The sequence below is a fragment of the Lactuca serriola genome, chromosome 4 (genome assembly GCF_051521515.1).
Source record: "Lactuca serriola cultivar US96UC23 chromosome 4, Lser_US96UC23_V15, whole genome shotgun sequence".
Lineage (NCBI taxonomy): Eukaryota > Viridiplantae > Streptophyta > Magnoliopsida > Asterales > Asteraceae > Lactuca > Lactuca serriola.
Genome location: NC_136411.1, coordinates 337208906 through 337353084, shown reverse-complemented (window position 1 = coordinate 337353084; position 144179 = coordinate 337208906). Strand labels below are relative to the sequence as shown.

The following is a 144179-nucleotide window of genomic DNA, read 5'->3' as shown; positions in this document are numbered from 1 at the left end:
AAGCCATAAAGTTTATGCCCAAGAATGGTTGATGAAGCCCCTATGTCTCAAAGCCTAACCCTAGAGTGTTTTAGGCTTGGATCTCCATGGATTCACGTAAAGTTTGCCACTTTACGTGAGGGAAAGACTGTAGAGGAGTGGATCTATGGTTTGGAGCCCCTACATGGCTTGGAAAGCCTCTGTATGGAATGAGAACGTAAGAGACTCGGCGAGTTCCATGGGTGAACTCAGCGAGTTGGATGAATATAGGCAGAAACTCGACGAGTAGGAAGAACAACTCGGCGAGTCCGTTGAAGATTGCCTTGGACTCGGCGAGTCTATCCTTGGACTCGGCAAGTCTGGTCATGGAGCCCCAACCTCTTCTGGTTAAGTCGCGAATCGATGAGTCGAGGGACGACTCGGTGTGTTGAATAGGAAAGGACTCAAAGATCCTTGAACTCGGCGAGTCTTGGGGCGACTCGGCGAGTTGAGTCGCGATATGGGGGTTCTCAGAGCATAGAGACTCGACGAGTCAGCGGGTTGACTTGGCGAGTAGAGTCAGTCAGGAAGTTTGACTTTGACTGAGGACTTCGACTTTGACCAAGAGTTGACCAGTTGACTTCCAGGGGTATTTTTGGTAATTGTTGGTATTTGTTTGAGCTCAGTCTTTTGGTGTTGATCAGTGGTGGAGTTCGTGTCGGAGGTTGGAGCAGTGTGATCCTATCTTTTTAGTCAGCAGTTGCAAGGTGAGTTATCCTCACTATATCAATAAGGTCTAAGGCACCAAGGCCGGCCCTTTATCGGATGGAAATCCAGGTAGTTATTTGTTATGTTATTGCTTTGTTGTGTTTGCATCCTGGTAGTTATGATGGTGTGTGTTAGAGACCTGGTTAGGGTCGGTGTCCTTGTTTATAGGATGATGTTGTGCTAGTGACCGGTTAGGTCGGAATCCTGGTAGGGATATGCTATTTATGTGATCCGCTAAGATCGGTTTGATTAGTTGCAAATTGATATATGATTATATGTTTATGTGCACATGGTTGTTGGACTGGGGTTGGGTTGAGGCGGGTCCTGCTTTGTGCTGTAGGCCAATATACCCAGGGCAGACCGGTTATCCTGAAGGCCCAGTGTGACATCCCCAATTTTCACGGCCAAAAAAGACCGATTTTGTTTATGCTTTATAAAAATCAGAGTACTTCATTTCATAAAAAATGTTGCGGAATTTGTTCCCAGAAAAACACGATAAATACGTTATCAAAACATTTTCGAAGAAACGTATTATATTCATTTTAAAATGTTTGGGATGTCATCGTCAATATAGAAACATAAGCATAAACGAAACTTACATTTATTTACACTAGTGATCTACATTTCTTTAATCTCTCAGTGTAATGGGACTTCGTATCAACACCTGTGATATAAATAAATTGAGTGGGTCAGGTTGGGAAACCTGGTGAGTACATAGGGTTTTCAACCCACAATAATATAATTATTATGTTTAAACAAACAATCAACCCAATTTCCCATCCCCATTATCTTCTTTACTCTTAAGGATTTAACCTAAGAGTCATCTATCATGCCTTCATTTATTCCGAAGTCCCTTACTTCCAGGGTTATAGGACTAGCACTAAATCCATAGCTGCCAATGTTCGTTCGTAAAGCACTAATTCCATAGCTGCTATAGTCTATTCATCAGGTACTAAATCCATAGCTACCAGTGTTTATCTAATAGGTACTAAGTCCATAGCTACCAATTCCTAACAGGTACTAAATCCATAGCTACCGGTGTTTGTCCAATAGGCACTAAGTCCATAGCTATCGATGTTTATAAGGCACTAAGTCCATAGCTGCCAATGTTTACTCACATCATCTTTTATCTCTCATCATTCATCTACCGATCTCATACCCAACATATTCGTATATATAAAATACGTATACAGTTTAAATCCTTTAAAACATGTATAAAACGTTCATCCAGCATAGACAGCAAGTATTCAAATAATATGCACACATAGCACGTAGTTTATATAAAATACTTCATATTTATGTGTAAGATGAAAAGGACTATGCACTCACCTGAAAGGCGGTGACTCAGTACTCGGACAGCGCTCTGATACTCTCAAAACAATTTCCTTCGATAAAACCTAGTACCAATACCACTAGGGTTTAGTCTAACGATAACCACGACAAATTAATAGTCTGACTATTATTATTATTATATAAGCATTAAATAACACTCAATATAACTCATAATAATAGCCCAAATAATTATTTTAAGGACTTAATAACATTACTATAATTATTTGAAAGCTATATTAAAAGTTGCGTAAGCGTAGCTCACTTACAGCGAATTTTATCGAAAACGGAACTTTATTTGGAGCAGCGTTTTGAAACCGAAAGACTTTTTTTCTCGGGACTCCGGGAGCCTCGGGGCTTCCCTCGGGAGCTAAGGGGTTTATCTAAGGCTTAAGGGTGGTTTGGGGCACTTAGAGAGAGAAAGTAGTGAGAGAAGTATGAGAAATGGTGTGGAAAATGAAGGCTGCCTTACCCCTTTTTATACCTAGCGAGGCCTCGGATTACGTTGGGCGTAGTCCTTGGCTACGCTGGGCGTTCTTCGGATAAGGGCGCCAGCGAGCTTCGTACAAGCCACGTGTTAGATGAAGACCGGAGCTACGCGGCTGCTTGTGGACCGAGGGGTGTAGCTGTACGCTGGGCGTACCGAGCTTTGGACGCTGGGCGTAGCAAGGGGCGACGCGTCACTCATCCGAGGCGGGTACCGAGTCAGCGATGGAGGGTCCAGATTGCGGCACGTCATCGATCGAGCAACAAGTTTCGCAATTTTGAGTCTAAACTTTAAAAATTCGTATCTTTCGCATACGATCTCCGTTTTTGACGTTCTTTATATCCACGCGAAGGTGGGAATGTAATCTACAACTTTTTTTTAGACTCTATTGGCAAATTTTGAATCGATTTTAAATTTTATATTATTAACAGGCCGGGACATGATTGGTCCGTTAAATCCTCATAACTTCTTCATCCGACGTCCGTTTTCACCCATCTTTTTCTCGTTACACTACTCTTATCAAGATCTTCGATTCTCTTTTAGGTCGTGTCGGCTAAAAATCACTCGATCTATTATTCGAATTTCGGGCTGTACACTGCTAATCCGAAACTTCGAAAAATCATAACTTCCTCATACGAAGTCAGATTTGGGCGTTTTTTTTATCGACGCTCTTAGTTTAACATATTCTACGACTTTAGTTTAGATTACTAAGGCTAAAAATTCCTCTATCGTAAATTCACTAATTATGCTTTTCGGTGTCGTGCCGGTTCCGTCGCGGAACTTCGACGGGCCATAACTTCTTCGTTATAACTCGGATTTCGGCGTTCTTTATATGTACGAAAACCTCGTGACATATTCTAAAACTTGGTTAACACTATTTATTATAAATAACCTTTTGTTGAAAATTCATTTTCGAGCCCTATTGCCTCTAAATTGACGAGCCCGGATCTACGGGCGTTACAATTATCTCCCCCTTAGGATGATTACGTCCCAGAAATCATCAACGAAACAGGGATCGTATAATGACTCCATACATCATCTCTTTATCCTAGGTATTAATTTATAACTTCTATATTCCTTCAAGTCTATCTCTTAGACTTATTGACTGTAAGCAGTACTTGATTGTGCACCTGCTCTCTACCTCAGGTTAGACTCCAAATTATGAACTATCATCATGTGGTGCACATTTAGACTCAGGTCTCTTAGTGTCAAATTTTAAAACAGACTATGCCTTCCTTCATGTTCTAATGTGATATAATCACACTACCAACTTTTTTAACAACGAGCGCGATACTTCTATTGATCGCTTTGATTTCAGTTATTTGGTTTAAGTCGGACGCTACATCAAACTTGGTTCTTTGAACCACATAACATACTCATCGTAGTCGGACTCAATGTGATATGACCACTAGGGTCGGGATAACAACAATCTTTCTAGTCATTACCGAAACAATGGTAACGACATACTTGAATAAAACGAAATCAATTACTAGCTTCTTGGTAACCTTGTGACTATCCCTGATCCAAGTGTGAGTCTTGTGCTTTCAGTAGTATAGGCCTCTACTACCATTCACACCTACTCATACTCGTCCCAAGTATCGTCTCGCAGTTTTCCAAGTCACCATACAAGAAAATCACATAACAATTTAACACACCAGATAACAAAACGAACATTTTATTATTTATTGAAACTATTACATAGGTGTTCAAGTTCACCCTGGACTATGCCTCTAATGGGCTACATCTTACGATACTATGGCTACTGCATAACTTGATCTTCGGATATAAAGTCCTCATCCTTGATTCCTCGCATGGTTTTCTGCTTCGTCGAGGATCATGTGAAATGCCCTTGGCCTTGGTGGGGTTTCTGGTCTTGCTGCTTTATTGTTCCTTCAGCAGTCTCTGGACATGTACCCCTTGCCTCCACATCCGTAGCATACTTTATCATTATGTGTGCAATCCTTGGAATAGTGGCCAGTCCTCCCACACTTGTAACAAGTCACTTCTTCGTTGCACTTCCCACAATGCTTCTTCTTGCATTTATCACACCATCTCGCTTCACCTCCTTCTCCTCCTCCAAGCTTTGAGAATTTGCTTTCCTTGTTGGACCTTGAAGATCCTTCAAACTTCCGCTTCTCTCCTGCCTTGTCTTTTTCTAGACCCTTTTCTCTTATCTGGGCCTCTACGTTCTTAGCTGCCCTAACAGCTGTTTTCAAGGTAGTTGCCATTTTGACCATTGGGCCAAAGTCAGTGGGCAGTCCGTTAGCAAACCTATCAATCTTGGAGAGTTCAGTAGGCATCAAGTAGGGAAATAGCTTCATCCTCTCGGTGAATGTGGTGGCATACTCATCAACACTCATCTTCCCTTTCTTCAGGTTCTGAAACTCGTTGTTTAGGTCTATCAGATCTATCTCCGAGCAGTACTGCATTTTCAATTGTTCCAAGAACTCTTCCCATGACATCATTAAGGCTTCTCCTCGTGGCATCGTATCTGCCAATAGCTTCCACCAGCTCAAGACTCCAGTTTTCAGTTGTCTTACGGCGAAGACGGTCTTCTGTTCCTCGCTACAGTCGCAGCTCTCAAACACCATTTCCATCTCGGAGATCCAATCCATAATTTCAACAGGCTATGGGCTTCCTAAGAGACTTGGTGGTTTCGCACCCAAGAAATTCTTGTACATTCGCCCATCCTTGTCATTTCTCCTCTCCGGGCCATCTTGAGTCCCCACTTGACTCACTTGGCGGTTGTAGCTCCCTTCCTCCGATTGCTCGGGAATCAGCTCGGGTTGCTCAGTGGGCACAGTAGGTTCGTCCCTATTTGACATCCTCCTCATTTCTTCCCTTTGTTCAGCTAGCATAGCCCGAATCATGGCTTGAACTCCAGCCATGGTGACTGGCTCAGGTGCAACTTCTTCTACAACAGGTATTTGTTGAACCACTGGGGGTTGGTTCCTATTCTCATTTGCATTCACGTTTCCGCTACGGGTCCTTGCCATCTTGATCTATACACCGAATAAGGTGAATCTAGACCTTTACTTAGGATTGACGTTTAAATCATCCTTATGACTCTGAAACGTTTACATGTTAGTTCTAATATCGTATTCGTACATTTAGAATCCTAAACACATAAGGTTTCCAGATCCGGTCGGCAACAGACCATAGATCCGATCAAACTATAGCATAGAAAATCATTTAGCACATAAAAGCAATTTAGGCATCATTCCTAAAATAAGCTAGTGCTCACACCTCACAATCATCGCTTAGCATTCTAAGTTTAAGTCTAGAAATAAATCCATATTCCTAGTTCGCTTAAACTAATGCTCTGATACCAAATGTGACATCCCCAATTTTCATGGCCAGAAAAGACCGATTTTGTTTATGCTTTATAAAAATCAAAGTACTTCATTTCATAAAAAATGTTGCGGAATTTGTTCCCAGAAAAACACGATAAATACGTTATCAAAACATTTTCGAAGAAACGTATTCTATTCATTTTAAAATGTTTGGGATGTCATCGTCAATATAGAAACATAAGCATAAACGGAACTTACATTTGTTTACACTAGTGATCTATATTTCTTTAATCTCTCAGTGTAATGGGACTTCGTATCAACACCTGTGATATAAATAAACTGAGTGGGTCAGGTTGGGAAACCGGGTGAGTACATAGGGTTTTCAACCCACAATAATATAATTATTATGTTTAAATAAACCATCAACCCAATTACCCATCCCCGTTATCTTCTTTACTCTTAAGGATTTAACCTAAGAGTCATCTATCCTGCCTTCGTTTATTCTGAAGTCCCTTACTTCCAGGGTTATAGGACTGGCACTAAATCCATAGCTGCCAATGTTCGTTCGTAAAGCACTAATTCCATAGCTGCTATAGTCTATTCATCGGGTACTAAATCCATAGCTACTGTCACACCCCAAAACCACGAACGGCGGAAACGTTCAGGGGTGGAGGACGTCATGTACAGTATCACAACAGTGTAATATAATAAACAAGCAACAACATCATCCATTGCATTATAAGTAAAGTTTTAATACATGTGTGTTCTTTCATTGTAATAAGACACCAAAAATATACAATCAAAATAAAAGACGAGACTTGTCTGCTCCGTCTTCTCAAAACCTGGCCATCGTACCTGTCTACTGTTGACCTGAGAATACAAGTTATTTTGAAAGAGAGTATCAGCTTTAAAGCTGGTGAATTCATAAGTAATTAAGTGTCATTGTCTTGCTTATGAAAATCTGTTATGAAGGCCATGTAAACCTTTAAATGAAAATGTTGATGTAAGTATGAAAACCCTAGAAAATCCCTTATTTTCTATCAGTTTGAGATGTAGTCTTCTACCAAGACCCGAATGTTTTGTAAGTAAATGATAGTTTTTCCTTTAATTGTTTAGTACTAAAGTACTTAGTCTAACTCATCGTTTATGTGAAAGTATCACAAAATAAAGTAAACAGGAAAATGTACTACTGTAAGTGTTGTCACTGGGTACTAGGACTAACACAACATCGCATTAAGCGAAAAGTATAACCTAAGGAACATCCGAAGATTGTCCAGAAAAAGTAATAATGTAAGTGTCATCTCTAGGTACTAGGAGTAACACAACATCGCATTAAGCGAAAAGTATAACCTAAGGAACATCCGAAGATTGTCCAGAAAAAGTAATAATGTAAGTGTCATCGCTGGGTACTAGGAGTAACACAACATCGCAATAAGCGAAAAGTATAACCTAATGAACATCCGAAGATTGTCCAGAAAAAGTAATAATGTAAGTGTCATCGTTGGGTACTAGGAGTAACACCACATTGCAATAAGCGAAAAGTATAACCTTACGAACAATCGAATATTGTCCACTTGTCCTCTGTAGCAACAGCAGGTGGGTGGAGGGGTTAGCCCAGGTTATCGATCTACCTAGTATAAGTAGTAACCTTAGACCTCCGTAGATGGTCATCGACCACTGGTGCTAATCAGTGGGGTTCGGAATGGTAAGTCCCGCCGAGATATCCCATTGAATCGGGATAGGAAAGATAATTTACACAGAAAGTACTAATAAATCATTCTCGTAGTTCTAAGTACAAGTATCCAGGTAAGTGAATACAGGATAGTGCACCTATGTAAAAGTGTTCCTGTATGGTATTCATGTAAGTGTGTTCATGTAACAGGTAAGTATATGTAAACATATTCATGTATCATGTAATCCTAAGTAAGTGTCCTCATGTATCATGTAATGTACTAGTATAGACTCATGAATGAACTGACTCTTGTGTGATTCCTTGTAATAGGAATAATGTTTGATATCTTCAAATTTCCCTATGATAATTTACCGAATGGTAATTAGTTGTTCAAGTAGGTTTATACACTCTTACTACTCAAGGTGTGAGAAACTAAATGAAAGATGTAAACTATAACATCAATACATATATAAGAGTATAAGTGTGTATATGCATAGTTTAGTTCAAGAATGTAAAATGGTTTTGTAAGAAATCTTATGGGTTTTGAACAATAATTAACAATGACTTGATGTCATTTTAATTAAACATTTCAAAAGTAAAACATTTGATAACAAATTATTTTTAAGATTTAAGACCATTTCATGCATCACATTTTGTAGTATGTGAAATCTGTTAAATGACAAACACAGTTATAAAATACATATCAATGATTTAATAACATGTTTGTTTCTACTTGTATTCCCCCCTATTTAAGCATTTAAAATCATTTAAAACATTGATTAGCGGTATGAACTCACCTGAAGTTGGTGATTGGGATGAACTGAACGGTATAGGATTGTTAGATGTCAAGCGAGGACTTGTACACACACTACGATCCTAATGAACATATAATCACACATATATGCACTCAATTAGTCTCAAATTACTAATTGATAATGTTAAGACATCCTAGACATAATAAACACTTTATATAAGTGTTTTAAGCCCTAAGGATTGCATCTAAGCTATTGTGGGACAAGGCACTTGTGTTTAGGGTTCCAAAGGACCCCATATATGAGTTTACTCCCCATATACCATCACACTTGGAGTTTACGGTTGTAAACTCTTGAGTTTACAGCCGTAAACTCCCAACCATGGGTGTATTGTGTGTTTTGAAGTTCCAAATGATTCCTAGAATTATTCCAACTTGGTGGTTAAATTCTTGGAAGGGTTTAAGGTCTAGAAACACTCCCTAGAGGAGTTTACAGCCCCAAGGCCATTTCCTTTGGAGTTTACGGCCGTAAACTCCCTTGGAATGGTGTTTTTTTTGTTTTCAAGTCTCTTGCATATGAAGGATAGGTTCTAGACTTTTACCTAAAGCATATGAAGGCATTAGGCACACTTTGGTGCCCCTTTAATGAGTTTACGGCCCATGAACCATGTCATGGTCGTAAACTCACTTTGCAAGGTGATTCTTATGTGTTTAAGGCCCTTGATTTATTGGGAACAAGTCTAGATAAAAGTCCAAGGCTTTAGGTGCCTTAAAAGCACCATTTGGAGCTTGAATTTGGAGTTTACGGCCTAAGAAACTCTTGGGCCGTGAACTCCCAAACTTGGGTGGTTCTTGCTTGATTTCATGTCCCTAACACACTCCTATACAAGTCCAAGGCAGTTGTATATCACGGGGCACAGTCTAGGCTTCGTTTCGGGAGTTTACCGCCCAAGAACACCTTGGGGAGTAAACTCCTAAATCTAGTGATTTAGCCTTCTAAATCATGTTATAACTACATATGAAGCTTTCTAACACTACTAGAAAGAGTTACTCACGTTTTGGTATAAAAACCCGAAGATCCGTGAGAGAGAAAATGGCTTTTCTCTAGTTGGAAATGCGAATAATGAATGAATTTGGTTCAGAATTCTATTTATAGTCCTGAGATATTTTTGGCAAAAAATATTTTTATTCCCGAAATGATCTCTAATATAATAGAGTGTTGGAATAACAGTGTTGCACAAAACCCTAGTGCACCCACTCTCCTGATATTTCCTGAAGTGTAAACCCTGAATTACTCAAACTTACACTAAAAAGTCTGAAAATTAATTGTGACTGCTATAACTTCTATTGAAGTGATATAGTTTGTACAGAATGGAAATTTCGGGTTGTTACAGCTACCAGTGTTTATCTAATAGGTACTAAGTCCATAGCTAGCAATTCCTAACAGGTACTAAATCCATTGCTACCGATGTTTGTCCAATAGGCACTAAGTCCATAATTGCCGATGTTTATAAGGCACTAAGTCCATAGCTGTCAATGTTTACTCACATCATCTTTTATCTCTCTTCATTCATCTACCCATCTCATACCCAACATATTCGTATATATAAAATACGTATACAGTTTAAATCCTTTAAAACATGTATAAAACGTTCATCCAGCATAGACAGCAAGTATTCAGATAATATGCACACATAGCATGTAGTTTATATAAAATACTTCATATCTATGTGTAAGATGAAAGGGACTATGCACTCACCTGAAAGGCGGTGACTCAGTACTCGGACAGCGCTCCGATACTCTCAAAACAATTTCCTTCGATAAAACCTAGTACCAATACGACTAGGGTTTACTCTAACGATAACCGCGACAAATTAATAGTCTAACTATTATTATTATTATATAAGCGTTAAATAACACTCAATATAACTCATAATAATAGCCCAAATAATTATTTTAAGGACTTAATAACATTACTATAATTATTTGAAAGTTATATTAAAAGTTGCGTAAGCTTAGCTCACTTACAACGAATTTTATCGAAAACGGAACTTTATTTGGAGCAGCGTTTCGAAACCGAAAGACTTTTTTTCTCGGGACTCCGGGAGCCTCGGGGCTTCCCTCGGGAGCTAAGGGGTTTATCTAAGACTTAAGGTTGGTTTGGGGCACTTAGAGAGAGAAAGTAGTGAGAGAAGTATGAGAAATGGTGTTGAAAATGAAGGCTGCCTCGCCCCCTTTTATACCTAGTGAGGCCTCGGATTACACTGGGCGTAGTCCTTGGCTACGCTGGGCGTTCTTCGGATAAGGGCGCCAACGAGCTTCGTACAAGCCACGTGTTGGATGAAGACCGGAGCTACGCGGCTGCTTGTGGACCGAGGGGTGTAGCTGTACGTTGGGCGTACCGAGCTTCGGACGCTGGGCGTAGCAAGGGGCGACACGTCACTCATCCGAGGCGGGTACTGAGTCAGCGATGGAGGGTCCAGATTGCGCCACGTCATCGATCGAGCAACAGGTTTCGCAATTTTGAGTCTAAACTTTAAAAATTCGTATCTTTCGCATACGATCTCCGTTGTTGACGTTATTTATATCCACGCGAAGGTGGGACCGTACTCTACAACTTTCGTTTAGACTCTGTCGGCAAATTTTGACTTGATTTTAAATTTTATATTATTAACAGGCCGGGACATGATTGGTCCGTTAAATCCTCATAACTTCTTCATCCGATGTCCGTTTTCACCCATCTTTTTCTCGTTACGCTAATCTTATCAAGATCTTCGATTCTCGTTTAGGTCATGTCGGCTAAAAATCACTCGATCTAATATTCGAATTTCGGGTTGTACACTGCTAATCTGAAACTTCGAAAAATCATAACTTCCTCATACAAAGTCAGATTTGGGCGTTCTTTTTATCGACGCTCTTAGTTTAACATATTCTACGACTTTCGTTTAGATCGCTAAGGCTAAAAATTCCTCTATCATAAATCCACTATTTACGCTTCCCGGTGTCGTGTCGGTTCCGTCGCGGAACTTCGACGGGCCATAACTTCTTCGTTATAACTCGGATTTCGGCGTTCTTTATATGTACGAAAACCTTGTGACATATTCTAAAACTTTGTTCAGACTATTTATTATAAATAATCTTTTGTCAAAAAGTCATTTTCGAGCCCTATTGCCTCTAAATTGACGAGCCCGGATCTATGGGCGTTACACCCAGCGAGCGGACCGGATAGACTGTAGGCCCCAAGAGGGCGGGCCAGACATACGAGGCTCGGAGAGTGGACCAGGCCGACTGAAGGCCCGGTGCGGGCGGACCAGTCATACTGTAGACTCAGAGAGTGGACCAGGTGGATTGAAGGCCCTGTGCAGGCGGACCAATCACACTGTAGACTCGATGTATATGGCTAGACTCGGAGGGTGGACCAGGTGGACTGTAGGCCCGGTGCGGCGGACCAGTCACACAGTAGACCCGAAGTGCATGGTTGTTCTGTTTTGTTTATGATATGATATGTTGTGAGTATGGTATATGTGGTTAGTATTTTGGGGGTATCTCACTAAGCTTTCGGGCTTACAGTTGTGGTTTAAATGTTTCAGGTACTTAAGGAAACTGTGGCAAGGCAAAGGCGTGATCGTACCGCTCCTCATGTTTATGTTTTATGATATGGTTCTGGGAATACTCTGATAATAATTGTATTAAAAACCTTTTTGTAATAACTTAATGAAGTTGGGTTGTTTATGAAAAATTTAAATTGGTTGGAATTTTTAGAGCGTTACACACACTCCCTTTTATTTTGCCACATTGCTATGCAGGCGCCACATATGTTTGTACCACAAAAGTATGGCTTGTTGCCACATCCAAAAAGTGGTGTCACATTTGGGTTTATTTGTTTTATTGTTTTTAATGGATAAAATCTTTATTTTTTAAAAGAGTAATGTCTCATTAATTAAAAATAAAAATATCATAAATTGCATAACTTAAAAAAATAAATAAATAAATAAATAAATACTTACAAATTTAGAAAAGCAAATTAGAAACATAAAACCTACAACTTAAAGAAAAAAAAACCCACACACACACACACCAAATGATTAAAAACTTGAAAAAAAAACTAGATATTAGCCACGATTAACATAATGTTTTTTCACTTCCTACTTCACTGCCAAAATAACTTGAAGATCGTCCCCGGTCATATTCGACGTGTCCACCGCTAGTACTCTTATGTCGTTGTCCCTTTGTTTCTGAAACTCTCTTTCAGAAGCAATTTGCAAAATCTTGTTCATTCTATCTTTTATACCCTTCATATCGACTCCCATTTCTTTCAACTCATCTGAATCCGACGCTTTGTCTATGACTTCGCTTTTTTGTTTTGTCTATTCCCATTGGTCGGGAAGGTGGTGAAACTGGAACGGGTTCATCTTCGTTCAAATCGAATTGAACACGAGCATCTGATGTAGTTTGGTCGGAATCAGATGTTCTGTTGCGTTTTGAACCATTGTCGATATGCTCGTCTGATTTTTATTGTTTTGTCATTTGTTATCTTTCACAAAATTACAAACTTCAAGAAATTTGAAAGCCTTCACGTTTTCTTGTTGATACACTTTTAGTGCTTTCCGCAAAATTAGGTCATCGTTTTCTCTACTTTTCCATTGACGTTTCATGTTGGTATACAAATCATTAAACAACATGATTACCTCGTTCATTTTCCCCCATTTCGAGTACACTTGATGTTTTGAACGATACTCTTCACGGTTCATTCTTTTATGGAACCTATGTAAAACCCGAATACAAAAACGATCATGCTTTTGGTCTTTTCCAATCGTCGCGTCTTCTGAAATATTGATCCATGATTGCGCTAACACTAACACTTCTAGGGGTTCCCAACCTTTAGCCTGCGCCTTCTCTTTCTTTTAGTTGCTGCTCGAGTGGGCTGAGTTTCTTCAGCGAATTCCGGTTCGGAATCAGAAACGATCGTACATGGTTGATCTTGTGTTTCTTGAACAAACTCAGGTTGAGACAAAAAAAATTCAAATGGATTAAAATATGAGTCGGGTTGTGGTAGTTGTTGTGTTTGTGGTAGTTGTTTGTCGGTCGTTGTGGAAAATACGGAAGCATACTGTTATAGTAGTAATACGAAGACGAAAAAAATCGGTTAATCAAATGAAGGTATTGGGGTTGTGGTGTTTCTAGCGGGTGTTTTTCGTTGTTAGGCCTTTTGGAAGAAGACATTTTGAAAAAAAATGAAGAAAAGATGGTAAAATGATAGAATTTGAGTGAGAATTTTGTAAAAAAAAAAAAAAAAAAAAAAAAAAAAAAAAAAAAAAGGTAATTATATACAGGGTAAATTTTAAAAAAATAATAATAATTAATTAATTTCTAAAGAAAATGACCGTCAAAAGGTACACCATCCAATCAAAACACGCGGCTATCTCTTGCAACACTACGACTTAAACCGCAGTAGACCACACCCAAGGGGGGCGGTGTTTGTGGTACAGGTGGCAAAACCGCCGTATGAAACCGCGACCACTTGCTTGAGCCTTAAAAACTAAAGAGCACATAGCAATTTCATTTGTACACATGGCGGCTTGATGTCTGCGTAATTAAACTCACCATTGACAAAATTTGACTAAATAATCATATTATATTGCATAATTCATCCCTCGAAATTGTGAAGTTCGAAGCATCTTCTTACACATGCAGGTTATAAAAGGTATCAACGTTTGTTTCCCAATTCTTAACATGATATAAGATTACAGAAGAGTCGTGGACACAGAAGCAAACGTCAACGATAACTTATTATTGTGAACGATGAAAATGAAAGAGCTAGCTTCAAGAAATTGCCGAAATGTAGTGTTAAATAAATCAGAATATGAACGATGAAAATTTATTTATTTAAAACAGAAAGTATTAACTGTAGAAATAATAAAACATTATTCAAGTTTTGGTACGTACAATACCGAAGTTTGAAAGTTTAATTAAAGAAGCAGATCGTGCTAAAGTTGGGCTTTCACTGGGTACATATATTCCTGATGATTACAAATCTAATTTTGCATTTGTTGGGCTTCTATTAGAATCCCATAATTTGAACTAGGATAAGGTCCATGGTTTAGAGGGGTTATTATTATTATTATTATTATTATTATTATTATTATTATTATTATTATTGGATTTTCTAATATGTGCTTAAAGGCGCGTATAAGAAGTATTAATTATGAAAAATATTATTATAATTAAATTCAAAATACATTTATTATGGTAATTATTAATGCATTCCATATTTAATTATGGTAATATTCGTTATAATTAATGTATTTTATATTTAATTATGGTAATATTTATCATTAATTAATGCTTCTTATATATGCCCTTAGGGCACATATTAGAAAATCCTTTTATCATAAGCAAATAATGAGTTTATTAGTTGATATTATAATGTGTAAGTCGTAACTCATAACTCGTAACAAAGGTTGAGAATAGTCGTATACTATAATTCCTCTATAATTCCTTAACAATATAATGTGGAAGACATTTTGGTGGTTTAAATTTAAAAATTCATTCTTAATATAAAAATGATTAGAAATACATTTTAATTATTTCATGTAATTCATTTTGTTATTTTATATTATTGTCCTAACTCATAAGTCATGACTTATAACAAAGGGTTAAAATAAAGTAAAGAGCAAGGAGAGATTCTCTTGGCTTAAACACTTAAACTTTAAACATTTTTAATATAAAAACTAGCGGAAAAACCCAGTGATGAAACAAGGAATCGAGTAGTAATGAATCAGAGTAAAAATGATCAAAAATAAGTATGCGAGATTTGAACACCGATGTAAATATGATTTCTGGTTCAACTCTATTACGCTCTCAAGTTTTACAGAGTACAAGATAAAAGTTTTGTAAAGTCTCGTCACTAACTCTAGTAAACACTCTTATTTATAGGAGAGGAAAGCGTACAAAAAATATACTATGGATTAAGCATTAAGCTTCGAATACGATGCCCTAGTAAAATACATTACATATGAAACGAAGACTAGTACATACGAAGACATGAAATACTTCGACTAATTACAATAAAATACACCCTTACAATCTCCCCCTTTGTAATCATAGTCGAAGACTTCAATTAGTAAGAATCTGAATTTGGTACAGCATGACTCTTCGTATCTTTGTATACCAGTTTATAATCTTCTTCAGCTCCTTCTTGTCTCCCTCATTATTCTTCTTGCAATGGTTCATACGAACAACTAAGTTCGTATATTGCGAAGTTGAATATCTTTCTACTTCAGCATCTTGAAACAAAAAATTCTTTGATCTTCCTGACTTATCCTTCCCATAAAAGACCAAACCAAAAGGTTTCAAGCAGATTTCCCCATCAGCATATCTTTTAAGTTCTGCTTGAGTCTTCGAAGGATTCATGGGAGCACTTATTTCAAGACCCTTTGTTGTAGCCAACTCCACATCTGTCATTGCCAGACATTCGTAATAATTTTCAATGAAGATTTTGATGTGAGTAACTCTCAGCTTAAACTCATCCGGTTTAGTGTTTTGCAGTTAAGAAAATGACCTTTCCTTCAGAATTAATGCAACTTGTATAAGATCATACAAGTTCTTCAATGGAAAGTCTGCAACTGTAAATTCACACACTTTTCCATCTGCCCTTACCACCACATACTTGAGATTCTAGACTGTGTCTTCGAAGACAACATCCTTCTTTATACTTATCACTTTCTTGATCTTTGTCAAAGACCACACCTCCTCAGCAGGCTTCGCAAGAACAACATGAAATCTGATCTTCATATGTGTTCCTTCGTCCTTCTCTTTGAATTTGCTTTCAGCTTTGAATTGTGGCATAATAAACATCATCTCGTTTATAGGTAAATCCAACTGGCCTGCATCTGTATTTGTAACAATGTAACTATGCTTGGGCATTTTCTCAAATGCGTACATGTGATTGAATGCAACTTTGGCTTCAATTGTTTCATAATTGTAATGCTTCGTAGGATCACCCTTGTTCAAGCCAGGAGGGTCACTAGCTCTTTGAGTCATGATACTCTGGATCATTCTCATTTTTTCAACCTCAGCCTCAACCTCTGATTTCTTTTCCTCCTTTGATTTTTCAATCAAAATTTCTTTACCTTTTGATTTTTAAGCAGACCCAGCAATATCAACATTCGGCTTTGAAGCACTTCCTCCAATCATAATTCCTTTCGGTTTCATGATTGGCACAGTTGTTACAACTGTTAAGGTGATTGGACCAGCTGTTTCCATTATTGGTTTTGATGTTGGTACTTTCGAAGAGAATACCTTCCCCGCTACTTTCGAATCCTCTCCTCTAGTCTTCGAACCTGCAAATATTTTTTCTCCCCCTTGCACCCATGTGCTAGCAAGTGGGCATAAGTAGTTGGAAGAATGCTGGAGATGCGTGATAAAGGAGCCAGTTGTTGGACAAGTAATTCTTCAAACTTAGAATTTTTTTGGATCAGATCTTCCGAAGATAGCACAGATGAAGTAGGCTTGGAAGATAGACTTTTAAGCTCTTTCAAAATTCCGAACACCTCCAGGAAATTTTTGTTATCATTGGTTGAAAGTTGAGTTATCTGAGGGCTCGAACTTTCGTATAGCTTTGCAAACTTCGTAACCGCATCACAAATAATATCCACCTTCATGTTGATGGACGCAAATTTGGTTCGAACGACAAAAATTTCCTTCTCCATATCTTCTCGTAACTCCTGAATTTTGAAGTTTACATCTTCTCGCACCTTCTTTACATCTTGAATGAATAGCACATGCCTTTCTTTTGCCACCATCTTCAGTTCTTTCAAGTCAAATGCAAAATCATACTTCTGAGAATTCACTCTTAACTCATTATTTTGATCACAATGATCAATTTTTTCCAATAACTGAGACTCTGAATCCTTAAGCATGCCAGAAACTTTAGACGTCATCCTCCCTTCAAGCAATGACAACATGCCATCAACTTCTAAACTAGATACAACATGACCTCCCCCAAGATCAGCTTGAGATTGAATAATCGAATTGAGCTTCGTATTCAAAATTTTAAACTGTTTCATCGGCATGAGCATATGATCCGGGAAGTCAGTTTCCTCTTCTTCAAACTCCAGATTCTCAAAGGTTCCCCCAAAACCTTCGGATTCATTTTCAGTCTCCAAGAAAGAATCTTTCAGTGGAGAGGTAGTGGTAGGTGGATCAGTTGATTGTGAAGAAAAGATAGTTATGAATGGGTGTGAAATAATGTGTGTAAATGTTGGAGAATCTGTTGTGGATGTTGTAGGAATGATAGGGGTAATTTGTGAAGGTAGAGAAATGAAAGAATCGGAAACCACATTCAAAGAGTTGCCTTTAGCTGCAGTATTCGAATCATCCTCACCCATGATGACATTTGTATCCATATCAGATATGTTTACAGGGATGTCCGAAGTTCGAGCCTCCACAGTAACTGTCTTGGCAATCGAAACTTTGGGTGGTTGAGTAATAGAAGTATCAGCTTTAGAAGAATCTGTTATAAGAACTGCTTCAGGTGTCTCTGGAATAATTTCTGTCTCATCAGCTGTAGAATCTGAAGAAAGAATCAACTTACGCTTCTTTTTCTTTGAAATGTGCTTTGCCATGTCAACTGCCATTCTCTTTTTCGATAATGGAGAAGCAGGGGCAGGTTTTTCTCTAAAAATCACCCCTTGATAAGAAACTTGGGGTATACGAACAACATTCGTACCAGATGATCGACAGTTGTTCTTTGACTTCATCTTGATTCGTCTAAATACACCAGTATTCGAAGGAATGACTTCCTTTGCAGTTACCTGGGTATCAGGAATAATAGGCTCCGACTGAATTGGCTCAGGTTGAATCACAGGAACCTGCTTCGTACTCTTTGATGACACCTTCGTATCCGAAGACCCAACATCAGTCTTCTTTGACTTCTTTGACTTCTTTTCAGTTGTCTGTGGTAAGAGAATCCCAGTTTCCACAAAAGTATATGTGGATGCCAAGTAAGAAACCAAGACTGGGTTTGAAGGATCATTTCTTTTTAACATGGCGTCAGGGATACGAGCAGCAAACAGAAATTCATCTAAATCACCCGTTGCATCCTTCGGACAACTATAAGTGTGAAACATAGCCTTCTCCTCTTCCTCTAGAACTAAAATACCTTCTTTGTCATAGAAATTCTGCAAAATTAAGCTCCAATATCTAGCACACGAAATGCCATGAATAACATTCGTGTTCTCGATACTCTTCTAAAACTCCGTCCACAGTTGTGTCGAATAATCAACCTGGAGATCATAGTACAACCCTGCAACCATAGCGTACACCTCCATTCTTCCCTTATCGAACCCAACTGTTCTGCCAGTCAAACAGCAAAGAAAAATCCCAAATAGAAAATTCCATACACATGGTAGCCATGACTTCTTGAAATCACTAATTTTTATCAGTTAAGGTTGATGACCCATTTCATTGAACATATGTATTATTTGTGGAAATGTGAAAGTAACATATGGTGGAGAGTTTGGGATATCAAGAATTTTGCAGAAAAGCTTCTTTGTCAATCTAACCTTTTTATCATTGATGAGGTTAAATGTAACAGCATCCAAACCTTTTGAATACATAGCGGTTGATCCTGCTTGTGATAACCAGTAGAGAGGAACAGAGAATGAGTTGAACAACGCTTTTGATAACACGGAGTTTTGCAGAGCAACTATCAGCATTTTAAGTTCTTCAGGATACAGTGAGACATTGGATTCCACCTGATAATTAGTACCCTGAATCTTCATAATTGGCAAAGAAGTAACATCATCTGTTGTGTGAGAAGGTTCAGTAGTAACATTTGCAACATTCGCCATTTTTAGTGTTTGGAATTAGATGATGAACAAAGAGTATTTGATTATCAGAGAGTATTTGGAATGATGAAAGCGTAAACTGATAATTAACCCTTGGATCCCCTTTTATATGTAACTCTTAAATTTGAAATCAAATCGGGATATGCATTGAATGTGTGCTGACGTGTCACCGAGAAAAGTGCATCATGATGATGATAAAGTAACCATGCGTCAAAAAGTAACTATCACATCGCCTTGAAAATCAAAAGGAATACAAAATGTCTCCTCACACAGCCTATATTTATTGACCGAATGGAATGGTAACCGTTGGAACCCTTCGGATGGAGGTTAGGCTCTTTTACTTTTGGGGTTCGAAGTAAAGTCATTTGCCAAATTTTCGAAATCATCAACCTGAGTTGGTGTTACTCAAAACCTCAAGGATTTCGTGTGTGCATTGTGTCAAAGAATTAAGATAAGAAGTAAATTTAAAAAAAAAATTGGATATTTGTGATGTTAAAAATGAATTTGACACGAAGGCAGTTAAACCTCGGGCAAAGGTTGCTTCGTTAATTATCAAGAGAGATAATCAACAGCTTGTGTATGTCCTAGTGAAATACAATCGAAAACTTGTAGATAAGTTTCGAAGGGAATCTTTTGTAAACCTATTTGGGTGGCTTAAAAAATTTCGTTACATATCAGCCTTAACATAAGGTGAGAAATTGTAACAGAAATTACATGTTTAACCAATGTAGTCAGTAACAAGTGTGCTTTGAAAAATATTTAAAGTAACTTTGGGATTCGAAGTAAACTCGCATAGAAATCATATTCATGAAAAAAATATTAGTGCTGGATCTTGATGGGTAACAAACTTCGTGGGTTTCGAAAATTTGATCAAGACCACTCATTCGAAATGAATATGATTTGGAGTTTTGAAAATTGGTACTGAAATTAAAGTTTCTTGAAATCTGGAACAAAGTTCCCCGTCAATTCCTTAATTTGGAAAGAAATTTGGGTTTCACTTTCATCATGGTTTCATGATGTCTGCTCACAAACACAGATTTGTGATATATCTAGATTTCGATTGGTTTTGATCAGAAACCTCTTGGATATATGTCTTCGTGTGTGCAAGTGTAAGAATTTTAGGATGAAAAAGATTGGTTTATTAGAAACAATGTACCTCTATTATTTTGGACCAAACATTAAACTCTTAACTCATGTGAGATGAGTAAGGTAGCTCATTGGACTAATATGAATGTAAGCCTTATTGGGAAGAAATCTTCGTATGAAAATTTTCATTAAGGCTTTCGAACATTGAGTCAAGTCGAGGCTTCGGATAACATGCAACAACATGCTTCTAAGGACATCTTAACTAGTGTTAAAAATTTGAAATTCAAAGATTAGAAATTTATACCTGACCCTAGAATCTGCAAACATTTGCCTGTTCATATCTTCAAGAATAGCTACAACAAAGTACTTAAAAGAAAAGAAGGAATAAAATCTTTTTGTTGTTTTTGATTCTTCGAAAAGAAAGAACAAAACAAAATGAAAATATTTTTGATGTTTTTGATTTTTCAAAAATAAAGAACAAAACAAAATGAAAATCTTTTTGATGTTTTTGATTTTTCGAAAATAAAGAACAAAACAAAATACACAAAAATTACTTGTTGCAGACCTACGAAATTTTAAGATGTGATGAAAAATACCAATCATACGAATTTGAAGAGTGACTTATGAACAGTAACCTTATCCATTGATGACGTGTCTGTGAACCTTCAATCTCCTTTTTCGCATGAAATTGAATTACCATCAACCATTACAAGTCCTTCCAAAATCCTCACAAACGATTTTTCATCCAATGATTTCGTGAAAATATCAGCCAACTGATCAGTTGTTTTCACAAAATGAACTTCAATATTCCCATCCTCTACATGATCTTTTATGAAGTGATAACGAAGAGCAATGTGTTTGGTCTTCGAATGCTGCACAGGATTATGACAAATTCTTATTGCACTTTGTGAATCACAATATAAAGGAATCTTTTTCATATTAATTGCATAATCACGTAATTGACTTTGAATCCAAATTATCTATGAAGTGCATGCCGCAGCAGCAACATATTCAGCTTCAGCCATTGAGATAGAAACACATCTCTGCTTTTTCGATTGCCAGCTTACCAACTTCCCATCAAGCAATTGACAACCACCACTTGTGCTCTTCCTGTCAAGATTAAATCCTCCCAAATCTGCATCCGAATATGTTTGAATAAAGAATCCAGTATTCAAAGGGTACCACAATCCAAGCGAAGATGTTCCTTTGAGATAACGAAAGATATTCTTTACAGCAGTGAGATGTGGTTCTCGAGGATTTGATTGATACCTAGCACAATTACAAATGGAAAACATGATATCAGGTCTACTAGCAGTTAAATAAAGTAAAGATCCAATCATGTTTCTATATAAAGTAAGATCAAAGGCAGGTTTATCTAACGAAGGAGTGAGTTTGATGTCAGTTGCCATTGGAACACGTAATTTTGTGCTATTCATCAAGCCAAACTTTTGGAGCAGATTCTTCGTGTATTTTTCTTGATTTATGAAAATTCCTTCTCTGTTTTGACGAATGTTTAAACCAAGAAAATTATTAATTTTTCCCATCATGCTTATTTCGAACTTACTCTTCATCAGATCTTCGAATTCTTTAGACAAAACAGGGGTCAGTTGAGCCAAAAATAATGTCATCAACATAAATTTGAACAAGCATTAGATGATTCCCAACTTTCTTACGAAATAATGTGGGGTCAACTAATCCTTGTTTAAATTTAGATTGCTTCAAAAATGAAGTCAGAGTTGCATACCGGGCTCGTGGTGTTTGTTTCAACCCATAAACTGCCTTATCTAATATATAAACATAATCAGGATGTTCTTCGTTTACAAAACCTGTAGGTTATTCCACATAAACTGTTTCTTCGAGTTCTCCATTCAGAAATGCACACTTCACATCCATTTGATATACATCAAAATCTTTGTGAGCTGCATAAGCCAAAAATATTTGAACTGAAAAGTTTCTTCGTAATCAATTCCTTCTTGTTGAGAATATCCTTTAACAAAAAGTCTGGCTTTGTTTCGAACAATATTTCCATCTTTGTAGGTTTTATTTTTGAAAATCCATTTTAATTCGACAATCGAAATATCATTTGGCTTAGGAATTAACCTCCAAACCTTATTTCGTTCAAATTCAGATAATTCAGATTGCATCGCAACAACCCAATCTAAGTGTTCCATTGCAATCTTAACTGTTTTTGGTTTAATTTTAGAGATAAAAATGTTGAACATGCAAAATTCTTGATCACTACTAGAATATAGGCCTTTAATGACGCGCGAACAATGACACGCGGTGATTTACGATACGCAAAAGTGTGTACCCTAAAAATAATGTCATCTCCCAAAAAATATGAAGGATTTAGGACGCGCATTTTTGCGTGACCTAAAATTAGTGTCAGAAAAAAAAACTCGGAGGACACCCATTATAAAAGGCGTGACGTGCAGGCATGTCGCTTTATAATTTAAAAAAAAAACACGGAGGGCACCCATTAAAAAGGTGCGTCGTGCAGGCATGTCGCTTTATAATTCTTAAAAATGAACGCGCTTCTTATAACAAAGTCGCAGGGGATCTAGGGTTTTTTTTTAAAATGTTGATCTCTATTTACTACATCTACTCACTTCTGCTCATCTCCACCCACCTCTTCCCACTGGCGATCTCCGCTCACCTCTTCCTGCCGGCAACCCTGAGCTCACCTCACCTCACCGAGACTGTAACGACTGCTCAAGTTTACAAGCATTTGTTTAAGATCCAACCATTTTCGGATCCTCACGCTCACAAGACTACGATTTAGGGCTTGTTACATTGTGCTTGTGTCAGACTTACAAGGAGATTTAGGGTTTTACAACTTCTCCCTATCGCCATCTATGAACTAATGAAGCCCTAGATAGGTACGATTCAAGCATCGTCTAAGGTAAAGTTGGTAGTGCCTCCTCCAAAAATAAATCGCAATATATCTTTGTTGTTCCTCCCCGTCAAGGAGATTTAGGGTTTTACAACTTCTCGCTCTTTTTTTCTCTCGATATTTCTTCTCCATTCTCCCCCCTTTTTTTCTCTTGATATTTCTTCGCCATTCTCTTATAGTTATGTTATGTGGCTAATTTGTTTATACATATACTTGATACTTGATAAGTATGTGTTGTTAGGTTTCTATTTCATCCCTAAAGCATTGAGTATTGAGGAACAATGCAAATGGATTAAGGAGAGCTATGACTTTCCTGAAGCAACTTGTAATCTGCTCCACACATTACATTCTGACATTCCTGAAGCAACTTGTAATCTGCTCCACACAATACAGGTGTTTCTTGCACTTACATTTTAGCCCTTTTTTCATGAATCAACTTGTAATTTCTCTATGACTTGCTAATCGAACAATTTTTGACACTTTTATTTTCCTAGTGTGTATGTGGCTGGGATGACTTGAAAAGAAGGTTTATTAAGGTTGAAAATATACTCAGAAGACAAATCAAGGTTTTGACAATATTACATTTTTAGCCTTTTGGTCTTGTTATACCATAGCTGATAGTTTGAATGAGTTTACTTTTGATTTATTGCTTATTTGGTTTCTAATTATATATATATATATATATATATATATATATATATATATATATTTATGTAGGTTGATGCTCACAGCAACCTTAGGAACTTGATGAAGGCTCAAGGATTGGTTTAAGACCCCACAATTAAATAACAAGTGTAACGAGTTACCTTTCTAATTAAAAATGTTTTGTTGTAGATTAAAAACAACAAAGTACTGGAATGACAACATATTTTTAAACTTGAAACAAATAATGTCTTTTACAATTCTGTAAAGGGTTAAATGCAAGAAATAGCAACGTACTTTCTTGCATTTTATGTGAGAAGTACAAGGTTCAATTCTCAAAATCAAAATTAGACTCCATTGTTTCATTCTTTCTAGTTAATATGTTGCTGTCTCTACAGAGTACTTTATTTGTTCAATTTGACGACTTATTTTAAAGAGCTTGGGAAGAGGATGTTATGGAAGTTCCCATTGAATCATTGTTTGTTCTATATCGTATCACAGAAGATTCAAAGTATGTTCTATTATTATTATTATTACTTTTTTTAATCTTGATTATATATATATATATATATATATATATATATATATATATATTATTTTTTATGATATATATTAATTTTTTTAATGTTATTATCAGATATCGTGAATGGGGTTGGTCAATTTTCGAGGCGTTTGAGAAGTACACAAAGGTTGAATCTGGTGGCTATACCTCTCGTGAATGGGGTTGGTCAATCTTCATATGGCATTTTATACACAAACAGAACCTCCTTAACCTTCGAACAAGCCCGTACAATCAAGGTTCCGTTTCCGTTTTTCCTATTACCTGATTTCAACAATTTTTACTACTTCGCTTGTCAAATTAAGAGATTCAACCACATTTCTCTACCGATATATGATTTGATTGATAAATGGTAATCGGTAATCCACATGTTGATGATCTCTTATTGCAATTGAATTGTTTGAGTTTCAATCGTTGGATTTCTTATAATCTGTTCAAATCAGAGAAAACTCGTATGATTTTCGATATCTGTTTCTATGGCTGATTTGATTGGTGTTGTATGTTTGAAAGTAACATGATTCCGTCAGTTTTTGAGCTAAAATTCGACCTAATAACAAATCCAGCAAGGCTTCTTATCAATGTTTGATTGAAATTCAACAGTTAAGAGTTGCAATTTCTACATCGTCATTCTACTTCTGATTGAATTCAATTCATTGGGGATCAACTGCTCTTTTTGTATTTCATTTCAAAAACATTGTGAGAAAATAAATTAATAAATCCTCTTTTTCACATGACTTATTTTCGGGTGCAGATTCTTGAACAGAGAGTAGAGACATTAGAACTAGAGGTAGATGCTGCCATTTCAGCTTCAGCTCATGCTCGTATAGAGAAAAGAGAAGCTGAAGCAGGACAAAAAGTTGTTGAATTACAAGCAAAAGAGATGATAAAAGAGCTTGAAAACACCACAAGTATGCACACTCTATAACTTTTTTATTTACATCTGAATGTTGTTGGAATAATTTCTTATTTTTATAACGTTGTATTCTTCTTCATTGTAGAGGTGTTTGAATTGCACATGGAGGAATTAAGAACAAAAGAAGAAGAAATTTAAAAGAGGGATAAAGAGATTAAACTTCTGAAAACTGTTGTTAAGACACTTGGAGGAAACGATTTGCTTGAATCAAAGTTTTGATATTTAGTTTATGTTTTATAAATAGTAACACGAATAGAAAGGTGTACAATATTGAAGGCATGAGATATATGATACCATATATGATTAAAACTAATTTTAAAACTTTAATTATTGGGAGAGTGACTTATAAGCGTAACAAAGTATCATAAATGACATTTTATCTGAATACTCGTTATTAGTCAAAAGGCGTTCTTGGATAAATAGTAGAGTCTAATGAGCATTTTGTACACAAACATGTATTTGGAAAACCCTAAGCCTTGGTGGCTATACACACATGAGCTAGAGAACAAAATCTCACGTTTGGAAGAGGAAAATGAAAGACCTAGGAGGCAGAAGGTATGTATATTTGTTTCTCATAGTCTTTTCTCTCTTTTTCATGTTATCCAGTCTCTTCCTTACAGGAATTGTCTTCATGGGTTTCTGGAAGCCCTGTTTCAGAAGGTTTTCAATCTTTCAACAATAACACAATCCAAAAAGACATAAATACCCTTCCACTTACTTCTTGATCCTGAGTCGGGGTAGCAACCTTTCCGGTTCCAATACCCAAACATTATCCCAGTTTTTTATCTTATCTGCAAATTAAAAAAAATTCATGAAAATGATAGATGTTTGTTACTTTCACATTGTAAAAAAACGATTAAACAATTTAAAAATGAAAAATAAAACATATATTCATTTCCAAATCACCTGCAATTGCCTTAGTTTGTGCAGCAACAACTTTCATAGTTGTTCCAGCTTTTTCTACAAATGTTGGGGCTTTTTTCTCTGGCTTTTGTTTTTCTAATTTTTTAAAACTTGCATACATTTCAAATTCAGTTCTTTGTAAATGTTGGAAATATGGATTTTATGTTGCTTTTGTAACGCGTTGTTGGTGTTTTTAGTTTTAAATAATCTTAACCTGTTTTTATGGTGAAATAGTGTTCGCCAGAAAAATTTGTGGCATTGGAAGTTACCCAAATTCTGTTGAATGCACAAGCTGTTGATGGATCTGTTCGGAAGCATGCTGAAGAGAGTTTAAAGCAATTTTAGGAGCAAAATCTACCTGGATTTCTGTTATCTCTCTCTGGAGAACTTGCTCATGATGAGAAGCCTGTTGATAGTCGTAAACTAGCTGGTTTGATTCTAAAGAATGCTTTAGATGCAAAAGAGCAACATAGAAAGTATGAACTCATCCAAAGATGGTTATCACTTGATGTGGGTGTTAAATCACAAATCAAGACATACCTATTACAGACACTCACCTCTCCTGTTCATGAGGCAAGATCAACTGCATCACAAGTTATAGCTAAAGTTGTTGGAATAGAGCTTCCATAAAAACAATGGCCTGAGCTCATTGGCTCCCCTCTATCAAACATTAACCAAGTCCCTGTTCATGTCAAGCAAGCCACTTTAGAAACTCTCAGGTATTTGTGTGAAGAAGTTTCTCCAGATGTTGTAGAACAAGATCATGTGAATAAAATCCTCATAGCTGTTGTTCAAGACATGAATGCAAGTGAAGCTAGTAATGATGTAAGACTTGCTGTAACTAGAGCACTTTACAATGCTCTTGGTTTTGCTCAATCAAATTTCACCAATGAAATGGAACGTGATTATATTATGAGAGTTGTTTGTGAAGCAACTTGTCTTGGTTTAGTTGCAAGAACAGTAGGAAATGATATTGTTCCACTTGTGATGCCTTCCATTGAAGAAAAGATAACAAAACCAGATTGGAGACAAAGGGAAGGAGCTACTTATGCTTTTGGATCCATCTTAGAAGGTCCTTCACCCAATTAGTTGACTCCTTTAGTCAATGTTGCTCTAAACCACAAGCAAGGTTGTATACATGCATCCATCACGTGGTTTATAATTAAATAAATTTGGGGAAATAGGGTTTTTGGTTCTACGAGTTCTTATAACCCTGATAATCAAGAACCCTGTATTCTCACTATATCTTGCTTATGATAATCAAAGTCAGATATGTTTCACGTGGTTTCTTTTGCTTAAGAGTGATTATTGCTGCAATTTGTGCAGTCATGGCGACTATGGTTCATGAAGGATCTTATTTTCATGAGGCTCAATTTGATTCAAAGATGAAAGAGTTGTAAGTGTCCCTCCTATAATCCATTTGTTGATTAAATGTGAGAAATTAGCAAGGTTAATCTTTCACATGTTGATAAGTTATTGATTATACAGGCTTTCATCTGATGGACTCGTCTTTTTCACATCATATGATTTTTTTACCCATAATGGATAAGTAATAACTGTTGTATCCTCCTTACATATCAAGTGGTAGAAATCGACCCTTCAGAGAGTGCAAATGCAGATCCCTTATCAGTTACAAAACCTACCAGATCTGGAAAATTTAGCTTTAGGGGTACTTTTAGTCTCTCAAAGCCAAAATCAACTAGCTCAAGGAGGAACATCCAAGTTCTAGAAGCAATTAACCACACTACCCCTACTCCCAACATGTTTTCCCCACAGGACTATGTGGGACAAGGGGGAAATATGTTGTTTTCCTCTCGAAATGATGCCTATCTTTCACCTCGTGTGGGTATAGCTGTTACCACTCAGAATTCTGATGTTTTTAGTGCTGGACTATCACTTCTTGAGCTCGAAAAGAACATGAGTCACATTTTTTATTCTTTAAATAATTTTGTCACCTTCTCACTCAAAAATCTATTTAACTAATGGTAATGTCTATTCTTTTTCTTCTCATAGCAAAGAGTGGATGTTAAAGCTTTTAATACAGATTGATCTCACTACAGACTTTCGATTCTACTTCACATGACATCCGATAGGACAAAAGTAAATACATTTACTTACACGTTACACCATTTACGGATTCTCATTTTAAATTTATAGTTTAGACTCTAGATCTATATTTGACTTTACAATTTAAATTACTTAATACATGTTGTCCATTATCAGCCACACACCATGTTTTATAACAGGGATGTATTAAGCTTATGTCTGCAACAATCTGGTACTCAGTCACTTACTTGGCTTCATCTTATCAATACTCCAAATCTTTTTAAATGGCAGGCATCAGTCAAAGTTGAATTATTGAAGGTCTAGATATGAAAAGGGGACAACCAATCAAATAGTTTCCATTTTCCACCAGATTCGAACACATAACCTATAATTAGGGTTTAAAAATGGACACTTCCATCTGAATTTAAAACCCAAAAACATTCTTGCTAATTCTGATTGTAAACTGAAGATCTGTGATTTAGAACCCTAAAATAGTCACAAATAAGAAGATTACAGATTTTTTTTCCTGGTTTCACTCCCAATGGACACTTCCATATGGATTTTTTTTTCCAGGTTTCACAAACTGAAGATCTCGAGGTTTAAATAACGTAGAGGTAGGCAAGCATTTATTTATGTATCCTTTATTGTATATTTGTATTAAAATAAATAGCTGATTGATTTAAGCATCAACATCAAGTTTCATGGGGGTGGGGGATCAACCGAATATCTCCGATGAAACTTCCATCATTTTTCGGATTTGTGAAGAGGAGGTTCCGACTTTACACGTGGAAGAACATTCTAGAATTTGTGCGATTGCTGATTGTTGCGATCAGACAGGTATAAGTGTAGATGAAAGGCTTGTAAGGGTTGCTGAAACCCTAGAGAAGTTAATGGAGTTGATTTCACAAAAGGATAATCGAAGTCCAGATGCTGCTAAAGCAAGTTCAAGTGTTACCGAAGAATGTGATCTCATTTCCCCTAAGCTTAGTGATTGGTCACGTAGAGGTTCAAAAGACATGCTTGATTGTTTTCCTGATCAAGGCGATAATTCTGTATCGATGGATGATCTTAAAGCTCACCCCTCTATGTCATGCAGGACCCGCTTTGGTCCTAAATCTGACCAAGGAATGACCACATCATCTGCTGGCAGCATGACTCCTAGGTCGCCATTGATGACACCAAAAACCAGCCAGATAGAGTTGTTATTGGCAAGGAAGGGTCCCTATTCTGAACATGATGACCTTCCACAGGTAGGTAATAGGTTCTTATTTGTTATGAGATATAGGTACTGATATTGAAATATTTGTAGATGAATGAGCTTGCTGATATTGCTCCATGTGCTGGCAATACGCCATTGGATGATGACCGATCTTTGTCGTATCTGCTGACGTGTCTTGATGACTTAAGAGTCATGATCGACCGGAGAAAGTTTGATGCCCTGACCGTTGAGACATTTGGAGCACGCATAGAGAAGCTTATTCGGTGATAACATTTTTATAATAAACATGTTCTTTATGAGGTGTGTGTTTGTTAAATCATAAATCATAAATCATAAATCATAAATGTTAATTATTAGTTGTTACAAGCAAGGAGAAGTATTTGCAGATTTGTGAGATGGTTGATGATGAAAAAGTTGACATCGCAAGCACGATTATCGATGAAGATGCTCCATTGGAGGATGATGTGGTACGGAGCTTGAGAACCAGCCCTATACATTCCGGAAATAAGGACTGCACTTCCATTGATGACTTTGAGATTATAAAACCGATTAGTCGTGATGATGCAATTGTATACAAATGAGTTCATTTTTTATAACATTTACTCACTTTTGGAATAATTATTTGTATTTGACATATTAGTGAAATGAATTATCTTTGTTATTTATGGTATTTTATTTTGTATTATGAGATTTTTAATGTATTATTTAATTTGAAAATTAGTAAATCTATAAATAATATTTTTTTTTAAACATTTAAAATTATGATACGCAAAAATGTGTGTCATCTTCATTTATGACATGGCCTTTCTTGACAATGGCTTTCTTGATACGCATTGCGTGTCATAACACGCGTGTCATAAGGTTACGACACACAAATGCGTGTCGTCTTCCTTTATGACATGGCCTTCCTTGATACGCAATGCGTGTCGTAAACGCGCGTCGTAATTGCGCGTCGTAAATGAGCGTCATAAATGCGCGTCGTCTCTCTTTATGACAGGGCCTTCCTTGACGCGCATTTGCGCGTCGTCTGAGTCTTTTACGACGCGCAATGAGCGTCGTAAAAGGCTGTTTTTCTAGTAGTGGATGAACATTTAATACCTCAATCTTCGTACGAATTTGAGCTCTCGTTAAAACTCCTTCTTGTGGATTACCAATTATTTGCTCCTTCAGATGATCTTTTGTCCATTTGTCCATTGGTGGATAGGTTGGATCGAAGTCCAAAGGTGCATCTTCGTACATTTCTTCATTTTCAGATCCTGCAATCGAACAAACATCATTAATATCATGATAAGTTTCATCATTTTGACTTGACTCCCCCTCAATATTATCATTTAATTGCTCCCCCTCAACATCATCATTTGCTCTCTCATTCTCCCCCTCGAAAGAATGCTCCCCCTCAATTAGAGTGTTGGAATCCAAGTGCTCCCCCTCCACTTGATCATTATGCATACTTTCGCCCATTTCTTGAGGAGATGATGTTGAATCATCAGTTAGTTTTGAAACTTCAGTGACATGATTATCAGGAGCATTGATTTCAGCATTTGCAGCATAATTTGAATTGCCAAAAATCAAATCATAATCAATATCCAATGGTTGTATATTTTCATATTCAGTTTGATTTTCTTGTAATATTGGATGATTTTCAAAATGTTTATCAGATTGTTTGATATAATAATCATCAAAAGTAAGATTAAATGTTTCTTCCACTTTTCGAGTTCGTTTGTTGAGCACACGATAGGAAACAGAATTATGCGAATATCCAAGGAAAATCCCTTCATCAGCTTTCGCTTCAAATTTTGAAAGATTATCCTTAAGATTCATAATAAAACACCTGCATCCGAAAACATGGAAAAATTTCACATTAGGTTTGCTGTTATTGATGATTTCATAAGGAGTAATATTAAAATGACGATGGATGAAAGATCTATTCTGAGTAAAACATGTTGTGGATATTGCTTCAGCCCAAAGATATTATGGAAGATTCGCATAGGCCAGCATTGTTCTTGCAGCTTCGCATAGAGATCTATTTCTTCTCTGAACAACACCATTTTGTTGTGGTGTATATGGAGATGAAAAATTATGAGAAATGCCTTTATCCACCAAAAATGAATCAAGAACATTGTTCTTAAACTCTGTTCCATGATCAATCTTTATCCTTCGAACCGTCTTATTCAATATTTTTTCCATTTGCTTGATAAAGTCAATCATGATTTGTGCAACTTCGGATTTAAGCCTGAGAAAATAAACCCACGTGAATCTAGAAAAATCATCAACAATAACCAAGATATACCATTTATTGTTGAGGGTTGAAACTGTCGAAGGACCACATAAATCAATATGTAAAAGCTCCTGTGGTTCAACAATCTTCGAATCAATTGTGATTGGATGACCTTGTTTATGTTGCTTTCCAACTTCACAAGCGGCACATAAAGAATCATTATCAAATTTAAGTACAGGTAAAACTCTTACCATATCTTGAACAACAGGTTTGTTGATGTTCCGAAAGTTGAGATGTGAAAGTCTTCAATGCCATATCCAACTCAGATCTGATGTAGCTTTCGAAAGAAGACAAACAACAGGTTTACCCACAATTGGGATTGATGTCCAAAGTAAAAATGTCACCCTTTCGTTTGGATTTCAGCAAAACTTCTTTTGTATAAACATTCAAAATAATGCTTCATTCTTCGTTAAAAGGTACTTGATTTCCAGTGCCTACCACAAGTTGTGATACACTTATCAAGTTGTGTTGTAAGCCTTCGACATATGCAACACGATTCACTGTGAATTGTCCATTTGTGATCTTCCCATAGACTTTGACTTAACATTTATGATTATTTCCAAATTTTACGACTCCTCCATTCTTCAAGCTTCGAAAATCACGCAAGTTTTCCTTCTTTCCAATCATGTGACGAGAGCAACCACTATCAATGTACCATTTGTTGTCATATTGCTCGTCACAGAGTATCTGCAACCACTGAAAGAATTTAGGTACCCAAGGCTTTTTGGGTCCTTGGAAATTAGATTTCAACAAAGAATAACTGTTGACAAAATCACAAACTTTAATTTTGATACTATTAAGAATATAAACATCTTCATTTGCAGGGATTGAAACATAAGGTTTTGTATGTTTCGTATGTATACTTACAACATCCTTAGCATTCTGAGTTTGTGATTTTTTGGTCGTCACTTTTATGACAGGTTTCCATGCTTTTACCAAGATATTCGAATCTTTTGATGACGAACTGCCATTTGAAGAAGTATTCACATACTTCTCATATGCTTCGTTGATTTGGTCTTTCGAATATTTGCTTGATTGATAAATTTTGCCTTTCCCTTCGAGCCAATGATCAATATTCTTTCGTGAAGTTGTTCCTTTTTCATACGAAGCTTTCATTGTTTGTTTCTTCGTAAGGTTAGGAAAATTTAGCTTTTGAGGAACAAAATCTATTTTTGGTTTTGAAACATATGATTCAGCATAGGAAGTATCAACTTTTGATTTAAATTGTTGTCTTTGAGAAAACTTTGATGTTGTTTTTACTTCAATATTTGAATTAATTTTTGGACAATAAACTTGTTCTCGTTTTGAAAAGATGAATTTTTCATTTTGAAAATAGACTTTGGTGATTTTGATTCAAACACCAGTTTTCGTGAATGAACAAGATTTTTCTTTGTGTCTGAATTTCTTTCTAAATATACTAACTTAACTGTTTTTGACAAATTATTTGATGATTTTCGAGATTCGATTGTTTGCCAAAAAAAATTCTTTCGAGCTTGTCTCTTTGAAACTTGATTTTCTTTCGAAAATTTTTCAATTTGTTCTTTGAATTCTTTTGAATTTAAATTTACTCCATTTTTTATTTCTTCAAAAGTTGGTTTATTGACATGTTTCGCAATTTTTGATTTTTCCACCCATTTTCTCTGAGATTTTTGTCTTTGAAAAACATAAGAATTCTCTGTAAAGTTGTTTTGAACAGTGCTTTGATTTGAGAAAAACCCTTTTTCTGATGTTTTCAAATTATCTTGTTCCACCAATTTCTTGAATTCTGGTTTGACTTTTTCAACATTTCCAGTTGTTACGACTACTTGATTTGGAAACACAACATCATCCGAACACTTGAAAATTGGATACACCACTATATTTGTTTCAAGATAATGAGCGCCTTGTTTTGTCATCACTTTTTCATATTGTTGTGTATCACCATACACCTGGTCAACTACAATTCGAGGAATGTTTTCATCTTTAGACAATACCTTTTCCTTCGAAAGTTCTTCATATTTTTTATCATCACTATCATCTGTCTAACTGTCTCGGATTTCCACGAAATCCAAATCACAAACTTTTGAATTTGAGGGTTGTTTCGTATCATTCTTAACAAACAAATCATTAACATTTTCTTTCCCTTTAGATGAAGATGCAATATTAATAATGGACAACTGAGAACAATCAACATCCTCAAGATCACTAACTTCACTAATATTGTCAAAATTATCTTCAATATCAGCAAAGTTAGATTGAGCATCGGATGTTGAAGCTTCAGTCTTTTTCAAAATATGAATTTGTTTAGACTTAGTCAAAGTATCATTTACAATTTCAACTAAATCATTAGCATCAAGTTTTTCATTTACTTTGACAATTCCATATCTATACCTATCATCAGGAACTTTGTCAAATTCAACTATTTCTTTCTCACAATCATATGAAATGTTATCTACCGCAGCTCTTTCATAAGCTAAAAATGGCAGCAATTTCCTATGTTGTTCTTTACTGATTTCACACGAATGATGTAGTTCAGTTAATTTCCCATACAATCTTTTAGCCGAATTACAGTAAATGTTCCTCTGTGCTAACAACAATTTAGATTCACTAGACAAGTTATCTCTATCAACCATGATATTCGTTATTTGAAGTTCTAAACAATCTATCTTATCAATTTTCGAATCTAGTTTCTTATGTGTCTCTAACAACTGAACAGACAACTTTTTAGCCTCATTGCTAGCAGATACCACAATTGAATCAAAATAAGTAACAGTTTCATCAAAGGATATTAATTCAGAATTGTAAGCATGTACTGGAATATTAAAAGATTCAAGAATGTTATGTACCTTTGTAGTCATTAAAGATTTGTCAGCAGCTTTTGATACGAAGCATCTCCCATGAACTTCGTATGCTTCTTCATCTGATCCTTCCTCCAACTTCGCATACATTGCTCTGTGGGTCGGATGTCTCATCTCTTCATCTTCTGATCCAGATGACCAAATTTGATAAGTTCCATCTTAGTTTTGTTCACCATGAGCAACTAATGGGAGATTCTTTGCCTTCGTACGCAACTCCACCAACTTTTCCATATAGTATGCTTCATCCTTCGTCTTATTCTTCTTCTCATCTCTCTTCCTTAACATGCAATCATTAGCTAAATGATTAGCCCCGTTGCAATAGTGACAATCAATTGCAGCATCTCCTTTCAGTTTCTTCTCAGTTTTTCCTTCAACAAACTTCGTATCTTTCTTTTCTTCCTTTTTCTTCTCATCCTCGGCACTTTTCGTCACATTATTTCCTTTACTCTCAGAAGACTTTGCCTTCAGATTGAATGGCTTTTTAATGAACTTTTTCACACGATTGTTAGAATAAAAAGCAATCTCCTCATCATCTGAGTTCATGATGAATCCTTCGTCTTCATCAGAAACATCTTTCTCTGCTTCCCTTTCAGAAATATTAGAAACCAAAGCTAGTGGACCTCCCAAACTTGCCTTTGATTCTTCTGCAATTTCATTCACCTCACTTTCATTTGACTTCAGCTGATGGTACAAGTCATTCAAAGTTGACGTATCAAAGCTCTGTTGATTTTTAACCATCATGCTCACTACGCCATTTCTTTCGAAGACCCATAACAAATATAAGATTAAATTCCATGGCTGATCTGGTGATTTCATATCGATTGCATCGATAGATTAGTTCATTAAGATGATCGTAATAAACCTCAATTGTTTCACCATCTTTTTGTCTGAAGTCCTTAAGTTCCACCAAGCATTGTTTTACAGAATTAACTTTTGTCTTTTCACTCCCCTGAAATTTCTCCTTGAGATTGTTTCAGATCTCCTTTACTGTTGTACACCTCCTTACATAGTTGTAAACAACAGGAGGCAAAGCTCCTCTCAGCTCTCTCATGCATCTCTTCTCCAGTTTTTTAAGACGATCAGATTGATTCTCTACCTCGGAATTTCCAGAAGATGAACCAATTGATTGAACACTTGATGGTGGATTGCGATCACCAGAAATACAATTCCACAACTCTTCATCCAAACGATTAACATACTCCTGCATATGATCAGCCCATTAATCGAAATACTCAGGAATTAGCATAGGAATTTTGGTGGATGAACCTAAAAGATGAGAGAATGAAATCATGGAATTAAGATTGAAAGATGCCACTGATGTACGGAAGAAAACCTTTAGAATTTAAAAAAAAAACTTTAAGAATTTGACAACAAACTATATGATTCAAATCAGAATCACTAGTAGAACACTCGATTCAATGATTCAAGTGCAGAATCGAATCACAGACTTAGATCCAGTGAATTTTTCACTTTCAAAAAGTGCGAAATTTCTTAAACCAAAAAATTTGATTTAAAAACTTTTGAAAAGATGAAAATCAGATCAGGGTAATGATTCCTGCTCTGATACCAATTGATGAAACAAGGAATCGAGTAGTAATGAATCAGAGTAAAAATGATCAAAAATAAGTGTGCGAGATTTGAACAACGATGTAAATATGATTTCTGGTTCAGCTCTATTACGCTTTGAAGTTTTATAGAGTACAAGATAAAAGTTCTGTGAAGACTCGTCACTAACTCTAGTAAACACTCCTATTTTTTTAGTCCCCAAATATGGATCCAATTCAGTAATCAATGAAGCAAATAGCAATCAAAATGGAGTGTAGAAGGAGTAGAAGAAAGATAACATCAAGCATGCACACATCTATATCATAAATGTCAAGTACACCTTGAGAAGTACACCCACTGCACTGTTCAGCCACTAGTACAATCTGACACAAATCAGCCCCTATAAATAGTACCCTCACCAGCATATGAGTGTGCAGCCATACACACGTGTGCGGCTGCACACACTGTGTGCGGCCGCACACACGTGTATAGCTGCACACATACATCAAGTCTAAACCACTACACTGCCACCCTAATAAGAACTATACAAAATTAATGCCTAGCTCAAACCACAATATTACGGACTTTCAATCTCCCCCTTGGTTTGAGGCTAGCATAGTCTTGATCTTCATTCATTTGGCTTCTCAATTGGCTTCTCAAACAGCTTTAGATCTGATCTTCCCATGGACCCCATCCACATCCTTCCGTTAATGATTGTAGCCACCATTGCAGTAAACTCTTTAGCAGCAGCCTCCATAACATATTTTTGCAAATAATCTGGTGACGAGCCAGAGTGCGGATATCCCTCTCTCTGAATCGTAGAAGATCTTTGGCACATATCAACCTCAGGACTTGTTCTCGATCCTTGAATTTAATAGCAGCAGTCAGAGTTTCGTCATCATAAGCCCAAAATTCCATTTTATCAAGGTATCCCTCCTGGAAGTGTTAAGGGATAGGAATTTCCTTCTGCTATTTTGTAGCAGGCCAAAGAATGATCTTCATGGGTTTTCCTGATTCTGGATCAAGAACTTCTTTATCTTTTCGATACAAGGCTCTTGCAGTCTTCATCTTGGGAAATTTTTCTTTGACTTGCCTTTCAAGAAACCTCTTGAAGTTTGAAGCACTTGGATCTTCTGATGGATTGTGGAATGGGGCCCTGGATAATTCAGCTAGATCAACTTTGGTGCATGAGTTGAAATCGTGGGTGCTCTTGTAATACTCAGGAACACCTGAGTTCCTTTTGACAACCCACATATCAGACTCAGGATCAAAGGCCCACATTCGGATTCCGGACCTATCTCCAAACTCGTCACCAAATTTTCTTTTCTTTAGATCAGTCACGGTCAAAACAGGGTCTTTTGCCTTGCGATTCTCATTTGAGTTTTTCATGAATAGTAAACCTTCGCTCTTGTTGGTTGTTACGGTTCTCATTCCCTGTTTGATCGTTATTCGGGCTCTGCTTCCTTCTGGCTCCTTTTCAAATCTATTGACAATAGTGGTTGTTCTAGGAGCAGGTGGATCGACTGGAAGGTCGTCAGAGACAAACTGTGAGTGCGCTGTGGGAGGATCATCGATTCCATGTGGCTGCTAAAAAAGGCACTTGATTCCGTCTCTAAAAGCGTCATACAGAACGTTCTTGAGATTGAAGTATTTAGCTGTCACTGAACCAAGACTCGTCTGCAGATCTTTAATCTGCTTTGTCTTCTCCTCATCCTTTACTCTAAGCTCTTCAATGTAAGAAGTGAGTTGATCCATCTGAATGGTCTTCTCAATGAGTTCCTGACGGAGAATCCCAATTTCTTCACGAAGATCAGACGGAGAAGATTTGTCATCACCTATGCGCTCCTCTCTAAATGATATTCCTTTGCCACAAGAGGAGGTTGGATTGTGTTGGTCTGGGTGTTTCGCCAGTCTAATTGAAGCTTCATCCATTGAAGGTCTGGTGGGAGAATATTCTGGGATGGATGATGAGCCGCCTATCTCAAACATGGTACTCGGGCCTTCATCAGTTTGTGTTGGTGGAGTGTAAGCAGTAGTAGCAGTGACCTTGGAGAAAACTTGAGGTGCACTACACACAATAGGTACCTCCAGACTCGCACATGATTGACTTGTTTCCATAGAGGACTGGGAGGTCTGGGGCTGAATTGATTCAGGAACAAAAGGAGCACATGTTGAGATAGATGACACAGAGGGAGGAATCTCTGATATCACATCTCCTTGACTTAATGCGACCTCCATGGGCTTTGATGTGGAGAGCAAAATTTTGAGAACATTTCCTTCTTCCCTAGTCTTGGTTGCTGAAGAAGCAATTTCATTGACTTTATTAAGGCAGCTGCTGGAGATTCCAAGAAAAGGAGCAAATTCTTCATCATCAAGATCAAACTCAATATTTGTCGGGATGCCATCATTAATCCCTATAAAGTCAATTTCCTTCAAAAATTCTACATCACCATAAAGATCATCATCATCTTCCTCGTGAGCAGATAATGTTTCATCTTCCTTCTGATAATCATGTTCCTCAGCCACTATGGCTATAAGAGAATAATGAACCTCCTCAATTTCTGGCTCAGAGGTTAAATGCACAATGTCTTCAGACTCCATAGGGATGGATTGATCTTCTGATTCTGATCGATCACTCTCTTCAAAAATTCTGAATTTTATCAAAGGGAACTTTCCTTCAAAAACAAATTTTCCACCTCTCTTCTGTTTCATTAGCCAGAAAGCAGTTGGACCAACGGATTTGAGATCCAAAGTTTCGTTTCCTCTCCGTAGCTCGGGATGCATAACATTGAAGATGATCTGCAGAAATCTTGGGTAGATCAAAAACTTAACTCTCTTGTTCCCCTCAAGATTTAGAACCAGCTCATGCATTATAAACTTGGAGAAGTTGAACTCAAATCCTACAGCTAAGGTTGTGATTGATGCTGTGTTAGCCAAGAAGATTTCATTTGCACCCGATCTCCTGCCAGAAATACAGCTCAGAAACACGTGAGCCAGATATTTCCAACAAGGAGGAAGCAATTTCTTGATGGTAGGGGAAAAAGTTCCCTCATACCCCATATGGTCTAAGACATCCTGGGTTTGATGAATGTTAATCTCCATAGAGTACTCAGATATGTCATCAATTTAGAGAGAGTCCCGAATGATACTCTTTGACACTTAAACATTCTTTCCTTCAATTGTCGCTTCAATGAACTTTTCACCCTGGTTATCCTTTTTCAAAACTGCGCTTCTCCAGAAGTCCTTGATCAGATTCTGGTAAATTGCAGGGCATGTTGTTAATGCATGGACCAGGCAACACTTCTTCAAAACATCAACAATGAACTTTAAGTCATTGTGAGCTGCAGGAGGGCCTTCAAGAAAAATGGCAGAGTTGTGAACCTTAGCAAATTCCAGATCACCCATCTTAACCTGAAAAGAAACACAAGCAATCATTAGGGAAAAAATAATTTTGATTATAACAGAGATTGTGCAACCGCACATGAAAGTGCACACGGACGCACACGTGCAAGTGTGCAGCAGCAGCCACACACGCTCAACCATTCACAATTCAGTGTAGCCGCACACGGTTCAGCCGCACATGCCCGTGTACGGCCGCACTTGCAGATGAAACATTTGTTCCTTTGATTAAGCATCAAACAATGATCAATTTTTCATGAAAAATTCGTTATGAGAGTCGCATTCATGAGAATTACCAGAAAAGTGCTTTCATTTCAAGAGATTTGATGGAATATTGAGATTTTAAAGAGAGAGAGAGAGAGAGAGAGAGAGAGAGAGAGAGAGAGAGTGAGAAAGTTGTGTGCGGTTGAGGAAAAGTGAAATGAAAACAGTGCCGGTGAATATCACACCGCACAAACCCTTTATGTACTCAAAAAAATTTCATGTTCTCCCCCTCAGCCTTTTAATAATCAAAAACTGATACCCATACTCAAGCATTTTTCAAAAACAAACCATTTTGAGGATTAAAGGTCTAAAATTTATTATTCCTAAGGATTTTAAAAATAAAACTAAAAGTAAACTTAAAAATAAGATAAAAATAAAAATAAAAATAAAAATAAAATAAAATAGACTAAAATAAAATAAAATGGAAATACTAATAACGATAAAAAGTTAATTTTAATTTTAATCCTATAAATTGTTTAACCTTTTGAGATGTGGGATCAAAGTTGTTGGACAATTGTTGTTCATTTATCAGTTCCTTCTTCTTCATGAATAGATCTGGTCGATCGCTAGTATTGTGGTCCACTTAAACACGAAAAAAATTTGTGACAAATTTTGGACATGCTATAAGTGACAAGACAGATTGACCCTAAGTTATTGGATAAAAATTCCTAAAGACCATTTATCTGACAACGACCAAGGATATTCTTGTCCACCCAAATTGAGAAGCGAGATCTAAAGACAATCTAGAATTGTTCAATTTTAGATGTACTAGAACGTGTTTTCCGCTTCCTGATGTACCCCAATAATCAAGAACTTCCGAGATACTCCTTACTTTAGGTGAGCAGACTATTGTTCATAGAGAGGATAGGTTTGGATTATAATTAATTATAGTATTAGAGGGATTGAGAAATAGAAGGTTGCATATGCTGTGTACTAGGTCGGATTGTTAATCGCACAAAGGAGACAGCATATGGCTAACAGATAGCAAGAATTTCATAGATATACTATGCAGAGAAATAGATTTGCATATGTTTCAGTCCAGGTCGGATCTCTTCCAATCACGTAAAGGAGGCAACATATGACTAACAGTAAGAAAGAAAGAAAATAATTTTCTACAGACCTACTTTATCGGAATTCCCCACTCGCTCCGTCAATACCGGAATTAGGGACAGAATCCGTACATCGAGGAAAAGTTAAACCACAGTTCCAGATACGAGTATTGTCAGGCTAAACGGATCTATCTAGATCAATATTTATCAAGTCTCTAGATTCCTTAAGTTCATCTGCACCTAGTCAAGTCCGTTCAATTCTTCGTGCCTACCAGCGCATCGAATACAGAGCCTAGAGAATCCAATTTTGGTACTTTACACAAACTTAGATTGTCCGTTATCACTTGATAATATCACTTCCCAAATCATATCATAAAACACAGATATATTTTTTTTAATTTTTTTTGTTTTTCTAATGTTTTTGGATTTTCTAATTTTCTGATGTTTTTGGATTGTCTAATTTCAGTTGTTTTTGGATTTTCTAATTTTTTTAATGTTTTTGGATTTTTGATTTTTCTCCCCCTAAATTTGTGCATAAAATAAAAGGAAAAATAATGCGCAAATTTATCCTAAACTAAACACTAAAAAAATTAATCCTCAAAACGGATCATTTTCAAAAAATTAATCAGCACATCGAATCGAGCTTGGTTAAACGGCTTGGTGAATAGATCCGCTACATTATTATCAGAGCGGATCTGTTCTAGCCGAATGAGCGAACGCTCATAACATTCTCTGATAAAATGAATTTTGATGTCGATGTGTTTGGTTCTTGAGTGCTGGACCGGTTTTTTGGCAATTTGGATCGCAGCCTCATTGTCACAGAAAATAGGGGTTTCTTGAAAATTCAAACCGTAGTCCAACAGCTGATGTTGGATCCAGATGACTTGAGAACAACATGCAGACGCAGCGACATACTCCGCTTCTGTTGTTGAGGTGGAAACGGTATGCTGCTTCTTGCACTGCCATGAAACCAATCTATCGCCCGGAAATTAGCATCCTCCTGAAGTCGATTTTCTATCAAGCTCACACCCTCCATTGTTGCTGTCTACAAAAGCATAAAGGTCAAATTCTGGATTTTTCGGATACCAAAGACCTAGTTTTGGGCAACCTTTGAGGTACCGAAAAATCCGTTTAACAGCAAGTAAATGAGAGAGTTTAGGATTAGCCTGGTAGCGAGCACATTGACAGACCGCAAAAATTACGTCTGGGCGACTGGCAGTCAGATACATGAGTGATCCAATCATTGATCGATAATGCGTCTGATCTACGGATTCACCTTCAAGATCAGGGGTCAGTAGAGGTCTTTCTGCCATGCGTGTAAGAGCAGGTTTCGTGTCTCGGAACCCAAACTTCTCCAACACATCATCCACATACTTTGCTTGGTGAATAAGGATTCCGGTTGAAGATTGTTGGACCTGAAGCCCCAGAAATATGGTCATCTCCCCAAGCGAATTCATCTCGAACCGCTTCTTCATCACTGCTTCGAACTCTTTGCAAAGTTGTTGGCTTGTAGACCCGAAAAGAATGTCGTCCACATAGATTTGAACAAGAATTTGATCCGGACCGACATGTTTGATAAATAAGGTTTGATTAATGGTGCCTCTGGAATAGTCGTGGTTGAGCAAATGCTGAGTTAGGGTAGCATACCAAGCTCTAGGAGCTTGATGCAGCCTATACAGAGCTTTGTCTAACTTGTAAACATGGTTGGGAAGTTTTGAATTAACGAAACCGGGTGGTTGGTAAACGTAAATCTCCTCCTTGACCTTGCCGTAAAAGAAAGCAGTCTTTACATCCATTTGGTAAACGGTGAAGTTCATATAGGAAGCATATGCAAGGAAGATACGAATGGCTTCCAAGCGAGCGACCGGAGCATAAACTTCCGTATAATCAAGACCCTCAACTTGCCGAAACCCACGAACCACTAATATAGCCTTGTTACGCACAATTACACCTGAGTCGTCTTGTTTATTCCGAAAGACCCATCAGGTGTCAAGAGATTTATTTCCTTTTGGCAGCTCCACTAACTTCCAAACCCCGAGCTTCTCGAATTGATTAAGTTCATCATGCATGACGTCAACCCAGTTGGGCTCATTCAGAGCCATTTTGACATTTTTGGGCTCAATCTGAGAAATAAAGCAAAAGTAGAGACACGTATTAACATCTCCACTCTGACTTTGCGTTTGAACATTGTCGCCCAGCTGGCCAATGACGTTCTCTATTGGATGGTCGCGCTGAATGCGTGCAGGGATCTCGTAGCTGATATAATTGACAGAGACTGGAAGAGTATGAATGTTAACCGCTCCATCATTTGCTGTGTGATCCATAGTAGATGACCAAGGTTCGTTCGGAGGATCTGCTACAAACTCTTCAGCAATACTTTCTGGAAAGAGAAGTTCCATCATATTTGAAGTTACAACGGAAGTCTCTTGGTTCATGAACTCTCTTTCCACTGGAGTTAGAGGAGTAGCAACAACATCAGGAGAAGGTCATTGAGGAGAAGATTCAGAAGAATCATTGTGAACAGAGGGCACCATTGGAGGATCACAAGAAACCAGTGGTGGTCGGTAAACAACTTCATCTTCTTCATCTTCAATAATGATCTTCGAATTTGATGTAGATCCTGCTTGATTATCTGAGGACAAACTGAATGATTTGAAAAGAGATGTGTAGTCAAATTGCTAATCGGGACCCACTCTTGCATCTGTCTCATTTTCTTCGAGCCAACGAACATCGAAAGATTCTACAATCTGTTTTCTACAATCTTCTTGTTGTAAACCCTGTAAGCAGTTCGAGCATCATATCAGAAAAACTAACAGTCATCGGTTTTTGCATTGAATTTGGGGTTGGATTGCAAGTGGAGAAGGGTGCAAGGGCAGCCAAATACCCGGAAATGGCTAACAGATGGCTTGTGTCCGTATAGAATTTCGTACGGTATCTTCATTCTGGCTTTGTTGATCAGCACGCGATTCTGAACGTAGCACTTCGTGTTAATCGCCTCCGCCCAAAAGAACACAGGAAGCTTGTAGTCACAGAGCATCGTCCTTGCGGCGTCTTTTAGAGTTCAATTTCTGCGTTCGGCAACCCCGTTTTGCTGAGGTGTTCGAACAGAACTGAACTGACGCACAATCCCTTTCTCAGCGCAAAAATGGTCAAGAACGGCGTTCTTGAACTCTGTTCCATTATCGGTACGCAGCGCTTTCACTCGATTGTTGATCTGATTTTCGATCATCACAATGAATCTTTTGATGAGGTCAGCGATCCCAGCTTTGTTGGACAGAAAGAAAACCGAAGTGAACCGAGAGTAATTGTCTATCACAACGAGGCAGTATGAGTTGTGATTGATGCTAAGAACGTTAACCGGACCAAATAAATCCAGACGTAACAACTCGAGCACTTGACTTATGGATTTGATCTGCTTTGGAAAGTGTGGTTTCCGATGTTGCTTTCCTTGAACGCAGGAAACACATTTTTCAAATGTAATGAAATCTCTGATAGGTAAGCCTCAGACCAGTTCGTTCTTTGCAATCCGATTTAGGTTCTTTGCATTATCATGATCGAGACGACGATGCCACAACATCGCATTTTGTTCAGAAGCTTTGGAGAAAAGACAAGTGACTTCGTCAAGGATATTTTTATTCATGTCTATAATGTATGCATTCCCATCCCGCTTAGATTTTACAAGAATCCAATCTTCAGGAATGACAACGCCTGTCTTTAAGATCAGACATTCCTTATCCGTGAAACGAGTGGAGTAACCCTTGTCATAGATCTGGGATACACTCAGCAAGCTATGCTTTAGTTCAAGAGCAAAGTTAACATTCTTAAAATTCCGCACTCCATTTGAAACAGTTCCTTTTTGAGTAATTTTTCCGCCCTCTCTGCCCGCAAAGGAAACATATCCTCCATTAAAAGTTTTAATGTCATGCAATTGGGATATGTCTCCAGTCATGTGTCGGGAGCAGCCGTTGTCGACATACCAGGGTCTGACGACATTCCTCCGCAACTGTCCCTGCATGATGAGCGGAATCATTTAGTTTTGGGGACCCAGGTCATCACAATCCTGGGTTGACCCTTTCCTTTTACAGATTTTTCACTTGATTCTTTCTTTTCATTTGATTTAGAGGTAAATGGTGACTGATCTGAAGTTGATTTTGAAGGTGATTTTGGTATCCACTGAAAGTTAAGTTTTGAAAATTTGTTAGTTTGCTTCGAGCCAGTGGATTTTCTACTTGAAGAGTTTGAAGATCCGGTCCTGCTCTTTGACAAATTCGACTTAGGCTTAGCCTGAGTTGATTTTGGCAAACTATTGTTGAATTTACGAAAAACCTGTTTATTCTTTTGAGAATTGGCCATTTTCTTGTTTGAATTTCTGTTCAAGTCACCATTTCGAGAACGATATCTTGGAGTTTTTCTAGTTAAATATCGTCCCCGAAATTCGTTCTCTCCTCTTTTTGTTGTATGAGAAACAAACATCCGGTTCATACAATTTCTAGCAATGTGTCCAGCAGTGCCACAGTTAAAATAGATTTGTTTATTGTCAATGGTTTTGGCACTGCTATCGACAGATTTATTCTTTCCTTCTTCATTTCTAACACTTCCACACTTGCAAGATCCATCACAGGATTTTGAAGCAGGTGTGGAAGGTGTAGAGACATTCAAATCAAATTTAGCAGTTTTATCATAAACAACACCATCATTAACAGAATTATCAGACTAAAATAATACACCACCAGACACAAAAACCTTAGCGTTTGATTTCGACACAGACTCATCACAGAAATTAACACCAAACTTAGACATAGGATTATTTGACTCAAACGTTTCAGCTTCATGCTCCTCCTGAACTACTGATATATCTGCACTTAAGGTAGAAATGTTAGTATGCAAACTCTCATTATTAGACTGTATTGCCTGCTCAGAAGCTGACTTTCCGTATACCATGTGAGGTTCTCTGTCAATTTCTTCTGGAGACAAGGGAATAACAGTGTAGTTGTGATTGAAGGGAGGGGGGACACTCTCAAATCCTACTCCAACTTTTATTTGATTACCGTGAGTGATATCTCTCCAGTGCATTTGACCTTCGATCATTTTTGCAATTATTTCACTTGACCCATCGTATTTTTTGAAATTAAATTCAGCATTTTCAAAACGATTTTTCAATGTTTCAAGTTCTGCGGTTACATCAGCAAATTTTCTTTTGAGATGATCATAGTTCTCACATTTGTTGCTGTAATCCTCTTGCAATTTCTTAAAGTCCTTTGTTTTATTTTCTAATTGAGTTTTTAAGGGCTTTTGATTTTTCCTAAGTGTATATCCCTCATATTTCAAGTCCTCGTTCTCTCTTTTGATTATCTCAATTTGATCTCTCAAAAATTTAATAGTTTTAATACAAGACTGAGAACAACCGAATTCACTAACCTCAGGTTTGACCGGTTCTGGAGTGGTTTGCACCATGAATGCAAACTGAAGATTCATCATCTCTTCTTTTGGATATGCTTCCATTTCTTCTTCATCTTCATCCTTGATTTGAGCAAGATGTGCCTTTTCAGGTCCTGAAATGTTTAGCGCCTAAATTTGATCTTCCCAGCTAAAAGATTGGGCCACCATTGCCAAGTTTGCAGACTGATTGTTTGAAGATGATCCTTTGTTGTTGTTGTGGACATAAGTCACTAGCACCATGGTTCTTTTAGAGTTCTCTCGTCGATCGGGTTTTGGGCATTCCCTTTCAAAGTGTCCAAGTTCATGACAATTGTAACAACACAACTTTCCTTTACTGAATCCCATTTTCTTGTCAGAATTTACACCCCAGTTGTTCTTTCCAGCTTTCTTGGAGAATTGTTTAGCCCTAAATACTATCATTGCCATTTGCTAAGTAATGTCCATCTCTTCCACATCCTCATGTTGGATTTGGTCGAGATCAGAGAATAAGAGTTGTGGAGAGAGCTCACAGGCCACAAAGGCATTGTAGCAGTTCACTAACCCAGTAGCGAGAGCCATATTTTCCTCCTTTTCACTTGCAGATGAACTTTGAGAACCAATTCCGTGAGTTTGAACTGAAACAGTTGTGGAAGAACCAACACTAGAACCAACTTGAGATATGTTTTGAGATTGAGGGACTTGAGTTTGTTGCATTTGAGGTATGTTGTATGGTATGGTTTGATAGGATGCATAAGGCTGAACTTGAGGAACATGAACTTGAGAATTTGGATGAGTGGTAAAGCTTGAGAAAGCGGTGATGTTGTTTTGAATTCCAAGATTAGTTGTAGAGTACAAATTGACATGGTTGATCTCTCTTTGTTTATCATCAAGATCGCAAGCTTTAATGATTGCCATTGTTTCGGCTAAGCTCAATCGGTTCAGGTCTTTTGTCTTTTTAATCACTGAGACATTCATGTACCAGGATTTTGGAAGGGAATTTAGCAGCTTTTTGTTGATCTCAGACCTTGTAACCATCATACCCGCAAAGCTCATTTCAGTGGTTAGTGTGATAAACCTTTGTAGTTGATTTTCTAGTGTTTCTCCCAAGACGTAGTTGAACATGTTGATTTTTTGTCGGAGCATGTCTTGTCGACTTTGCTTCATGTCTTCATTTCCTTCGTAGACTTCTATGAGCGTTTCCCACAATGCCTTTGCTGACGTGTATTCACGAAACCCATGAGCAATTTCTGGAAACAATGCCATGGTGAGTGTAGCGAGTGCCTTTTCTTGTTCCTCGACTCTTTCAAAGTCATCATCAGTGTAGTTTTCAACTTGTTTGTCGATTACAGTGCCATCTTCTAAAGTTGTTGTAATCCGAATTGGACCTCTTAAAAGACTTCTCCAAATTTTGAAATCTTTCATCTTGATATACTTTTCAATTTGATATTTCCATTTAGGAAATCCTTCAGCTGACAACAATTTGGGAATTCGAGTAGTGGTTCCCATAATTGCATCCAATTCTTGATGAGCAATCATGCTTTGGGGTTCCATTTTGACAAGCTTAAGTGATTGTTACCGCACACACAAAGTATAACCGCACATAAGATTACACTTAACCGCACGCACAATTTTATGCTCAACCGCAACTCCAATCGCACACTCAACAGCACTCGAATTGTAACCGCACACACTCACCATCACACAAACCTTAACAGCAAACACAACCGCACACACTTAACAGCACACAATTCTTAAATGCAACCGCACACACCTTAACAACACACTCAACCATACACACCTAACAGCACACCTTCAAACGATTCAACCGCACACCTTCAACAGTTAACCGCACACACTTAAAATGCTACCCGCACACACAAATTTTCTCAGATTTTTTATGAAACTTCATTTCAAACTATTGAAAACAATAATCAAACAGCAGTTCTTTGATCAACTTCGACAAATGCACTTCAAAAACAGTGAAATTTTGCAACCTCACACTCTAAAATACTTCAATTGAAACCAAATTGGCTCTGATACCAATTGTTAGTCCCCAAATATGGATCCAATTCAGTAATCAATGAAGCAAATAACAATCAAAATGGAGTGTAGAAGAAGTAGAAGAAAGATAACATCAAGCGTACACACATCTATATCATAAATGTCAAGTACACCTTGAGAAGTACACCACCTGCACTGTTCAGCCACTAGTACAATCTGACACAAATCAATCCCTATAAATAGTACCCTCACCAGCACACGAGTGTGCAGCCATACACGCGTGTGCGGCCGCACACACGTGTATAGCTGCACACATGAGTGAGGTTGCACACATACATCAAGTCTAAACCGCTACACTGCCTTACATACACTGCCACCCTAATAAGAACTATACAAAATTAATGCCTAGCTGAAACCACAATATTATGGACTTTCGTATTTATAGGAGAGGAAAGCGTACAAAAAATATACTAAGGACTAAGCATTAATCTTCGAATACAATGCCCTAGTAAAATACATTACATATGAAACGAAGACTAGTACATACGAAGACATGAAATACTTCGACTAATTACAACAAAATTCACCCTTACACCCAGGATTCGTCCTAGGCCGTTTTTTGTGTTTTTTATGAAAAAATATAAAAGTTTTGAATATAAGGATCAAAAGTGTCAAAATGACTAAAGAATTAAAAAGGTTGACTTAGCAAGTTTTTAGAAAATAGACCAAAGTTGCCAATTCCTTAAAGTGTTGTGGCCAAACTTTGAATATTAAAAGGTTTCTAAAAAAATAAAAAATTTGATTTCAATGACCAAAAGTGTCAAAATGGCTAAAAATTGAGAGGTATAAATGAAAACAAAACACATACTATTCATAAGGGAACATTCGTTTAACTTTAAATACAAACAAAATTGATTACTGTCATTTTTAATACAAACTAGTGGAAAAATCCGGGCTTCGCCCCAAGCCGTTTTTTGTGTTTTTTATGAAAAAATGTAAAAGTTTTGACTATAAGGACCAAAAGTGTCAAAATAGCTAAACAATTAAAGGGGTTGGAATTAGCAAGTTTTTAGAAAATGAATCAAAGTAGTCAATTCCTTAAAGTGTTGTGGTCAAACTTTGAATATTAAAAGGTTTCTAAAAAATGTAAAAATTTTGATTCCAATTACTAAAAATGTCAAAATGGTTAAAAAAGAAGGGCAAAAATGACAAAAAAAAACATACAACTTACTATTCATAAATGAACATTCTTTTAATATATTATATAATTATAAAAAAACAAATACATTTAGTTCGTGCATAATAACCATTTTAAATGGTAACATTTTTTTCGATTTATATACATTGGTCACTGAGTTTTTTTCATCTATATCTACTTTTTTAACTTGTTTAAACTATAAATGCATTCAGTCTTTATGACCGAGTACTCCAGGTCGATGTTGCAAAACTCGGCCTACTCGGCTGAGTACTCAGAATCGGCCCTCCACCGAGGCGAGTTATGTGAACTTGGCAAAAAAAACTCAGATTAAGTAAAACTCGGTCAAAATCGGTCAACCTCGATCAAGACACGGTCAACATCTCTCTAACTCGGGCCTACTCGGTCAACAAAGTCAAACATTGTCAAACTCGGTCAAATGGGCAAAATTGTCATAGAAAGAGAAAAAAAATCAAGAATTTCAAGATTGATATATAGAATACACTTAATGGTTTATTATTTAACACACACATGTAATTATTACTACATATACATCTTAAATTTTCAGTAATTATTCACGAAGTGAGACAATTGTGTGTATTTCAAATTTTATGTATTCACATGTATCTAATTTTGTTATATATTTCAAACAAATTATGATTTTAACATATATAATTTCCTAAAAATATTTCTACATGAATTACCGAATCTGATTACTCCCCGAGTACTCGTTACTCGGCAGTCGACTGAGCAAGTACCGAGTAGCGAGTTCTACAACCTTGCTCCAGATAAGCTAGAAAAAATGACTTAATAGGTAATATTTTTTGCACATTTTGTCCTTAATATATATTATTTTTTCCAAAATAAGTTTTGTTGTTTTTTTACACACAGTACTTGCGACTAGTTTAATTAGGTTTTTTTTACGACTTCATACATGGAGCAAAAATTAACAAGGTATTCAAAGTTGTTGATGCTTATGGTAACGGCCCGGATACCTGATTGCTTAGGCCATATGGTTTGGCTTAGATCTTGTGTTCTTAACGTCATAACTTTTTCATATGATCTTGAATTTTAACGATATTTATATAAATGCGTTCAGGCTACTATAACTTTTGTTTAGATAAATCTCGCTAAAAAGTAGTGTATATATATATATATATATATATATATATATATATATATATATATATATATATATATATATATATATATATATATATATGGGTTGAGTTCAACAAGGAACCATTTTAAACCTTAGAACCAAGGAACTAATCTTTTCTCAACTTCTAGAACAATTTTTTCATCATATATATATATATATATATATATATATATATATATATATATATATATATATATATATTCATAACTTTTTATCCCACATCCGTTGATATCAAATTTGATAAATAAAAGAAAATTGATAGGTTCAAATTCACACTATGAATTTATTTAAATTCACATTGTGAATCTATACAGATTCACCCTGTGAATTCTGTGCCACGAGATTTGTATAGATTCGCACTATGAATCTGTACAGATTCACACTATGAATTTGTGCAGATTCATAAAGTGAATTTATATAAAATTAATGATTTATAGTGTATATTCACAATGTGAATCTGAACATATAAAAAAAGTAAAAAAAAATTATCAAATTTGATATCAATGGAAAGAAGATAAAAGGTTATGAATTTCTATATTTTTAGAAAAAAAATCGATAAATAATAAGATCTAAAACTTGAAATAGATATTATAGTCATAACTCATAACATATGGTTAAGAATAATCATTATACTATAATTCCTTTTGCCCATATAACTGGAAGACATTTCGGTGGTATAAATTTGAAAATACATTCTTCATTTAAAAATGATTAAGCGCCATTGATTTTTCTCCCTTCTCTTCTCATCTTCTTCGGTTTTTCTTGCTGATTCTCGATGGTTGGTAATGAACGGGGACATCAGTCGCAGTCAGTCTCAATGAATCACAGAAGGATCGAGAGTGTCTCCACGCCATTCTTTTTGACCAATTTCCCTCCAGAAGCAGACGTCAAGACCTTATGGGAGGCCTATGATAATGTTAGGAAGGTGGTTGATGTTTATGTTGCTAGGAAACTATCAAAACTTGGTAATCGATTCACATTTGTTTGATTTATTAAAGATAAAGATGATCTATTGTCGGAACGAAAACTTAGAGAGATTTGGATGGGATCGTCTCATTTATTTGCTTTTGTGACTCGGTTTAGTCGAGATGTTAGTAACAAGGGAGTATTGAATAAAAAGGAGAATGTTGATTCTCATAATTATGTTGAGCAGGTGAAGAAGCTGAATGTGCATGTTGTTGCACATTCTAGTTCGTATGCAAATGTCGTAAAGCGTCAGGGAGTGGGAAAACTAATAAAGGCTTGGTTCCTAAATGTATTTTACAGGGACAGGAGATCGATAACTTGTTGTCATTAACAGTACCAGTTTTAGCAAGCTACGGGATATTAGATTGATTCCGAAGTTGTGTATTCTCTTGAAAGATGAAGGTTTTCCGGAAATTTTCATTAAGTATGTTGCTAGTGATTGGGTCTATATTTCTTTTGTATCGGAAGTTGCTTGTACATGGTTTAAGAAATCTAAGGCGGTCAAGGCTTATTTCTCAGTTTTTAGACCGGTCGTTCCTGGTTTTTTTGTTAAAGAGCGTGCTATTTGGTTGGAGTTGGTGGGTTTACCATGTTGTGTTTGGAATGATGTTGTTGTTAAAAAGTTGGCTTCTATGTGGGGTGAGGTTTGTTTTATTGAAGATGATGGGGATGCTCCTTTGGCGGTTAAACGTGTGTGTATTAAGACTGGGAAACCTTTTTTGATCCAAGATATGATTAAAGTGGTTGCTTAAGGTGTTGAATATGGGGTGGTGGTGCGTGAAATTTCAAATTGGGAACCGAATATTTTGGAGGGGGGAGAAATAGGGTCAGAAATTTCGGACCTGTCAAGGGGAGAGGAAGAAGATGCTTGTTTTGATGACGATGTGAATGATTTTATTGATGTGGAGAATGGCGATAAGGTTGATGGGGGGCAAGAGAAGTCTTTTAGCATGGATAATACACCTATTAATGGTGTTAGAGGAGTTGGATTTGTTGATAGAAAAGGAAGATATTTTCCAAAAAAATAATAAAAGAAAAGGTGATGGAGTTGTGGATGGGGGGTATTTTCTACCAAACGTTGTTGTCATGAGAGGTGTCACTGAAAATAAATGTAATCCGGTGATGCCATCTACGGTTATGGAGAATGGTTGTGAGATGCATGGTGATTCGCCCCATTTGGTAGATAATGTGGAGGGGGAGGGGCAGCCGAATCACCATCACAACCTCCCTGTTATAGACGAGATCAATCTTCTACATCTCATGGATCTTCTAAGATCCTTAAAAAGAAAGTCTCGGCAGTTGTTGATGATATAGAAGATCTGTTGAGGCAATATTTTGAAATGGGTGGCCTTCTCGGGTATGATATGGAGAATAATAAGGAACGGGTTAAAAAGATTTTATCTAGTATTGGTGTCGTACAAGTGAATCAATGAAGTGCATTTCTTTAAATATATGTGGTACACGTTGTTTTTTAAAAAGAAATTGGGTTAAGGTGCTTTGTTTACAATTTGGAGTTTCTTTTTTGGGTTTGCAAGAAATGAGAATGACGCAAGTTGATCTTTTCAAGATCCAAGTATGTGGGGTAATTATAGATTCAATTTTGCTAGTAGTAGCGCTCGGGGTCGAACGGGTGGTATTCTTTCTGTGTGGACACGAATGTGTTTACTAAAACTAGTGTTACTTGTACTAGAAATGTGGTTATTATGGGAGGCTTGCGGATTCCATTTAATATTAACTATTTTATGGTTAATATTTATCCTCCTCAAGATCTAGTGGGAAAGCAACATCTTTGGGGGTATCTTTCGGCGTTCATGAGAAGGAATGGGGGAAACTATGTCTTTTTTGGTAATTTCAAAGTTGTTAGGGAGGTGGGTGAAAGTTTTGGTTCTGTTTTTTTGCTCTACTTATGCTCGGTACTTTAACGAGTTCATTGAAGATGTTGGTCTTATTGATGTGCCTATGGTTGGAAAGCGGTTTACTAGAGTTGATGACATTGGTGCTAAAGTTACCAAGCTTGATCGGTTCTTGGTCTCAGATGCGGTTTATGATTTTTTTTTATCATCTTCAGGTCTCGGTGTTGGATAGGAAATGATCGGATCATTGCCCTATCCTACTGCATTCTAATATGGTTGATTTTGGGCCTTCTCCTGTTAAATTCTTCAATTCTTGGCTTTCTCTGGAGGGTTTTGAAGATGTGGTTAAAGGAGTTGTGGTTGATTTTGTTAGTGATCCATCTTGGAATAAGTTTGTTGTTTTCAAAACAAGCTTAAATTTATTAAAGCTAGGATTCGGTCTTGGAATGTGGAGACTAAGTCGGCTACACATCTTTCTTTAACTCAGTTGTTGGGGCAATTGGTAAAGATTGACAATTTTATTGATGATGGTGAATCTAGTGATGACCTTATTCGTTAAAGAAGAGGAATTCGTGGAGATCTGGCGAATTTGGAAAAACTCAGACCTCTGGATGTTGCTCAAAAGGTTAAGTCTACTTGGGATGTGTAGGGAGATGAGAATTTTGCGTTCTTTCATGCATTATTGAAAAAGCGCAGAAGGCAGTTGATGATTAAAGGGGTTACGATTGATGGGGAGTGGATTTCAGAGCCTGCTAGTATTAAGAAGGCTCTTTTTGATTTTTATGCAGGTAAGTTTCAGCCTTTTCTTGGTGTTAGTTTCAATCGTCGAAGTCCTAGATTCAACTCTTTGGATCCGAGGGTTGATTCTTCTATTGAGGTGGGGTTCATGGCTGAAGAGATTAAAAATGCAGTTTGGGATTGTGGGGTTGTAACAACGTAAATTTTCAAACCAAATTTTACATTTTAAAACACAATAAACTCATATTACATTTTCTCAAAAAACCACAAGTGTCTCAAATGTCAATAAATCCACAAGTAAAAATCAATATCCCAGAATCATTAAAATAATCTCGCTCCAGTGTCTACTATCAAGCCGGTGCCTTCCCACGATCCTGAGAAGTACCTAAAAAACATATCACACAACACAGTAAGCATAAAGCTTAGTGAGTTCCCGAAAATACCACATACACAAATAATAAGCATCCCATGGCAATAACTCGGTGTGGACCCTCCGGTCTCACAGCTCGGGTTGGACCCCCCATTCCTATCTCGGTGAGGACCCTCCGGTCTCACAGCTCGGGTTGGACCCTCCAGTCCTATATCTCAGTGAAGACGCTCCAGTCTCACAACTCGGTTTGGACCCTCCGGTACGATCTAAGAAAAACACAACATAACATAGCAAATATCACAAAGAGAGAAAAGCACAATATCACATAACTCAATATAAACGCATAGGACCCTCCAGTCAATAACTCAGATAAGGTCCTTTGACCGCTCGGTATTACCACTCAAGTAACTATAGTGAGAAGACTCGCCTCGTAAGAAATCGGATAGCCTCGAACTCAAATCACCGGTCTAGCCTCTGCCTAACACAAACAACAACTATTCTAATTAATAACGGCTCTCAAAGAAGCTAGAGTAATCCTTTTACAAACTCATAGAAGGATAAAATACCATGTTACCTTTCCATGGCCTTAATAGTCCACAAATTGACCAAACCCTAAAAGTCAACTCAAATTCAAAGGCAGCGCGTATGCGGCACGTACAATCCCTCTACACTGGGCGTACTCCTTTGCCACGCACGCATCGGGGATCCCAATCCTATGTTGCGCGTACTAGGATTACGCTCAACGTACGTCCCAGTTTTGCTCTTCTCACTCGTTCGGTTTTAATCCATTAAGACCTTTGCTCAAATTTTAGATCTGGATGTCCTAAAGACTCTTACTCCATAAAGTTTGCGACTTTAAGCCTTTGCATGGCTGATTAAGCTGCAAATTTCAAAACTCTCACTCTTTATTCTCAAATATGCTCATAACTCATGCATGGTTTGATTCAAACGTCCAAGTCTCGATTTTTATGACTCTACACCACTCAAATACTCAAAGGAGTTGATACTAAACTCTAGAGCTCAATATCTCATAAAGCATCCAACTTTGGGACAAAAACCCTAAAATGGACTAATGTGATGCACAAATCAAAAGAGTGAAAAAGATTTGAGCTTTATACCTCTAACTGAAGCTCCAACCACAGATAAGCTCAAATCTAAAGCCTGGGCTCCCACTCCTTCCTCTTCAAAGCTTCTTCTTCGCACCAAAGAAACACAAGAACACTCAATAACTCACAAATGGCATCACAAGCTAAAGGTATGAGAAATTAGGGTTTGAGAAGTTTGATGTTTGGGAATGGTGGCCAGAAATGAGGCCGTCATGTCCTTTAAATAGGGGCACACCCCAAATTAGGGTTTTCACTCTCGGCCTAGTACACCCAGTATACCCTCTGGTACGCCCAGTGTACTAGGTGGCTTCCGCGTCAAAAACACTCTTATGAGTACGCTAAGCGTACACTCACGTACACCCCATGTAGTTATTTACCTCCCATTTCTCATATAAGGACCAAACTTGACAATTACCAATAGAACAAGGTTTTATAGAGTATACCTGGTCTTGGGATATTACAATTCTCCCCCACTAGAATCAGTTTTCACCCTCAAAGTCATGTTCCTGAAATAACTTTGGATACTACTCACGCATCTTGGAATCCAGCTCCCAAGTCCATTCGGATCCCTTCTGATGTTGCCACTGGACCTGAACCAAGGGCACGTCTTTATTCCTCAGAACCTTCACCTTTTGATCCAAGATTGTTATCGGCCTCTCAATATAATTCAAGCTCGCATCCACCTGAATGTCCCCTAATGGTACCACCACCGTCTCATCGGCTACACACTTCCTCAGTTGAGACACGTGGAAGGTGTTATGAATCTGAATCAGCTCTGCAGGTAGCTCCAGCCGGTAAGCTACCTTATGTACTCTGTCAATCACTCTGAAAGGACCAATGTATCGAGGCCCCAGCTTGCTCTTCCTGAATCGCATCACCCTTTCCATGGGGATACCTTCAGGAGGACAAAATCTCCAACCTGGAACTCTAACTCGGATTGTCGTCGATTTGCATAACTCTTCTGGCGACTCTGGGCCATCAGTAACCTCTGTCTGACCTGTTGAATCTGCCTGGTCATCTTCAGCACTATCTCAGTGCCACCCATCACTCATTTCCCTACCTCTCTCCAACAAATGGGAGTCTGACACCTCCTCCCATATAAGAGCTCAAAGGGAGGCATGCCAATACTGGAAGGGTGGTTGTTGTTGTAAGAAAACTCAGCCAAGGGCAAGTAGGTGTCCCAACTTCCTCCGTAGTCCATGACACATGCACGTAGCATATCCTTGAGCGTCTGAATCGTCCGCTCACTCTTCCCATCTGTCTGCGGGTGGTATGCGGTACTGAAATGCAACCGAGTACCTAACTCCTCACAAAACTTCTTCCAAAATTTGGAAGTAAAGCGCACATCTCGATCTGACACTATCGAGGTCGGCACTCCATGTCGTGCTACCACCTCTCTCACATAAATCTCGGCCAGTCTCTCTGAAGAAGAGCTCTCACTAATGGCGAAGAAGTGAGCACTCTTCGTCAGCCAGTCTATAATGACCCATATCGCATCAAACCCGCGCACAGTCCTTGGTAGCTTGGTGATAAAATCCATCTAAATCTGTTCCCACTTCCACTGGGGAATCTCAAGAGGCTGTAACGATCCATGTGGTCACTGGTGCTCCGCCTTACCCTGACGACAGGTCAACCATCTCTCAATTACCCATGCCACGTCTCTCTTCATAAAGGGTCACCAATAATCTCTCTTCAGATCCAAATACAGCTTAGTGGCCCCTGTGTGGATCGAAAATCTTAATATATGTGCCTCCTTCATCAGTATATGTTGAGCTCCACTCATATAGGACACCCAAATCCTCCCTGGTAAAGTCATAGGCCCACGATTGTCCGTCACAAACTCAGAAACCTGCCCAATCACCCGCTCCCTCTTGCAGTTCTCCGATCTCACGGCCTCCACCTGGGCATCTCGAATTGTATCTAAGACTGGAGTCATCACTATCATTCTCATGTACACATCTCGGATCGGATCACTCACTACTCTACGGCTAAGGATGTCAGCTACCACATTAGCCTTGCCCAGATGACATAAGATCTCGCAGTCATAGTCCTTCATTACATCGAACCACCTCCTCTGCCTCATATTCAGGTTGGGCTGATCCATTGGGTACTTCAGGCTCTTGTGGTCCGCATATATGGTACACCGGACCCCATACAAGTATTGGTGCCAGATCTTGAGGGAGAACACCACCGCCCCAAACTCCAGGTCGTGGGTGAGATACCTCGTCTAATGAGGCTTCAGCTGCCTCGATACATATGCTATCATGTGCCCCCGCTACATCAACACCACGCCCATCCCGGATATAGAAGCATCACAATAAACCACAAACTCCTCCACTCCCTTGGGTAGGGCTAACACTGGGGCGTCGCACAATCTTTGGTGAAGGGTCTCAAATGAGGTCTGCTGCTCGGGCTCCCAAGTAAAAGTAACACCCTTACGGGTCAATCTGGTGAGAGGGACGACAATTTTGGAGAAATCCCTGATAAATCTCTAATAATAGCCAGCCAATCCCAAAAAACTTCTGATCTCGGTCGGGGATCTCGGCACCTCCCATATCATAACTACCTTAATCTTGGCCGGGTCGACTAATATCCCATTATGATTAACTAAGTGTCCCAATAACTGGACCTCTCCTAACCAGAAATCACACTTGGAGAATTTGGCATAAAGCCTCTCCGTCCTCAAAACTCCGAGAATCTCTCTAATATGCTCCCCGTGCTGCTCTCTAGATCTCGAATACACCAGGATATCATTGATGAACACGATCACCGATAGATCCAACATAGGCCTGCACACCCGTTTCATGAGGTCCATGAACGCCGTCGGTGCGTTGGTGAGCCCAAAAGGCATCACCACAAACTCGTAGTGCCCATAACGAGTCCTAAAGGTCGTCTTCTGGATATCCACCTCGCAGACTCTCATCTGATGATATCCAGATCTCAAATCGATCTTGGAAAAATAAGACGCCCCCTGCAACTGATCGAATAAATCATCGATCCTTGGTAGTAGATAACGATTCTTAAACGTCAGCTTGTTCAACTCCCAGTAATCGATGTACATCCGGTGTGAATCATCCTTTTTCTTGAAAAAAAGGATTGGCGCTCCCCATGGTGAGCTACTCGGTCTGATAAAACCCTTCCCCAGCAGCTCCTAGAGCTGTGAGGATAACTCATGCATCTCTGGTGGCACAAGGCGATAAGTTTTCTTGGCGATAGGCACCGCTCCCGGAACCAAATCAATCAGGAACTCTACTTGCCTCTCGGGAGACACACTCGGAAATTCCTCAGGGAAAACACCCGGAAACTCACACTATCAGAACCTCAGCGACAAAATTCGATCTCTCTGTAGCAACCCGCATATCCATCACATACGCCAAAAAGCCTGTAAAACCCTGCTGTAGACTCTGTCTTACTCTGGTGGCAGAGTAGAAAGCTGATCCAACTCAGGTACCCTCGCCATACACTGTAAGCACTCCCCTACTAAGGTCTCTTATGGTCACTATCTGACGCTCGCAGTCGATCACAGCTCCAAACCGACTCAACCAGTCCATGCCCACTATGACACAAACATCCCCTATCGCGATCAGTACCAGGTCTATCGGGAACTCAACACCAAAAAATTCTAGTACACACCCTCGGAATGCATCAGTAGCAAAAATTGCAAGCTCATCAGCTATAGAAACTCTTAGAGGTCGACTCAACGCCTCACATCAGATGCCGATGTGGCAACTAAAAGCTAAGGACACAAAAGATCGACTCGCACCCTAGTCAAACAGCAGCAAAGCAGGTACATAACTCACAAGAAAAGTACCATTAACAACATCAGGCGTGGCGCAGACCGCTTCCGCTTTAAGCTGAAATGCTCTGCCACGAGCCTTCGGAGGCTCGGCCTTCCCTATATGTTCATCAGTAACATGCAAAGCAGCAGGAGTGCTAGTCTAGGCTGATCCCTGAGTAAGCTGAGGACACTCAGCCTTCCGATGGCCTGTCTGTTTGTAATGGAAGTAAACAGAAAATCCCTTGGGGCAATTTCTCGCTATATGTCCCTCCTTTCCGTATTTTTAGCAAATCCTTGCCCGACAAGATCCCTCGTGGGTCATGCCGCACTTGCTACAAGTGCGGCCCTTCTGGCCTCCAGCCCTCGAATCAGCGGGCTTAGCCAGCTTAGTCGCCGGCTGCGACTGTTTCGGTCTCCTGTCTCTCTCCTGCTGCTCTCCCTCGTCTCTGGTCTTGATCTCCAACTCAATCTCCCTCCTCCTTGCATTGGTCTGCAAATTAGCCAATATCCGACAAGACGAGTTCGCCATGAACTCCCTAATATCCTTCCTCAAAATGCTCAAGTACCGACTCACATGTGCCTACTCAGTGGGCACGTGGTCAGGTCAGAACATCTCCCTCTCATGAAATATCCTCGTAATCTCAGTCATCGACTTTGTCTTCTGCTTAAGAGACAGAAACTCCTGTGCCACACGCTCCCACTCCAACTGGGGAACATACTCATATCGAAAAAACTTGGTGAACCTCTCCCAAGTCACTGTAGCATGATCTGCAGGAGTAAAATCAGTCGTCACAAACTTCCACCAGTCCTTCGCTCCTAAGCAAAGCTGGTTCGGCGCGAACCGGACTCTCAAATGCTCTGGACATGAACATGTATAAAAGCAACCCTCAATGTCAGTGATCAATATCATTGCAGAAATCGGATCCTGTGTCCCATCAGACTTTGGTGGCTTTATGTTGTTGAACTCCCGAAACAACACTGAGTTGCCTCCTTGTGGCCTAGCGGCATGAACAGTTGCAGTGGCTACGGCAGCAGCAGCCTCAGTAATAGCAGTGTATCCCTCATCAAACATCTCAATCAGGGTGGTCATGATAGACCCAAACATCTCCGGTATTGCCTCTCAAATGGCTGCGGCCACCTTCCAACGAATCTCCTCATCACTAGTCCCACTGCTCTCGGGGTTGTGGCGCGTACCTCCCATGATGTCTCTGAAACACAACATGAAAAATCATTAGAGACTCGCTCGAGCATACTCACACTCGATCACCTGTCCTTACTTGTTCCTTAGCATCCAAAGGATTCTTAATTGGATTGCATACAGATTCGGTGTTTTCTATAGTACGGGCCCAATACTACCTTCCACACCAACTTGTAGTCATCCCAAGTCCTCCTCTTAGGATCCCAGTTCACAAGTACTCTAACTCTCCCGAATAACAGACTACTCTCTCAGTAGATCTCTCATATGCTCATCTAGGTATCTCTCCTAGATTATTTCCCAACTCAAGACTCTCTCTAAGTGATTCTTGCTAGATACTCTTACTCAGCACATACTCAAAGCACATAACAGATAACAACGACCCCTAGGCTAAGGCATCACAAATCAGGCAACTCTAGCCCTAAATATGAATTACTTAGCCTATCCTCTAGCATGCATCATTAATATCTCATAAAACAAATAAGTAAGGGTATTTGGGGAAATCGTCGTTTGGGCTCTGGCTGATTGTACACTCGTAATACATGTCAATGGGATTTTTTAGTACACCGGGTGTACGTCTCATTCACATCACCTATAGATTGTGAGTCTGCTAGTGTTCCACTGGGCTGTCTAGAATAGGCTGTGGTTGTCGTCCATACTCTACTAGATGATGGGGTCAACGCTTGGGTAAAAGGCTTCTCTCATTGTTCACCTTTCACCCTTATCTCACGGTCTATATCACCTCTCATCTCATCATCCAACTCATATTTCATCTACCCATGTTTTACCCAACATATTTTGTAGATATAAATACATATATAGTTTAAATCATTTAAGACTTGTATAAAATCGTTCATGTAACACCCATAAAAAAAATCAATCCAATTTAAAACTTTTCGAAACATTAAAACCATTAAGTTATTACAAATTGTTTTCAAAATAGTTTAAACATCAGAGTATTCCCAAAATCAATTCATAAAAATATAAGAAGGTGGACGATCACGCCTTTGCCTTTCCGCGATCACCAGAAGTACCTGAAACAATAATCGATAAAAGTAAGCTCGAAGGCTTAGTGAGTTACCCCCAAAATACCAACCTCATATAACAATATCATATCATATAAAAAATATAGAATAGTCATGTCTCTCGAGTCTACAGTGTGACTGGTCCACCCGCATCGGGCCTTCAGTCCACCTGGTCCACTATCTGGGTCTACAATATGACTGGACCGCCCGCACCGGGCCTTCAGTCTATCTGGCCCACTCTCCGAACCTCGCCACGTCTGGACCGCCCTCGCAAGGCCTTCAACCTATCCGGACCGCTTGTCGGGCCTTCGGCCTAACTATGTGCCCTCCCGGGTCTGCAGTCTATCCGGTCCGCCGTGGGTATGTTGGCCTACAGCACGAAGCAGGACCCGCCTCAACCTAACCCGCATACCAAACAATCATGTGCACACAAACAGATAATCACATAGCAGTCCATATATAAACAACCAATCTAATAGATCATAAAGCATAGCAACATCCTAACCAGAGTACCGACCAAAACCAGGTCACTAAACATAGCATCATCCTATATACCAGGATACCGAGCTAACCAGGTTACTAAACACAATACCGTCCTAACTACCAGGACACCGATCTAGAAGATCAATAAGCATATCAAGCAAATACCAGTATACAACCCGAGAAAGGGTCGTCCTTGGTGCCTTAGACCATGTTGATAAAGTGAGGATAACTCACCTCAAAATGCCGATCTGAACCGAAGAAGCAGATTCCCGAACCACCGTCTCACCGACAATCCCGAACTATCCAAAATAGCAAAAAATAAGTCAATAAATGGGAATATAAATTTTTGACCAAGAATCCCTTATAACAATAGCCCAACTTTCCCTCCCTCTAATTTGGGCCATGGCCGAATACCAAACCCATGATCCATAAGTCCATATAACAAGGCCCATCATTGGCCCAACTTTCCAAATTGGGCCCAACTTCCTAATTGGGCCTAGATCCAAGATGCATACCAAGACTTGGCCCAAAACAACATATCCATAATGTCCAACCAAGGCCTAAGTCCAGCTAGCCCATTAAAAGCCCGAAACTCAAAGCCCAAAGTAAAAAAACCCAACAGAGAACGTACGTTGGGTGTACTCCTCTGGTACGCGGGGCATACCTCCACTCATGTTGACTAGAAAACAGGGTCGTTGACCCTGTACGCTGGGCGTACAGCTTCCTACGTGGGGCGTATACGAGTTGAACCAAAAACCCCATAAGTGCTTAATGGCTTAAGCACTTAAGCCCAAACTTCAGATCCATCGACCAAATATGCCTAGGACTCATAAAGTCTTGAACTTTATCACTTTGTACATCCAGAATGTTCTTAATCCAAGGTATTAATCCATTAAGATCTTTTTACTACTTGCATGGGACCTCATAAGCCATTGGGACCTCATTTTTAACCCTCAACACCCCTCCAATAGTCTAGAAGGACAAATTATTTCATCCAAAACACAACATACATCATCTTGGAAATTTTGGGACAAGAAATGGTTCCTAAATGCTAGAATGGCTAGATCTATGTTATACAAGCATAAAGATTGAAGCTTTTACCTTATGGAGCTTCTAGGGTAAAACACAACTTCAGATCTACAAGCCAAACTTTTCTAACTCCTTGATGCAATGGCTCCACCTTCAAGAGCTCAAAATAACCACCAACTCACACTCTCTCACAAGGACTAGGGTTTTGGAACGTTTCTGAAAGATGGAGGCCGAGAGTGATGAGAGGGAATGGACCATAAGGATGTTTATATAGCTCCCAACTCCAATTATTAGGGTTTCCATCTTTTATCAGTACGCCCAGCGTACACAAGTGTATGCCCAGCATACTAGGGCGCGCCCTAGTATGCTAAGCGTACCCTTATGTACGCGCATCGTACCCCTCCTGGTCCCAAAACTTACAACTTAGCCCTAGGGCTCTTATGACTTATCCCTTCCACCCCCAAGGACTACCTATGACAAAATTAGGATGTTACAATTCATCCAGCATAGATAGCAAGTATACAGATAATATGCACACATAGCACGTAGTTTATATAAAATACTTCATATCTATGTGTAAGATGAAAGTAACCGTGCACTCACTTGATAAGGTGGTGATACCAAACTCAGACATCACTTCGCTTCTATTAACTTATTTTCTTTCGACGACACCTGGTATCATTACCACTAGATTTTAGTCTAATATTCATTGTGACTAATTATTAGTCTAGATTCATCATTAACTCAAAGTCAACTTTATGATCTATCAAGTAAGAAACAATCAGGTAGGATCATATCAGAGGTATGGTCCATTTGGTATACGAAGTATACTGTTAGGGAATCCCACTTTAAACACCTCACTAAATCACAACCTAGAAATCATTCCCGTAAGTAGATCAATCAGTATAACGACTTTGAATCACTGATAAATCTTATCTATGATGATATTATATTTATATATGAGTTATATTTAAAGTATGGTAGGCGTATCTCACTTACAGCAGATTTTTATAAAAAATATGACTTCGCTAGAGTAGCATTTCCGAGCCAAAAAGCTCTTTTCTCGGAGCCTTTGGGAGCTCCGAGACTTCCTTCGGGTGCTAAGGGGGTTTCCTAGACTTTAGGGGGGTTGGCGTAGTCTAGAGAGAGTAGAGAGAGAGAGAAAGAGATAGTGAATTAGTGAAGAAAGAAGGCTTCCCTCGCATGCCTTTTCTAGGCGCCTGGCCTCGCACTACACTGGGCATAGTCCGAGGTACGTTGGGCGCACACCGAAGATAGTACAACATGCGTTGGTCTTCAGATGGATCATCGTGGGCACTTCTGGACCGAGGAAACCGAGAACATTGGGTGTACTCGTACGTTGGGCGTCCGATGCGAATGATGGGCATCTGAAGCGAGACGTGCCATCATCAGAAGCGAGGACCGTGGGGAGCAAAGGACGGCTGGGATCGCGTCACGTCATCAATCGCGCAACAGCTTCGCAAATCGCATACTCGGCTTCTAAAATTCATAACTCTCACATACGAGCTCCGTTTTCGACGTTCTTTATATCCACGCATAGGCGGGATCATACTCGACAACTTTAGTTTAGACTCCGTTGCTAATTTTGAGTTTATTTTTAAAGTTATACTTTTAACAGTCCGGGACAGGATTAGTCCGTTAAAAATCCATAACTTCTTCATCCGATTTCCATTTTCGTCTTTCTTTTTACCATTATGCTTCTATAAATAATACCTTTGATTCTCATTTAGGTTGTGTCGGCTAAAAGTCACTCGATCTAATATTCGAACTTCGGGCTATGCACTGCCGATCCGAAACTTAGAAAAATCATAATTTCCTCATATGAAACCAAATTTGGGCGTTCTTTTTATGTATGGAACCCTTGTGACATATAATATAACTTGGTTAAGATTATTCATTCAAAATAATCTTCCATCAAAAAGTCATTTTTGACGGTTATTGTCTCTAATTTGACTAGCCCGAATCTGTGGACGTTACAATTATCTCCCCCTTAGGATGATTACGTCCCAGAATCATCAACAAAACAAGACTTGTATAATGACTCCGTACGTTATATCTTCATCCTAGGTAATAATCGTAACTTCTATATTCCTTCGAATCAGTATCTATATCTTAGACATATTGACTTCAAGCAGTACTCGATCGTGCAGCCACTCTCTATCTCACGTTAGTCTTCCAATCATGACCTTCGAATCACAATCTCGATTCTTTATTGGATACTACTTCTTCTTAACAAACTTAAGATAAGTTCTTTGATTACCACCATGGACTAATGGGTCATGCTCTAATGACCTTTCATTGTATGACGTGACGCTTAGACTCGGGTCTTTTAGAGTCAAATTCCAGAATAGACTATACCATCCTTCATGTTCTAATGTGATATAATCACATTCTAGCATATAGCTTTCTAGCTACAAGCTTCTTACTTTAACAACAATCGCGGAACTTCTATTGATTGTTTCGATTATCTTTCACTTCAATCTTCTAGCTTAGGTCAGATGCTACATCGAACTTGGTTCCCTGAATAGTCGGACTCAATTTGATATGACCACTAGGGTTGGATTAACAATCATCTTCTTAGTCATTACTGAAACAATGGTAACGATAGACATGAACAAAACAAAATCACTTACTAGTTTTGTGGTAACCTTGCGGCTTTCCCTAATCCAAGTACGATTCCTGTGCTTCCGGTAGTATAGGCCTCTACTACCATTTACACCTACTCATTCTCGTCCCGAGTATTGTCTCGCAGTTTCCCAAGTCACCATACAAGAAAATCACATAATAGCTTAACACACCAGATACCACAATGAAGGTTTTTATATTATTCCTTGAAATGATTACATAGGTGTTCAAGTTCACCCTATACTATGCCTCCAATAGGCTACACCGTGTGGTACTATCTACATATCTACTTTATAACTTGATATTCGGTTATCCATCCTCACTCCTGATTCTTTGTATTGTCAGTTGCTTCATCAAGGATGCTTTTTGGCTTTGGAGGTGCATTCGCTCTTGTTGCTTCATTTTTTCTTTGGGAAATCCTTCAATATATGCCCCTTGTCCCTGCATCCATAACATAACCTCTTGTTGGATGTACAGACATTGGTGTAATTTCCATTCTTCCCATACTTGAAACAAGTCACTTCTTCGTAGCATCTCCCATAGTGCTTTAGCGGTGCGTTTGGCTTTGTAACTCCTTTCCTCTTTGGGCAGTCTTGCTTGAGGTGCCCTTCCTCATTACATTCGTAACACACCCTTGTGTTGAATGTACACTCATCGACGTAATCTCCAGGCTTTCCACACTTGAAACAAGTCGCCTCCTTTCTGTATTTTACAGAGTGTTTCTTTTTGCACTTCCCGCACCATCTTGTTTCACTTCCTCTCCCTCCTCCAGACTTTGGAAATTTGCTCTCCTTGTTGGAGGTTGGTGATCCTTCAATTTTCCTCTTCTTACTCACTTTAACCCAGATGGATGCCTCAAAATTGGGTGTCTGGCATAGTGGCACAGTAAGTTTGTCCTTACTTTGCTGAAATAAACACCTTGTCTCTTCCATTTGTTGATCCAGCATCAACCGCATCATTGCTTGTACTCCCGCCATCGTGATTGGCTCAGGTGCGGCTGCTACTTCTGGTGCATGCTCAATTACTTGTGACTCTGGTTGCGGGTTATTGCTTTCGAATCCGCTTCAAGTGCTTACCATGTTGATCTATACATCCAATTTTGATGTTCGGTGTGTAGTGACGAGAATTTAGATAGAGAAGATTTTATTTACGATCGACGTGTAATTCTCCCTATCACTCCCAAAAGTTACATGTCAATTCTGATACTGTAATTAAACATTTAGAAATTTGAACACATAAAGTTTCCAAATTCACTCAGCAACAGATCATAGATCCAATCATATAATGCATATCATAAATCATTTAGCACATAAAGGCATGTTAGGCATTTTCCCAAAATAAGCTAGTGCTTGTGTCTATTTAGGTGTATTACCTAAATTTATTAAACACACTTCTCACGATCATCACTTAGCATTCTAAGTTTAAGTCTAGAAGTAAATCCTTATTCCTAGTTCGCTTAAACTAATGCTTTGATACCAACTGTGACATCCCCATTTTCACGGCTAGAAAAGATTGATTTTGTTTACGCTTTATAAAAATCATAGTACTTCTTTTAATAAAAATATTGCGGAATTTGTTCCCAGAAAAACATGATAAATACGTTATCAAAGCATTTCTTAAGAAAAGTATTTTTATTCATTTTTTAAACATTTGAGATGTCATCATCAATATAGAAACGTAAGCATAAACAGAACTTACATTCATTTACACTAGTGATCTACATCTCTTTAGTCTCTCAGTGTAATGTAACTTCATATCGACACTTGTGATACAAATAAGCTGGTGTGGGTCGGGTTGGGAAACCTGGTGAGTACATAGGGTTTTCAACCCACAATAATATAATTATTATGTTTAATCATCAAACAATTAACCCAATTACCCATCCCCATTATCTTATTTACTCTTAAGGATCTACCCTATGAATCAGCTATTCCTTGTTCACTCATTCCTAAGGATCATCCTAAGGAATAGGCACGAAATCCATCGTTGCCAGGGTTTATTCAACAGACACTAAATCCATAGTTGCTAGGGTTTAGGCACTAAGTCTGCATAGTCTCCAGGGTTTATCTATCTCGTTTATTGACAGTATCATTTTCGAGAGTCCACTAGTAATACATGTCAATGGGTTTTTAGAGTACACCAAGTGAACATCTCGCTCACAACACCTACAGATTGCGACCCTGGTAGTGTTCCACTGGACTGTCAGGAATAGTATGTGGTTGTCATCCATACTCTGCTAGATGACGGGGCCAATTCTTAGGTAAAAGGCTTCTCTCATTGTTCACCTCTCACCCTTATCTCATGGTCTATATCATCTCTCATCTCACCATCCAACTCAAATTTCATCTACCCATGTTTTACCCAACATATTTTTAGATATAAATACATATACAGTTTAAATCATTTAAGACTTGTATAAAATCATTCATCCAACATAGATAGCAAGTATACAGATATAATGCACACATAGCACATAGTTTATATAAAATACTTCATATCTATGTGTAAGATGAAAGTAACCATGCACTCACTTGATAAAGTGGTGATACCGAACTTAAACAGCACTTCGCTTCTATTAATTTATTTTCTTTCGACGAAACCTAGTATCATTACCACTAGATTTTAGTATAATATTCATTGTGACTAATTATTAGTCTAGATTCATCATTAATTCAAAGTCTACTTCATGATCTATCAAGTAAGGAACAACCAGGTACGATCATATCGGAGGTAGGGTCCATTTGGTATATGAAGTATACTGTTTAGATCTCACTTTAAACACCTCACTAAATCACAGCCTAGACATCATTCCCGTTAGCAGATCAATCATTATAACGACTTTGAATCACTGATAAATCTTATCTATGACAATATTATATTTATATATAAGCTATATTTAAAGTATGGTAGGCATACCTTACATACAGCGGGTTTTTATAAAAAACCAGGCTTCGCTGGAGCAGCGTTTCCGAGCCAAAAAGCTCTTTCTTCGGAGCCTTCGCTAGCTCCGGGGCTTCCTTCGGGTTCTATAGGGCTTTCCTAGACTTTAGGGGGGTTGGGGTAGTCTAGAGAAAGAGTAGAGAGAGAAAGAGATAGTGAATTAGAGAAGAAAGAAGTTTGCCCTTGCATGCCTTTTATAGGCACCTGGTCTTGCACTACGTTGGGCGTAGTCTGAGGTACATTGGGCATACACCGAAGATAGTACAACACGCATCGGTATTCGGATGGATCACCGTGGGTGCTTCTAAACCAAGGAAACCGAGATCGTTGGGCGTACCGAGCTTCGTACGCAAGGCGTACTCATACGCTGGGCGTCCGATGCGAACGCTGGGCGTCCGAAGCGAGACGTGTCAACATCGAAAGAGAGGACCATGGGGAGCAAGGGACGGCTGGGATCGCGCCACGTCATCAGTCTCGCAACAGCTTCGCAAATCACATACTCAACTTCTAAAATTCATAATTCTCGCATACGAGCTCCATTTTGGACGTTCTTTATATCCACGCGTAGGCGGGATCATATTCTAACTTTCGTTTAGACTCAGTCGGCTAATTTTGAGTTTATTTTTAAAGTTATATTTTTAACAGTCTGGGACGGGATTAGTCCGTTAAAAATCCATAACTTCTTCATCCGATGTCCGTTTTTGTCTGTTTTTTTACTGTTATGCTTCTATTAATGAGACCTTCGATTCTCATTTAGGTTGTGTTGGCCAAAAGTCACTCGATCTAATATTCGAACTTCGGGTTGTGCACTGCCAATTCGAAACTTAGAAAAATCATAACTTCCTCATACGAAGTTAGATTTGGGCGTTCTTTTTATGTACGGAACCCTTGTGACATATAATATAGCTTGGTTAAGATTATTCATTCAAAATAATCTTCCATAATAAAGTCATTTTTAACGGTTATTGTCTCTAATTTGACTAGCCCGAGTCTGCGGGCGTTACACCGAAATCCCTCAAACCAAGGCTTTGATACCAACTTGTAACAACATAAATTTTCAAACCAATTTTTTCATTTTAAAACACAATAAACTCATATTACATTTTCTCAAAGACCACAAGTGTCTCAAATATCAATAAATCCACAAGTAAAAATCAATATCCCAAAATCATAAAAATAATCTCGCTCCAGTGTGTACTATCAAGACGGTGCCTTCCCGCGATCTTGAGAAGTACCTGAAACACATATCACACAACACGGTAAGTATAAAGCTTAGTGAGTTCCCCAAAATACCACATACACAAATAATAAGCCTCTCATGGCTATAAATAGGTGTGGACCCTCCGGTCATGTGTCTTAGTGAGGACTCTCCGATCTCACAGCTCGGGTTGGACTCTCCATTCCTATATCTCGGTGAGGACCCACCGGTCTCACAACTCGGGTTGGACCCTTCAGTCTCACATCTCAGTGAAGACCCTCCAGTCTCACAACTTGGTTTGGACCCTCTGGTCCGATCTCAGAAAAAAACAGAATAACATAGCAAATATCAGAAAGATAGAAAAGTACAATATCACATAACTCAATATAAACACATAGGACCCTCCGGTCAATAACTCAGATAAGGCCCTCCGGCCGCTCGGTATTACCACTCAAGTAACTATAGTGAGAAGACTCACCTCGTAAGAAATCGGATAGCCTCGATCTTAAATCACCGGTCTAGCCTCCGCCTAACACAAACGATAATTATTTCTAATTAATAATGGCTCTCAAAGAAGATAGAGTAATCCTTCTACAAACTCACAGAAGGATAAAAGACCATCTTACCCTTCCATGACCTTAATAGTCCACAAATTGACCAAACCCTAAAAGTCAACTCAAAGTCAACGGCAGCGCGTACGCGGCGCGTATAAGCCCTCTATGCTGGGCGTACTCCTTTGCCACGCATGGATCAGGGATTCTCAGTCCTACGTTGCGCGTACGTCCCAGTTTTGAGACCAGCGGGTCCTCACCGAAGCGAGACGTGTCAACATCGTGCTCTTAATCCGTTAAGACCTTAGCTCAAATTTTAGATCTGGATGTCCTAAAGACTCTTACTCCATAAAGTTTGCGACTTTAAGCCTTTGCATGGTTGATAAAGCCACAAACTTCAAAACTCTCACTCTCTATTTTCAAATATGCTCATAACTCATACGTGGTTTAATTCAAACGTCCAAGTCTTGATTTTTATGACACTACACCGCTCAAAACACTCAAAGGAGTTGATAATAAACTCTGGAGGTCAATATCTCATAAAGCATCCAACTTTGGGACAAAAACCCTAAAATGGACTAAAATGATGCACAAATCAAAAGAGTGAGAAAGCTTTGAGCTTTATACCTCTAACTAAAGCTCCAACCACAGATAAGCTCAGATCCAAAGCCTGGACTCCCACTCCTTCCTCTTCAAAGCTTCTTCTTCACACCAAAGAAACACAAGAACACTCAATAACTCACAAATGACCTCACAAGCTCAAGGGTTAGGGTTTGAGAAGTTTGATGTTTGGGAATGGTGGCCATAAATGAGGCCATCATGTCCTTTAAATAGGGACACACCCCAATTTAGCATTTTCATTCTAGGCCTAGTACGCCCATGTACTAGGTTGCTTCTGCGTCAAAAACACGCTTATGAGTACGCTAAGCGTACACTCACATACGCCCCGCATACTCATTTACCACCCTTTTCTCATATAAGGACCAAACTTGACAATTACCAATAGAACAAGGGTTTATAGAGTATACCTGGTCTTGGGATGTTACAGGTGTTGATCGTGCCCCAGGTCCGAATGGTTTTGCTTTCCGTTTTCTCATATATTTTGGGAGATCCTTGCGGATGATGCTATTGCTTTTGTGCAAGAGTTTTTTTGCCAAACTGGTCTTTCTGAAGGGTTGTAATTCATCCTTTATTACTTTGATTCCAAAATCTGATAATCCGCTTTGTATCAAGGATTATCGCCCTATTAGTCTTATTGGGTTGCAATTTAAGATTATTGCAAAATTGCTGACTAATAGGTTGGCTCTTGTTCTTCATGATATTATTGGGTCAGAGCAATCGGCTTTTCTTAAGTCTCGTCAAATTCTTTATGGCCCATTGATGGTTAATGAGCTGGTGAGGTGGTTTAAAAAGAAAAAGAAAAAGCTTATGATGTTTAAAGTTGATTTTGAAAAAGCTTACAATTCTGTGAGCTGGGAGTATTTGGATGTGGTCATGGGGTTTCTCAGTTTTAGTGAGAAATGGAGAGCCTGGATTCGTGGTTTGTGCTCTAATGCTAGATCTTCGGTGTTGATTATTGGGAGCCCTACTGATGAGTTTTAGCTTTTCAGAGGTCTTAGACAAGGAGACCCCATTTCTCCTTTGTTATTCATCATAGCTATGGAAGGGCTTCATATTGCCTTAGAGGATGTGGTTACTGAAGGAGTGTTTCGGAGTGCTCCAATGGGTTCTGGTGAGGTCCGCATTTCTCATTTGTTTATGCAGATGACACGATTTGAGTGGGATGTCTCTAATATTCAGAACTTGATTCGTATTATAAGGTGCTTTTATTTGGTGTCGGGGCTTAATCTCAATCTTACTAAATCAAATCTTTATGGGGTAGGGGTTAACCCGGTGGAGATTGCTACTTTAGCTTCTTTTACCGGGTGTTCGGATGGAACTCTTCCATTTGTTTATCTTGGTATCCCAGTTGGAGAATCTATGGTTCATCTTAAAGGTTGGCAGATTATCATCGACCGATTTAAGAAGATGTTATCTTCATGGAAGGTCAAGTTGTTGTCCATTAGAGGTCTTCTGACCCTTATTAAGTCGATTCTAGGGAGTTTAGGTATTTACTTCTTCTCTCTGTTTAGTCTTCCTGCGACTATTTGTCACTCTCTAGAGGCTTTGAGGGTTCGATTTTTTTTGGGAGTGGATGAAGGTCAACATCGTATTCATTGGGTTAATTGGAAGTTAATTTTTGAACTCATATGCTCATGGAGATCTTGGGGTTGGTAGTTTGGATGCTTTTAAGCTCAGACTTTTTTATAAATGGAAGTGGCGGTTTCTTAATGACAAGGGACCTATTTTGGTTAAAATTGTCAAATTTTTTCATGGGGAAGGTGGTGGTTTTTTGGACAATTAGAGAATAGGAAGCGGTGGGGATGTTTGGCAAAAGATTATAGGATCCATTAATCATCTCCATGAGCATTGTTGTATCCCTTCTAATTTCATGCATAAAGTGGTTGGGGTGGGATTCAAACGAGGTTCTGGAAGGATGTTTGGTGCTTGGATATTCCTTTTAGGGAGCGGTTCAGGAGGCTCTTTGCTTTATCCTTTAATCAAGATGCTCGGGTAAGTGACTATTGGGATTCGGGGGGATGAAATTTTCATTGGCGTCGGTGGATTAGAGGAGGGGCTGAATCGACCCAATTTGATGATCTTGTGGAGATATTAAATCTTATTCGCATAGGGGAGATGTCGGAAAAGTGTTCTTGGGAGCTTGACCCGTCGAATATTTTTACTATTAAATCACCACAGAACTGGGTTGATGATATGATGCTTCCTATGGGTAGTATGCCTACTAGGTGGGACCGTTTTGTCCCTATTAAAATTAACATTTTTATGGCGTGTGCTTTTGGATCGCATTCCGATTAAAGCTAAATTGGTGGCAAGCGGGGTGGTGATAGATTTCTTATTGTGTCCTATGTGTTATAATTCTCAAGAAAGTGTGAACCATTTGTCGCTGCAATGTTCGGTTGTTGATCAAGTTTGGAGTCGGGTTGGGCATTGAATTCACTTGGACCTTCTTGTGTTTTCATCTATTCGTGAGGTGATGGATTGGGTTGATTCTAGACCGACGGTTCATATGGAGTGCCCGATTGTTGAGTCGGTATTTATGGTGGTCATATGGATGCTTTGGACGTTTTGTAATTCTTTACTATTTAGTAGCAATAAACCTAGAAAATATAGGCTCTTTGATTCTGTTGTTGATATTTCTTTTCATTGGTTTTCGTTTCAAAATTCTAAGGTTCGGGTTAACTGGATGATCAGGGACGGAGCTAATTAAATGCAAGAGTGGGCCATGGCCCACCCTAATTAACTTGAGGATACATACATACATATATATATATATATATATATATATAGAGAGAGAGAGAGAGAGAGAGAGAGCTAGGTTTATTTGTTTAAACTAAGTATTGTGTTATTATATGTATCAATGTGGGCCAATCAAAATTAAATTAAAAATTAAATAATTAAATAAATAAATAAGGGTAATTTAGTAATTTGTTTAGTAACTTCCAAAAATAATCCTTGTAATCATGGTATTGATTTATAACCTAAATAAATAAGGACTTTGCTTTCAACAAATGTATCCGCTTAAAATACTAGGGCTTTTCAACCAGTGAAGCACCATCAGTCGTTGATACTGATACATAGCTACTACGCCTCTTTCCTCCCCACTTTCAAACCCACACAGTCGACGGACCAGTGTCGCCGGAGACATGGAAGACATCGACGATTTGTTGGTAGGCGGTGGCGCTGCTCCACCTGGTTTCCGACTCCCCATTACCGCCGCCGTCGGAATAAATCCAATAAAAAAGAAGGAAAAAAATAAACTAGAGCCATCATCTTTGCTTCAAAACTCCTCGACACATCAAGTCCCTGGCACCCAGGTTGGATTTCTCCCTATATTCATACCCTAGGCGGGAATCATTTCAATTTTATGCTTCGTCTTTTTTCCTGATTTCACTCTTCTTTTGTTATCTCTCAATCTCATAGACAATTTTTTTGAAGACATTTGGATGTTCACACAACCAGGTACAATTGGGTGCGGGAATCGTTTAGGGGTGTTGTCGATTGGTGGAAGACCGAGGTCAAATCAGTTAGTGTTCCTCGATTGACTGAACGATCTATCAGGAGGAGAATGTTCGTCTCCGGGGCTCGATGGGGCCGAAGACAGGAAACGGGAATCACAGTGAGGCTGTTGTGGCTTCTGTGGGTGTAGCGAGGACTCAAGCAGCCACTGTTTTACTTTCATTTCCCCCAATTTTTTAGAAATTTGGATTGATAGAAATATGCAGCCAGAAATTTCAGAAGCAGCTGTTATACAAAATATGACAAGGGTTCCTGGCAAGAGAGGTATGAATGAGATTCCGCATAAGATAATTGAGGTTAGTCAGGATGAACTGATGAAGAATCGACCACGAGAAGACCAAGTCAAATCAACTGGAATAGCTTTTGGGGCCTCATATCAGGTAATTGGTTATATTTTCTTGGTCTCATAGTAAGAAGTAGGAACCCTGTTTCAATTTGTAAGATTGAAAATGATTTTGATGTTCTAGAATTGTACTTATAGTCTCCTATTATGGATTATTCTCAGTCGGCTTCTTCAGGGAAGGGGAAGCCAACGAAGCTGCACAAGAGGAAACATCAGATTGGATCTTTATACTTTGATATGAGATCTAAAGAGATGGAATTGGCAGAAAGGCGCTCAAAAGGCTTTCTCACAAAAGCAGAAACACAAGCCAAGTATAGATGGTAATAAACTCATAATTTTTTTCTATGTTGCATGTTAATGTTGTGTCAGTTTTTCTTCTACAAATAAAAAGTGTTGCAAATATTTTTGTTTTGTTTTCTCAAGATCTCGTCAATGTTTCTGAAATGGAATCATGAATTCCATTCTGTTGGAATGGAATCATGAATTCCAATTCTATTGGAATCTAAACTACAATTTAGTTTTGTTTTGACAGAAGTTGATGCTTGAAGAATGGACCGCAAATTTGAAAGTGATTCTAAGCATTCTCAGAGAATATTATTCTTACATGATTTGATCATGATAGTTATTTTCATTAAATGTATAATTTCAATGGATGATCAAGGAAAGAGTTATTCTTCTGATAGAATATTCTACAATAGAATGATAGGAGTATATGTAATAATATATTCTGTTAGAATATTAAGGTCGAATAATATACATAATTTTATTTGTTATTAGTGAGTATTTCATTATCATAGACTATTATATAAAGTTTTTACCTTTTTAAGAATGTAATGAAAAATTTGAAGTTGTATCCAAAAATGTGTTATTAGTCAGTGTTTGCATTCGCATAGAATATCATTCTAATAGAAATATGTATCCTGAAATTTATAGAAAATCTAATTCTAACAGAATAAAATCGGTTTTAATTATAAAATTACATTATAATTAAAATTAAAGTAATTAAAAAATTTTGAATTTTAAAATCAAGAGAGTTAATTATACCCAAAAATATGGAATTTTCTTTTTTAAATTTATCTCAGTTGTCTAAAATACCCTTAGAATGAAATTAGATGGTATTTTCAATTATCTTTAATTTAATAATATATATTAATCACTTTCTTAAATTAAGTATTGAAAGGCCCTGGATAATGGTTTGGTCTAGGTATAATAGTTAGTGATAGGGGTTGTGTATGAAATCCGATTTTGTCTATAGTTTGCGGTTGTGTATGTGTTTACGGTCGTAAACTCCTTACGGCCGTAAACTCCTCACGGTTGTAAGTGTCTATAAATAGGGTGTTGGGTCAGACTTTTAAGGTTGTTGATGCCTTCGTATTTTCCACCGAGTTGTATCTGATGTTTTAAAGCTTTAAGGCGTATGCAAGCTTGGTTTGTTCTTTATTTGCTTATTATTTCGTTTTGTGCATTATCTATTTGTCTTTGATCATTGGTAGATCCGTTTTTCGGACTTTACAATTGGTATCAGAGCGAGACCAGTGTCAAAGGCATCTTACAGTTGCGATTTTGTTCGAAACGATCTTCACAGCGAAAAAGGGTTTTCATTCCAGTCGAGATTTGTGATTTCAGAAGCTTCTGGTCTGAGCTTACGACCGTAAACATTGAGTTCACGGCCGCAAGCTCTTCAAGCTCATATACCGCAAACAAATCTCTTCTCCAGTGAATCGAGTTCTTGATTTAAGGCTGTTAATATTAAAAATCATATTTTATTGCATTCAATCATTAAAATAAAATAAATTTTTGACAGAAAAATCATTGACACTAAAAGATTGGCCGTAAATCAATTATCTGATAATCGATTTCAGATCAATTTCGCTTTAAAATTTCTGTTTTAGAGTTTGACAAGTTCACGGCCGTAAACTAGGAGTTTACAGCTGCAATCACTTCTCGGCAGTAAACTAATTTCGAAGGTTAATTAATTAATTTTCGGGAGTTAGCCATTAACAGCAAATATTTTTTCTGAAAAATAAATCTCTTTAAATCGCAAATTAAATTTTATTTAATAATTAATTAATTTTAATTTAAATAAAAAAATGGAATTACAAAATCCTAATCAATATCAAGAACTCGATGCTGTGATGGGTGCCACCACGCGCATTCCAAGGCTCATGTCCGCTGATGGTTTCCCCGAGTGGAAATACAGAATTGAGAAGTATATAAAGATGAAGGACTTCAAAGTCTGGAAATGCATTATAAAGGACCCGATCAGAATGACCACTACAGTTGCAGGACATGTGGTGGACAAGAAAATCGAAAACTACACCGATGAAGATTTCGAGATCATCGAGGAACAAGAAAAGGCATTGACCATTTTAACTATGGCTCTCTCACCGGACATTGCTCAAGGATTCAGGGAATACACTTCTGCTAAAGCATTGTGGGAGGCTCTGATTGAGGTGTATGAGGGAAATGAGGATATGCGAGAGAGTCGCCAAGACATGTTAAGGCAACGGTTTAACATGTTCAACTATGTGCCTGGAGAGACTCTTGAAGCCCAGCTGCAGCGATTTACAACTCTCAACACGGAGATGACAGTGGCAGGGATCTTTTGTACAAAGTCTGAGATTAATAAGAAGCTACTGAATGCTCTCCCAAAATCTTGGGACATGAATGTAGCTGTAATTAAAAAGACTAAAGATCTCAATCACCTTACCCTAGCTGAAGTGATGGCTGTCATCAAAGCATGTGATATTGATGACAAGAAAAGAGAGATAAATCATGTCAATTCATACTCAGCTGCAAATCTTGGCATCTCATCTAATAATGATCTTTCTTCATTCTCTTATTCATCTGCAGGCTTATCCTTCACTGCTCCTTCTCAGGCTCAGATGCTCTCTCATCCATCTGCTCCCTCTGCCTCAGCTATACCCCAGCCACAGAACCAATCATTCTTGACTGCTCCTTCAAATGTGGCTTCCTCTTCAAAGGTAAAGGAGCTTGATGAAAACCTTGTCTTTTCTGCAGGGCTAGTCAATTGCTACAATGCACTTGTAGCTGGGGAGCTTCCTCCTCAATTGTCATTTGTAGATCTTGATCAAATTCATCCGGAGGACGTTGAGGAAATGGACATCACATGGCAAATTGCCATGACAGTCTTTAGGGCAAAACAGTTTACCAAAAAGACAGTGAAGAACAATTGGGGGATGAGCGCTGACAAGAAGGTTGGATTCAATAAAGGAAAGCTTCGGTGCTTCAACTGCCACGAGCCAGGGCATTTTGCTCGTGATTGTCCACATCCCGATAGAAGACTTGATAATGACAGAACAATAGTTGTAGTGGGAAACAGCCGAAGCAGTGGTTAACCGAACAATGAGAAGGCTATGGTGGCACAATCGTTTGACTGGGAAGATCAAATACAAGCTCTCAACATCTCTGGACCAGAAAATGCTCACCTGGAACAGGTAAGAAATGATACTCCAGTAGGGATTGTTGCGGTTGAGGACAGCGTGATGAAGCTTCAGTTTGCCTTGATGGTATCCTCTTCTCATGAACCTAACTCATCCAAGGTAAGTCTCCCATCATGTTCTCAGGCTTGTATTGATTATGTAAAAACCCTACATGATAAAATTGAAACTTTAGAAAGCGAACTAGAAAGCCTTAAAATCCTTCATGAATTAAATGAAAAATTAAAAAGGGACGTAGAAGACCTTAGATATGAAGGATATCAACTTAGAAAAGGTCAGAAACCTCTTAAGGCTCAACTAGAATCAAAAATAAAGGACTTTAGAAAACTCCAGGAGGACTACAGTAATAAATGTGAAAACTATGATTATGTAGTAAAACAAAACGCAGAACTAGTGGCTGAAATTGAATCTTTAAGTGGCAAATTTGAAACTGCCAAGCTTGATGTTAGAAAATATGATCATTCAAGTGAGGTAGTTGCAAATATGATAGATCACAGCATGAAATTTAAGAAAAATCAATCAAAAGGTCTAGGATATAATAATGTGCCACCTCCCTTTAATCATTCATATCTGAATAAGCGACTGTCCAAAGAAGAAATTGCTAATGAATCTTTTATGGTTTATGGAAAATCTTATGGTTTTGTTTCGGGAGGATTTATTAATGTTGAAAGTACTAACATTTCTACTTCTCCTGCAGATCAATCCTTGAATCAGTCACAACACGAAGTTGAAGGATCTGTGTCTAAACATAAAATTGAGTCCAAACCTGAAGTTTTAGTTTTAAATAAAGACAATTCTTTTTCAAATGTTTTAAGTGACAATAGTTCTTGTGGTGTTTTTGATTCGTCTGATACTATTTTTATTTCTTCTGATACCGTGGTTGTTACTTCTGATACTGTTTTGAGTTGTTCTCCTATGTCTGATAAATTTTTGAATAATTTGGTTGACAATTTGAATGTTTGTGATAAAGATGTTAAAACACCACTAGTTTCACAACCTTCCACCATTATAGCACCCTCACTTGCCTCACAACCTAATAATGTTGCTTGTTCTTGTAAGATAAGCAAGGGTGTTGGTAGGGAAAACAAATCTGATCAATGCAGTACAAGTTCTAACAATAACAAGCAGATTTGTTTTAATTGTGGTACTAGTGGTCATATTGCTAGAAATTGTCTTAATCGAATGTTTGTGAGTTATAATCTTCCAAGAGGGGAGAACAAGTTCATAGGAAGGTCCTTAAATAAAAACTCCTCTAGAAGTCGCTCTCAAAATGATGATTGGGCAGATGAACGAAATAGAAAACGGGCTATTTTTCACAGACATAAAAAGGTTTTTAATCACCATGTCCTAGGCAGTCTGTCGAAAAGGAGCACAGCCACGCCAAGGTCAAGCTCGTCACAAAGCAGTAGTGGGTCTTCAACCAATTCTGGTAGAAGTCACACATGCTTTGAGCAGACTGTCAAGCATACAATGACTAAGTCAACTGGGACATTTAGAAAACCTAATTATAAATGGATGCCCAAATCTGCTCCCAATACATCATCTATGTCCTCAGAGAAGTTTAAATGTAATAAATCTGAAAAGGCATCGGGATCACCCAGGAAGATCATGACTTGGGTGCCCAAATCTAGTTAAACCCGCACATTTTGCAGGGACAGTTGCGGGGAAATGTCGTCAGACCCTGGTTCGTCGACAGTGGCTGTTCCCGACATATGACGGGAGATATCGCCCAACTGTACAACATTCAATCATTTAATGGGGGATATGTCTCTTTTACGGGTGGAGATGGCAGTAAGATCACTCAAAGGGGAACCGTATCAAATGGAGTTTTAAGTTTCGAAAATGTGAATTTCGCTCCCGAGTTGAAACACAGTCTGTTAAGTGTTTCTCAGATCTGTGACAAGGGCTATTCTAAGCATTTTGTTGGAATAGTGTCTAAGGCTGCAACTATATTAGGCAAGTATTTGACCCGATTGTGCATGATCCTTTTGGGTTGCCTTCACCATAGCAACTTGATAGGATGATTTATTATGAGAGAATAAATATTATTGATATATTATGAGAATAATATAATGAATAATAATATTGTTATTTGATTAATATAAGTCATAGATTAATTAGTATTAATTTGGTGACTTAAAGAGATTAATTAAATAAGAGGGTATAAACTGTCAATTGTTTGATAGTTACACTTTGGGCTGTAAATCCTTCTTCGATAGAGGTTGGACGAATTCTAGGGCTTGGGATAGCCTTAAATTCGTCCAAGACTTACCTTTGGAAAGGATTTGGATTGCTTTAAGGAAAGATTATCCGATTAGGGTTTAAGGGTGAAACCCTAGGAGCCTTACAAGTATAAATAGACCCCTAGGGCAAGGGAAATCGGCACCTCTGGTAAAGCAAAGAAACCCTGGCTGATTTCTAATCCCTCTCCTCTCTCTCAAATCATCCTCCTTGCTAGTTGGTGTTTGTAAGCCATTAGAGGAGTGATGATTGTGACTCTAGAGCTCCAAGAGAACAAGATCAAACAAGAGATTCAAAGGTAAACTTCTAGATCTGATTTTGTATAGTTCTTATATCTAATTAGTCATTAGAAGTCTTGGATTCAAAGCATGTTTAATTAGAGAAACCTAGATCCAAGCATTAGGGTTTGCATGTGCACATAGGAATGTTCATATGGCCAAAACCCATCAGTGGTATCAGAGACTAGATTGGTTTCTATTAAATTGTTGCTTGTTTGTTTGAATCTTACCTGCAAAATTCGAAATTTGTGTTTCTGAGTCATGGACTCGACGAGTCCCATTGTGGACTCGGCGAGTTGGCCTGACTCGGCGAGTCCCATGGTGCACTCGGCGAGTCCGAGCGTCAGGAAGGGCCAAATGCAGGATTTTTTGATATTTATCTTATGGAAACTTGCCTTTATCTTATTAGATTAACCCTAATCCGATTTTTTGATATATATGACTATAATCTTGATCTAATTAAAGAGATTTATCAATTAATAAAATATTTAATTTCCTTATGCGATAATTAATTAATTATCTTGATTAAATTGGTAAATTATTTTGCAAGAAATCTTAAATAAATCAAATATGGATAATTATGGAATTAATTGTTAATTAAGATTATTTGTTATTTGATCCTCCATGTTTTAAATGTTTAAAACTTGTCCTCAAGTTTTGAAATTTATGTTTTGTGATTAAAAGTTTAATTTAGACAATTTAAATTCAAACCCTAGAATTTTACAAGTTTAAAATACAACCCTATACTAATATAATATTACAAGATTATTATTATTATTATATATATATATATATATATATATATATATATATATATATATATATATATATATATGTATAACTAAAATGCTAGTCTTACCGTTAGTAGGCCTTATTCACGAAGCTGATCTATAAGGTGGGTATAAGGTTGCGGCCTATAAAATGGCGCTTAATGGGTGTACACTCACACCCACCGCTTGCTTGATCGGTGGAGGGTCGTTAGCCGAACGGGTAGGATAGGGCAACCTCATCCTCTCATTAAAAGTATAATATGAAATACAAAGTAACTACATGTTTTTCAAAAATTTCCCAATCTTAGTTACTTTAGGAAAAGTGAATTGATGCAATCCCATGAAATTACACTTTACACCTAGCTAAGAAGTTAGTGGAGCGTGTGTGGTTTACCGGCACACTAATTGGTTCGAAGCGAAGGTGGAAAAGGGTGATTCATTGTTTATCATAGTTCGATGGAGCGTGTATGGTTTACCGGCACGTCGAATAGATGATCGTTACAATGAAGGCACCATGTGAATTTGCATGGTAATTCACACCCGCTTTGTGATCCTCAGAATCCCAGTCACAAACAAGTGTGGCATATCGAGATTTAAACATGCCATTGAAAAGTTTCAATGAATCTCATCTAAACCTAGGAATTCTCAAATTCATTTATAACTTAAGTCAGGTTTTCATGGTGGAGAATTAGTGAATCGTCATTCACTTACCTTCAAATTGTTTGCATGTTAGATTACGGCATCCCTTTTCTAATATGTAAATATTGTTGTTGGATCCTAGCCCTAATTTTTCTTATTGGGTGATAATTAGGGATTCATATTCAAATCTATCTTTGTCCTTTCTAATTGTAGATGTCGAACGCAAACAACACTGCTGCTAGTTCATTCACATTGATGAGCCTTTGTCAAAAGATCACCTTCGATGGAACGAACTTTAGCGAATGGATAAGATACATTCGTACCATTGCTTGCTATGAGGATAAGGAGTATGTCCTCGATGAGAAGCTCGAGAAAATCAACCCTGAAATCGCTACTCCAGCTGAAATGACCGCTTTTGAAACTCACGAACGAGATGCAACGAAGGTACATTGCATCATGATAGCTACTATGAACTCCGAATTCCACAAGTCCTATGAGGACATGTACCCGTACGAGATGTATCAAGACTTATTAGAGAGATACCACCAAAACGCGAGACAAGAGCGTTATGAGATTTTCACTAACATGATTTCCGCTAAGATGGGTCATGGAGAGTCTCTTACTGTGCACCTGCAAAAGATGCAAAGGTATGTCGACCGTCTTCGCAAGTTGAATGTTGACTTTGGGGAAGACTTGGCGATCGACATGGTGCTTCACTCTTTGCCTCCAAGCTACAATCAATTTAGGATGACCTACCACATGAACAAAGAGGAGGTCACCCTAAGCAAACTCCAAGGTCTCTTGAGGGTCGCTGAGAGCAACTTCAAGGACAAGTCTGTTGCACCAACTCCCAATCCACCCGCTGCTCCTGTCTTGGCTATTGGACAAGGAAAGGGAAAGAAGAGGAAGGCTTCGTCTAAGAACTATCACAAGGTTAAAGCCCGAGATGGTGCCTCTTCTAGTGGGACCAAAGTTGATCCTGCTAAACCCTGCCCTAACCCAAAGGAGGCAGAGCGCCACCACTGCCACAAGATAGGACATTGGAAGAGAAGCTGCCCAGAGTACCTGCAAGCCATCAAGGAAGGAAAGATCAAGCCGTCTTTCGCAGGTGTACACACAATCAAATCTAACGATTCATCTCATTCTATTTCTTGGGTTCTTGATACCGGTTATGGTTACCACATTTGTTCTAATGTGCAGCGACTAAGAAGAAATAGGGATGTGGAGGCTGGAAGAATAAATCTAATCATGGGGAATAGAAGATCGTCGTCTGTGACCAAGATTGGAGTGTATTCTTTAGTGCTTAGGAATGGTTTAAGTTTAGATTTGGTTGCTATTCGTCAGAAAGGGCTAGAAACATCATTTCATTTCATGGTTTGTTTAGACAAGGTTTTAGATTTTCTTTTAATAATGAGAATGGTTATATTTTGGCTTATCTAAATGGTGTCTTTTATTTTGAAGCTATACCATGTAATGGAATTTATGAAACTGTTATAATTATTGATAACTTAGGAAATGATGTTTTGAACATAGATTCTTCCAATAGTATGGATAGAGCATCCTTGTGGCATTGTCGTCTTGGACATGTCAACAAGAAACGCATAGCCCAACTCCAAAAGGATGGAGTGTTGGAGTCATTCGACCTTAGGGAAGATGACACATGCGAATCTTGTTTACTTGGAAAGATAACCAAGTCACCCTTCACAAGTACGTGTGACAGGGGCGAGGGTCTATTGGACCTAATACATACCGATGTATGTGGACCGTTTAGATCAACCACGAAGGATGGGAACCGCTTCTACGTGACTTTTACCGATGACTATAGTAGATATGGGTATATCTATTTAATCAAGCAAAATTCAGAAACTTTTGAAAAGTTCAAAGAGTTCAAGAATGAAGTGGAGAACCAATTGGGCAGGAAAATCAAGATGCTTCGATCTGATCGAGGAGGAGAGTACCTAAGTCTTGAATTCCACGATTATCTCAAGGAGTGTGGAATAGTTTCACAATTGACGCCTCCTAGGACACCGCAGTTGAATGGTGTGGAAGAAAGGCGTAATAGAACCTTATTGGATATGGTTCGCTCTATGATGAGTCGTGCTTCACTATCAATCTCTTTTTGGGGGTATGCCTTAGAGACTGCCACCCATATCCTTAACCGAGTCCCTACTAAGAAGGTTGCCAAAACACCTCACGAGATGTGGACAGGTAAAGCTCCCTCGTTAGCACATATCAAGGTTTAGGGTTGCGAGGCTTTCGTAAGACGAGATACTCACGACAAGCTCGAACCTCGTAGTGAGCGATGTATTTTCATCGGCTACCCGCAGAAATCCTTTGGATATCTCTTATATAGACCGAAGGACAATGTTGTCTTTGTTGCGAGGAGAGGAGTTTTGCGAGAGCGAGAACTCATAGGCCAAGGAGACAGTGGGAGGCAAATCGAGCTTGAAGAGATTCAAGAGTCGATAGATGAAGGAACCTCTACCGCTGGCACTCAACCCGAGGAGGAAACTCCGGTTGAACCAATTGACGAGTCCTTACCTCTTAGACGTTCCGAAAGAGTTAGATTTCAACCCCAGTTTTATGGTTTTCATATTACTACCGAAGGGGACTTGTATATTAGTGATGGTACACTAATAAACCTTGATGGACCTAATAGCTATAAGGAAGCCATGGCAGGCCCGGAGTCTGCAAAATGGAAAGAGGCAATGGATAGCGAGATCCAATCCATGTATGATAACCAAGTTTGGAATTTGGTTGATAATGTGCCCAGACATAAGACCATTGGGTGCAAATGGATCTTCAAGAAGAAGACCGACGTGGATGGAAACGTACACACATATAAAGCGCGATTGGTCGCGAAGGGCTTTACTCAAACTCCCGGAGTTGACTATGACGAGACCTTCTCACCAGTTGCGAAGATAAAATCTATTAGAGTGAGGCTAGCGATTGCCGCATTTCATGATTATGAGATTGGCAAATGGATGTCAAGACCGCTTTCCTTAACGGAAAGTTGGCTGAGGATGTTTACATGGCTCAGCCAGAGGGGTTTGTGGATCCGAAGCATCCGAATAGAGTGTGTAAGCTTGAGAAGTCTATTTATGGACTTAAGCAAGCATCTCGCAGATGGAATCTTTGTTTCGATGAGAAAGTCAAAGAGTTTGGATTTGTACGAAGCGAAGATGAATCGTGTGTATATGTCAAAGCCAGTGGGAGCATAGTTAGCTTTCTCGTTTTGTATGTCGATGACATACTACTCATAGGAAACAACATCCCGACTCTGCAGGAAGTTAAGTCCTGGCTCGGGAAGTGCTTCGCTTTGAAGGACCTCGGAGAGGCTTCTTACATTTTGGGAATAAGGATAGTGAGAGAAAGAAGTAAGAGACTAATAGGACTTAGTCAGAACACTTACTTAGAGAAGGTACTAAAACGTTTTAGTATGGAAAACTCGAAGAAGGGAGAATTACCGATACAAAGTAACGCCAAGTTGAGTAAGACTCAAAGTCCGAGTACCGAAGCTGAAATAGCATAAATGAGCCGAGTACCATACGCTTCCGCAGTTGGCTCAATCATGTATGCTATGACTTGTACTCGCCCTGATGTAGCCTTTGCGTTGAGCATGGTTAGCAGATATCAAGGGAATCCTGGCAGAGCTCATTGGGTTGCGGTTAAGAATATCCTTAAGTACCTTCGGAGGACGAAGGAATGGTTCTCAGTCCTCAGAGGGAGTGATGACTTGAAGGTGTGAGGGTATAGTGACGCCAGCTTTCAGACCGACGGGGACAACTACCGTTCGCAGTCGGGCTGGGTCTTTACCCTGAATGGAGGAGCAGTGACTTGGAAAAGTTCCAAGCAGGAAACCGTAGTTGACTCAACGTGCGAATCAGAGTACATTGTAGCGAGCGAAGCATCGAAGGAGGCGATATGGTTGAAGAACTTCATTGGTGACCTTGGAGTTGTACCTGCCATAAAGGAGCCCATGGAGATTTTCTGTGATAATGAAGGAGCGGTTGCCTTGACCAAGGAACCGAGAGATCATGGTAGATCACGTCACATCGACAGAAAATACCACTTTATTAGACATCGTGTAGAAGAACGACAACTCGTAGTGAAAAGGATATCATCGAAAGATAACCCAGCAGATCCGCTTACGAAGGGACTGAGTAGGGTTAAGCACTTGCAGCATGCTAGGAGTATTGGGCTGAAGGATGATATTAGCATAGATTAGATAGTAGTAGAAACGTGTAATAGATAAATGTAATTAACATTTGATGATTAAATAAAAGGAGTATTATTTATGAGTAATGTTAATGTCTTATGTTAATTGTTTAACTATTGTTTCATTTTGCATGTTTTGACTTCCAGAATAATTGAATTTGTAACACCCGAAATCAGAAAGGTCAAGAAAGGAAAGGAAAAACCCTAAGTTAAAGAGGGTTGACTCGTCGAGTCCAGGGAGGAACTCGGCGAGTCGGAGCGGGATCCGGGTGTAAAGTAAGTGACCGACTCGGCGAGTCGGCAAGTGGACTCGGTGAGTCTGGTATGGGTTGGGAAACCCTAATTTCGGGACTTGGTACCCTATTTAAGCATCTTATTCTCTCCCCTAGGGCTCATTTGCGGCCCTATAGTCCAGAACCAGAAACCCTAAACCTCCATTGTTGCTCATTCAAGCTTTCTTGCCATTTTGGGTGATTTGAAGGAAGAAGGAAGAAGGCACTCATTAGGGATTCAGGAAGTGGCAGTAGATCCAAAGCTTGTGAGGTCTTCCAGAACAATTGAAGCTCAGAGAGCTGGAGGAGCAGCGGCTCAGGGGATTATCGATTAGCAGCCAGAGGATTATCGGCAGAGCTCAACAGTTCAGGTGAGTTTCCTTCCAGTAGGAACGGGTCTAAGGCCACAATGCCAGCCCGTTTAGCTAGCAGTAGTTTCCGGATTTTGATCTGATGCAGTAGTTGGTATGTTTGATGCCTTCGTGGCTCAGACAGGATTTATGTGTTATGTGTTCCGGGCTACGGCCCGATGCAGTATGCAGTATATATGTGTTCATGCTAGTTGATATGTTTATGTTATGTTATGTTCAGTTAGTTCCGGACTTCGGTCCGATGCAGGGGGAGGCCCCGGTTAGTCCGGACTTCGATCCGATGCAGGGGACAAGGTCCCAGTCAGTTTCTGGACTTCGGTCCGATGCAGGGGGCAAGGCCCCAGTTAGTCCGGACTTCGGTCCGATGCAGGGGACAAGGTCCCAGTCAGTTTCCGGACTTCGGTCCGATGCAGGGGGCAAGGCCCCAGTTAGTCCGAACTTCGGTCCGATGCAGGGGACAAGGTCCCAGTCAGTTTCCGGACTTCGGTCCGATGCAGGGGGCAAGCCCCAGTTAGTCCGGACCTCGGTCCGATGCAGTGGGCAAGGCCCAGTATGTGCTTTATATGTTATTGTATGGTATGTGGTAGTTTGGGGGAGCTCACTAAGCTTCGTGCTTACGGTTTTCAGTTTTGGTTTCAGGTACTCAGTTTTCAAAAAAGGAGCTCGGAGAGATTGCAGTGCACACACCATAGTCAGTTAGCCTAGGGAATGTTTTACTCTGATAATGAGATTATGTTTTGAATTTAATACTTGAAAGTTATGTTACGACTTATGATACGTTTTTATAAATATGGTTTTAGTAATGTTTTAAAAAGAAATTTTTAGTCATGATTTTTGGGTCGTTACAGAATTTATTAAGAATAATCGAATTATTCAAATTATCCACAATCGTTCATATGTTGGATGTAGATATGAATGAAGATTGTCGTGAATTGGTGTGTAGATTGTTTAAATGGTATTAGACATAGAAAACGATTGTTGCGACGTTCATGAGTGCTTATGAACTAGTTTTGAGCATTGGAACAAACCCGCGCTTGCTGGAATCACCTTATGGAATATGATATATAAAAAGGTGATCGCAGGACGATAATATCGTATAGTCTTAAAACCTAGATATATGGTTTGTTATTTGTTAATTGATTGTACATTGATAATGCGAAAACGCATTGGTAACTCGATGTTATAAAACGCATTGTTGTGTATAGTTGATTAATGAATAAGTAAATGCATATAAGTCGAAGTTTATCTGTAACTTTTATCCTAAGAAGGTAAAAGCGATATCTCGGCCGCTCGATGATTTGATTTGACTTATGTGTCGGACCCGGTCAAAACTGAATTGATGTGTTCGATTAAGTTCTATGTTGAATAAATCGGAGATCGAGAAACCAAAATGCTAGACTAAATATTCCATAGAATTGTCTGCATGATATCTAACAGAGGACTGTACGATCCCTTATCTAAAGGACAAGATTGATTAGATCAGAGTTTGACAGCGTCTTTGAGAGCTACAATTGCAAATCGAATTGTACTTGTGCATATAGTTACTAGACTTATCCAAGTGGGAGACTGTTGGAATAGTGTCGAAGGCTGCAACTATATTAGGCAAGTATTTGACCCGATTGTGCATGATCCTTTTGGGTTGCCTTCACCATAGCAACTTGATAGGATGATTTATTATGAGAGAATAAATATTATTGATATATTATGAGAATAATATAATGAATAATAATATTGTTATTTGATTAATATAAGTCATAGATTAATTAGTATTAATTTGGTGACTTAAAGAGATTAATTAAATAAGAGGGTATAAACTGTCAATTGTTTGATAGTTACACTTTGGGCTGTAAATCCTTCTTGGATAGAGGTTGGACGAATTCTAGGGCTTGGGATAGCCTCAAATTCGTCCAAGGCTTATCTTTGGAAAGGATTTGGATTGCTTTAAGGAAAGATTATCCGATTAGGGTTTACGGGTGAAACCCTAGGAGCCTTACAAGTATAAATAGACCCCTAGGCCAAGGGAAATCGGCACCTCTGCTAAAGCAAAGAAACCCTAGCTGATTTCTAATCCCTCTCCTCTCTCTCAAATCATCCTCCTTGCTAGTTGGTGTTTGTAAGCCATTAGAGGAGTGACAATTGTGACTCTAGAGCTCCAAGACAACAAGATCAAACAAGAGATTCAAAGGTAAACTTCTAGATCTGATTTTGTATAGTTCTTATATCTAATTAGTCATTAGAAGTCTTGGATTCAAAGCATGTTTAATTAGAGAAACCTAGATCCAAGCATTAGGGTTTGCATGTGCACATAGGAATGTTCATATGGCCAAAACCCATCACATTTCATTGACAAGGAATGCATGATTCTGAAGCCAGGCTTTTTCATCCCGGAAGAATGGATTCTCGTAAAATCAAAAAGGGATGGGAACGCCTATATCATTGATATGAATAGCAATCTCCCAGAACAAGTTACGTGTTTATTCTCCAAGATCTTCGAGCAAACTGCAATGCTGTGGCACCGAAGATTAGGTCATGCTAACGCCAAGAATCTAAATTGTCTTGCCAAGAATGAGATGGTTCGTGGATTTCCCATCAAGGATTTTATTACGTTTGAAAAATGTGTGTCGTGCGCTCAAGGAAAGCATCATCAAAAGCCGCATTTGCCAAAACAGGTGAAATCAATCAGTCAGGTTCTTCAATTACTTCAGATGGATTTGTTTGGTCCAGTGAACGTGCTAAGCATCAACAGAAGCTCTTACTGTTTAGTTGTGATTGATGATTTCTCTCGATTTACGTGGGTTTTCTTTCTATCCAACAAAGTTGGCGTCACTGAATTGATCAAGAAGTTCATTGTACTTGTTGAGAATCAGACCAACCATAGGGTGAAAGCGCTTCTTACCGATAATGGAACAGAGTTTAAGAATTATGTTCTCAATCATTTCTACGCTAAAAAGGGTATCCTGCATCAATTTAGTTCAGCTCATACACCTCAACAAAATGGTGTTGCTGAAAGGCGGAACAGAACACTCAAAGACGCTGCAAGAACGATGCTGTGTGACTCAAGACTTCCAGTTTTCTTTTGGGCTGAGGCGATAAACACTGCCTGTTATCTTCAGAACCGAGTACTTATCAACAAAGCTCAAATGAAAACTCTGTATGAAATTTACTATGGACACAAGCCGTCAGTCAGTCATTTCCGAGTATTTGGCTGTCCTTGCACCCTTCTTCACCTAGATGCCAACCCGAAGTTTAATGCCAAAGCCGATGACTGTTATTTTGTAGGGTATGCTGCTCGCATTGCATATAGAGCCTACAATAAGAAAACCAAACAGATTGTGGAATCCTATGACGTGCGTTGGTTGGAAGAGAATGAGACAGACGCAAGAGTGGGTCCGGATTGGTTGTTTGATTACACGTCACTTTTCAAATCCATAAAAATGTATTCAAATGATGTATCTAGAACTGGCTCGCATTGTAAGAGTATCTCTGAAGATGAAGACGAAGAAGTTGTGTACAAGCCTGTATCTAAATCCTCTGCTTCATCAAAAGGGAAAGCTAAAGATTCACTTGAGGGAGAGACCTCTGGTTCGCATAAGGGAGGATCTCCTACTGCATCTGAGGGGGAGCCTTCTGTTTCACCTGAGGGAGAGCCTTCTGCTGCACCTAAGGGGGAGTCTTCTGCAACATTTTCGGGAGAGTCTTCTACTACTCCTCAAGGGAGCCCGTTCTTGGAACATGATAGTCCTCAATCAGTCCATATTGATTCTTCTGATGCTAGAACAACACCTCATATATCTATAGAGAAAGAGTTCATTCCAAACGATGCTTCCGCTGTCTCCACAACCTTTATGGGATTACTCTTTCCTGATCTTATTGCAGATGAGTATGTCACAGAACCATCTGGTGCTGCCCAACCAGCAAATGAAGGAGGTATCAACATTCATACTCTTCCTGTTTCTCTAAATGACATCAGCCAAGAAATACCTTCAAGAGCTCAACGCGATCATCCGATCGAGAACGTCATTGGCCAGCTAGATGATGGTGTTAAAACTAGAAGCCAGAGTGGAGACGTAAATACATGTCTGTATTCTTGCTTTATCTCTCAAATTAAGCCCAAGAATGTAGAAATGGCTCTAAACGAACCTAGATGGGTGGATGCAATGCATGAGGAATTGCACCAATTTTGAAAAACTCGGTGTTTGGAAGTTAGTTGAGTTACCGAAGGGCAAAAAGTCTCTTGACACACGATGGGTCTATCGTAACAAGCAGGACGATTCAAGGGTTATTGTGCGAAACAAAGCTCGTTTGGTAGTTCGTGGGTTTCGACAAGTCGAGGGTCTTGACTACACTGAAGTTTATGCTCCAGTAGCTCGCCTGGAGGCTATTCGTATCTTCCTAGCGTATGCTTCGTATATGAACTTTACTGTTTTTCAAATGGATGTCAAGACTGCTTTCTTGTATGGCAAGGTGAAGGAAGAAATCTACGATGATCAACCTCCAGGGTTTGTCGACTCGAAGTATCCTAATCATGTCTACAAGCTGGACAAAGCGTTATATGGGTTGCATCAAGCTCCTAGAGCATGGTATGCAACCCTAACAAAGCATTTGCTCGAACATGGTTACACTCGCGGGACTATCGATCAAACATTGTTCATAAAGCACGTCAACAAGGACCAGATACTCGTACAAATATATGTCGACGACATAATCTTTGGATCAACGAGCCAACAGCTTTGCAAGGAGTTCGAAAGTGTAATGAAGAAACAATTTGAAATGAGTTCTTTGGGAGAAATGACCATGTTTTTGGGGCTTCAGGTTAAACAGAATTCAACCGGAATCCTGCTACATCAAGCCAAGTATGTGGAGGATATTCTTGAGAAGTCCGCGCTTCACGATGCTAAATCTGCTTCTACACCGATGGCCGAACGATCTCTTCTGACTCCAAATCCTAAAGGCGAGCCCGTAGATCAAACTCTCTATCGATCGATGATCGGATCGCTGATGTATCTTACTGCAAGTCGACCTGACATTATGTTTGCAGTCTGTCAATGCGCACGCTATCAGGCTAATCCTAAACTTTCTCATCTTATTGCGGTTAAAAGAATTTTTCGGTATATCAAAGGAAGCCCTAAATTGGGTCTTTGGTATCCGAAGAATTCTGAATTTGATCTTTATGCTTTTACTGACAGTAATTATGGAGGCTGTGAGCTTGACAGGAAATCAACTTCAGGAGGATGTCAATACCTAGGTGACAGATTAGTTTCATGGCAATGCAAGAAGCAGCACACTGTCTCGACTTTAACAGCAGAGGCGGAATACGTTGTTGCATCAGCTTGCTGTTCTCAAGTTATCTGGATCCAACATCAGCTGTTGGACTACGGTTTGAATTACTTAGAAACCCCTATCTATTGTGATAATGAAGCGGCAATTCAAATTGCTAAAAACCCAGTCCAACACTCTAAAACCAAGCACATCGACATTAAAATTCATTTTATCAGAGACTGTTATGAACGATCTTTAATTCGGATAGAACAGGTCCACGCAGATAACAATGTGGCGGACTTGTTCACAAAGTCATTTAACAAAGCTCGCTTCGATGTGCTTGTGGGATTTCTGAAAATGATACGTTTTGAGGATTAAGTTTTTTTATGTTTCTTTTCTTAATTTGTTTTCTTTTTTTATTTGTTTACATTTTCATTTTTTTATTTTAGGATAGTTTAAATTTGCGCATTATTTTGTTTCGTATTCTCACCCATGCACAAATTTAGGGGGAGAAATAATAATCCAAAAACAACAAAAATAATTAAAAAATAATAAAAATCCAAAAATAGCGTCATTTCTGTTTAGCATTTTAAAGTTTATCGTTGACAACTTCGGTTGTAAGTATTGTGATGGGAAATGAAATCATCTAGTGATAACAGGCAATCTAAATCGGTGTAATGTAGCTAAGTTGAATCGTCTACGCTCTGTATTCGATGTGCTGGTAGGCATGAAAGACTTTAAATGGACTTGACTAGGAAAAGTTGAACCTAATAAATTTTATGGACTTGACAAGCTTTGACCTAGTTAGATCCGTTTAACCTGATGTCACGACGCTCGAATAGGTTGAGCAAGGAGATATACATGGTAATCTGTCGGTCACACTAAATAACCCGTATCTGGAACCGTGGAGTCACTCTTCCTCGATGTGCGGATTCTGTCCTTAATTCTGGTTGGATGGGGCAACTGGTAAATTCCGATAAATTAGGTCTGTAGAATATCATTTTCTTTCTTTCCTACTATTAGTCATATGCTGCACCCTTTGCGTGATTGGAAGAGATCCGACCTGGATTACAGCATATGCAACTCTATTTCTCTGCATGTGATATCTATGAAATTTCTCCTATCTATTAGCCATATGTTGTCCCCTTTGCGTGACCTCAAATCCGACCTGGTACACCGCATATGCAACTTTCTACTTCTCAACCCCTCTAATGAAATAAGTCATTGAATTATGAATCTATCTTCTCTCTGAATGGTTGTCTGCTCACCCGGTGTAAGGAGTACTCTAGAAGTTCTTGATGGCTGGAGCATATCAGGAAGTGGGAAACACGTTCTGGTACACTTAAAATTGAACACATACAGGTTGTCTGTAGATCTCGCTGCTCGATTTAGGTGGACAACAATATCCCTGGTTGTAGTCAGTTAAATGGTCATAAGGTAAATTTATTTAAGATTTAGGATTTATCATAATAATAGATATATGCCTGAATCTTGTCATTGGTAAAATGTCCAAAACTGTCAAAAATTTTCATGTTTAAGTGAACCACAATACTCGCAATCGATCAGACGAAGATGTGAAGATAAGGGTACCGAGAAGTGAATAAGATTGTCCAATAACTTTGATCCAAGCATCACAAAAGTAATAGTGGTTAAGTTTTTTTTGTTTTGTCAAAATTTTATTTGAATTTTATTTTTACTTTTAAAATTTTAATTTTAATTTTTATTTTATTTTATTTTTAATTTGCAATTTTAAATTTTATTTTATTTTGTTTTATTTTTACTTTTACTGTCTTAGTTTTAATTTTATTTTGTCTTGTTTTTATTTTTCTAGCCACTAAATTGTGTTTTGTTAGTTTTAATTTTTATTTTATTTTTTATTTTCGAAATTATTTTAAATTAATCCTCAAAGTTTTTTTTTAATTTTAATTGTTGGAAGTTGAAAATATTAGGTAGTTATCAGGTAAGAGGGTAAGTGAAGGTGAAAGAGGGTAAAAGGAGTTCATTGCCGGAATCTCCTCATTCACGAGATTCCGGCCGCAAACAACCCCTCAAACCCTCTCAAAAGCTCAAAAATTTTCTGTTGATTTTCGAAAAACCGTTTACATCATCACAAAGGTAATCACTTATAGATCACGAATATGTATTTTGTTTCGATTTTCACCGTGCCATTATGTCGAAAATCGCAAAAACAGATCCGTCGGAGCTTACGGCCGTAAGCTCCGACCGTAAACTCCAAATGTTTGCAATTTGGTTTTGTTTTTAATTTATTTTGATGCTACTGATTTTTAAATTTACATATCTTCAAATGTTGTGCATCAATTCGACGTGTAGGGTCGTGTTTTGGCGATTTATCGACTGACTGTTCTTAGGCCGTAAACTCTGTGTTTACGGCCCTGGAACAATGTGTTCACTGCCTTAAAATTTTGAATGAATTAAATAAGGAAATGATGTGTGATGTCTTTTCAAAAGGGTCCTTAGGCCGTAAACTTCGAGTTTATGGCCCAAGAACTTAATTTTCGGTTGATGTTTATTTAAAATCAAATTTCACAGTTTCTTTTACAATCTTGGCAGTAAACTCAATTTTTCACTCATTTTTATAATGAAATTTTTATTTTGATCATATTTTTAATTAGAATATTTTTTGGGTCAAAATAAAATTTTATTTTGAGGTTTCTTACAGTTGTGTTTGAGTGCAGACAATGGCGAACTTAAAATTTGTAGATATGCACAACCTTGCAATTGTACTCGCGGATCCTCCAGCTATTCATTCTGATATGCGTTCGATGATTCATTGATTGCGTGAATGCTGCTTAGCACCGCAATCACAGTCAATTCGGTGGTGTATCAAAGTTTAATTCGCGAGTTTTGGGCGACTGCAAAGACATACATGGATGATGATGGCAATTTTACCATGAAGGCAAAAGTTCAGGGTTGAGAGATTGTCATTGATGAAGGCTTTATTCGTGAAGCATTGTTGATTGATGATCAACCCAACTTCCCAACAGAAATTGGAATCGAAGATGCTCAAAGAATTCTGCGAAGAATGAGTTATGAGGGAACCTTTCTGCCGACACTGAAAAAGTTGTTACATCCATACTGGAGGTTTTTGGCACATGTTTTTGTTAGCTGCATCTCGGGAAGGAGGTCTGGAGCAGACGAGATTTCTCAGCGCACAACTGGTGCACTGGTATCTGTTGCTGCTGGTATAAGATTCAATTTCTCAAAGTTCATCCTTGATGAATTTGTTATCAACATCAGAGCCTCTACTCGGGATACTTTTCTGTTGTATCCCCGTTTCGTGCAAATGTTCATTAACATTTAGTTTCCCAACGTCAGGAAGGAGGGAGAGACATTGGATATGAAGTCCTTGGGTCCCCACACGGTGGGACTCATCAAACAGAATCGAAAAGGCAAGTTTATATTTCAAGGACTGTATCCTCTGGAAAAGTTTGACAAGTTTACAGAACTGGATGAACCAACAGAGTCTTACGAGTCGTCCGAGCAAACATCCTCGGAGCAAGCATCTGCTGAAAAATCAACTCCAAACAATATTGTTATCGATGTATCAGAGGATGAAGAAACCGAAAAAGAAGATTCACCAACTCCTAAAGCTCAAATTGTCTCAGAACATGAAAAGGAGTTTAGTGATGATCAAGTTGGTGGAGAGATGCATATTGGTGAAGAGAGAAATGATTCATTTAGTGATCTTGACTTAACCGGTTTTGATTGTGATGATATTGCAGCTTCTTTGGCAAGCAGTGCCAACATTGTGTCTCATGAAAATCTTGACACAATTTTCAACAATGTCGATGATGTTGTTCTGCAAACAACTGAGACAAGGAAATCAAGCGAGACGTTTGAAACTCGAACTCCTACTTCAAAGCAAATGGTGTCTACTTCTATTCCTATGGAGATGGTTATAGGATGTTCCCCTCCTGTATCCGCTTATCCTACATCCGAACCATTCATGAGTGTGTTTACCCCAGAATCTGACCAACCTCAATCTAAGAGAAGAAGACTTGATGTAAGGCAATCTGAGCTAATCGCAAGTTTGGTTAGCGGTCTTCCTACCCCTCCTGTCACTGCTATTATTACTAGACTCACCACTACCAAGATGTTCCCTACTGGTCCAAGTTCAGCATTTGATGTTGCTGGTCCCTCTGCACCGCCCGGTTTCTCAGTTCCTAGATTTAATCAGGATGCTGCTTCTGAAAGGTTGGCGCTGCACATGGCAGCAGAACAACTTTTAACACCAGGCCCTCGAGGAAAAGGTGTCTCTATTGATGAAGGTGGTGCTAGGAGTGACAATCTCACTCTTGCTGGTTTGCAGAAAGAGATTTCAGCTCTTAGCCAAAAGAATATTGAATTAGATATTCAGGTAGCAGAACTTCGTGCCGAGAATGTCGATCTTCGTATTCAAGTCTCTAAGCTACAATCAGATAAGTCTAGTCTTGGAGGACAATTGGTTGAGCTCAAGAAGGATAAGAAGCTGAAGACCAAGAAGATTTCCGACTTGCAAGATCATTTTAATCTGCTAACTTCGAGCTATTTTGAACTGAAAAAGAAACTTGAGGTTGATCTTGGTGACAGATACCAGACGTCTGTTGAGGAACAGAGAATTAATCTTCATGTACAAGCTTTTCCAGTAGACTCGCCAGTCGGTCAGTCTTCTGGTACTGCTGATCGTGTTATAGATGAACCTCCTTTGGCTCCACATATTCAAGAACTTATTCGTCATGGTCAAGAAGATGATGTGCAGAAAGGACAGTTGATGTTTAAAAGGAATACTAATCGGAATGCATCTCGGAGCGAACCTTTAATCACTGTTACTGATCTTGAATTGGTTAGGTTCCGAGATACATTTTGAGATAGATCGGGAGTTGCTACATGGGGATTTCATGACCCGCTTAGGATGTGGATTGTCATTCGAAAGAGTGGTAATTCTGAACTATACAAAGACATTCATGCATTTGGGTCATTGACAAGGATCGATCTGACGGAGTTGTCTCAAGCTCCGTTTATCAATCTGATGAATAATCCTCAGGTAACTTAGTTCAAACATTTTCTTGATGATCAAGTGAAGAAGGGATTTCCATCGATGCCAACCACAAAATCTGTTATATGTGAGCATTCGGATGTTTTGGAGCCGTCCACTGATAAGCCATTGCAGATTGTGATGTGGCCAGCAACAAAGCAAGTCAAGCAATTTCCGGTGCTACAAGGCTATCCTGATGGATCACTTAGCTCATTGGAATGCTGGGTTTTTGATGAAAATACTTCTGGTGCTGTCATAAAACTTAAAAATGGGTGCATCAGGTTGTATGATCGCAGAGACTTATTGCAGTTCAGGAAATGGGACATTCACTATCTTAGCAACTTCAAGATTAAAGTTGTTGAGGATGTGTACGAAGAAGGAGCTAAGGTGTACACGATGATGGTGGCGAAGATTTTGAACAAGCGAATGTGGAATGGAGCAATGGGCCAAATGGACGTGATGATCGTTAACAAGGGATGGCTTCGAGCTAGTCCAAACCAAGGGGGGGGGGGGGGGGGGGATTGAAAGGCCCTGGATAATGGTTTGGTATAGGTATAATAGTTAGTGATAGGGGTTGTGTATGAAATCCGATTTTGTCTATAGTTTGCGGTTGTGTATGTGTTTACGGCCGTAAACTCCTTACGGCTGTAAACTCCTCACGGTTGTAAGTGTCTATAAATAGGGTGTTGTGTCAGACTTTTAAGATTGTTGATGCCTTCGTATTTTCCACCGAGTTGTATCTGACGTTTTAAAGCTTTAAGGCGTATGCAAGCTTGGTTTGTTCTTTATTTGCTTATTATTTCGTTTTGTGCATTTGCTATTTGTCTTTGATCATTGGTAGATCCGTTTTTCGGACTTTACAAAGTAAAATAATTGGCCCACATTTATACATACAATAACACAATAATTAGTGTAAATAGAATAACCTAAGTATATATATATATATATATATATATATATATATATATATATATATATATATATATATATATATATATATATATATATATATATATATATATATATTAATGAAAGCAAATTTTGGGCTATAGTGACCCATCCACCTTTGCAACTTTTAAGTTTTTTTTTTATCATTGAGTAGCAAATTCGCAAATTCTCATTACATTAGGGAAACCTTTTTTTGCCGGCATCTCAATTTCGTCGTTTCAATTTCTTTTAGCAATAAAACACAATTCTCAATAGTGTCACAGGTTTGTTTTTTTTTTTATCTTAATTAATCAATTTGTTTTATGTATATCATATATAATTTTTAATTGACTTAGTTCTTACCAATTTAACATTGAGATTTGCATTGATTTTACATTTTTATCGTATATTCGTATGGTTTTTATACATTAGGTTGTTAATTGTTGCTATGAAATAGTTATATGAATAATTGTATTATGTGTTATTGTATTACATATAAGTTTGCTTTGTATACAAATATAAGATTATGTTTGTAATTGAATTTTTTTGTGATTAGTGAATTTTGTTGAACAATAGGCACACATCAAAAAAAGATTGGATTCATTTTTCACGCGTAATGTTTTACCAAGAGGCGAAGAGAAAAACACGTCATCATCATCATCATTACCGGTTGAGAAACCTCAATCGCCTCCAGAAGATGATAACCCTCTACCATCTTCAAGAGTTAAGAGCCCTGCACCATCTTCAACGGTTGAGAATCCTACATTTTGTTATATTGAACATGATTTTGGCCTACGTCTACCTATATGGAAATATGCAACCAATATGAAGGATGAAATAGACGAGCATACTTAAGATCGGGGCCACATCAACCTGTGTTGCCTAAATATCCTCCATCTAGGTCAAAAAGTCATCCACGACGTTTTCAATCTAAATGGTATTCCGAATTCCCATGGCTTGAGTACTCTAAAACTAAAGATAGAGCATATTGTTTTTATTGCTATATTTTCCTTGAAGAATCAAATACCCATAATGGCCATGATGCATTTACAACCATTGGTTTTAAAAATTGGTACAAAGTTAAAGGGAAACATTGTTCATTTTTGAAACACATTGGAGATATACCAAACTCTCAGCATTATAATGTTGTGCGATTTGTGATACGTTGATGAATCATTCAGTACATATTGATAAAGTGATGCAAAAACAATATGCTAATCAAATTGAAAAGAATAGGCTAAGGGTGAAAACATCAATAGATATTGTTTGTTTTCTTTCATTTCAGGGGATTTCTTTTAGAGGGCATGATGAGAAAACTGATTCAAAAAATCGTGGTAACTTCATTGAGTTAATCAAGCACACAACCTCTCACAACGAAGAAGTTGCAGGTGTCATTTTAGAAAATGCACCCGGCAACGCGAAGTACACTTCACCTGAGGTTCAGAAATAAATTTTACATGTTTTTGCTGAGAAAGTACGAAAAAAGATAGTTGAAGATATTTGTGATTCTAAATACTGAATAATCGTTGATGAGGCAAGTGATGAAAGTAAGAAAGAACAAATGGCCATTGTTCTTAGATATGTTGACAAGAAAGGTTACATACAAGAATGATTTTTTGATCTTGTTCATGTCAGAGATACATCATCTTCCACTTTGTATTCTTCTATATGTGAAACTCTTACTTCTTATGAGCTTGTTGTTGAGAATCTCCGTGGATAGGTATGATGGAGCCAGCAACATGCATGGTGAATGGAAGGGATTACAAGCATTATTCCTTAATGATTATCCATGTGCTTATTATATACATTGTATGGCTCATCGGTTACAACTTGTGTTGGTTGCAACAACTAGAGAAGTAAGCTCTGTACATGAATTTTTCCAAAATTTATCTTTCATTGTGAATGCCATAGGTGCTTCTTGTAAACGCCAAGATGAGCTACAAGCTACTCAAGCTGCTGGAATTGCAGAATTGTTAGAGTTTGGTGAAATAAATACGGGTAAAGGGGCTAATCAAATTGGTACTTTAAAGCGTGTCGGAGACACTCGTTGGACCTCACATTTTACTTCTACTAGCAGTCTTCTTCAGATGTATAATCCTACTTGTACGGTTTTGGAAAACATAAAAAAGGTGGGCTCTAATTATAAAACAAAAGGTGATGCTAGTATCGCGTTAAAAAGAATGACATCTTTTGAATTTGTTTTCATTTTACATATGATGAAACAAATTCTGGGAATTACTAATACTCTTTGTCAAGCTTTACAACAAAAATCTCAAGACAACATAAGTGCAATCACAATGGTCTCCCACACAAAGAAACTAATTGAAACCTTTAGAGATAATGAATGGGCAACTTTTCTTGATGATGTCATTGAGTTTTGTAAGAAGCATGATATTGATATTCCTGAATTCAAAGATCCTTATTTTGAAGGGAGAAGCAACAGGAAAGGAAGGTCATATTATTATTAAGCATCACTATCATTTTGATATATTTAATGAAACTATTGATTTTCAGTTACAGGAAATTGATACAAGGTTCAATGAAAGAGTTGTAGAGCTTTTAGAACTTAGTCTTGCTTTGGATCCAAAGGAGGGATATAAACGCTTCAATTCTGATACTATTTGCAAACTTGCAAAAAAAATATTATTATCTTGATTTCACAGAACAAGAAATAGATGTTCGAAAATTTCAGTTGAAGCACTTTGAAGCTTATGTGAAGGACCATCCACTTTTGGGAAAGTTGTCATCTATTGTTGAAGTATGTCAATACTTGGTAGAGATAGGGAAAGCAAGTCATTACTATCTTGTTGACAGATTGATTCGACTCGTGTTGACCCTTCCGGTGTCTACTGCGACTACTGAGCGTGCATTTTTTGCCATGAAAATTGTGAAAAATAGACTACGTAACAAGATGGATGATGATTTTATTGCTGATAGTCTAGTTCTTTACATCGAGAAAGATATCGCTAAGATTTTTAGTTTAGACCCTATTTTAAATGATTAATGATGTAAGAGAGCGTCGTGTGCAACTAAAATGAAAAATTTACTTTAAAAATGCATACATTGTTACATTTTATTATCGTTTGAAGTATTTTGCTACTAGTTTATATTTCATAAATTATTTGGCATGCCCTAAAATAAAATATTGGCTACTTCACTATAGATGATGTGGTTACAAAATACAATCTGGTCTTAATTTGTTCTTTTCTCTAGCTCCTTGCTAGAGGTTTAGTTTTTTAATATATGATAATGCTGTTAAAAGAAAGTTAATTATTTAATATTTATAGTCATAACAAAGGGTTGAGAATAATCATACTAGTATTCTTTTTCCTTATAAGTTTTTTTATAAACATTAAGACGATCGATTTTAAAAAAAGAAAACATATGATAGTGTTAGAACCAGAAACATTTTGGTTTGCCTTAATGAAAGACATTTTGGTGGCTTAAACTTAAAAATACATTATCAATACAAAAATTATAAAGAATACATTTAATTCGTGCACAAAGAGTATTTCAAAAATATACAAAATCATATCTCTTCTTTCTTTTTGTTGTTGGGTTTTGACCAAACACAAACTTTAGTGCCTTCCCACGCCTCCTCTCTCAAAAAATGGCCTAAAAAGTAAACCCCTCCAAATGCCATTCACTCTCTTGTTAACCATCACCATCTCCTTTCCCTAACATGCGCACTACACATCGAGAAATGCGTATTTCCAAATCATTACTTCTGTTCATGCTAATATGCGCCTTCCTTCCACCATCATCGCCGGATCCCAAAGATGAATCTTGCTTGACCCATTTATTTCAATCCTTCGATGATCCCAACAAAAACCTCCGCAACTGGTCCATACCCACCTTCTCCAACCCCTGTTCCGACTTCAACTCAAATCTCGCCGGAGCTACCTGCAACAATGGCCGTGTCTACAAGCTTTCCCTTCAAAACCTCGGTCTCCGGGGAACAATCTCGCCGTATATTTCCAACTGCACAAATTTACAATCTTTAGACCTATCAAACAACTCCCTCGCCGGACCTATCCCCGTCGAACTCCAGTACCTCGTCAACCTCGCCGTACTCAACCTCTCCTCCAACCACCTCTCCGCCGCCATCCCACCGTCTCTCGCCATGTGCAATTACCTCAACGTAATCGACCTTCACGAAAACGATCTAACAGGAACAATCCCACCTCAACTCGGGTCCTTAGCAAGGCTATCGGTTTTTGACGTTTCTAACAACAAGCTTTCTGGACCTATTCCGGCGAGCCTGGGTAACCGGACAGGGAGCTTGCCACGGCTAAACGCGAGCTCCTTCTCCGGTAACAAGAATCTTTATGGGTACCCATTAGGTCCGATGAACAGTAAAGGGTTATCGGTGGTGGTGATTGTCGGAATCGGATTGGGAAGTGGGCTTTTGAGCTTGGTTTTGAGTTTCACGGTGGTTTGTATTTGGTTAAGATCGGTTGAACAGAAGAGAGCTGATGAACAAGAAGCCAAGATTCCTCAGTTAATGCCTGATTATTGAGTTTAAGTGTTTAACGAATCAAACATTTGATTAATTTGGGGAATTGTAGTGGGTTTGTGTTAAAACTTAAAAGTAAGGTTCTTTTTGTCTATCTTGTGCATTCTAATTTCTAAAGATTGTGATTAGGTTTTCTGGAAAATCTTGTTTATGGGTTTTCTTTTATTTTCAGTTTATGTTGATAACATAGAAAAAGTTTTTTTTTTTTTTTTTGAAAATTATACCCGAAATTCAAGAATATAATTGTAGAGCCTGGGTGGTATGCATGAGTCAGTAGTAGTCAGTGGTACTGCAGTCGTACTCTGTATGGGTGGGTGGTAGGGAAGGTGGCATTTTGTCTACAACTGTAAATTAATAAATCTTTGGAAGTAAACATTTTATTATGCTTTGGGTTGTTAAAATGTTTATTTTTTGATTAAGAATATAATAAAAGCTTTTGGGTTGTTAAAATGTTATTCTTTGAATAATATTTTAATAAAAGTGCCCGTATAAATGTTTATTAATACAAGCATCAGTTTAATGGTTGAGGAATGAAATTTTAAAATGAAGTATAAAGTTTAAACTTTGACACGTTTAAAATATTATTAGTGTTTTGTGATTGATTTTCCATATGAACTTTCGGTGTTATGCTCAAAAAGAGTTCTTTTAGTTTGCATTAATTTTTGGAAAAATGATGATGTATAAAAAATATAATTATCAACTATGATACATCTTTAATGGTAGAAGAACTATTATGAAAATTACAATAATTTAGTTAATCATCAATCAAGTAATCAACTAGTATTTAACAAGTGGCTTATCAACTCTTCTCGTTGACTTGATCCATATAAATGTATTATACTATTATGCAACTATTATTCTTATGAATACATTCGATGTACAAAATACCTACTGATAGTATTTAATATGGGAAATGAAGGAAAACAGGTATTTTGACACCCATTAATTTTGACATAAATCGGTGCATCGTAGTATCGTACTTAGGTATTGAATTTTCTTTTGTATCTTATATAAACCTAAAATGTGAAAGATAATAATTGGTTGACCAACATGATAATAGGGCCTTATAAAATGGCGCTGGACAATATTTAAGCAAATAAATTGATATAATGATATTAGATGTCAAAATGATTAAAAAAATGAAAATATGTTGTCTAAATAGAAGTGAGTAAACAATTTGATGTAGGGGTGTTGAACGGGTAATTTTTTCGGGTTTCGGGTAATTCGGGTTTTTCATGTTAGAAAAATTACCCGTTACCCTACCCAAACTAAATTCGGGTTTGGGTAATTCGGGTATCGGGTCGGGTTTGGGTAATTCGGGTATTATCCGAAATATATGATTTTTTTTTGAATTTCACCTAAAAATAAATTTAATGAAATAAATACGTCGTGCTTTATTAGTCTTGTTTATATAAACAAACGAGACATAAACGAAGTTACTCAAGCTTTGAACATTGAGGTTTTCTACTCAATAATACATGAGATATCAAGTAATTTTTTAACGACTTAATCTAATCTAATAAGATGTTAAAAAAACAAATACCTAAAAATCTTAATTTAAAAGTTTAAAATGTTTAAGATAAATGTAGTAATAAGTTTTGCCATGTTCTAAAGTTTCGTCAAGATAATGAGTTTGTTAGTTATAATAAAAACTATAATCAAGAAAACAGTTAAATTTTAAAGAACGTGATGATATATAAAAATTACTTTTAATATTGTTAGTGTCGTATTGTCATAATAAATATATTTATGTTTTACAATAATGATAGTTAGTTTAAGCATGATCAAATACCTGTTATATAGTACAAGCTCTACAAAACAAAAAAAAAAATTAATAATTTGGGTAATTCGGGTATACCCGAAACCCAAAAAATATACCTTTACCCGACCTGAAAAAATTTCGGGTAACCCGATTACCCGGAAAAATTTACCCGATACCCGATTTACCCGACCCGTTTTACCCGATACCCGAAAAAATCGGACGGGTAATTCGGGTATCGGGTATTTTCGACAGGGCTAATTTGATGTTCTCAATATGATATGTTAGTAATATGATATTATGTACCAGTAAAAAGGGGGAAATATACTGTCTAAATAGGATATAATAAATTAATGATACATACTTTACCCGAACCGAGAAATGGGTCAAATACAAAATGTACATAAAACCATATGTAGTAAGTGATGAAATTATAAGTATGTGTCATATAAGTAGAAAGATGAAAACATGATCGAGTTATATGTGGCAAAGCGATTAAAAATGAACAATAAAAAGTTGAAGTTGATCTATAAAGTAGAAACCGTACCTAAATTGATTTTTTCGGTTTAAAAGAAATCCAAATCCTAAATTGACGGTTTGGTTTCGGTTTTAGTTTTTTGGTTTTGCTCACCCTACTTCCGGCCACCATGGTAAATGCCGACAATAATGTCGGACACAAACAAATCTCCCTTCCATCATGCATTCATTGATGACAACATCAAGAATGGCATATCTCTTTCCTAGACCCAACAACTCTCGTACATCCATGTATGTGCATATAACGTTCTCAACCATAGTTATGAAGAAACTTCACGCCCTACAACCACCGATCAAGCTAATTGGAACCGCCTTGATGTTGCGGTTAAGCAGTGGATCTACAACACAATATCAACTGAGACCATCATGAAACTTGGAGCTAATGCACTAAGATTATGGAAAATCCTGTTAAGACATTTTCAATACAACAATATGACCCGAGTCGTGTACCTTGAAGAACAGTTCAACAACACTCGTCTTAAATCCTTCTCTAATGCATATGATTATTGTGCTCGTCTTAAGAGTCTCTCTTACCAAGTAGCCAATGTTGGTAACCTGTTATCCGAAACAAAGATAGTGCTTCAACTTGTCGGTAGCCTCACAAAGGGAGAACTCAACACTATTACAACTATTATCTAGTAATTCAATCCGTTCTCATCTTTCAACAAAGCTATGGCCTCATATTTTTCTAGAAGAAACTCGACGCAACAATCAAGAGTCATAAGCCTTACATGCACTCATACCCAACAAACCAAAACCAATCCTCTCGATTTAAATCTTGTATCTTCTATACCATCGACGGGTGTAGAAAAATCAATAGACGTGTCGGATAGTGGGGTCGACAGACAAACATAGTGGTTAAGGGTGAAAGAATTGTGGTCGTGGTCGGGGACAAGGTCGATTTTGTATCAGCCCACTTATCATCCCAACTACTGACCCACTAGGCCTCCTCAACACACATGGACTCCACTTCCATGCTTGTCACACCCCTAACCGACGGTAGAAACGACAGAAGGCGAGACATTCCCATGGATCATTCAATACATAGAAACATGCACAACATATAACATAAAAGTGGAAAAATACATGGAAACAAGCACAACATATAACATAAAAGTGGAAAATCTTATTACTGAAAGGAATTACATAAGTGCTTGTCTAGAGTTACAACAACTAATATTACATAAGCATGTCGCTAACAATAGGTTAATTTATAAAACTTCATTGCTAATCTTAAGAATATTGTGACTCCAAGGCTTATTCCATCATCATAAGCTTCCTACTATTATTTCCCTAATAATACATGTTATTTGAAGAAAGTCATCATAAAGTTGGCGATTTTACAAGTTTTATGCATTTGAATCGTAAGCAGTTTCAATCATAAGTAGTTTTTCAACGTACATATTATTTAGTAAAATAATCGCACGTCAATGTTACAATGAGTCCCTATAACCGAGTTCTAACTAAGAGTTTTTCCCCGTTCCACGCTTCACTAACATTTCCATAACTAAATACAATTATCACCCGTTGTGACTCGTTCGTCGAGGTTTTAGTTATCAATCATATGTGGGGTTGTCAACCCATATTTATACATAATTTCCTCGCTCGCCAAGATTATCGGTTATAAGTTATGGGACTTGTAAGTATTGTATATGTCTTTCGACATCATTTCACTTAGGTAATGAGTGTGTTTCGTATAGCCTTTGAGTTATAAGTTCCATAACTTGATATGTATAAGTTCATTATCATAAGTTCATATGTGTGGGTTCATAAGATCATAAGCATGAGTTTATAAGTTTATAAGAATAAGTTCATGAGTTCATATGCATGTTAAACATCCCAAAAATACAAGCCAAAAATTTTGTTTGAAAACATTACTAAAACCATAATATCTAAAAATCATATAAGGAAACCATAAGTAGTGTGTCTCAAAATGTCATAAAATTATGTCTCATATCAAAACTGATGTCAAGATTATGTCAAAAATATCAGAGTCTAACTCCTAGGCTAAAACCATGGTTGGTGCCATGCCATCATCCTGAGCCCTTCCCCTTGCTAGCTGAAGTGCCTGAAACCAAAACTGAAATTGTAAGCACGAAGCTTAGTGAGCTCCCCCAACTACCACATACCATGCAATAACAAATAAAGCACATATTGGGCCTTGCCCACTGCATCATACCAAAGTCCGGAACTGACTAGGGCCTTGCCCCCTGCATCGGACCGAAGTCCGGAACTAACTAGGGTCTTGCCCACTGCATCGGACCGAAGTTCAGAACTAACTAGGGCCTCACTATGTTTGTCTGTTGACCCTTCAATGTCACACCCCAAAACCGAAGTCCGGAACTAACTGCATCAGACCGAAGTCCGGAACGTTTCCGCCGGAACTAACTAGGTCCTCGCCCTCCGCATCGGACCGGAGTCCGGAACTGACTGAACATAGCATAACATAATCATAACATATAACAATAACACATATACTGCAAATTGCATCAGACCGCAGCCTGAAACACATAACACATAGACATGCCTGAATCACAAAGACATCAAGAATACTGAACTACGGGTATCTAAACGGGCCGACATTGTGGCCATAGACCCGTTCCTACTGGAAGGAAACTCACCTCGTGAAGCTGACTGCTGAAATACTAAACGGGAAATGTCTGACTGGTGCTCCGGTAACTGACCGGCTACAATTTCCATAAAGATACATAGTCAGAAACTGATAACTAATCCTAGGGTAAAGAGACTATTTTACCCCTGTTCAAAGTCAATATCCTGGTCAAATTCAACTTCCAGTTAACCTGACTCGCCGATTTAGGCCGCCAACTCGCCGAGTCCCCACCCTCTCTTATGCTCCTTACCTGACTCTACTCGCCGAGTTTAGCAAAGACTCGACGAGTTCTCCTTCTTTAGTAACATCGAATCAATCTTCATCTGACTCGCCGAGTTGTATGAACAACTCGTCGAGTCCACCTTCGTTATATGAACACGTCCAATCTACGACTCGCCGAGTTGTATGAACAACTCACCGAGTCTGTTCTTGTGGGTAAGGAGTTTGTCTTGGACTCGCTGAGTGTGTTCTTACACTCGTCGAGTCCCATGGTTTCCAGATCAAGGCTATGTCTTAATACGTCGAATCACTCCTCTGGACTTGTCTAAATCCCTGCTATCACTTAGTTGGGCTCCTTTGAACCACAACAAATTGGGGACTGAAACCTCGGACTCGCCGAGTTCCAAGAACAACTCGTCGAGTCGCCTATTGTCCAAGTCTATAACTCGATTTTTGGTGTACAACTTTCATCCAAAAGGTAGATCTACGCTTCTAAGGTCGATCTAACACGTAAAGTTATGAACTTTACGTGCATGCATGTATTATTGGTGCTTAAAAGGCAAAAAATGGGGATGTTAGCATGCATGGGGTCCTCATGGCCCTAAAGATGGCACCTTTATGCCATAAGGGCCCTTCAATGTCACACCCCAAAACCGAGAACGGCGGAAACGTTATGGGGCGGAGGACATCATGTAAAGTATCACAACACAGTATAATAGTAAACAAGTAAATAACATCATCCATTGCATTAAATATATAATTTTAATACAAGTGTGTTCTGTAGTATATAAGACACCAAAATATGAATCAAAATATAAGAGGAGTCTTATATGTGCTCCATCTTCTCAAAAGTTGGCATCGGTACCTGTCTACTGATGACCTGTCTACTGATGACCTGAGAATACAAGTTATTTTGAAAAAGTTTATCAACATTAAAGCTGGTGAGTTCATAAGTTTTTAGTGTCAATGTTTGTATCAAAATGTTTGAACCGTTGTTTGAAGTACGAGTTTGTAAACGTTTGTAGTAAAAGTATGTAAATGTTTGTAACTCCTAAAAAATCCTATATTTTCTACTAAACGTAGCCTTCTACTAAGGCACAACTGTTTTGTATGCTTGTTTCTTGTAAAAGTGTGTAATTTCCCCAAGTGTAACTATCATTATCAAAATATAGTTTATACTTTAATTTTTAGGTGAAGTGATCACCAAATAAATGTAACGTGTAAATTAATGTAGTACTGTAGTGTTGTATTATAGGAACTACTGTTGTACTAACTACCTTAAACCGGATTTATATCAAGGTATTATGTGATTAATTATACCATACTATCGACTATGAACACGACGATGTAAGACGTCGAAAGAAATGACATTTGGCACCCGCAGACCTGCAGGTCCGGCTGTAGCTAGCAGCAAGGTGTAGGATAGTCAATCCAGTATAGATCTATACACAAACTCACGCTCTCCCTCTAGGAGATTCTGGCTACAACTCGGGCCATGACAATGAAGTCATGCTCCGATACAGTGGATCACATTTATGTTAAAGTATATTGTAATGCCCGTAGATCCGGGCTCGTCAATTTACAGGCAATAGGGGTCGAAAACGACTTTTCGACAAAAGATTATTTAGAATAAATAATCTTAACCAAGTTGTAGAATATGTCACAAGGTTTCCGTACATATAAAGAACACCGAAATCCGAGTTATAACAAAGAAGTTATGGCTCGTCGAAGTTTCGCGACGGAACCGACACGACACCGGGAAGCGTAAATAGTGAATTTATGATAGAGGAATTTTTAGCCTTAGCGATTTTAACGAAAGTCGTAGAATAGGTTAAACTAAGAACATCGATAAAAAGAACACCCAAATCTGACTTCGTATGAAGAAGTTATGATTTTTCGAAGTTTCGGATTAGTAGTGTACAGCCCGAAATTCGAATAATAGACCGAGCGGTTTTAGCCGATATGACCTAAACGAGAGTTGAAGATCTCGTTAAGAGTAACGTAAGGAGAAAAATATGGGTGAAAACGGATGTCGGATGAAGAAGTTATGAGAATTTAACGGACCAATCCTGTCCCGGCCTGTTAATAATATAAATTTTAAAATCGAGTCGAAATTAGCCGATGGAGTCTAAACGAAAGTTGTAGAGTACGTTCCCAACTTCGCGTGGATATAAAGAACGTCAAAAACGAAGCTCGTATGAGGAAGATACGAATTTTTAAAGTCGATACTCGAATTTGTGAAATCTGATGCAAAAATGATGACGTGGCATGATCTAGGCCGTTCCTTGTTGCCCACGACTCGCTTCGGATGGATGAAAACTGGCTCGCTACGCAGCGCGTACAAGAAGAGAACGCCCCGCGTTCGGAATCGCTTGGATTCAGAAGGTCCACTTCGCCTCGCTTCGCATCTACGCCTCGCGTCCGAGGCCGGGTACGCCCAGCGTGCTTCGGTTCTTATCTCTTCCGATGAATGCGAGACAACTGGATCCAAGTGGCGCCTTTATCCGAGGAACGCCCAGCGTAGCCAAGGACTACGCCCAGCGTAATCCGAGGCCTCGCTGGGTATAAAAGGGGGCGAGGGTCTCCAACATTTTCACACCAATTTCTTTCTCTCTCTAAAATTCTTTCTCTCTCTAAGGGTTTTAACCCTCCCCTAAGCCTAGGTGATCCCCTAGCACCCTAAGGAAGCCCCGAGGCTCCCGGAGTCCCGAGAAAAAGAGTCTTTCGGTTTCAAAATGCTGCTCCAAATAAAGTTCCGGTTTTCGATAAAATTCGTTGTAAGTGAGCTACGCTTACGCAACTTTTAATATAGCTTTCAAATAATTATAGTAATGTTATTAGGTCCTTAAAATAATTATTTGGGCTATTATTACGAGTTATATTGAGTGTTATTTAACGCTTATATAATAATAATAATAGTCAGACTATTAATTTGTCGCGGTTATCGTTAGACTAAACCCTAGTGGTATTGATACTAGGTTTTATCGAAGGAAATTGTTTTAAGAGTATCGGAGCGTTGTCCGAGTACCGAGTCACCACCTTTCAAGTGATTGCATAGTCCCTTTCATCTTACATATAGATATGAAGTATTTTATATAAACTACGTGCTATGTGTGCTTATTATCTGAATACTTGCTGTCTATGTTGGATGAACGTTCTATACATGTTTTAAAGGATTTAAACTGTATACGTATTTTATATATACGAATGTGTTGGTTATGAGATAGGTAGATGAATGATGAGAGGTAAAAAATGATGTGAGTAAACATTGGCAGCTATGGACTTAGTGCCTAATAAACATCGGCAGTTATGGACTTAGTGCCTATTGGACAAACACCGGTAGCTATGGATTTAGTACCTGTCAGGAATTGGTAGCTATGGACTTAGTACCTATTAGATAAACACTTGTAGATATGGATTTAGTACCCGATGAGTAGACTATAGCAGCTATGGAATTAGTGCTTTACGAACGAACATTGGCAGCTATGGATTTAGTGCCAGTCATATAACCCTGAAAGTAAGGGACTTTGGAATAAACGAATGCAGGATAGATGACTCTTAGGTTAAACCCTTAAGAGTAAAGAAGATAATGGGGATGGATAATTGGGTTGATTGTTTGATTGTTTAAACATAATAATTATATTATTGTGGGTTGAAAACCCTATGTACTCACCAGGTTTCCCAACCTGACCCTCTCAGTTTATTTATATCACAGGTGTTGATATGAAGTCACATTACACTAAAAGATTTAAAGAGATGTAGATCACTAGTGTAAATAAATGTAAGTTTTGTTTATGCTTATGTTTCTGTATTAACGATGACATCCCAAACGTTTTAAAATGAATAAAATATGTTTCTTCAAAAATGTTTTAATAACATATTTATCATGTTTTTCTGGGAACAAATTCCGCAACATTTTTATTAAAAGAAGTACTCTGATTTTTATAAAGCATAAACAAAATCGGTCTTTTCTGGCCGTGAAAAATGGGGATGTCACATATACTCGTATATGTAATGTATTGTTTCTCATCATAGTATTGTTGTATATGTTCTCATCATTGTATAATTGTATATGCTCTCATCTTTGTGTAGTGGTATACGTTCTCATCCTAGTATAGTTGTATATGTTCTCATAGTAATAAGTAATGACTCATGAATGAACTGACTCTTGTATGCTTCATTAGACTAGAAGTAGTAAGTAGTATAACCCTAAACTATACCTATTATAGTTTATTAGTAGACTTGTTTGTATGACTGAATGTACTGAATTGAGATAAAAGTCTTTATATCTATACATATATACATAATATATAACTAAGGATTCAACGACACTCGGACAAACAACCGGGTACTTTAAGACCACAACCAAACAAGGAACAGGAAGTAAAGTGGGTTATCTCTCCTAAGTCCTTCAAACCTTATTTATATAACTATATATGTAGTAAACATAGTTTTAACAATATATAAGTTTAAAGACTATAAAAGAAAGGTTTAGTATTAAAAGTGAATTTGATAGAGAGATTGACATGTAAAATAGTTTGATAAACAGTTTGAAGTTATTTGTTTGGTAAAACAGTTTAAAGTATGGAAAATCCATTAGCATGCTAGTTATTATTCACATGTGATTGATCTAATAACAAACATGATTTAACTTGTATCCCCCCCCCCCCACAAAGCATTTAAAAACATTTAAAAGCATTTCAAAGGTTAATTAAGGGGTATGAACTCACCTGTAGTGAGTGGTTTGGATGAACGGATGGTATAGGATGCTAAGTGTCAAGTGAAGGCTTGAGCACACACACGGATCCTATTTATCATATAATAACACATATATCTATTCAATTAGTTATTTAACAACTAATTAATCAAGTTACGACACCCTATGATAAGGAAAAACACTTTGATTCAAGTGCTAGTAGTAACATGGGTTGCATCTAAGGGTTGTATAGTCACTTAAGGGAGTTTTCGGTCCAAAAGGTTTCCGGTTTATTTGGCTTTCGGTCCAAGAGGTTTTCGGTCCAAAGGTTGGCCGAAAACTCTTGTTCTTTGATGCATAAGGTGGTTTACAAGGGTTTCTAATAAGCAAGTAGTGTTATAGACTCAATACTAAGCATTAGGAAGGCTTAAAGTCATTTTGACACCTTTATTTAGGGTTTTCGGTTTAGGGAGATGCACTAACCGAAAACCCCTTTTTGTTCTTGGAAAAAGACGATTTTAAGGCTCTAAATTAAGTATCCTTACTAGATAACAAGTATGAGAGATAGATACTTACAATATGGAAGCAAAGAAGGTGATTTTCGGCCCAAAACACTAATGTGTGTTCTTGGTGTTCTTGGTGTAACTAAGAACACTTGAAGATCTACATAAATGGAATGATTTCATGGATGAAATCATGTAAAAACACTTGAATATGGGAGGAATCTACTAGATAGGGTAAGAAACACTTACATTTTAAAGATCTAGAAGGAAAAATCGGATGATACTTGAGAGGATTTCGGTCCTTGTTCTTGAAAGAGTGAAAAAGTGAAAAATATGGCTAAGTGTCATATATATACTCAAGGGGGTTTTCCGCCCAAATAGTGTTTGGACCGAAAATTCCTAACTTTTGGAGTTTTTGCGAAAATGATGCAAAATGAACTTAGGGCATCCTCTATCCTGTTATTCCTTGAAGTACTAAGCTTTAAAACACTTAAACTGACTCCCAAAATGATTAACAGATAGTAGAAATAGTTCTGATTTCTATTGAAGTGGATGATTGTTCAGAATAAAAATTTTGAGTTGTCACATCATCCCCCCGTTAGAAGGAATTTCCTCCCGAAATTAGAGTTTAAGTAATTAAGTAGTTACAAATAACTAAGCAAATAGTTGAGGATATTTAAGTTTCATTTGAACCTCTCGCTCCCAAGTGAATTCAGGTCCTCGCTTGGCGTTCCAGCGAACCTTCATTGTCGGGATGCGACTTTTCTTCGTCTGTTTGACCTCACAGTCCATGATCTCTACAGGTTCTTCCACGAAGTTGAGGCTCTTGTTGATTTCTATTTCGTCGAGTGGAATTACAAGAGTCTCGTCGGACAGACACTTTTTCAAGTTTGAGACGTGGAATGTAGAATGTACGTTACTGAGCTCGCGTGGTAGGTTGAGTTTGTAAGCTTCAGGGCCGATTCTAGCGAGAATCTCGAAAGGCCCTATGTATCTTGGATTGAGCTTCCCATGCTTTCTGAAGCGTATCAAGCCCTTCCAGGGCGAGACTTTCAAAAGAACGCGGTCTCCCACCTGGAATTCCAAAGGCTTCCTTCGTTTGTCTACGTAGCTCTTCTGTCGGTCTCTAGAGGCCTTCAGTCGTTCACGAATCTGAGTGATCTTCTCTGTTGTTTCCCATATGATTTCTGGACCTGTGAGAGTGTTGTCAGGAACTTGTCCTTTAGCTAACTGGGTGTCACCCACCTCAGCCCAACACAGAGGGGATCTACACTTCCAGCCATAAAGGGCTTCAAATGGAGCAGCTTTGATGCTCGTGTGATAAATGTTATTGTAGGAAAATTCGACAAGGGGTAAGTGAGTATCCCATGCTTTCCCAAAGTCGATCACACAGGCTCTCAAAATATCTTCCAGTGTTTGGATGGTTCTCTCACTTTGTCCGTCGGTCTGAGGATGGTAGGCTGTACTCATGTCTAACCTCGTTCCTAGGAAACTTTGTAGTGACTGCCAGAACCTCGAAGTGAACCTACTATCTCTATCGGAGATAATGGACATAGGAACACCATGCAGTCGTACGATTTCCCTAATGTATGTTCTCATAAGCTTCTCCATCTTGTCATTTTCTTTGATAGGCAGGAAGTGTGCAGACTTGGTCAATCTATCGACGATGACCCATATGGTATCAAGTCCACCCGTTGTCGTGGGCAACTTGGTTACGAAATCCATAGTGATCCGCTCCCACTTCCATTCTGGAATCTCTGGTTGTTGCAGCAAACCGTAGGGTTTCTGGCATTCGACCTTAACCTTCGCACAAGTAAGGCATTTACTCATAAAGGTAGCAAATCTCTTCTTTCATGTTAGGCCACCAGTATAACTTTTTAAGATCCAGATACATCTTATCTGAACCTGGGTGAATGTAATACTGAGTGTTGTGTGCCTCGGTCATGACCAAGTCTCGGAGACTACCGTGCTTCGGTGTCCAGATCTGGTCCATGAAATATAAGGCTCCACCACCCTTGGCTTCTATGTTTTTATCCATTCATCTAAGGGATTCACTCGCCATGTTTTCAGGTTTCAAGGCTTCTAGTTGAGCCTCCTGAATTTGTGTAGACAAGTGTGAATGGATAGTCATTGTTAATGATTTAACCCTTCAACCAAAATATTCTTTCTGACTTAGGGCGTCTGCTACCACGTTGGCTTTACCCGGATAATAACAAATTCGCATTCGTAGTCATTGAGTAGCTCGACCCACCATCGTTGTCTCATGTTGAGCTCCTTCTGATCGAATATGTGTTGCAAGCTATTGTGCCTGTAATGCCTCTAGATCTTCGGGGCAAACACAAATACTCCTAATTCCAGATCGTGCGTGGTGTAGTTGACTTCGTGTGTCTTCAACTGATTCAAGGGATATGCGATGACCTTACCCTGTTGCATCAGAACACAACCGAGCCCTTGGTTGGATGCATTGCAGTATACAACAAAGTCTTCTATCCCTTCGGGGAGGGACAGTATCGGTGCGGTGCATAAGGCTCGTTTCAGCATTTGAAACACTCTTTCTTGTTTCTCTTCTCATTCAAAGTCCACTCCTTTCTGGGTCAATGTAGTAAGAGGTTTCGCAATTCGGGAGTAGTTCTGTATGAACCTGCGGTAGTAGCCAACGATACCTAGAAATTGACGAATTTTTGTAGGCGTCTTCGGTAAGTTTTAAGCCTTCTGTACACCACAGCCACTCCCAAGCACATGTTGGTCGTGTCTCGAATGAATATAGTTGATCATACTATATTGACCCTAGACACGACTACATAACTGCCCAGGTTTAACCGCAGTACACAACACCTAATTACTTATGTTTTGTTCTTCTCGTGGTTACGGTTTCTGATGTTTAGGTATTCTCGTATACTTGGAGTAAAAATACTTATATTTTTAAAGTATACTTTTAGTTCAGAGCACTTCGTCCCCTTGGTATTTATAGTTATATACCATGTAAGGTTCGGTATACTTTGTTCACTATAAACAAGGGCTATGATACCAATCTGTCACACCCTGAAACCGAAGGCGGAAACGTTCCCGGGCGGAGGACGTCATGCGTAGTATCACAACCAATGTACATAGAAAGCATAGTAAACACAACCAATACATTACATAGAACTATTTACATTTGTTTGAAAGCAAGTGATACATGTTTTATATATACATCATTATAACAAAAGTAAAGACGAGACTTCTATTTGCTCTGTCTTCTGCAAAAGAACGCGGGATACCTGTCTAATGAGAACCTGAGAATACAAGCAGTTTTAAAAATATCAGCATAAAGCTGGTGAGTTCATAAGTGGTTTGTTTCTGGTGAAAGAAAATGTTCCTTTAGGTTTACGAAAAGTTATTTCCCAAGAAAATCCCATATTTTCTTATAAAAGAAGTTTGGTTATCCATGTGTTAAACAACCTGTTTATGAAAAGTAAAGTTATCCTAGGAAAAACCCTTATTTTCCTTAAAAGTTGGTGGTTGGTTATCGATCCGGAATGAAGTGTACAAGTATCTACCATACTTATATCGTTAAGTGAAGTTTCCCTGAAAGCTTGGTTATCCTAGAAAAGTACGTTAGTTTTAACACGTATATAAAACTAATAAGTAGGTAGTAAACTAATTACTAAAGTAAATCATCATAATCTAAGTTGCGAGTTCCATAACCATACAATAAACTAGATAAGGCTCGTAACGGGGCCAATATCATTTTATGACTTTTGTCACCCGTGGACCAGTCGATCCTACTGTAGCTAGCAGTCAGGTGCGGGGTAGTCAATCCCGTATATATCTATACACTCAAGTCACGTTTTCCCTCTAGGAGATTCTGGTTACAGGGGTAGTCCTACACTCTCGTATCTAGGGGGAGTGTTACCAAGGACGTGTCTCCAATCTTAAGATTAATGAATTTTAAAAGTAATAATATAGAAAATCCTGTTTTATTGGTCCTTCACTCGCGTATCTATGGGGAGTGTTACCAAGGACGTGTCTAAAGTTCTAAGATTAATGTTATTGGTCCTTCACTCTCGTATCTCAGGGAAGTGTTACCAAGGACGAGTCTCAAATTCTATGGTTAATGTTATTGGTCCTTCACTCTCGTATCTCGAGGGAGTGTTACCAAGGACGAGTCTCGAATTCTAAGGTTAGCAAATTTACAAGTAATGATAGGGAAAATCTCGTTTTATGAATGGTATGAAATCCTTTGTTAAATATAAAATATAACATTTTATAATGAGTTTCACGATTAGTTTGAAAATTAACTCTACAAGTTAAATGGTTGGTAATACGGTTTTCTGTGTTAAAAGCATACTGAACATGTAATATTTCATACGAAATAAGAAGTTTTGAGTACAATATTCCTTGTACTTTTGCTTGTATTCCGCCTGAAAACATGAAAAACACAGAAAAAGGTGTAGGGGTATGAACTCACCAGTCGAGAAATGTGTCGGGTAGGATGCTAAGTGTCAGTTTAGGGCTTGAACACGCGTGAGGTTCCTATGTAATATGAAATGATACATAATTGTATCTAATTAGGCATTGAACCACTAATTAAGTAAGATGATACACTCCGATGCGCGAAAACACCTTATCTCAAGTGTTAGGAATGATATGGGTTGCATTTAAGGGGGGTGTATGGCCTAGTTAGGGAGTTTACTCTTCAAGAGTAAACTCTTAGGGGAGATTTCGGCCCAAAGACCATATCCCCATGAGTTTACGGTCGTAAACTCATGGGTGGAGTGTTTTTGGTTACTCAAAGGTCTTATATCACTTGGGGAATTAAGTTAGGTTCAATTCTAGGGCATAGGAAGTGACTAGGGCTTCAAATGAACCATTTAAGGGAGTTCACGGCTGTAAACATAGAGTTTACGGCTGTAAACTCTTACTTGTCCCCTCACTTCATGTTTTGATGGTTCTAGGTTAAGAATACATGTTTCTAGTCCATTATACAAGCCATGGAGGGAAGTTAGGGCACCATTTGACCTCCTTAAGGGAGTTTACGGCCAAGGGACCAATCCTTGGGTATGGCCGTAATCTCTTAAGTTCATGGTTTCTTTGATGTTTAAGGTCCCTACTTCGAAGGTGGTTGGTTCTAGACATTAGTCCAAGCCATAGAGGTGTTTAAAGGGCAATTTAACACCTTAAAAGGTGTTTACGGCCTATGAAGGGGTGTTTACAGTCCAAGAATGTTCTTGGGCCGTAAAATCATGTTTACTCCCCTAATGTTATGATTTTGGGGTCCTAAGCTCATACATGCAAGTCCTTAAGTCATAGCTAAGCACTAGAAGGGTTTTGGGGCTTCAAAACCCCATTTATGGGTGTTTACGGTTTTGGAGTGTTCCTTGGCCGTAAACACATAACTTTTAAGGGTTTTGAATGATTTAAACACGAATTTGCATGCATAACAAGCTAAACAACAAGCTAGGATGGATCACTTACGGTTTTGGAGCTCGAAAGGGGCGTTTTTTTTGGATCAAAATCGGCTTTGTAGAGAAAGAAAGTAGAGAGAGTGTTATGAGGGTGGAAAAGCTTCAAATGGAGGTCTACTCACCCTTATATAGGGGTTGAGTTTGTGGCTCAGTGGAAATCTACCCGATCCCGACGTTAAAGGGGGTTTATGGTCGTACCCGATTAAATGTCGTAACTCGATGTGGTCGTAAACTTGAAATCTTTTTAAAGGGATATCGAGGGTGTTTCACATGTTTCTAAATCATTTGGACACTCATGAAGTCATAATGAAAGTCTTAATTTAATTAACCTAATGCGAAATGTTACCAGGAAAATTTAATAAAAACGAGTTTTATTAACGGAAATGGGTTACAGCGACGGAACAAATTTCAGGTTGTCACATATGCTTTTTGTGCTCTCAGTTTTCCCATTAGCCATTTCTACAGTGAATAGTTCTTTAAGTGCGCGTGGTTGTTGTTTAAGTAAGCGTGCAAATTTATGGTTTACGAAGCTTCTCTCCGCTCCACTATCAAATCGTATGCATGCATAAGAGTTTTCAAGGAGAAACGTACCAGTCACCACCGTAGGGTCAACAACTGCTTCCCCTTGGTCTATAGCCAGAACTCTTCCTTCTCCACCAACATTTCTTGCCTTGGGGCAGTCCCTTTTATAGTGGCCCACCTCGCCACATCCATAGCAAGCCTGGCCCACACCAACGCCGAGAACTTGGGTGATCGGCCTTGCCGGAGACTTGCAGAAACAGACAGTGTGTCCTTTCTTGTTGCAGTTAGAGCACTGCATTTCACGGCAGGTTCCGATGTGGCGGAAGTTACATTTGTTGCACTTTGGCAAACTTCCAGCGTACTGCTTCACCGGAGCAGCAACAGCGTGTGCTATCGCGGCATGAATCGCCACAATTTGCTGCTTTTTGGCAACTCGTTGTTTCTTCTTGTCATCCCAAAACTTCTGCTTATTGTCAACGGGTTTGGAGGTTTCTGAGATGGACAGGGTTGTTGTTGACAATGGGGATTGGACACCATGGTCGATGAGTCGTTGTGCCAATCGTTTGGCATTGTCGAAGGTAGCAGGGTGTGAAGCTAAGACATTTCCCTGATACGGAGGCACCAACCCCTAGATATATCTCTCGATCTTTTTCCCCTCGTTGGGAACCATGTTGGGACAGAGGGCCACCAGTTCACTAAATCTGGTGGTATATGCGACTATGTTGGAGCCCATCATGGTTAGGCTCCACAGCTCCTGTTCCAACTTCTGGATCTCGCCCCTCGGGCAGTACTCCTCAATCATGAGGTCTTTCATAGTTTCCCAGCCCATGTCGTTTTCCACTACAAGCGTGAGTGACTTGACATGGTTGTTCCACCATGTCAGGGCTTTCTCCTCAAAGGTGCAAGCGGCAAACTTGACCTTACTTGCAGTAGGGCAGGAACAAATTTCGAAGACCGACTCCATCTTCTCGAACCATTACGAGAGGGCAATGACTCCGCCAGTCCCCTTGAAGGATTTTGGCTTACAGTTAGCGAAGTCCTTGTAGGAGCACTCTCTCGAGCGCACAAGGACTTCACCTTGAGTAGAGTTAACAGGGGTTCCACCTCTGCTGGCATCAGTGGAGTGATATTGAGCCATGACAGTTGCCACTGCAGCATTCAGAGTTGCGGTATCGATTGCCGAAGGAGGTGGTGGTGGAGGTGGAGGATTACGCCTTATTGATTTGCGAGGAGGCATCCTTCAACTATAAGTTTATAGGAAATATATACATGGTGGTTAGAATCAATTGTAAGCATAATGAGAGAGTTCCATGGGCTAAATCTCCATAGTCCAACAGTTGAATGAGTGTATGTTTTGAAATAGTAGTATAGCAGAAGAGTAGGAAAAACACAAGAGTACAAATTTTTCGAACATATTAGATAACTGTCAATATTACTGGTATTACTGATGTAAACAAGTTCGGGAAAAACGACCTAACAGTAGGTCTTACATCAAACCATATGAGGGGAAATGTTTGACAGCTTAGTAGACTAGATAGTGTACTGAAAGATAGGAATAATTTACAGACAAGTGCTTCATAGAGCACAGATACGAAAGCCTATTCCTTAATCAAAAGAAAAGACATGCTAGACATCTTTTAACGGCAATGGGAATTCCCCGGGCGAACCCTAAGGTCTTCCATCTGACGGACCACTTCTTGGAGGTGTCGTTCATGAGCCCACTGGCGAACTCGAAGTTCTATGACTTTAGCTCGGGAGGTAGCTAGCTGTTGCTGCAGAGTCTCATTAGTCCTTCTAGTCCTTTCTATCACCTCTTCGAGATGGCGAATGCGGACCGTGTTGACACCAGTGTTGGCATCAATCTCCACTATTCGGCCGATGGCTGCTCGACCTTGCTCCACATTCCGAGCAATTCTACGAACTATGATGGGTAGGGCTCGATCAGCCGAGCTACCATCGCTTATGTTGTAGGAGCTTCGGTCCCCGTTGTAAGGTAAGGGTTGACCTTGTTCGTCGCTCCAACGATTCAAGTTTGCTGCCCACAAGGGTGTGGGACCCTGAAACCAATGTTTTGAAAACCGGACCGGACATCGAACCGGCCGTCTTAAAGGTTCGATGGTTCAATTGGTCCAACCGGTCGGACCAGTCCTAAAAACCGTAAAAACTGTATATATATATATATATATATATATATATATATATATATATATATATATATATATATATATATATAAAGGGAACATGAAGAATATATTGCACAATAAAGTATTAATAAATATGATTTTCTTTAACAACGAACAATATTATATATATATATATATATATATATATATATATATATATATATATATATATATGTATAAAAGCATAAAAGTTGTTTGATTAATTTCTTTGAAATTAACAATTGATTTAAAGTATTGATTAAGGATATATGTTTGTTTTAGAAGCCAAGAAGAAAAGTAGAAAAGGCAAAGAAGATATCCAATTTTGCGTTGTGTTTTATCCCACATCGGTGGGTGTAATGAAAAAATAGGCTTATATTGCTTTATATATACCAGACACAAATTGATTTAGCATAAACAAAAGAAAACTCTTATTGGGTTTTCTTGGCCGGGTTTTGTTTTTTAAAAGCCTCCGGTATAATTATTATTCAGGCCGGTTATTTTGGTTGAACCAGTCCGGTTTAACCCAGTTTTTTGTGAACCGTCCGGTTTTTTACTAGTTCAATAACAGCCGGTTTTTGGGCTACTTAAAACCGGTAACCTGACCGGTTCCTGGTTGAACCGGTTCAACCGGCCGGTCTGGTCCGGTTTTCAAAACAGTGCCTGAAATGCTGGTCGGGGTTGTTAATTGGGGCTTGACCTACTTGGGGTAGGTTGTTGACTTCTGGCTCGGAGTTAGATCCATCCGAGAAGCCTTCTACGTGATGATCATCCAGAGGGATTTGATGCTCATCATCAGACTCTGCTTCAAGCCATCCAGCATTGTCGTGGGGTGGAAAGTACAGGTCGCCATGATATCTACGCGAGAAAAGGGGTATAAGAATCTTATAAAAATAGACGTACTATTTAAAATAATTATAAGAGGATCTTTATCAGTTATGTCAATACTTGTGTTGTGTATACCAGTTATATGAAATCGAAGTAGGATAGACCTTCAATTAAGTGGTCCTAACTCCAAATCCACAACCAAACAAGGACAGGAAGTAAAGCGAAGATCACAGATTCTGAGTCTATAACACCTAAATTTCATATAACCTTAGCATATGCACTTAACGGCTATTGAACTACTTGATAGAGACCTTTTTAGTTCTTAGATAAGTGATTATAGTAACACAAAATACTCCTATAGTATTTTAAACTTACGTTCTGTTCTGGTACTTTTCATTGTGGTAGTGTTGGTAAGTTTTTAGACTTGTTGCCATATCACAACCATTATAGGGCATATGCTAATCACTCCTCGGACCAGCATAGTTGATCAGGCTATGCTACTCCTAAGACTGACCATACATCCCCGAGCTTACTTGTGATATTCAACAATCGTAATACTTTTGTATTTGTCATTGTGACACTAATTATTAGTACGAATGCAGACTTGCATACTTAATTAAATATTTTACTATTTAAAAGTATAGACTCTTGGTCAAAGTGTTTTAATCCCATTGGGTTTATAGTTAGTATATCTCTTATGAGTTGATATACTCAATTCACTATAAACGATGCTCTGATACCAATATGTCACACCCCAAAACCGACAACGGCGGAAATGTTCTGGGGCGGAGGATGTCATGTAAAGTATCACAACACAGTATAATAGTAAACAAGTAAACAACATCATCCATTGCATTAAATATATAATTTTAATACAAGTGTGTTTTGTAGTATATAAGACACCAAAATATGAATCAAAATATAAGAAGAGTCTTGTATGCGCTCCATCTTCTCAAAAGCTGTCATCGGTACCTGTCTACTGATAACCTGAGAATACAAGTTATTTTGAAAGAGTTTATCAGCATTAAAGCTGGTGAGAGTTCATAAGTTTTTAGTGTCAATGTTTGTATCAAAATATTTGAACCGCTGTTTGAAGTACGAGTTTGTAAACGTTTGTAGTAAAAGTATGTAAATGTTTGTAAGTGTTTGTAAAAGTTTGTAACTCCTAGAAAATCCTATATTTTCTACTAAACGTAGCCTTCTACTAAGGCACAACTGTTGTGTATGCTTGTTTCTTGTAAAAGTGTGTACTTTTCCCAAGTGTAACTATCATTATCAAAATATAGTCTATACTTTAATTTTTAGGTGAAGTGATCACCAAATAAATGTAACGGGTAAATTAATGTGGTGTTGTATTATAGGAACTATTGCTATACTAACTACCTTAAACCGGATTTATACTAAGGTATTATGTGATTAATTGTAACATACTATCGACTATGAACACGACGATGTAAGACGTCGAAAGAAATGGCATTTGGCACCCGCAGACCTGCAGGTCCGGCTGTAGCTAGCAGCAAGGTGTAGGATAGTCAATCTAGTATAGATCTATACACAAACTCACACTCTCCCTCCAGGAGATTCTGGCTACAACTCGGGCCATGACAATGAAGTCATGCTCTGATACAGTGGATCACATTTATGTTAAAGTATACTCGTATGTGTAATGTATTGTTTCTCATCATAGTATTGTTGTATATGTTCTCATCATTGTATAGTTGTATATGCTCTCATCGTTGTGTAGTGGTATATGTTCTCATCCTAGTATAGTTGTATATGTTCTCATAGTAATAAGTAATGACTCATGAATGAAATGACTCTTTTATGCTTCATTGGACTAGAAGTAGCAAGTAGTATAACCCTAAACTATACCTATTATAGTTTATTAGTAGACTTGTTTGTATGACTGAATGTACTAAACTGAGATAAAAGTCTTTATATCTATGCATATATACATAATATATAACTAAGGATTCAACGACACTCGGACAAACAACCGGGTACTTTAAGACCACAACCAAACAAGGAACAGGAAGTAAAGTGGGTTATCTCTCCTAAGTCCTTCGAACCTTATTTATATAACTATATATGTAGTAAACATAGTTTTAACAATATATAAGTTTAATGATTATAAAAGAAAGGTTTAGTATTAAAAGTGAATTTGATAGAGAGTTTGACATGTAAAATAGTTTGATAAATAGTTTGAAGTTATTTGTTTGGTAAAACAGTTTAAAGTATGGAAAATCCATTAGCATGCTAGTTATTATTCACATGTGATTGATCTAATAACAAACATGATTCAACTTGTATCCCCCCCCCACAAAGCATTTAAAAACATTTAAAAGCATTTCAAAGGTTAATTAAGGGGTATGAACTCACCTGTAGTGAGTGGTTTGGATGAACAGATGGTATAGGATGCTAAGTGTCAAGTGAAGGCTTGAGCACACACACGGATCCTATTTATCATATAATAACACATATATCTATCCAATTAGTCATTTAACAACTAATTAATCAAGTTACGACACCCTATGATAAGGAAAAACACTTTGATTCAAGTGCTAGTAGTAACATGGGTTGCATATAAGGGTTGTATAGTCACTTAAGAGAGTTTTCGGTCCAAAAGGTTTTCGGTTTATTTGGCTTTCGGTCCAAGAGGTTTTCGGTCCAAAGGTTGGCCGAAAACTCTTGTTCTTTGATGCATAAGGTGGTTTACAAGGGTTTCTAATAAGCAAGTAGTGTTCTAGACTCAATACTAAGCATTAGGAAGGCTTAAAGTCATTTTGACACCTTTATTTAGGGTTTTCGGTTTAGGGAGATGCACTAACCGAAAACCCCTTTTTGTTCTTGGAAAAAGACGATTTTAAGGCTCTAAATTAAGTATCCTTACTAGATAACAAGTATGAGAGATAGATACTTACAATATGGAAGCAAAGAAGGTGATTTTCGGCCCAAAACACTAGTGTGTGTTCTTGGTGTTCTTGGTGTAACTAAGAACACTTGAAGATCTACATAAATGGAATGATTTCATGGGTGAAATCATGTAAAAACACTTGAATATGGGAGGAATCTACTAGATGGGGTAAGAAACACTTACATTTTAAAGATCTAGAAGGAAAAATCGGATGATACTTGAGAGGATTTCGGTCCTTGTTCTTGAAAGAGTGAAAAAGTGAAAAATATGGCTAAGTGTCGTATATATACTCAAGGGGGGTTTTTGGCCCAAATAGTGTTTGGACCGAAAACTCCTAACTTTTGGAGTTTTTATGAAAATGATGCAAAATGAACTTAAGGCATCCTCTCTCCTGTTATTCCTTGAAGTACTAAGCTTTAAAACACTTAAACTGACTCCCAAAATGATTAACAAATAGTAGAAACAATTCTGATTTCTATTGAAGTGAATGATTGTTCAGAAATAAATTTCGGGTTGTCACATTCAAGGTCCTAGATTTGAAGGTGAATCGACTTGGGACATCCAGGTCTCAAGAATCGTGCTTGTTGGTCGCCAAAAATGACAATAAGAAGATCTATAGAACTGTAAGTCAAGTGTTGAGCTTGATTACCAGAAGTGAAGAGAAACTGATGTTACTCCTTCTCCCTTGATCCTTCTTCATTCCAACTCTTTCACTAGCTACAAGATGCACCAATAACTCTCAAAATCACCAAGTAAACTCAAGCTCGCTTATGGGGAATTAGGGTTTCGAGATTAATGCTTTGGAGGTGATGAAGGCTGGACTTGAAGCCCATAATGTTGCTTAAATAGGGTGCAGACCCCAAATATTAGGGTTTCGCCCAGACTTGCCTACTCGTCGAGTCAAGCGCGAACTCAACGAGTAGATCACTTAAAACCCGCGTCCAATCCTCGCATCTACTCGACGAGTTAGGGCTGCTACTCATCGAGTTACTCTTACACACATGATATAAAATAAATTAAATATGTACTGGGAACGAGGCGTTACAACATGAGTTTATAAGTCTATAAGTATAAATACACAAGTTTATAAAACGTAAGAAAATGGGCCGTGAAACACACCATTGATGTTCGCATGTGAAAATTTCAAGACAAAGGAAAGAAGCTAGTAAATAGTGTTGCAAAAGAGTTGCCAAAAAATAATCGTCGGTATAGTGATCGTTGGAATAGTGTTCACCGAAGATGTCGCCAGAAATTGGAAATCTCGTCAGAATAAGGTGATTGGTGATGGAGGCTATTGGCGATGGTGGCTGCTGGCGGTGACATTTGTTGGTCGACGGTGATGCTTGGTGGCGTTCTCCACGAAAAAACGAAGGAAAGGGATGATGACGGTTTCAAGGGAGATGTAAGGAATTAGGAGATAGGGTTGAGTATTTATAAGCTCAAAAATGGTCCTTTGATTTGTATGGGTGAATCATCAGGTGACATGGTGATATGGCGCAAAATTGACTACATAAAGTGTGTAGTCCATTTAGTGGTGATGTGTTCTGATTTTAACCACAATAATTGAATGGTTGATCTCAGCGATGTGTCAAGTTTTTAACCATTAAAATTGATTTAATTAAAAATTTATTAATATAATTAGTTATTTTAGTAGGTAAAAAGACATCGTTCTTTTTAATTCTATCATTTTTTATAACTTATTCATTTAAAAAATAGATATTATTTTCAAAAAGTTATTCTTTCAATGGATTAAGTAAACAATTTTTTTTTGAACAAATTTTTATTAAACTAGCAAGAAGCTAGAAAAGAACCATTACAAAGTAATTGTAGCAAACATAGGATTATGAAGCTAAGAACTCTAGCTAATATTGGCTTTAGAACACCTATTAGAAATCCAAAAAATGACATGTAAACAACATCATCAAAAGAAGAGATTTCGTAGGGGTATCTGCTCTACAAATCAAAGAGTTTCTAAAATTCCATATACACCAAAAGCAAGTAGAAACCACAGCATCAAAGGCCTTCACTGCGCAGGTCTCAAGGAAATAACGTCCGACCAAAAAATAATAGACTCAACAGAAATTTGGTTGAGAAGTTGCAAACCCCACCAAACAACAATACGAGACCATAAAACAACCAAATTATCACATCCTACAAAAATGTGGTCAATAGTCTCCATATTATGAGAACATATGGGACAAGTAATCGAATCCACCGTAATACCCCTAAGGGATAGACACTCCCGATTAGGAATACTGCGAAGCCTGTTCCTCCATATAAGAATGTTAATCTTAATTGGAATCCAATTATTCCATCGAGTGATGGGACCTCCCGAAGTAAGCATAATACCATCCAAATAATTCCGAGCCGAAGAGACAGAGAAAAAATTTGAAGAATCAATAGTCCAACCAAACTTATCAGGAATGGACTAAGCTGGAAACCCTGTAATTGTAAGAAAGTATATAGGGTTTGTGGTGGAGATCTGGATTCCAACTTGGATCGTGATATCACTTTCCGAACTGATATTTCTACCCTATGTCTGGGTTACAAGAAATCCAGCCTAGGATAATCCAAGTAGACACTTACGATTCTAGGCACAAAAATTATAAGCCAATTCGCTAGATAAATTATGTGAGAGTTTAATGAAAAATGAGAGCTAAAATTCGTAACCCTCTTATCAGAAGGAAGAGTCGTTTATATAATAAACGAGATTAGAGTTTTATTAGGGTCGGGTCGTGTTTTAGTTGCAATTGAATCAAGTTAGGATTAGGGTTACCAAAACTAACGGGTTACGTTAGTTTACCATAATCCCCCTCAAGAAATTGAATTTTCCACTATGTGTCCCATAGCCAGGGGCTCTGCCCCTTAGACCCCGCGAGGGGCGCTGCCCCTTTGGAAACCCCGAACCCAGGGGCGATGTCCCTGGACCCCCGACTAGTCGTCGAACCGACTTCTAATTTGATCTTATACATGCATGCACTCCGTACCAACCCGTACACATATTAGAATACAAATTATGAAGCCCCTTAGCTCACATGCTAATTCCAGTTACATAAAATGACATGGTGATACTAAAATCACCAACAATCCTCCCCCATTTTAGTGTAACCCTTGAATAGAAATAACTTTATCAAACAAACCAAACTAGTACATAATGAAAATATCGAATCGATTGAATTTCCAATTAGTATCATATATTTGCAAATACTCGAGAATCAGGGTGTTCTAAGAATTGAACCCATCAACCCATTTGAATACCAGAAAGTAAATACATACTAGTTTATTGAATTTCTAGCAAATTACAACTTGACACTATTATAAAGTCGTGTGTCCCAATCCTCTCATGATCGTATCAAGGTCAAGTCCACAACCTCTTGAAATGCAGCTACACTTCACAATCACGTAGGTAACTCCTTTCCATGTATCTGCACATACATTTATCAAAGAAATTATTAAGAAGTTAAACTTCAACCTGGCTAACTTGTAGAACCGAACACATACTTAAGATGAATACTTCATGTGTTCCAATCTATAAGTATGAGCTTTCCACATTGAATTTAACTCCTAACATTATATTAGGAGGGAATTGGGTGTCTCATCATTACAAAATAAAATGGACTTTAATCCCATCCCGATTACAAACTTGTGCACTAAGTCTCTTGTCATACCTTTAGTCAAGTGCTCTGCCAAATTTTGTTGCGATTTCACAAACTCAACCGAAATCACACCATTCATGATTAGTTCTCTAATCATACTATGTCTAACACCTAAGTGTCTAGACTTGCCATTATAGACCTGGATATATGCCTTAGCCAAAGCGGTTGTACTATCATAGAGGATATAAATAGGTGTTATTGGTTTACACCATACAGAAATCTCATAGACTAAATTCCTTAGCCACTCTGCTTCTTTACCAGCAGTTGTTAACCCAACAAAATCTGATTCCATTGTCAAGTTTGTAATGCAAGATTTCTTCTTGGATGCCCAAGAGATGACACCTCCCCCAAGCAAGAATACCCAACCAGAAGTTAAGGAATGATCCTCCATGTTGGTTATCCAACTTGCATCCAAATGACCTTCTAAAACCGAAGGACTCCCCAAGTAACTCAAACCATAATTCATAGTTCCCTTGAGATACTTAAAAACTCTATTCACTGCTTGCCAATGTTGAGCACTAGGGTTACTAGTATACCTGCTCAACTTACCCACAACAAAAGCAATATCATGTCTGGTACTTGTCATTGCATACATCAAGCTGCCAATAGCTTTATAGTATTCTAATTGTGAAATGGCAACACCATTATTTGACATTAATTTCTCACTTGGATCCATAGGAGTACTCACATGACAACAGTCGGTAAAATTAAACCCCTTGAGAATTTTCTCAATATAATGACTTTGAATCATTACCAGACCTTTGTTCATCCTTTTAATTCTTATTCCAAGAATTACATCGGCATCTCCTAAATCTTTCATGGAAAACTTAGATGATAATAATTTCTTTGTTTCATCTACTTGATTTTAGTCGGTACCAAAAATCACCATGTCATCTACATATAAGCAAATGATCGCCACAACTTTAGTAGCATCATCAAATCTACTATAAACACATTTGTCACATTGGTTTGTCTTGAAACCAGAAGACAAAATAACCTCATCAAATTTTTGATGCCATTGTTTAGGCGCTTGTTTCATGTAAACTTCCCCGTTAAGATCACCATTTAAAAAGGCTATTTTTGCATCCATTTGGTGAACAACCAGATTGTGGATACTTGCTAAAGCAATCAACAATCTAATAGTAGCAATACGTGCAACCGGAGCATACGTATCAAAATAGTCAATACCGGGTTTTTGTCTAAAACCTTGAATGACTAACCCTGCTTTGAATTTATTAATAGTCTCATTAACATTCATTTTCTTTTTGAAAATCCATTTGAAACCAAGTGGTTTAGAACCTGGAGGCAAAGCAGACAACACCCATGTGTTGTTCTCAATAATTGAAGACATTTCATCATCAATTGCTTCCTTCCAAAAGGCACTATCACGAGACTCTATGGCCTCTTGATAAGTCTTAGGATCATCTTCAATACTATAGCAATCAGAGTAGTCAATATTAATTTCATCCCTTGAACCTTCCACCAAATACAGTTAGAAGCCAGATCCAAAAATTTTCGCAATTTGGCCTCTTTTGCTCCTACAAAGTTCTTGTGGTTCTTGCACATTACCACCATATTGACTTTTTGAATTTTGCTCTTTATTAGCGCCAAAAGTCATATCCTTAGGCCTTTGAATCGATGAAAACCACATCTCATCAAAAATTGCATTTCGTGATTCAATAACAGTGTTAACCGAAACCGAATCATTAGGTTCTATTACATAAAACCTATATGCCTTGGAATTTTCAACATATCCAATGAATATACAATCAATTCCACGTTCTCCCAATTTTTTTCTTTTTGGGCTCGGTGAGTTTTACAACTGCCCGACATCCCTAAACCCGAATATTACTCAAGTTTGGCTTTTTCTTGAACCAACGTTCATAAGGGACTATTTTGTTCCTTTTATTTTGAACCCTATTTAATAAATAGCAGGCCGTTAACATGGCCTCTCCCCATAATCCTTCACTCAATCCCGGGTAAGACAACATCGCGTTTACCATTTCCTTCAAAACTCGATTTTTATGTTCAACAATACCATTCCGTTGGGGCGTGTAAGGTGTCGTGGTCTCATGAATGATACTCACTGATTGTAAAATGACCATTGTACCCCTAGATAGAGTCAACATCCTGGTCAAAGTCAACTTCCAGTTGACCTGACTTGCCGAGTTAGCCCGCCAACTCGTTGAGTCCCCTAGTCCTTCCTTTGTCCTCAACCCGATTCTACTCGCCGAGTTTAGCAAGAACTCGACGAGTTCTCCTTTATTCATGATATCAGGACAACCTTTAACCGACTCGCCGAGTTGTATGAACAATTCGTCGAGTATGTCTTCATCATATGAACATGTCCAGTCTGTGACTCGCCGAGTTGTATGAACAACTCGTCGAGTCTATCTTCATGGGTTGGGAGATTGCCTTGGACTCGTCTAGTGTGTTCTTCCACTCGTCGAGTCCCATGGTTTCCATGTCATGGCTATGTCCTAATACGTTGAGTCACTCATCTGGACTCATCTAATCTCTTCTAAACTCCACTGGGTTCCCTTGAACCCCGAACTGATTTGGGGAATCAACACATGACTCGCCGAGCCCCAAAACAAGCTCGTCGAGTCTACGAATGACCAAGTCCATAAGTCGATTTATGATGTGCAAAACTTAACCAACAGGTAGATCTGGGCTCCTAAGGCCGATATATCACGTAAAGTCCTAAACTTTACGTGCTTGCATGAAACTTTCGAGCTTAAAGGATCAAAATGGGGGTTAATAACATGCATGGGGGTTCCCGTGGCCATAAAGATGGCACCTTTATGCCATGAGGACCCTTCAAGGTCCAGATCTGAAGGTGTATCAACTTGGGACGTCCAAATCCCAAGAATCAAGCTTCAAAGCCCAAGATAACCACAAGAAGATCTAGGAAATCATAAGTCAAGTGTGAAACTTTATTACCAGAAAATGAGGAGAAGATGGTGCTGATTCTAGATCTGAAATCTCCTATTGAATTCCTCCTTCTTCCTCTTCTTCACCCAAACTTCAAACACACAAGGTAGCTCAATAAATGGCACACAAATACTCACAAGGCTCAAAGGTGGCAGTTTAGGGTTTTCTGGATGTTGAGGGGGTGATAAGGGAGGTCATAGGGGCGTTATGTTCTTAAAATAGGGAGACAAACCCTTGGAATTAGGGTTTTCATCAGACAACGCCTAATCGTCGAGTCGGTCTTCCGACTCGTCGAGTAGACGACTTAGTTCCCAACCCGGATTCGATCTTACTCGACGAGTCGGGCCTTCAAACCGTCGAGTCCAAGGGTAAAATTATAAAATTGACTTAATTAAATGCATACCTGGAGCATACCTGGAACCTGGTGTTACACCTTGGCGATGATGGACTTCGTGCTTATTCCTTAGGATAATCCTTAGGAATGAATGAACACGGAATAGCTGATTCTTAGGGTAGATCCTTAAGAGTAAAGAAAATAACAGGGATGGGTAATTGGGTTGATTGTTTGATGATGAAACATAATAACTATATTATTGTGGGTTGAAAACCCTATGTACTCACCAGGTTTCCCAACCTGACTCACTCAAGTTTATTTGTATCACAGGTGTCGATATGAATCTACTTTACACTGAGAGATTTAAAAGAGATGTAGATCACTAGTGTAAATAAATGTAAGTTCTATTTATGCTTATGTTTTTGTATTGACGATGACATCCCATAGTTTTAAAAGGAATAAAATACATTTCATCGGAAATGCTTTGATAACACATTTAACATGTTTTTATGGGAACAAATTCCGCAGCATATTTATTTAAAAGATACTCTGGTTTTCAAAATAAAGTATAAACAAATCGGTCTTTTCTGGTCATGAAAAATGGGGATGTCATAACTTATTTAGAGAAATGTCAAATTAAGTAATACTCAAAGCCCAAGTACAAATGAAGAGATATCTAATATGAGTCGAGTCCCTTATGCTTCGGTTGTTGGATCAATCATGTACGTTATGACATGTACTCGCCTTAATGTGTCATTTGCTTTAAGCATGGTCAGTCTCTATCAGGGAAATTCTGACAGAGCTCATTGGACAGCAGTTAAGAACATTCTCAAGTATTTGTTAAGGACAAAGGACATGTTTCTAGTTCATGGTGGTAGTGATACATTGAGAGTGATAGGGTATAGTGACGTCATCTTTCAAAAAGATAGAGACAACTTCTACTCTCTATCTGGATGAGTCTTCACATTAAATGGTGGAGCAGTTAATTGGAAAAGTTCCAAGCAAGACACAGTGGCTGATTCTACATGCGAATTAGAGTATATAGTGGCAAGTGAAGCATCGAAGGAAACAACTTGGTTGAGGAAATTCATCGGAGATCTTCGAGTGGTTCCAACCATTTAGGAGCCAATGGAACTTTTCTGCGATAATGAAGGTGTGGTTGCTTTGACTAAAGAATTGATAGATCATGGCAAATCAATACATATTAATAGAAAGTACCATTATATCAGACATAAAGTTGAAGAAGGTCATCTCATGGTGAAGAGAGTTTCGTTAGAAGACAATCCTGCAGGTCCTCTCACAAAGGCTCTGAGTAGGATTGAGCATAGTCAACATGTGTGGAACATTGGTTTGAGATATGACATTAGCTTTAATAGTTAGATGATTAGTTGAAACTTTTAACAAAATAAATGTAATTGATTTTTGGTGATTAAATAATAGAGAATATTTATGAGTTTGTTTACATCCTTTGTCAATTATTATTATTGTGTTTTGCTTTGCATGTTTTACTTCCTGAATAATTTAATTATTCAAATTCCACAGTCATTCATGCTTTGGAAAGTAAGTAGTGAATTATGATTGTCATGAATCAGATTGTAGATTGTCTAAGGGAGTTAGACATAACAATTGTATTGCTACAACATTCATGAGTACTTAGAAATGGAGATTTAAGTATTGGATTAACCAACACCTAGGGAATTACTTTACGGACTATATCACGATTAATTTTGAGACGTGAGATGGCCATCTTGGTCATATAGATGTTTCAATATCTTATATTCTTGAAATGGAGATATATGAATTGTAATTTACAAGTCGGTTGTGCATTAGTATTGCGAAAACGCGTCAGTAACACGATGTTATAAAACACAATGTCATGTATGGTTTGGTAAGTAAAGGATACAAGCATATATGTCAAAGTTTATTTGTTTCTTTTGCCCTAATGGGAAAAGCGATATCTTTGGGCCCCTCGGTGATTTGGCGTTGACTTATAGTGCTGGGCCCAACCAGGACTCAATTGATGTGTTTAATTTAAAGTCTTATGTCGTCATCACAAATCATAAATCAAGAAACTAAAATTTAGACAGTGAGATTGATTATAATCAATGTATCATGTCTGCATAATATCTAGTAGAATGAAAGAATATTGGATCATTTATCTTAGAGCCAACATCTGGTCATTTCAGAGTTCGGTAGTTACTATGGAAGCACTATTTGTTGTCTAATTTAGAAGATATACTGGTAATTATAGTTATAAAGTTATCCAAATGGAAGACTATTGTATTAGGTGTCTAAGCCAATAATTGAATTAGTATATACTTGAATTATTAGCAACGTCATTTTGGGTTGCCCTCAAACCTAGTAATTGAATAATATGAATTTTAGTGAGAGAGATTGATTTATTGATTTATTATATGATTAATAAATAGCAATACATGAATTTATTAATACATTATGAAAATAATATATTAAATAGAAATAGTAATATTAATATTTAATTAAGAATTAATCAACAATTAATTAAAATTAATCTTGGGATTAATTGGATTAATTAAAAGTGCAAGGGTTAAAGTGTAATTATTCAATAGTTGAACACGAGAGGTTCTAGAACCTTCATGGGTGGACGGTTTTATGGTATTCTAGGGCATCTTGAATATTCCTTACAGATAAATAGGAAGCTGGATAATTACCAATTTGAATTAATATTATTTTATTAATTTTAGGGTTATCCAAGGTTTCCTACTTGCACTATAAAAGGAACCCTTCGGCCACTGCTTTTCTCCAAGCTAAGGCCGAAATTTCCATCTTCTTTCTTCTTTCTCTTTAAGCCTCCTTGTTGCTAGGGTTGGGTGTGAACCATTAGAGACACGAGATTTCCAGTGCTAGCTACCAAGCAATTTCAAGAAGGATTATGTTTGATTATCTATTAGTATAATTAAGAGGTATGTTTTTTACACCCTTTTATTAATTTGAAAATACTAGGGTTCTTGATCTTCAATTGGTTATTGCATTAAATAGTGAAAACGTTGACCCTTTAGGGTGTATGTGAACTTAGGGTTTATGTTCTTCCGCCAAAAATAGTTTTTTTGTAGCATATAAAACCCATCACTCATAACATGAGATCTCATTATCAAAATTCCACCCACTATTTTCCTGGTTATCTAATCCATATCAGAAGAAATAATCGAATCTAGTACCCGTTATACTTGGGTGTGCTTGGTCCGTGTCATCGGTTTGCACAACTTGGAAATTCCGCGTCTTGTATCCTTAGTTCATTTGTGTCACTCATAACTCCAAGCATCAGATGTTGTTCTTACTCAGCCTAAAGAGTGTTGTGAGCTCTTGTACATTGCCTCATCCCACTTTCTTATCTTTTTTACCATCTACCCTTAAAAGAAATGAGGGAATTTCATTTAAGGTCTAAGTCACCAAATGATTCTTACACTATAGTAGTTCGTCTTTGTGACTCGTTCATGGAAATTTCAAAAAGTTCCCTTGCTCGACATCGTCTTCTTGACGACCATTTTTAACAAACTTCAGGTGTTCATTATTGTCTACACCTTTTTAGTACTATAAAATATTTTCATGTTTAATTTTCATTCTTTAATATTCCATCATGTGAATTCTTTTCCCTCTTGACTGATTATAGAACATCTCTCAACTATTGTTATTTTATCATCAAGTTATCATATTTTGAAATCTTATTCCTTCTTACGCCCTCATCATGTTCTCCATGTAATCTTAACTTTTCATCACCAATCACAAAAACTTGTAAGTAGGGCTTACAAAGTTCCTCCTGTTAAACTATTCATCACGGTAGTCTGGTACCTTAGGGCAAGGAACTCTCATGGACTCATCATCGTCACTTTTTGGTTTTAATATTTGTATGATCTGAGACAGTCTTCATACTGGCTGTCTTCCTATTGGGCTTGAGAAATACCTTCAGGTATCTTTCACTACTCTTATTTCCTTACGATGACTTCACTTTCCAGTCTAGTGTATTAGGTTAATGCACCATCGCTTGTCTTTTACTAGTGTCCTCGTGTTACAAGAATATCCTTCTTCCATAGCTACCTTCACAGTTGACACTTGATAATGTTGTCATATGGTCGGCAACTCCTTAGGATACCAAACGCTCTTATTAAGTCAACAATATCATGTTCCTTCCCAAGTTGTCTCATTCATGCTTTCTTGTACTATCTTGCTTTCATCATCATATCTCTATTTCTCTAATTATGTCGTTAGGTCACCTTCCAGTGTTGTCAATCACATCCTAATATTTCTTTCATCTAAGGATGGAATTCATGATCCCATGTCATTCTTTTCTGAATCAACTTGCTTGTAACTTAAAGTTATCACTCCTATGTTGTAACATAAGCTCATCCCAAATTATCAACTTCAATTAATTTTCTTAATCATAAATTTACAGTTCTAGTTCTTGTCCCATTTTAGACTTTTACCAAAAGTCAACTATGTCCATTTTTAGTTAAATTTTTGTTAACAATTTAAATAGCTCAATTTGCTTCATTCTTTATTGTTTCTAACTCACTACTAATGGTACTCAAAGGGTACAAACTCAATTTCAACATAAATAAAACATATACCGAAAAACAAAAAAAAATTATAAACCCAAATTGAAGATGTTACATGATTAATCTCACATTTATATTATCTCGTTCATTTTTTGATTAATTATCAAGTTCCAAGCTATAAGTTTTTTTTTTGTTAACTTCAACTTCATGTGCACATCGCACATGATGGTTTTATACTCTTTAATAGACAGATCATGATCAATACATCGAAATAATTTACATCTCCCCCTTTTCTTCATATAACTAATTAGGTTAACATGATAATATTATCATACAACATTAACACAACTTTTATTAAATAATTAGGCATGTATGATAGTGTCTTTCAGGGTTCAATCAAATCCACGATTCCTATTTTTGATGCCATACAACAATCATATCTAAACGAGGAGCTTATCTCGTAACGACCTTCAATTTGGCGTATGAAATGGTAAGAATATGATGTTTTACTTGTTGATCGTTGTTTCATTTTTCCATTGTGCATCTCCTTTAAATCCTCAATATAGGTTAAAATATTAGATTAATACTAAATTTGTAATTATACAACATCATTTATATCAACATAACTAATTTTCTAAATATTTTTTAATTTACATAGGCTACCATATAAGATGCCACATAGTGTCTTATAAACTCACGATACAAATTACAATAGTTTAAAAGATATAAACCATTAACTTAAGTGACTCCTGCTTTCTAAGAAACTTACTTCACCAAACATGTAAATCTACTTTGATGGTCGTATTGATATAAGCCCCAATCATAATTACCACAAAAAAAGTTTATGTTAAAATCATTGGATAACCATAACAACCAACTTCTTTCTACAAGACTACAACTAACAAAAAAATGCCACATTATTTTCAACTTTCAAAGGACTGAAATGAAATAAAATACTAACATAGGGACTCAAGTGCAAATAAATCAAAAGGAAAACTCAATTCCTGTTATAGGGCGAAGAGACTGCAAATAAAATTTACCTCCGCCTCCTCGCATCGCATGTTCAGTTGAAACTAAAACCACCGATACCCTCTCCTGCCGCCGTCTTCTTCTTCCAAAAGCTTCACTCTGCATACAAAAATGTCGAATGTCGAAGAAAATGATCTCCATGAAGAAAATCAAGAAGGAGAAGAAGTGCAAGAACTTAGCTTTGAAGAGCTAGGATTAGACCCTCGTCTAATTCGTGCCCTCACGAAGAAAAACATCGAAAAACCCACTCCAATCCAGCAAACTGGAATCCCATTAATCCTCGTAAGTTCGTTTTCTGAAATTATTCCCCCCTAAACAAACACAGTTTCTTTCAATCGAGTAATTAATATCTCTGTGTAAAACATCAGGAGGGGAAGGATGTCGTCGCTCGAGCGAAGACTGGTTCCGGAAAAACATTCGCTTACTTGCTTCCATTGCTTCAGAAGCTCTTATCCGATAACAATACTTCACCCTCAAAAGCCCTAGCTCCCACAGCTATGATTCTTGTTCCCTCACGAGAACTCTGCCAACAAGTATAAACCCTTATCCCAAAAATCTGTAAAATTTTACTTTAAATTCCAAATGGGTTAAACTTTTCAATCAATTATAAACATCGCCAACAAGAACCCTAAAATTTTGCAACAATGCGTTTCATAGGCTGTAATTTTGACGTTTTTAATCTTTATTGGGTATTAACAGGTTTATTCAGAGGTGTTATCGCTAATTGAGTTATGCAGAGTGCAGCTGAAAGTAGTTCAGTTGACGGGTGAACCAAGTTTCTCTGAAATGGTTCGTTTTTGTAAATCCTTTATACAAAATCCAATTCCGTTCTTCAATTTCATAAAATTCAATGGTAAATCGGTAATTTTTGCTTCTGTTTTCCAATTTATAGGCGACAGCATTGTCAGGGCCTCCTCATATCTTTGTTTCTACTCCAGCTTGTGTCCAAAGATGTCTTTCATCAGGTGTTCTTCAAGCAAAATCCGTTCATGATTCTCTTTCAGTTCTTATTCTTGATGAGGTATATGAACTCTTTTCTTTCTGTAAAATTTATAATACTTTTTATAAAAGTACTTATTCATTTTAGTAAATCAGGCAGATCTTCTTTTTACATATGGATATGAAAAGAATCTCAAAGATCTCAAAACTCACATTCCTAAAAAATGTCAATGCCTTCTCATGTCTGCTACCTCAAGGTTTGTTTGTGTCATCATCACTTCTTATAAGATGGTATTTCCAATTCTACCCCTGCAATTTGTTCATTCAATTAATTCTGATGAAATTTTTGCAGTGATGATGTTGAAAGCTTGAAGAAGCTTTATCTACACAATCCCTATATTCTTACTTTACCAGAAGTTGGTGATGGAAAGGACGAAATTGTCCCCAAAAATGTTCAGCAATTTTGGGTAAGAGCTTAAGAGCTAAAATCTTGTATACTTTATTAACAAAGTTCTTTTAGGGTATTTCTTTCATACATTTTATAGTTTCTTGAATCTTTATTTATTATTGTTATTATTTTTTTTTATTTGTATATTTAGATACAATGCAGCTATAGAGATAAGCTTCTTTACATTCTTGCAATTTTGAAGTTGGATCTTGTTCAAAAGAAAGTCTTGATATTTACAAATACAATTGACACAAGTTTTAGATTAAAACTTTATCTTGAACAGGTATTATTTTTCCCATTAAATTAATCTCTTTTTTTTGTACCTATTATAGATTTTAATACAACTTTTTTTATATTTTTTGACAGTTTGGTATAAAATCTGCTGTGTTAAATGCTGAATTGCCTGTGAATTCACGTCTACATATTCTTGAGGTATTATTATTCCCTTTGACTTTTGTTTAAGTTTTTATAATTTCTATATAATGTTTTTTTTATAGGGTTTTGGTTCTTAAATGAATAAAGAAAACAAGCTTCATGGGATTTTTATGTTTTTTTTTTCAGGGATTTAACGCGGGACTTTTTGATTATTTGATTGCAACTGATGATAGTGATTCAAAAGAGAAGGATCAAACTGATGAAAATAAGCAAATTGAGAAGAAAAAATTCAAGAAAAATAAGAAAAGAAAGGTGGATTTGGAGTTTGGTGTTGTTAGAGGCATAGACTTCAAAAATGTTCACACGGTAAAAAAAAATTCTTAAAGTTTTTTATTTTTTTGTTTTTTTTATTTTTTGTTTGATCATCTTATAAGTTATAGAGTATATATTCAACTTAAAACCATGGTGGAAGTTATTGGTAAAATTGGTGATATTTAACACCAAAAAGGGTATTCTAGGTATATTCCTTTTTTTTTGTTCTATCTTTTATAGATTTAAAAAAACCCAACTCTTGTATTTATTAGTTTTTTTACAAATTTGAGCCACATCTTTTTATTAAAAGAACTTCATAAGTTATATTTTCAGACAATTATGAATGAAAGAAATAATTCGTATATATATAAATTATGGTAGTTTTAAAACAACCATTTAAATAAGTTTGAAAGATAAAACGTTAAAAAATATGACATATTTTTTATATAATTTTGAATCATAGTATTTGAATGTATTCTACATAATAAATTAATATGAATGTAATATATAATTTAACATCATGAATAACCATATTACGTATAAAAGTGTTAATCTCATAAAAGACCTTATTATATTTTGTGTTTTTCTTGGATTTAACCTCAACTTTATTATTTTTTTTTTCCGAAAAAAGATCTTGTATTTTTCATTTTCCAAAAAAACCCTCACATTCACAAGTTTTTTTTCGAAAAAAATAACTAAGACCAGATTGAAAAAAATGAAAAATGCAAGATTTTTTTCAGAAAAATAAATAAATTTGAGGCTTAATCTGGAAACAAAACACAAAATATAAAGTCTTTTATGAGATTAACCTTATAGAATGTTATTATACAAATAATAAAACTAAAAATGCATAAACTTTTGGTAAATATTAATTACTAAAACAATTATTTAACCAAGTTCGAAACACAAAAAGTTGAAAAATCACATACTTTTATATAAAATTTGAAGCATAATATTTGAATTTAATCTACATAATATCAATTTAACATATAATATAACATCATGAGTAACAAATATAGAATATTATAACACAAATAATAAAACTAAAGTTTTATAATTTATTTTTTTTGTAACAGGTTATAAATTTTGATATGCCTACAACTGCTGCTGGATATGTACATCGAATTGGGCGTACTGGAAGAGCGTATAATACGGGTCAATCTGTCTCAATTGTAAGTAATTTTTTTTATTTTTTATCTTGATTATTTTTTAATTGAAATTTGTGATTTTTGAATAGGTTTCCCCTGAAGAAATGGAGATATTTGAAGAAATTAAATTGTTTTTGGGAGGAGAAAATGAAGATAAAGACTTGACATATATTGCTCCTTTTCCACTTCTTGAAAAGAATGCTGTGGAGTTTTTAAGATATAGGGCTGAGGTAATTCACCTAAATCTATTTTTTCTTTATTATTATTATTTAATATTTATATTTTATAACATGACTAAATGCAAAGGAAAAGCAAAACAATTTGATCTATTTGTTTATTATTATAGCATTATGCTTCCATTTCTTTTATATTACAATATTGTACTATGAATATTTTTTTTGTACTTTTAAAACTGTATTTTATAGCATTGTAATTTTAAAAATCCATCCGCTGTACTTTTTTTTTGTTTAAACAAAAAATTCCAAATCTAAAAGCTACTCATTGATGTAGCTTTTTTGTTTAAACAAAAAATTCCAAATCTAAAAGCTACTCATTGATGTAGCGTTTAAGAAAAAGGTATTGAGCTTTTTTAATCAATTTCCAGAATTGTCTTTAAAAATATATTTATATATTTATCTTTTTTTTAAACAGTTGTACTTTTATGTAATTTTACATATTTCAAAAGCTTCCAACTACCTTTTGCCAAACACTAGTATCACAAATAAAAGCGACCTTTTGCCAAACCTCAAATTTATTTTTTGTTTGAAAAAAACCTTGTACTTTTTTCGTTTTTTTTCGATCTGGGCCTTTTAGTCATTTTTTCAAAAAATTGTAAAATGTGGGTTTTTTTTTTGAGAAAAACTAAAAAAGTTGAGGGTTTATTTGGAAGCATTTAGAAGGTTAAGGGTTCTTTTTTTTTCGTAAAAAAACTACAAAGTTGAGGGTTTGTTTCGAAAAAAATAAATTTGAGGTTTAATCCAGAAACAACACAAAATATAAGGTTTTTTGAGATTAACCCCTAAAAAAATTGTACAATGTGAGCATTTTCTCAAGAAAAACTAAAAAAGTTGAGGGTTTATTTGGACTCATTTACAAAGTTGAAGGTTTTTTTTTGGGAAAATTACATAGCCAAGGTTTTTTTTAACAAAAAATGAAAAAGTTACATGGTCTTTTTCATACAAAAAATAAATCAAGGTTTAATCCGAAAAAAAACACAAAACATAAGGTCTTTTATATATATATATATATATATATATATATATATATATATATATATATATATATATTTTAAACACTTGTACTTTCATGTAATTTTACACATTTCAAAAGCTTTCAACTACCTTTGCCAAACACTCATATAATAAATGAAAGCTACAACTTCCAGCTACCAAAGCTACTAGTTATTTTAATCAATTTCTAGAATTGCCCTTAAAAATATATTTATATATTTATCTTTTGGTTAATCTCATAAACAACTTTATATTTAATGTTTTTTCTAGATTAAACCTCATCTTTATTTTTTTCATGAAAAAACCCTCAACTTTGTCTTTTTTCTTTTTCCGAGAAAACCCTTAACCTTCCAAAATTTGCAAATAAATCCTCAACTTTTTTAGTTTTTCCTGGAAAAAACGCACGTTTTACAATTTTTTTTAGAAAAAAAATGACTAAAATTGCCAGATAAGAAAAAAATAGAAAAATACAAGGTCTTTTTCAGACAAAAAATAAATTTGAAATTTATTCCGAAAAAAAACACAAAATATAGGGTTATCTATAGAAAAGTCCCAAACTTTTTTCAAAAGTTTCAATAAAGTCCTAAAAGTTTTTTTTTTGAACAGAAAAGTCTCAATATTTTGAAAAAATCATATAATCTATCATTTGCCGTTCAAATATAAAGAAAGGACTTTTTCGTTAATTTAGGCAAAACATCAAAATATTGAGACTTTTCTGTTCAAAAAAAAAACTCTTAGGACTTTATTGAAACTTTTGAAAAAAGTTTGGGACTTTTCTGTAGATAACCCCAAAATATAAGGTCTTTTTTCAATAATCATACTTTCATGTAATTTTACTCATTTCAAAAGCTTCCAGCTACCTTTGCCAAACACTCATATAACAAATACCAGCTTCCAGTTCCCAGCTACCGGTTACCAGCTAATTATTTACACATCTAAAAAAACAGGATGTTGCAAGGAGTGTGACAAAAATTGCAGTAAAAGAAGCAAGAGCACAAGATCTACGCAATGAAATCCTAAATTCAGAAAAATTAAAAGCTCATTTTCAAGAAAATCCAAGGGATTTAGATCTTTTGAAACATGATAAACTTCTAAGCAAAAAACCACCTGCTCCTCACCTACGCGATGTCCCTGAATACCTAGTGGACCCCACAACCCAACAAGCTTCCAAATTTGTTAAACTCACAAGAGCTGCTTTCGGAAGAAATAACAACAATGGAAATAATAGGGGGTTTAAGGGGAGAGTTAATAAAAAAGCTGGAGATCCTCTCAAGACTTTTTCTTCACAAGTATGTAAATTTTTATTTTATCTTTTTATTTTGGGAAATCTCTGATAAAGTTCTAATGTTTTGGGTCAGTTTACGGTTTAATCCCAATATTTGCTTTTTTGAACAGAAAAGTCCTGATTATCTAATTTTATACGATAATCTGTTGAAAAAAATAAAGGTTGTTTTGTTAATTTGGGCAAAATATAAAATAATTGGGACTTTATCCGAGATTTCTTTTTTTATTTTTTTGGGTTAATGTCATAAATGGTTTTTTTTTTTTTTTTGGGTTATTGTTAGAAAAGTCTTGTTATTTTGTCATAGTTTATGGAAAAGTCTCAACTTTTTAATTTTTGAACAGAAAAGTCTTGATTATCTAATATTTTTCTCAACTTAACGGGAAAATCATTTTTTTAAGAGAGAATGATAGATTATCGTGTAAAATTAGGTAATTGAGATTTTTCTTTTCAAAAAATAAAAGTTGAGACTTTTTCACAAGATTGGACAAAATAATGAGACTTTTCTGATAATAGTATTTTTTTCATTTGTGAAAAAGGAAATGGTTGGTTATCATTTATGATGTTAACCTATTTTTTGGGGGATTGTTATTTCATTATTTGTTGGTTTATGTGTTTGTTATTTTTTTTTTATGTGATTTTAGGGTAAAGGGATGAAGAGGAAAGGGATTGGGAAGGAGTTTGGGCCAAAGCAGAAAAAGAAGCAAGATGTGTAATGGGAATTGTAAAGATTGGGGTTGAATATTCCACCACAGTTTTGTAGCATTATTAAATCATGATCTTTTTGTTTTGAGGGATAATTTGTTTATTACAAGATATGAGATTTTAAACCATGGTTTTGTTGTACATTTTGTTTTGCTTATTTGATTGTGTTGAATGAATTGAAAGTGAATCAAACTAA

At 37.6% G+C, this 144179-nt stretch overlaps 3 protein-coding genes, 1 long non-coding RNA gene and 2 pseudogenes across 4 annotated transcripts; 5 read left to right on the top strand and 1 right to left on the bottom strand.

The window, feature by feature from the left end:
• Positions 1-72054: 72054 nt before the first annotated feature.
• On the top strand, positions 72055-72672 carry LOC145099616 (uncharacterized). The gene has a single exon (XM_079037159.1). The coding sequence runs from the start codon at positions 72055-72057 to the stop codon at positions 72670-72672; it is 618 nt and encodes a 205-aa protein (XP_078893285.1).
• A 1391-nt stretch (positions 72673-74063) lies between these two features.
• Positions 74064-75613, top strand: LOC145100723 (uncharacterized). Its single transcript, XR_013705216.1, has 3 exons — positions 74064-74330; positions 74437-74912; positions 75038-75613. It is a non-coding gene; the product is annotated as an uncharacterized LOC145100723 (long non-coding RNA).
• A 24262-nt stretch (positions 75614-99875) lies between these two features.
• Positions 99876-101350, top strand: LOC145099615 (uncharacterized). Its single transcript, XM_079037158.1, has 3 exons — positions 99876-100798; positions 100861-100880; positions 101010-101350. Exons 1-3 carry the CDS (start codon positions 99876-99878, stop codon positions 101348-101350), a joined length of 1284 nt encoding a protein of 427 aa, XP_078893284.1.
• A 539-nt stretch (positions 101351-101889) lies between these two features.
• Positions 101890-103004, top strand: LOC145097484 (receptor-like protein 44 pseudogene; annotated as a pseudogene).
• Positions 103005-128375: 25371 nt separating this feature from the next.
• On the bottom strand, positions 128376-129392 carry LOC145099614 (secreted RxLR effector protein 161 pseudogene; annotated as a pseudogene).
• An 8151-nt stretch (positions 129393-137543) lies between these two features.
• LOC145097483 (P-loop containing nucleoside triphosphate hydrolases superfamily protein) lies at positions 137544-144126 on the top strand. Its single transcript, XM_079035052.1, has 13 exons — positions 137544-137827; positions 137914-138078; positions 138245-138334; positions 138438-138566; positions 138641-138741; positions 138837-138951; positions 139084-139215; positions 139299-139364; positions 139494-139673; positions 140696-140791; positions 140857-140997; positions 142944-143285; positions 143923-144126. The coding sequence occupies exons 1-13, from the start codon at positions 137657-137659 to the stop codon at positions 143992-143994; spliced, it is 1800 nt and encodes a 599-aa protein (XP_078891178.1). The 5' UTR covers positions 137544-137656; the 3' UTR covers positions 143995-144126.
• Positions 144127-144179: the final 53 nt, after the last annotated feature.

Bases quoted from the DNA above. Each gene is read 5' to 3' on its own strand.
- LOC145099616 (XM_079037159.1), top strand. From the start codon at position 72,055: ATGGAAGGGCTTCATATTGCCTTAGAGGATGTGGTTACTGAAGGAGTG.
- LOC145099615 (XM_079037158.1), top strand. From the start codon at position 99,876: ATGAGGCAAGTGATGAAAGTAAGAAAGAACAAATGGCCATTGTTCTTA. The intron at 100,799-100,860 runs GTCATATTATTA...ATTGATTTTCAG, and splicing joins AGAAGCAACAGGAAAGGAAG to TTACAGGAAATTGATACAAG. The intron at 100,881-101,009 runs GTTCAATGAAAG...TTGATTTCACAG, and splicing joins TTACAGGAAATTGATACAAG to AACAAGAAATAGATGTTCGA.
- LOC145097483 (XM_079035052.1), top strand. From the start codon at position 137,657: ATGTCGAATGTCGAAGAAAATGATCTCCATGAAGAAAATCAAGAAGGA. The intron at 138,952-139,083 runs GTAAGAGCTTAA...TTGTATATTTAG, and splicing joins AAAATGTTCAGCAATTTTGG to ATACAATGCAGCTATAGAGA. The intron at 143,286-143,922 runs GTATGTAAATTT...ATGTGATTTTAG, and splicing joins TCAAGACTTTTTCTTCACAA to GGTAAAGGGATGAAGAGGAA.